This window comes from Salmo trutta, chromosome 33 (genome assembly GCF_901001165.1).
Source record: "Salmo trutta chromosome 33, fSalTru1.1, whole genome shotgun sequence".
NCBI lineage: Eukaryota > Metazoa > Chordata > Actinopteri > Salmoniformes > Salmonidae > Salmo > Salmo trutta.
The window spans coordinates 13,692,512-13,836,690 of record NC_042989.1 but is presented as its reverse complement, the minus strand read 5'-3'; the positions used below and the strand labels follow the sequence as shown (position 1 = coordinate 13,836,690).

The 144,179-nt window shown below is 42.5% G+C and overlaps 2 protein-coding genes across 2 annotated transcripts; both read left to right on the top strand.

The window, feature by feature from the left end:
* The first annotated feature begins 32,434 nt into the window (after positions 1-32,434).
* On the top strand, positions 32,435-107,107 carry spred1 (sprouty related EVH1 domain containing 1). Its single transcript, XM_029729864.1, has 6 exons — positions 32,435-33,270; positions 76,494-76,689; positions 91,000-91,168; positions 95,080-95,123; positions 102,338-102,502; positions 102,754-107,107. The coding sequence occupies exons 1-6, from the start codon at positions 33,239-33,241 to the stop codon at positions 103,447-103,449; spliced, it is 1,302 nt and encodes a 433-aa protein (XP_029585724.1). The 5' UTR covers positions 32,435-33,238; the 3' UTR covers positions 103,450-107,107.
* A 10,787-nt stretch (positions 107,108-117,894) lies between these two features.
* On the top strand, positions 117,895-128,817 carry fam98b (family with sequence similarity 98 member B). Its single transcript, XM_029729863.1, has 8 exons — positions 117,895-118,079; positions 118,364-118,512; positions 125,210-125,338; positions 125,490-125,656; positions 125,818-125,898; positions 126,019-126,135; positions 127,715-127,882; positions 128,041-128,817. The coding sequence occupies exons 1-8, from the start codon at positions 118,042-118,044 to the stop codon at positions 128,275-128,277; spliced, it is 1,086 nt and encodes a 361-aa protein (XP_029585723.1). The 5' UTR covers positions 117,895-118,041; the 3' UTR covers positions 128,278-128,817.
* Positions 128,818-144,179: the final 15,362 nt, after the last annotated feature.

Below are 144,179 nucleotides of genomic sequence, written 5' to 3'. Positions count from 1 at the left end.
TCTCTGTATAAAATGGGCCATATGCACTTAGAGTACATTATGTTCAACAATATATAGAAACAAAAATTGTACATTTTCAATATTCTTGTTAATATTTTTCAATATTCATAAATGTGTACTAAAATCTAAATACTACAAAGCATCGTACAACACCAGCTCCGACGCTCGTCGGATGTGGCAGGGCTTGCAAACTATTACAGACTACAAAGGAAGCACAGCCTCGAGCTGCCCAGTGACACAAACCCACCAGACGAGCTAAATTACTTCTACGCTCGCTTCGAGGCAAGTAACACTGAAACATGCATGAGAGCACCAGCTGTTCCGGACGACTGTGGGATCACGCTCTCCGTTGCCGATGTGAGTAAGACCTTTAAACAGGTAAACATTCACAAGGCCACCGGGCCAGATGGATTACAAGGACGTGTACTCCGAGCATGCGCTGACCAACTGGCAAGTGTCTTCATTGACATTTTCAACCTGTCTCTGACTGAGTCTGTAATACATACATGTTTCAAGCAGACCACCATAGTCCCTGTGCCCAAGAACACTAAGGTAACCTGCCTAAATGACTACCAACCCGTAGCACTCACGTCTGTAGCCATGAAGTGCTTTGAAAGGCTGGTCATGGCTCACATCAACACCATTATCCCAGAAACCCTAGACCCACTCCAATTTGCAACAGATCCACAGATGATGCAATCTCTATTGCAGTCAACACTGCCCTTTCCCACCCGGACAAAAGGAACACCTATGTGAGAATGCTACTCATTGACTACAGCTCAGCGTTTAACACCATAGTGCCCTCATAGTTCATCACTAAGCTAAGGACTCTGGCACTAAATAACTCCCTCTGCAACTGGATCCTGGACTTCCTGATGGGCCGCCCCAGGTGGTAAGGGTAAGGAACAACACATCCGCCACGCTGATCCTCAACATGGGGGCCCCTCAGGGGTGCGTGCTCAGTCCCTTCCTGTACTCCCTGTTCACTCATGACTGTATGGCCAGGCACGACTCCAACACCATCATCAAGTTTGCCGATAACACAACAGTGGTAGGCCTGATCACAGACAACGATGAGACAGCCTATAGGGAGGAGGTCAGAGACCTGGTCGTGTGGTACCAGGACAACAACCTCTCCCTCAACGTGATCAAGACAAAGGAGATGATTGTGGACTACAGGAAAGGGAAGACCGAACACACCCCCATTCTCATCGACAGGGCTGTAATGTAACAGGTTGAGAGCTTCAAGTTCCTTGGTGTCCACATCACCAACAAACTAACATCGTCCAAACACACCAAGACAGTCGTGAAGAGGACATGACAAAACCTATTCCCCCTCAGGAGACTGAAAAGATTTGGCATGGGTCCTCAGATCCTCAAAAGGTTCTACAGCTGCACCATCGAGAGCAACCTGACTGGTTGCATCACTGCCTGATATGGCAACTGCTCGGCCTCCGACCGCAAGTCACTACAGAGGGTAGTGCGAACTGCCCAGTACATCACTGGGGCCAAGCTTCCTGCCATCCAGGACCTCTATACCAGGCGTGTCAGAGGAAGGCCCTACAAATTGTCAAAGACTCCAGCCACCCTAGTCATAGACTGTTCTCACTGCTATCGCATGGCAAGCATTACCGGAGTGCCAAGTCTAGGTCCAAGAGGCTTCTAAACAGCTTGTACCCCCAAGCCATAAGAGTCCTAAACATCTAATCAAATGCCCCACCCCGCCTTTACACCACTGCTACTCTCTGTTATCACCTATGCATAGTCACTTTAATAACTCTACCTACATGTACATATTACCTCAACTAACCGGTGCCCCTGCACATTGATTCTGTACCGGTACCCCCCTGTAAATAATCTCCCTATTGTTATTTTGCTGCTGCTCTTTAATTACTTGTTACTTTTATTTCTTATTCTTATCCGTATTTTTTAAAACTGCATTGGTGGTTAGGGGCTTGTAAGTAAGCATTTAATTGTAAGGTCTACACCTGCTGTATTCAGCGCATGTGACTAATACCATTTGAATATGCTTGTCAACAACGGACAGTTTTTTTGTTTTTTTTTACCTTTAGCCTAATTTGACTGACTGTTACTATCAATCTAATGCTTTCTAACAACAGCTAGCAACTGTGATAGAGCTGTGACCGTGATCAAAATTGATCCCTGACAATTTAATTAACATTTCCATTAATAATTGCATAATAAATATGTAACCTTTATTTAACTAGGCAAGTCAGTTAAGAACAAATTCTTATTTACAATGACGGCCTACCCCAGAAAAATCCGGACGACACTGGGACAATTGTGTGCTGCCCTATGGGACTACGGCCGGATGTGATGCAGCCTGGATTTGTACCAGGGACTGCAGTGACACCTTTTACACTGAGATGCAGTGCCTTAGACTGCTGTGCCACTCGGGAGCCCATAACACAAGGCTACAACAACAATAAACTGAAGTTATAGGCTATTTATTAAATATGTTTGCCATCTCCATGTAGGCTACACAACTGGCACAAATTGATTTGCAATGAATCCAGTGATATAATTTCAACATATTTATTGTATCAAATGGTAGCCTACAATGGCATAGAAATGAATAGACTAATTGATGACCAACAGATGCAAATGGGTCATTCACATCATGCCAGTTTCATTGTGGACTTTTCCCCATAATAGAAACATGTGAGGGAGTTCCAATTTCCATTTCAAATTTCCACCTGCTCAGCACTCGAGATCCAAGTACAGAGCATGCACAAAACCCATATAAAACCCATCACTTGATACGATTTTCCATAAGAAAGTTGACATTACAATGCAGTTTAAACCACCACCAAGCGAATGTATCTAATGTGCTCCAGTGTACCTAGTCGTTTTCCAGTGCTTTGTCGAGTTAATATGTTTTTTGGAAATAGGCAGGGTCAGTCCTGGCTATTCTTCTGCCATAGGTGAGACAAAAAAAACTAGAATAGTCCCAGTAAGCAAAATGACGTCTAAAATATGTTTTTTTCCAGACGTTATAAAAACCAATGTCCTGGACGTGGAAATCGAGGCCGGTCATCCAAAAAAAGACATCCAAAAGGCGTTGGCGTCGGACCGTGCTTACTGCAGTATGGCCTACAGTGGCACCTGAAATTGAATTTTAGGAAGGCCCACCTATGTGGCAGGCCGACTGTTTGTAAAACACACAAAAAAGACAGCCAGTCCGTGCTTACTGGGGTGTAGCCTACCATGGTGAGAATTTGTTCTTAACTGACTTGCCTAGTTAAATTAATGGTGGCCTGCAATGGAATTTGCCCACCATTTGTAAAACCGGCTGTTGCATTGTCTTTTTAATCCTGATTCCTGTGATTTGGCTATTTAAGCTCTGAATATCAGCTACCCAACTTTATCAGGAGGAGTTATCACAAGCCTATTAGCAATGTGTTTACATAGCGGGAAATGCAGAAGTATTTTCTTTTTTCGCTATAATCAGCTCGTCAAAAATGTACAGATTCAAACTTGAAACCACAGATCATTACAGTTTAGCCCACGGGATAAATCTCCTGGGCAGCAGTTGTGAGTAATCTGATTGTCCATTCCATATTGTTCATTTTACTTGACCTGTACTGTTTTTAGGATATGTTGTTTGTTAACCATGTCAGCTCGTTTGTTATTTGATTGGGAACCATTTAGCTCTGTCTCATTACATTGTCATACATTTTATCTCCAGCCTGTAGGCTACAGAAAAGGCTACCATTCTATATCTGCTACATTATGTTAGATGATTTTTTTGGAGGGAACGTTAGTGGAGCTCCGCAGCACTGAGTCTCTTCAACAGCACCCTGGAAAGGCGTACTGGGAATGGACAAGAAATATTTTGCTTCCCTGCCTTTGACAGAGTGGGCACTGCTTATCACAGGGCGGCATCACTGCTCACCTAAAAAGCCCATATGCCACTGGTTGAGAGAAATTGTCATTGTTTTGGGGCAGAATTATATGAGGTTTTATGTGTTGCTGGAGGTGCGTTTTGGTCAGTTTAGTTCAGAAAATGCCACCCTCGTCAATTTGTCATCACAGGCAGCCACCTAATCCTACCTAATGAGCGGGCCGGCCCTGGACATAGGTGTCTCCATAATGACAATTTAAATATCCTACCTACAACTGGTAAAAAGTTGTCATGAGGTGCGCACGTGCTTCTCTGTCTCCTCTCTCTCTCTCTCTCACGTGACTCAGCTGCCTTCTGCAGCGCTCTCTCAACACCACACCCCTCCGGACCTCTCCGGTCATGGCTAGAAGGCTTCAGTCCTCCCCCTTCCAACCACTCACTCATTCACTCACTCAGAAACAGCCTGCCTCACTGCCTGACAGTCAGCAGCAACAGATCACATTGAAATAGATTTTCTTAAATGCCATGGTGGCGCAATTTAGAAGTAGTTCAAAAACCCACGACAGATACGTTTTCACCCAGGAAAACCACAGACATGTCAACCCTGCGTGGCACAGGAGAACATTGCTGTGGTTGAAGACAATTTTGAAGTGAGTGACAATCAGCAGCCTATTGAGAAATGAAAAATGGCTCGAATTATTGTAAACACCAGGCAGTTCGATGAAAGTGCTGAGCAGTGGAGCTCATATACAGAAGGGGTATAAAAATAATGTTTTTGCAAATGAGGACAAATTGTGCCCAAATTTTGTGTAATGGGGCCAAATACATTTAATTTACTAATCAGCTTGCTACAGCTAGACAGGCCAGGTGATAAGAGGGATATTGTGGAAATACTGAAAGGACACTTTCCGTGAAAACCACTAGTTATTGCTGAAAGGTTCCACAGAAGAAATTGTTTACAATGTTTGTTGTTGCATTAAAGAGATTCTCTGGTAATTTTGTAAACTTTTTAGCCAGTAGTTTTGAAAGTAGTACTCACGAGCCAAAAGTGGTCCCCAAAAATGAGGCACTACGTCACATATGTGCAGAACTTTATTTATCCCTCTCTCTCAGCTGTGTGTTCATCTTGCTAGCTGTCACTCAAATGGCGAGGTGCTAAAGCACATTGGCTGGAATTTGAATTGCTAGGGGGCTGGCCCATGGGGAGAAAATGGCGCAGCACGGCTAATTGAGGGAAGACAGTAATTCTGCTCATAGATTGCGCATGTATGAACTACACATTGATACATCCAGCCAAAAGCTGCAGGTTTAAAAAAAAAAAAAAGACTTACTAGTCGCCAAAGTTCTGGAGCATGTCTTTAAAGAAATTATCAGAGCACTGTGTTTAATGATTAGAGACAGACTCGTATGTGAATACAGAGTGAAGCTACACAGAATTGACTGTTAATTGAAAGTATTCTGACCTTGGCAAAGGCTATTGAAATCAGTGTGTCTATGGAACTAACTGATAAAGAAGCTGAGCAGATGAGTTTCAGGAAGTGTGGCAACTGAAAATCAGAGACAGAAATCAAGGCAAATGCTTCTGCGTCTACATGCTGGAGTAAGGACATGGATTGCAGAGACTTTGGTTAAAAGGGGCATATTGCACAGCCTGCAGAAACAAAAAGAGCTCAAATTTCACTGAAAACAAGAACGAGACATTCCAACAAAAGAGACATGTTCACGCTGTTGAGCAAGCGAACACAGAGGTGAGTGACTCAGACAAAGTCACACTGAAAATACTGAAAATTGCTGGGGGGCCGCATGGCTACTATGTCTCTCCCTTGCGGAAGGGTCAGCCTGTGCAAATGGAGATTGACACAGAGGCAGCTGTATCTCGTGTCAGACATAGTCTACACAAAGACATTGAAATGCCTTCCACGTCAGCCAGCCCACATTATGTTTAAGACAGGTGAATTTGTCGCCATGACGAGAGTGTGAAGTAACACAAGCGTAGACCAAAACTGACCTTTCTCCAGGGAACCAACCCAGGACTTTTATTCAGGGAAAGAAACAGAATGCGCCACAGTGCTGGGTAACAATAAAACCAAACCAAAACCAAACTTGTCTTTGAGCCTTTCTACACGGGTCTTCCGGTCCCGCTCTGCTACCGGACAGCTAAGCTGTTTAGCGGCGTAGCCAACAAAATAAAACATAAATCCAACAGGCTTGTCCTTAATGGGGTCAGGTCTACGGCCAAATCGCGTCCGGTAGGTTCCTGTCTAGTTTGGTTCGAAATCCCTTCCAGCGTTGGAGGGCTCTGCATGTCAGCTCTTGCTGGCCAAAGCCAGGCTAAAACAGCCACCACCTAACCTCCAAGCTAATTATATTCAGGTGTGTTTAATTAGGCTCTTACCCTTCCGGGCCACCCTCTCTCCTGGCCAGCAGATGTAGCCAATGAGCAGTAATATACAGGCCTTCACACACCCACCCTCTCATTCCATCACACACACCCCTCCTCAGCTCCGGGCAGGGCGACCATCATCGACAGAGCATTGCGGGGGGACAAGGCATCTGCATTTCCATGTTTCAACCTGGACCTGTGGACAACAGAGAAAAAATACTGTTGGAGTGAGAGAAACCAGCATCACTCTATCGTTGGTCTCCTTGTTCCTGGACATCCAGACTAGAGGAGCATGGTCCGTGACCAGAGTGAAGTGTTGTCCCAGGAGGTAGTACTTTAATGTCTTCAATGCCCACTGCCTAGGTACTCTTTCTCCAATGTTGAGTTTTTGATTTCTCGGGGCAACAGCTTCCGGCTGATATATAGGATGGGATGCTCCTCCCCTTGTATTTCTGTGGACAAGACCGCTCCAACCCTTGTGTCAGAGGCATCAGTCTGGACCACCATCTCTCTCCCAAAGTCCGTCATCACCAAGACCTGTCCAGAGCACAGGGCCTCCTTCAGATTCTGGAAAGCTTCTTCCGCTTTGAACTCGTTTGGCTGGGTCTTTTTGGTCAGGTCTGTGAGAGGACAAGCTACAGTTGCATAGTTAGGAATGAACCTCTTTACCTGAGACTTGGCTTGAACTTTCTTCTCTTGCAGTTTGACATTGCTCCTCCCGATGGTAAGCCCAGGGACACTGCTTCCTCAAGTCTTAGTCTGCATTTTTTTGCATTTGTGTTTAGACCTGCTCTGTGAAGAGCCTCCAAGACATTGTTGAGCTGCTTCAGGTAAGATTCCCAGTTATGGTTGTACACAATCACATCATACAAATATGCTGCCATGTACTCACTGTGGAGTCTCAGGACCCTATCCATTAGCCTCTGAAAAGTAGGCGGAGCTCCATGCAGGCCAAAGGTTAGAACCTTGTAATGGTACAGCCCTGTAGGCGTGGCAAAGGCCATCTTCTCCCTCACCTCTGGAGCCAGGGGAACCTGCCAGTACCCCTTAGATCCAGGGTGCTGATATACCGGGCATTACCCAGATGGTCAATCAGCTCATCTACACGGGTCAAAGGATAAGTGTCAAATTAATAATCCCCATCTTCAGCATCTGGTCCTCCTTCATTTTGATGGGATCCTATAAGGCCGTAATGTTACATTATTTCCCGGGTTTTGTGTGGATATGGTGGTGCATTAAGGTTGTGCGACCTGGGAGGGCTAAAGAAGACGTCCCTGCTCTGGTCCGCTAGTTCCCCCGTCTCTTGCCGCTGTAGTTTTGTAAGCGGGGTGCTGATGGAAACCTCCTCGAGCCGCTTCTGTGGGAACAGGGGACAGAGCAACCTCACGCAACGCCTCTCGGACATGCCACTTTTTGAGAAGGTTAATGTGGTATATTTGCACCGGTTTCCGGCGCCCTGGCTGACAAACTTTGTAGTTCACTGGATTCACCTTCTTCAGGATCTTGTATGGCCCATTCCAAGTGACCAGGAGCATATTCTCTGTTGTGGGCACCTGTACCAGAACTATCTCCCCATTCTGGAATTCTCTGGGTTGAGCTCCCCAATTGTAGACCCTCCTCTGCTTTTCTTGGGCTTGGGCCATATGATCTCATACCATTGGCCACAACTTCTGCATCTGATCACCCATTTCAGCCACATGGTCAATGAGAATGGGATGTGGGCTTGGCTCAGTCTCCCAGGTCTCCTTTGCAATGTCCAGGAGGCCCCGGGGTTGTCGTCCATAAAGGAGCTTGAACGGGGAGAATCCAGTAGACGCCTGGGGTACCTCCCTTATGGAAAATAGAAAATATGGCAACAACTGGTCCCAGTTCCTTCCATCCTGGTCTACTAACTTACGGAGAATGCTATTTAAGGTTTTATTAAATCTTTCAACAGGCCCATCTGTCTGAGGGTTGTGGGGGGAAATGACAAAACTACTTATGTTACCCCGTGTTTTATTGCTTAAAGAATTGTCTCTTGTTATATGTTAGTGTTTTTTTCTAACCTGATACAAACTTGTCTTTGTGTGACTTAGTCGTAAGACTGGGCGTATAGCTAAGATCCGTTTGGGTGCAGGAAGTCAGCGGTATGGAAACTTGCAGGAAGGAGCACATTATAGTGTGAACTGTGATAAACGCAGTTATGGCGTTGAGCCCTCGTGCTATCAACCTTGGACTATCTTAATCTGCACAGACAAACCAATCTCCTTTTACACACTATGTTCCGCCCCTGTTTCCACACATCTGCGACCTAGACAAAAAACATTTGTACTTTTTCTATAAAAGCTGAGACCCAACTATGCTCATTGGGCTTTTAACCCTGCACTATGAGTGATTGTGATTTTTGCAATCTTATAATAAAATTGCTTTCTGAGGAATGTACAGTCTCTCTCTTCATTTTGGTTAGAATTTCCACTACAGGGGGTACACCAAGTTCTGCAGGCTCTAGTTTTGTTTAATCTTGATTATTGTCCAGTCGTGTGGTCCAGTGCTGCAAGGAAAGACCTGGATAAGCTGCAGCTGGCCCAGAAAAGAGTGGCACGTTTTGCTCTTAATTGTAATCAGAGGGCTAATATTAATACTCTGCATGCCAGTCTCTCTTGGCTAAGAGTTGAGGAGAGACTGACTGCATTACTTCTTCTTTTTATAAGAAACATTAATTGTTTGCATAGTCAACTTACACACAGCTCTGACACACACACTTATCCCAACAGACATGCCACCAGGGGTCTTTTCATAGTCCCCAAATCCAGAACAATAAAATTCAAGAAAATGTACAGTACTATATAGAGCCCTTATTGCATGGAACTTCCTTCCAGCTCATATTGCTCAAATAAACAGCAAATCTGGTTTCAAAAAACAGATAAAGCAACACCTCGCGGCACAACGCCTCTCCCTTATTTGACTAGATAGTTTGTGTGTATGCATTGATATGTAGGCTACGTGTGCCTTTTTAAAAATGTATGTAGTTCTGTCCTTGAGCTGTTCTTGTCTAATGATGTTCTGTATTATGTCATTCTGTATTATGTTTCATGTTTTGTGTGGACCCCAGGAAGAGTAGCTGCTGCTTTTGCAACAGCTAATGGGGATCATAGTGCCATCCGTTTTGTCACCAAAGCCCCATATACTACCCATCACTGCGACCTGTATGCTCTCGTTGGCTGGCCTTCGCCTCATATTCGTCGCCAAACCCACTGGCTCCAGGCCATCTATAAGTCTTTGCTAGGTAAAGCCCCACCTTATCTCAGCTCACTGGTCACCATAGCAGCACCCACCCATAGCACGCGCTCCAGCATGTATATTTCACTGGTCACCCCCAAAGCCAATTGCTCCTTCGGCCGCCTTTCCTTCCAGTTCTCTGCTGCCAATGACTGGAACGAATTGCAAAAATCACTGAAGCTGGAGACTCATATCTCCCTCAATGCTTTAAGCACCAGCTATCAGAGCAGCTCACAGATCCCTGCACCTGAACATAGCCCATCTGTAAATAGCCCATCCAACTACCTCATCCCCATACTGTTATTTTTTAATTATTTATTTTTTGTTCCTTTGCACCCCAGTATCTCTACATCTTCTGCACATCTATCACTCCAGTGTTTAATTGCTAAATTGTAATTATTTCGCCACTATGGCCTATTTATTGCCTTACCTCCCTTATCTTACCTCATTTGCACACACTGTATATAGACTTTTTCTATTGTGTTATTGACTGTATGTTTGTTTATTCCATGTGTAACTGTGTTGTTGTTTGTGTCGGACTGCTTTTCTTTATCTTGGCCAGGATGCAGTTGTAAATGAGAACTTGTTCTCAACTAGCCTACCTGGTTAAATAAAGGTGAAATAAAATAAATAAGAAAAATCCTAATAAAATACCAAACCCCAAGTGTAGATTTGTTTTACCTTCAGGAGGTGGGCTCCAAGGACATGTGATTGGGCTAACTCCAATACGGTGGGGTCATACCATTTTGGGACCAACAACAATTAGTTAACTATAGAATTTACTTCCTTAGCGTAATACAACAGCTGCCTTATAATCACAAAGCAAGGATATCTCAATTCACTCACCCCAGGGACCATCTTTCCATCTACTTCGGTGACCTGGCTCCTTGCTTGGGTGATATTGGGGTCCTCCAGCTGGGCCGTTCTGAACTGGCCTTTGAGGTTGAGAACGAGGGGGCACCTCCCCGAGATCTTCCTCTGACATCTCCCAGTCTGGGAATGGATCAAAGGGTCCTGCTAACTCTTCCTCTGATCCCGGCTCAGTGGAGGCCCCATCCGGGTTCCCCTGGGTAGTGCAAATATTGGGGTTTGTCTACTGTTGGAGGGGTTCTTGTATGGCCTGTTTGGTTTTCCTCCTTTTCCCCAGATAGGATTTTTTCTTACAGTTGCACCAGACCTCCTGCTTCCCCGACAGTTTAGAAAAGAGAGGACAAACACGACCCACAAGAAGGGGTCCTGGGATGTTGGGGACTAGGCCTACTTGAAGTTGACACTTCCCTTGAGGGGTTGTAAGATTCACCACCGCTGTGGGATATTCCTTAGTGTCCCCGTGAATGCAGGACACTGCCATGGGATTCTCTGAGGTACGATTTGGCTGTATCAATGACACCATACTGCCGGAGTCCAACAGGGCTTCCACATCTCTTCCATCTACTTTGGTTGGGATTGTGGGAGCTGTTGTCTCCTTAATTGCCCAACGGGAGGTCATTAAGTGACAGGGCCTCCCCCCAACTGGATCTGTGGAGTGTGCAGTGCACCAGGGTTCATCTCTACTGGGGAAGTTCCAGGCCATGTGTTCCACCTCACCACACTTATAACACCTTCTTCGGTCGGGGTCTAGTCCAAACTTATGTTGTCGGGGCGGTTCCACCTTGGGGAATTTGCTAGACCTCTCAGGTGGCAGGAGTTTCTCTGGTTGTTTCCTTCGCTTACTCTCCGTCTTGCCCATCTTAACAGACTTCAGCAGATCCATTGTAGTCTGGTGGCTCTCCACTAAGAGGACTAGTTGGTCCACGGACTGTGGATTGCACTGGCTGGTCACCTTCTTGCCATCATAGGGAAGGGGCCGTAGGAAGTGGTACATTTACCACTCTCTCCACCACGATGGGCCCTGCGGGGTCACTCTGCAACCAGGTCTTCGCCAGCCGGATAAGGTTGTGCATCTGGGCCCTAACTGACTGGGCGGGAACAAAGTCCATTCCTGGAACTTCAAGGACCAGGTCATTAACGTGTAGCCATACTGGGCCAGAACCGCTGCCTTAACCAGCTTGTAGTCTTTCGCCTGGTCATCTGATAGGTCATAAACTCAGCAAAAAAAGAAACGTCCTCTCACTGTCAACTGTGTTTATTTTCAGCAATCTTAACATGTGTAAATATTTGTATGAACATAATAAGATTCAACAACTGAGACATAAACTGAACAAGTTCCACAGACGTGACTAACATAAATTGAATAATGTGTCCCTGATCAAAGGGGGGGTCAAAATCAAAAGTAATAGTGTGGCCACCAGCTGCATTAAGTACTGCTGTGCATCTCCTCCTCATGGAGTGCACCAGATTTGCCAGTTCTTGCTGTGAGATGTTACCCCACTCTTCCACCAAGGCTCCTGCAAGTTCCCGGACATTTCTGGGGGGAATGGCCCTAGCCCTCACCCTCCGATCCAACAGGTCCCAGACGTGCTCAATGGGATTAAGATCCGGGCTCTTGGCTGGCCATGGTAGAACACTGACGTTCCTGTCTTGCAGGAAATCATGCACAGAACGAACAGTATGGCTGGTGGCAATGTCATGCTGGAGGGTCATGTCAGGATGAGCCTGCAGGAAGGGTACCACATGAGGGAGGAGGATGTCTTACCTGTAACGCACTGTGTTGAGATTGCCTGCAATAACAACAAACTCAGTCTGATGATGCAGTGACACACCACCCCAGACCATGACGGACCCTCCACCTCCAAATCGATCCCGCTACAGAGTACAGGCCTCGGTGTAACGCTCATTATTTCGACGATAAACGTGAATCCGACCATCACCCCTGGTGAGACAAAACCGCGACTCGTCAGTGAAGAGCACTTTATGCCAGTCCTATCTGGTCCAGCGACAGTGGGTTTGTGCCCATAGGCGACTGGTGATGGTGATGTCTGGTGAGGACCTGCCTTACAACAGGCCTACAAGCCCTCAGTCCAGCCTCTCTCAGCCTATTGCGGACAGTCTGAGCACTGATGGAGGGATTGTGCGTTCCTGGTGTAACTTGGGCAGTTGTTGTTGCCATCCTGTACCTGTCCCGCAGGTGTGATGTTCGGATGTACCGATCCTGTGCAGGTGCTGTTAAACGTGGTCTGCCACTGCGAGGACGATAACCTGTCTCCCTGTAGCGCTGTCTTAGGTGTCTCACAGTACGGACATTGCAATTTATTGCCCTGGCCACATCTGCAGTCCTCATGCCTCCTTGCAGCATGCGTTCACGCAGATGAGCAGGGACCCTGGGCATCTTTCTTTTGGTGTTTTTCAGAGTCAGTAGAAAGGCCTCTTTTGTGTCCTAAGTTTTCATAACTGTGACCTTAATTGCCTACTGTCCGTAAGCTGTTAGTGTCTTAACAATCGTTCCACGGGTGCATGTTCATTAATTGTTTATGGTTCATTGAACAAGCATGGGAAACAATGTTTAAACCCTTTACAATGAAGATCTGTGAAGTTATTTAGATTTTTACTAATTATCTTTGAAAGAAAGGTTCCTGAAAAAGGGCCGTTTCTTTTTTTGCTGAGTTTTGTAGACCCGTTGGGCTTCTAAAGCCAGGAAGGGTCCAAGCAGCCCAGCCCAGGTGCCCTCGGGCCAACCCTCCCGTATTGCAGTTCTCTCAAAGGTTACGAGGTAGGACTCCACGTCATCCGCCTCTGTCATTTTCAACAGGAACCTTTCCGGGTTGGGTCCACTGGCTGAGGGGGCTGGACAACAAGTGACGAGAGGTGTGAAGTAACACAAGAAAACAGAAATACAACAGGCTTGTCCTTACTGGAGTCAGGTCCATGGCCAAGTAACATCCGGTAGGTTCTTGTCCAGTTGGGTTCGATATCCCTCCCAGTGTTGAAGGGCTCTGCATGTCAACTCTTGCTGCTCCAGACCAAAAAACAGATCTGGCCAAAGCCAGGTTAAAACATCCACCACCCAACCTCCAAGCGAATTATATTCAGGTGTGTGTAATTAGGCTCTTACCATTCCGGGCCACCCGCTCTCCTGGCCAGCAGACGTAGCCACTCAATCACAATAAGTACTGGGGCGTTCATGGCTGGAGAAATTCACACTGGACTGGCCATTAGTGCGTACAATGACACATGGAGACACAGGCCTACCCGCCATCTTAAACAAACTAAGTATTTTGTTTAAGACTTTAATGGAGAGCTGGGTAGCATGAAATACACTAAGCCAGACAGCAAACTAAAGTTTCTGAAAGCACGACTCGTACCTTATGCTATCAGATCAAAAGTCAAGGTTGACTTGGACCCTCCAGTCAAGAACAAAGTACTGGAGCCGGTTAGAGTGAGTGAATGGGCAACACTCATTGTACCAGTCCTTAAGAAGGCTGACGAAAAGGACCTCCAGAACATGGACGCAACCTTACAGTGATTGAAGGACTACGGACTGCGAGTTCGTAAGGACAAATGTACATTCTTCCAATCATTGGTTCAATATCTCGGACACGTCATTGACGCCACAAAGCTCCGTCCAAGGTCAAGGCTATCTTGGATTCTCCAGCTCCTCTTTCCTGGGGTTACTGAATTACTACGGACGCTTTATGCTGAGTCTAGCAATGAAGCTGGAGCTACTACATTAGTTGCTTTGTCAGGACAAAACATTCAAATGACGAAGCAATCCAAGGAAGCATTCATAAAAACTAAGGAAACAGTCCTGAAATCTGAGGCACTGACACTGACTGATCATTGCTGATCCAACTAGCTTATGACGCTAGTCCCTATGGTCCCTATGGTGTGGGAGTAGTCGTGTCCTGTATGCCTTCCAGTGAAGATGAGCCGATCACTTTCACATCAAGTACATTGAACAAAGCAGGAAGTAACTATGCACGTATCGAGCGGGAAGCCTTAAGCCTAATTTTTGGAGTGCGTACGTTTCACCAGTATCTGTATGGAAGGAAATTCACCCTTCTTACTGGTCATCTTTGGACCGCATACTGGGATTCCGTCACTTGCTGCAATCAGAATGCAAAGGTGGGCTTTGTTGAATGCAAAGGTGGGCACACACCGATGACATCAAGTACCGCAACTCAGAACTGCACTGCAATGTAGGTGAAGCTTGGGGAAGTGTTTAGTCGGTTCGGATCGCCACTCCAAGTCATTAGCAACAACAGACCGCAGCTAGTGTTCCAAGAAATGGCCACCTTCCTACAGGTGAATGGCGTACAGCACATCAGGTCCACCCCGTATTATCCATCTACCAAAGAGCTGGTGGAGAGGTTCGTACAGACCATGAAACATGCCATAAAAGTGTCTTAGGGTCAAGGGACACTGCACCAGTTACTGTTGAGTAAAGCAACGCCTACAGAACCACCAATCGTGGGTTGTTCAGAACTGTTCCTGGCGCTCACCTAGGGGCTCACCTTCTCAGGATACTGTCTCAGTCGCATCCACTCAAGTGTGTGACTAGACACATCCCTCAAGAATGTGAGGCAACTCACATTTTTACACCTGTGTCAATACCACAGCCTAGAGACATTGTTGAGAGTCAAGTTGACCACCATTACCCTACGAGCGATAGGCGGACACCGAGGTGCTTGAACTTGTGAGTAAACAGACTAACCCTTTCATCTGGGGCAGAATAATCCCCATGGGTATAGTCCAGGTTTGAGATAGTCTACTATCATTCCCAAGGTTGAGTTATGGTTGAACATAAAAAGAAAGAAAATACATCTTGAAAAGTTAAACATTAAAATTTTGTTTATTTCATGTGGGTTATTGAAAAAGCTGTGAAAAGAACATGAAAAAAGTGTGTCCCCATTATGTCCATCACTGTTGTTTCATAATGGGGACAATTCATGTAAGAGTGGAGGAAATGTTATATATTAAGTTGGTACCTTTTGTACCTCCTCTTACCGTAGTTGTATGCACAGGGCATCATGGGTAATGTTGTGTATAAGACACCAACTTTCTAGATAAATGTTTGAACTGATTCCTGTCTCCCGTCTAATCATTATTGCATTTTTAAAACAACGTGGTTATGAGGAGACATAACACTTTTAATCTATAAAATGTCTTGCACAACTAGCTAATTTTGTTTTTATCACATTACACATTTATTTTGGGATTCCAAGCTTGTAAATGTCAATTGCCTGATGTCACGTGAATGTAGAAGTAGAGTCTCATTTCATGAAAGCCATTTTCATCCATGTTCCCTCTCATCGCCGCCTCTCCTCAATTACCTTTGGCCTTTTTCAAAAGGAGACAAGAGAGAACAGAGGAGAGAGGATGCAGGAGTTGAGCAAAACCACATTAGATTCTCCCAGAGTTTCATTTTCACAAATGGTTTGGGCCGATAGAAAGCAATTTCAGTATTTTAGGTAACGACGCAGCTAGCTAGCTTACTGTTGCTAGCAATGGCCATCATTTCTGAGCCTTGGATGATTAGGTAGATTACAAAACTCTGCGTTTCCGTGATAATCTTGATCTAAAACATTGTCTATCAATAGTTCTAAATAAAAAGATTGCATTTTTACAGGACAGAAATGTTTAAAGCCAACCTTTCATGTTATGGTTGTTTTGGTCGATGCTACTTAAAATTTCCCGCACAAAACAGTCAAACACGATCAATTTGTGCATGCTCAGTGTATATACCACCATATTTGACATGCTACATCACCATCACTACCCATGCCAAACCCTAATGTTTGACACGCTCTCCTAATTTGCATATTTTCAGGTGTGCTGGGAGACGAAACCACATGAAACTCAGAATTATATTCAGATTTATAGGATCTCTGTGCGCTGAGATCTGAGGAGCTATGTGTGAAACGTTGTAGTGTAATGTGGTTTGGTGGTTTCAGTGTGAAGAGTCAACGCCCTCACACCTCATCCTCTGAGGCTGGAGGGGAAGGAAACCTGACTGACTGACAGATCTACAAGGCAGGAGGAAACACATGCCAGGTGTCTTTGTCTGTTGATTGTGCAACGCCTTGTGTGTTGTTTGTGATGTAGCCTACCTAACCTAATTTTATAGGCTACATCTTTGAGGAGGATTATAGTGCCTGTATAATGCCAGGTCTCCCTTGTGAAAGTTGTCTTTTGACTTGGTTAAATAAAGGTTTAAATTAAAGTATTGTGTGCAAAAATAATGAATCACAAACACACACAGGCACACCTAACGTGTGTGTGTGCACTGTCCACTTCAAATTCAAGTATTGTGGGTAACACTACTTGACACCCACGGTCATAACCAGGTCATAACAGCTGACATAACATGTAATAACCTGTCATAATATGGTCATAACACTGTAATAACCCATATATTTACACCTGCTGTGACATATATTGCGTTATTTTATGGCTGGTTATGACACCTACAGAAGCGTGTCAAAACCCACATTTATTCAAATTAGTTTTTTCCCTTCCAAGAACTTTCCTTCAGTTTTAAAGTTTGTTTCTTAAAACCTTTGTTGTTGTTGTAATGAATTCGTTACAGTCATGTTTTTTTCCCCATCATTTTCAATAACTTGTAGAAAATACACTTTATTACACTCAAGAAGAATTATAACCATCTTATGACACATTCTATTTTGTAGGCTATGGTGTAGGCTATGGTGTAATGCAATGTTTTGCCTGGTGTGGTAGGTTTTGTGGGTTTTGGCACTCTTATGTAGGTGTCATAACCAGCCATATAATAACACAATTGATGTCACAACAGGTCTTAATATATGTCATGACAGTGTTATGACCATATTATAACAGGTTATGACAAGTTACGTGAGCTGTTATGATGCTGGGTGTCAAGTAAAGTGTTACTGTCATCATGTATGGCATTTGTGTGGAGATGCAGAGATGGTATGCCTGCCTCTTATTTCTGGTGAGATTTCTCCTAAATTGTGTGATATGATAAAAAAGGGTATCTTTGGCACCGTCTTCTGGCTAGACTGTGTCAGGATCATGTAGCTGCAGCAGGCTTTCTCTCTCTCGTGACGTACCTGTGATGTCTACAGGCATAGGGAAGTCAGAATGTCGTGTGTAACCCTAACCTCAACCCCAACAGCACGTGAGTGTGCCTGGATCGTCTGCTTGTCTGGGACATAAGCATGCCTGCTCCTGCTTGGTACCTCGCGCCTAGTCCTTCACACCCAAGGCCCAAAGCAGTGAGCAGTAACCGGAATGTATGCATGCACCGGACACACATACACACACTCATGCATGCACATGCATACATCTATCCACTCACTCTTAACACACACACACACACACACACACACACAGTTTTTTCACACACACCAAGTCAAAAGGTCTGGGGCAGACCCACAGTGCCAAGACAGAGGTACCCCCTGCACTCTGTGAAGTGGTATTCAGATTGATGATTAATGCTATGATAACCATTACATACAGTACATAGGATTCATACACAGAGCATGGTAGATCCCTATACACAGTCATGTGGTCAGGAAATACTCAAGGCCCTTATCATTGGTAGAACAATATTAACTTAATACAAGATAAAAGGATGATAACATAATAATCTGGTCAGTGGCTTCTCATGAAAAACAGTGAATGGTGCATTCAGATCAGGAAGTGGGTTTTAATGATCAGGGGATTAGAGTAAGGTTGCAAGAGCCAACTACGGTTCTCTTTATCACTGTAACATGTCTGGCACTGACTGGGTGAATTAGCGACCTCTATTGGATATTATATGCAGTGCAAGCCACTGCACGGTGACTCATCAAGGCCACGACTACTGCATGAATTTGGTATAGTTTACACACTCAATATTAAGCATTCAGTTTGATCATAAGCCTGTAGTATGGTCGTTGATAATATCTATACCTTCTTACACAATCAAATTGTTATGGAGATCCCGAGAACCCTCTTTAGGAACAATGTCCTCAGTATATCACCCCTCTGTACAATAATTAAAAGCCATCTTCCCAAATTCTAAGGATATTTTAAAAAGCAAATGGACAAAAGGTCATAAGTAACCTACATCATTCTTATTTTATACAGTCTATGGGCAAGGATTTTGACGATTCAAAAATGTTACTGTACTTACGTTCTCTGTACACTAGGTGACAGGAGAGACCATAAGTATACAACAAAATGGTTAATATTTAACCTAGCAATAGTGCTACTGGTTGTTCATCTACACACCTACCTATCTAGTCACTGTATCGGCACACGTGATCCCCTTTCACATGCAAAAGCAATTCATCAAAAGCACATACAAACAAGCACAGGCACACCTAACATGTGTGTAAATATCTCTGCCCACACTCACTACATTTGACTAAACAGCGAAATCTGCTATTTCCCTTCTGAAACCTGAATTGAGAGAATGAGCCCCACTAGGCTCCAGCACTGGGGGAGCTGGGGGCTGTGTTGGGTCTGAGCTGGTTCTGTGTGACACCAAGCTTCTGTCAGTCAGCCCAGCGCTACTGTCAGCCCACATAAAGCCACTTTAAATGTGAAAGGATATGCTTTGAGTTTGCTTTCTAGCCACGGTCAGAGTCATTGCAACAGGCCCAAGAATGGAGTTCCCCTCAGGTTGCCCCCCCCCTCACCCTTTCCTCCCCCTTCCTCCCTCTTTTGCCATCCCAAATAATCAGACAGCCCCTGCTTATTTGTCCCGTTTGAGAAAACAAATCCTGAAATCCTGATGCTGTGCAAGAGATCAAAAAGCAACACAAAAATCAATTGGCTCTGCAAGTCTCAAGACTGCCATGCAGCAAATTTCCCCTGAAAGACAGCACTATGCGAAGGCTTTCTTTTTATAGCTCCTCTCTTCAAAAAATAAAACTAATATTTTAGGAGGGAAGAACAGAGTTCAGAAGGTCTTTACTGAAATGCATTTGAATCATGTGGATGGATGGACTCTTCATTCGAAGCAGAATACTGTCTGGTGCTATTTGTGCTATCTTATTTGCCACATCCTATATCCACATCCTAAAATGACAAAACAAGTGTACATTTAGGTAGAATTTGTCCAAATACCACAGATCTAGGGTCAGATTACCCAACTCCCAAACCTAACCTTAACCATTACAAGTATGAATAAGAATCATATCCTTCATTTCTATATGTGCAACCAAACATATTCCCAGAGTTTTGGTCCCTGGAATCCAATGAGTTCTTCCAGGCAGAGCTGAACTTTTTTGGAGATAATCAAATTTGTCAGGACCCTGAAACTCCCTCTCCGCCCCTCCTCTCACCCCCTCCCTCCCCCATCCGCACTGAAGGAAACAGACAAATTACTCCTAATCAATTAAGAGGCCTATGTTTTTGTGCATGCTCGTGGGAGACAGCCACATAAACTAGTGAGGGACAACTTCCCCCAACTTTGATCCTGCTGCTGTGTTGTAAGCATGGACTGGAGGGGGCTCACAGGGGTGTGTTCACGCAGCCTCCCACCAGCACACCAGAGGAACAAAGGGGAAACTCTGACATCCTCAAAAAGTCTTCAAAATAGATCTTCGGCAAGGGGACTAGCCTCACACCCCGAATGCAGATATGGACAAAAATTACAAATGACAAAACACAGATACATTGATCTTTATGGTAAATTGTATCAAAATAAACTATGCTGGACAAAAATATAAATGCAACATGTAAAGTGTTGGTCCGATTTTTCATGAGCTGAAATAAAAGCTTATTTGTCTCAAATGTTGTGCACAAATGTGTTTTACATCCCTTTGTCTGCCGCCATCACCTCACCAGCATGATAATGCACAGCCCCATGTCACAAGGATCTGTACACAATTCCTGGAAGCTGAAAACGTCCCGGTTCTTCCATGGCCTGCATACACATCAGACATGTTATCCATTGAGCATGTTTGGGATGCTCTGTATCAACCTGTACAACAGCGTGTTCCAGTTCTGGCCAATATCCAGCAACTTCACACAGCCATTGAAGAGCAGAGGGACAACATTCCACAGGCCACAATCAACAGCCTGATCAACTATATGCGAAGGTGATGTGTCACACTATATGAGGCAAATGGTGGTCACACCAGATATTGACTGGTTTTCTGATCTACGCCCCTACCTTTTCTTTAAGGTATATGTGACCAACAGTATTCTGTATTCCAAGTCATGTGAAATCCATAGAGTAGGGCATAGTGAATTTATTTAAATTGACTGGTTTCCTTATATGAACTGTAACTCAGTAAAATCTTTCAAATTGTTCCATGTTGCGTTTGTATTTCTGTTCAGTGTACAAAGTACTTGTATTTTGTAATGTATTTTATTAAAATACATCTGCTAAATGTCCTAAATGTATATGTGAAAATGAACATTGGTTATTATTATTGGCCTTGTTATGGGCCAGAGCTCAATTGTTAATTTTTATATTAACGTTAGGTAGCTAGGTAAACAATGAACCATAATCACAACTCATGATGTTACTAACCTGATGAATTTGCAGGTAGCTAACCAACCAGGTTCAATGTTATCTCGCTAACATTAGGCTATAGCTAGCCAAGCAAATAGTTCTGAGATACAAACAATAAGGTCATACACATAACGTTAGCTAGTGAGCCAGCCAGTTAACGTTAGCTAGCTAGGTAAACAATTAACCATAATCACAGCTCATGACGTTACTACCCTGCATGAATCTGCAGGTAACTAACCAACCAGGTTCAATGTTAGCTAACTAACTTTAGGCTATAGCTAGCCAAGCAAATGGCTCTTTCTGTCAAAATAGAAACATGAAACATGTCATATTTGAAACTGTAGCTAGCTAGACTATCTTACCAGTGTACATTTTTCATGGTTGGACGTGTCTCCTGTCGGATGCCATGGTTTCCCTTAGTTTGAAGATGCAATCCGGAGACTGGTGTTTTCTCCATCTCCTCAGCTATCATACTCGAATTCCACTGATTTCAAAACTCAGTCCTCCAGAAAGTGGAGAGCAACACTTGTGCAGTTTTAATACACAATACATTTTTTTAAAGCTGCGTTAGACAGGATTACCCAGACATACTGACCAGTTCAAATAGACAGAAGCGTGCTATATGGCAGACCAATCCAAACTCATCTCTCGGCATGTCCAGGCCACTCATAATCTCAGCCAATCATGGCTAGCAGGAAGGTTGCTGACTTTTTTTAGGCTAAAACAGCTAGGCTCGTAAAATAACAATTTTATTCATATTTACAGATGGCATACAAGTTTGTTATTAAGGCACATGAAAGTTCACATGTTCGAGAAAGCATTTCTGCCCAAAACGCAATTTGATTTTTGTTTGTACAAAACGTCTCTCCTGCGACATACGCCTAGTTTCCTGAAACTGGTCACATTTAAGTTTTAGTCTTATCCAGAGCGATTTAGACAGCTAGGTGAGACCAAAATATCACAATTGTATCAAGTACATTTTCCCATCAACAAAGTATCAACATGTTTACATATACAGTTGAAGTCGGAAGTTTAAATACACTTGGAGTCATTAAAACATTTTTCTACCACTCAACAAATTTCTTGTTAACAAACTATAGTTTTGGCAAGTCGTTTAGGACATCTACTTTGTGCATGTCACAAGTAATTTTTCCAACAATTGTTTGCAGACAGATTATTTCACTTATAATTCACTGTATCACAATTCCAGTGGGTCAGAAGTTTACATACACTAAGTTGACTGTGCCTTTAAACAGCTTGGAAAATTCCAGAAAATGTCATGGCTTTAGAAGCCTCTGTTAAGCTAATTGACATAATTTGAGTCAATTGGAGATGTACCTGTGGATGTATTTCAAGGCCTACGTTCAAACTCAGTGCCTCTTTGCTTGACATCATGGGGAAATCAAAAGAAATCTGCCAAGACCTGTATAAACATCATGGGACCATGCAACCATCATACCGCTCAGGAAGGAGACGCGTTCTGTCTCCTAGAGGTGAACGTACTTTGGTGCGAAAAGTGCAAACCAATCCCAGAACAACTGCAAAGGACCTTGTGAAGATGCTGGAGGAAACAGATACAAAAGTATCTATATCCACAGTAAAACAAGTCCTATATTGACATAACCTGAATGGCCGCTCAGCAAGGAAGAAGCCACTGCTCCAAAACCGCCATAAAAAAGCCAGACTACAGTTTGCAACTGCACAGGGGGACAAAGATCGTACTTTTTGGAGAAATGTCCTCTGGTCTGATGGAACAAAAATAGAACTGTTTGGCCATAAGGACCATCGTTATGTTTGGAGGAAAAATGGGGAGGCTTGCAAGCCGAAGAACACAATCCCAACCGTGAAGCATAGGGGTGGCAGCATCATGTTGTGGGGGTGCTTTGCTGCAGGAGGGACTGGTGCACTTCACAAAATAGATGGCATCATGAGGAATGACAATTATGTGGATATGTTGATGGTATATTAAACTCTACCATGGGTATGGTTAAAGTACAACAGGGACTAAAACACACATCCAGGACATGAATAGATTTTACCATATGGTTGTAATGCTGGAATATGTTTACTAAGGTCATATGTTGTAGTACATTCACATATCAGTCACATTGAGTAGCCTATACACTTAGAAAAAAAGGGTTCTATGGCTAAGGGTTCTAAACTCAGCAAAAAAAGAAACGTCCTCTCACTGTCAACTGCTTTATTTTCAGCAAACTTAACATGTGTAAATATTTGTATGAACATAACAATATTCAACAACTGAGACATAAACTGAACAAGTTCCACAGACATGTGACTAAAAGAAATGGAATAAGGTGTCCCTAAACAAAGGGGGGGTGAAAATTAAAAGTAACAGTCAGTATCTGGTGTGGCCACCAGCTGCATTAAGTACTGCTGTGCATCTCCTCCTCATGGACTGCACGGTAAACAATTCAAGCTTCTGCAAAGGACCAAAGAAAATACACCTCTTTTAACAGGGACAGGGACACAATCATGAAATCATAAGACACACCCACCAGAGTCCAATAAAAGTCTATAGGGCAGAGTCTGCCGCCCTCTGGTGCCAGGAGGAACCATGACAGAAAGGCTTGAATCTGGTGCTGACGTTTGTCCCAGTGGAGGGTTGCTGGTAGTAACAGATGGTGACTGGGTAGCTGGGAGCTCGTCAGGGTCTCCCTCTGTTGTGGCGAGCCCTGGCGTTTCCCATCAGCTCTGGGCAGGAAGCACAGAGATGGCCGAGATCTCCGCCGTATAGGCAGCAGCCTTTGCGCATTCGCCTGTCACTCTCCTGCGGGCTCAGACGTGTCCAACCCAGCTGCATGGGATGCTCCATGCTGGGCTTGGTGGGCTTTGGATGCTCAGGAAACCGGAATGCTGGAGTGGTGTCAAAAGGGAGCTTTTTCACCCGTTTCCGGATGCGGTTGTCAAGCCTGATTGCCAGCGTTATCAGGGACTCAAGGTCCTCTCCCAGTTCCCGAGCGGCCACTTCATCTTTAATGGAGTTAGACAGACCCTGGTGGAAAGGAATAACCAGTACCTCCGTATTCCACCTACTCTCGGCGGTGAGGGTGCGGAACTCAATGGCAAAGTCAGCCACTGGTCTGGCCCCTCGGAGGAGGTTGAACAGTCGGCTGGTCGCTTCTCGTCCGCCGACTGGGTGGTCGAAGACTTGTCGCAGCAGCTACTATGGATCTGCAAGATGGTGGCTGCTGTTGCCACACCACCGTTGCCCACGCCAGGGCCTTGCCCGAGAGTCAAGATGATGTAGGTGATCATGGCCTGATTGGTGTGGAACGAGGACTGTAGATTGAACACCAGAGAACACAGAGTGAGGAACCCTTTGCATCCTCCCGGGTGGCCAGCAAACCACTCCCTGGAGGAACAACAACAATGTCTGTAGCACTGGGCGATGAGACCTGGGCATTGGCTCCTCCTGGGTTGGGGGTGTGTCGTGGTTGGAGGGACTCGGCAAGTGCCCAAAAGGTCCCGGAGATTTGGGAGTGCTGTTCTTGCTGCCGTCCTAACAGTGCTCCTTGGTGGGCTACTACATTCCGGATCTGGGTGATCTCTACTGGGTCCATGTTGTGGCAGAAGCTTGCTGTGACATGGTAAGGTTGGAACCAGGTGCAGAGAAGAGACCAGACGAGGAATCAGTGGCTAAGGATAAACATAATACTTTACTGAGAAACGGTAGTCGCAGGATCACAGTACACGTGAAAAAACAACAAACAAAACTAACTCAGGAACCAACAGCACACGGTAAACAATTCAAGCCTCTGCAAAGGACAACAGAAAATACACCTTTTTTTAACAGGGACACAATCATGAAATCATAAGACACACCTGAGTCCAATAAAAGTCTCTAGGGCGGAGTCTGCCGCCCTCTGGTGCCAGGAAGAACCATGACACTTTTAGGTTCTAGATAGCACCTTTTATTCTAAGAATGTATATTCTGTTACACTTAGTGCGTGCACGCACACAGACACACACACACAACTACCAGGACTAGAAAGTAGAGGCTGAGGGTAAGTGGAGTGGGGATTGAGGTTGAAGGACCAGGGAGAGAGATCTGGCAGTTTCTAAGAGAAACTGTAAGCTCACTTTGTTGGTTGGAATTTGCAGCACCATGGAACGATTTAATAACAATGCGTGAAGCAATAAAAATTACACAGCTTCTGCTCCAAAGGAAAAATTCATTGCTCTCAGGTTGCACTCCAGATACATTTGTTCATCCGAGCAAACACACGCACAGGCAGGCACGCACGCAGGCACATTCAATCAGACACACCCAGTTTCTTTCTCTCTCTCTCTCTCTCTCTCTCTCTCTCTCTCTCTCTCTCACACACACACACACACACACACACACACACACACACACACAGGTGCAGGTAGAGCCCTTGGCTGCAGGCTGACCCTGGCCTAAGGACTATGAGATCTGATAGAAGTGAGTGCAACCGTGTTTGTGTGTGTGCGGGTGTGGGTGGGTGTACCTCAACCTGGAGCTCTGTTCAGTGTAAAGAAAGAGAGAGGGCCTGGGCCACATTCCAGCCTAGCCTCCCTGGGTGAGAGACAGGCCAGCAGCATTCCACCGCCTGCCTGTCAGGCCAGGTGCATTCTGCTCTGAGGAGGGGGCCAGAACACACACATGCAAACACACATGCATGTATGCACAAGCACGCACGCACACATGCACACATGCACACGCACACACACACACACACACACACACACACACACAGAACATCCCCCAAACAAACACACACACACAGAGACCACCCCACAAACACACATGTTCACATTCATGCTCAATCACGCATAAAACATGACATACATGCTTATTCCCACCCCATGTGCAAACATCTATTGGTGAACATACACATATGACTCCAAAAACAAATAGTACATCCTTTTTTTCCAAACAGAAATATTATTGCACTTGGTCGGTATGACAATAGCCATGACCATTCAACTCTGTATTATACAGTATATACATCATACACACAATATCATGTAAAACACATTTAAGTACATCCACATACATACATACATACATACATACATACATACATACATACATACATACATACATACATACATACATACATACATACATACATACATACATACATACATACATACATACATACATACATACATACATACATACATACATGATTAGTTGCACACATACAGTCTGACTCATTCCCATGAATGAGTCATACACATATGGTATGTAGGCAAGGGAGAGACAAACTGCCATTGTCTGTGCAGCGCTCCTTTGAGAGCTGTGTGAAAAAGAATATTTAATTAATGTATGGTTCAGTCATTTCGAATGCATGGATTTTTCTGTTCAGAGGAGGCACAGCTATTTAGAGCAGGGTTTGAATACACTGTGAATGTACAGCCAGTTTCACGTTCTCACGGTGCTGCTGCCGTTGCGCTGTGAGTCACACATGGACAGTGCGGATGGGGGTGGAGTGTGTGTGTGTGTGTGTGTGTGTGTGTGTGTGTGTGTGTGTGTGTGTGTGTGTGTGTGTGTGTGTGTGGCACCATCATCCGGGTCCTTTTTTCATTTGCTCTCTCATCATCAGGTTTGCTCCCTCCATCTCTGAGCTCTGCAGCAATCATAAGGCAAAGGCCTGATATGTACTTCCTCTCCTCTCCTCCATATTTTCACAAATCCCTCCTTCTTTTCTCACTGGACAAACACAGCCGCACTCTGAAGAGCCCAATGACACTAGCCTCTTCTCAAGGGTGAGGGGGACAGGTAGAAAGGGTGAAGGGGAGAGAGGGGGGATGGACGTTTTATTGCTCCTCTCATGCAAAGACAGTTGTATCTGCAGTCTCGGTCGAATGTAAAAAAAAAACGCAACGACCCCGGAACAAAAGCGCTATTCAGCGTTAGCGAGCTGCTTCCCCTCCACACTACTCGACCATCACACACACACAGAGAAAGAAAAGCTGCTGGTTACATGCTATTTGACAGGCTTGGGACTCCATGCTTAAAAAGCCCTGAATCACACCCATTATTCCCTAGCATAGTGGACTATACCTTCCCCTTCGTGGTCCTGCTTGCTTCCCCCTATTCCTGCATCTCCCCACACCTTCCCCTCTTCTTCCACCCCTCCCCTCCTTCCATTCCTCCATCCCTGTTCACATCTGCTGGTAGAGCGGGCCAACACCCACCTCATCCCCAACCCTCACCTCTCACCCCTGCCTACTACTCATCCATTTCCATACGGCTACTTTTCATCTCTGAAGTGCTGCCCCCACCCAGCATCAAGCCTTTCTGAATGGATGTTGAAGAGAGCAGCCTGGAGGATTCCTTCCTTCGCTTTTCCCGTGCCACCCCTCTGGCTGCCTCGGCACTTGGTACGTTCCGAGCGAAGGGACTAGAAGAAGTTGTGTGAGAGCACATTGTGTGTAATCTTGCATCGCAGGGGTCACTTCCTGAGTCGTGTGTCCGCTCCCCTAGCCCGCCGCCGATCCCCCTGTGTCACCCCCACCATCCCCACCCCACCCACCCCTGGGGGCTAAGCAGCCCCGAGAGGCTTTTCTGGACAGGCCCCTGTTCTTCCTCTTTTGTGTAGGAAAAGCTCTGACATCTGAAAACAATCAAATAATCTGGGCACAATGCTCCTCTTTATGGAGGGGGTACTGGTGGTTCCCAGATAAAGCGGGAAGGATTAAGGGGAGGATGGGGGAGGAAGGGGGGGTCACACAGCTGAAGCCGAGAGGGAGTAGGGACCATATTGTCACTGGTTGTGTGGGTGGGTGTCTGGGTGAGTGTTGGGGGATGCTCAACGGGAGAAAAAATATTCAAATATTCTTGCAAAGAGTAAGATGGGGAGTCATGTGTGACTCAGAGCTTTCCATCAGTGATTCCTCCTCCGGGTTTAAGGGAGACTGGAAAAGTCTCCGGGCCTGGTTAGGCAATGGGGGACTGAAATTTAAAACAGTTTTCACAGAAACACACCACATTCATAACTCATTTCAGATTCATCTCTGCAGTGTTTGTCAATTCATTTGTCATATTGGCTGTCTGACTGTGTGAAAACCACATACACAGTGAGAGTTGTGAGACGACAATGGGTCAATCCGCTGAGTACATTGTAGGAGTATATACACTGAATATTCACATAGATAATCAATAAGGGGGCTTTATCAATACAATGAGGGTAACCTTTAAACCTCTATGTGCCTCTCTGTCTGTCTGTCTGTCTGTCTGTCTGTCTGTCTGTCTGTCTGTCTGTCTGTCTGTCTGTCTGTCTGTCTGTCTGTCTGTCTGTCTGTCTGTCTGTCTGTCTGTCTGTCTGTTCTTCTCGTTCTCTGCTCTTTGTAACATCCCCATGAGAATGGTAAACAGTCATCTGTAACTTCCTTTCCAACGTGTTCATTAATCCCTTTTATCCTGTGGGGTCGGATGATTACAGGGAAGCCAATTCAACTGACGCTGCCCAAATACACCGCCCCCCCACCCCAACACCCCCACCCCCAAGCAACAAAGGCCTGTCTACCTCACCCAAAACACAGTTCCCTGCTTTAACAGGATCAGGTTTAAATAACACTAACATACAACCACAGAAACTAGTCTGAAATTACTAGAAAAGGCCCATTGTAAGTTAAAACGAAAACAAACAGTCCAAGTATCAATTTTAAGCCCACAGTGCAGTATGTTATTGAACTAAACAGGAGCTATTTCAATCTGGTCAAGCACATCCCTCAACTCTCTAAGCATGACACACTTTACCCATCCATTTAGCCAGATTCTCTAACTGTCCAATGTCCTAGATAAGTACACTCTCCTTTGGTGGGTCAACAACAGGTCCAACACATGGACTCATAGTCACATGTCGCTACCTCAAAAGTACTTCACTATTACCATGCAGTGTTGTCTATGTCTACTCTAAACCAGTTTTAGTCACCTTCTGGTGAAGAAGTCCCACAGGAAGTCATAGGTCTACATACATATGCAGTAGTCAAATATGCCTGAAGGCCCTAACACTTCCTCTCCTTGGAGCAGCTACACCTTTTCCGCTCGACACCCAGCAATTAGTGTGCCTGACAGCCACAAGCTTCCGAGGCTGGACCCGCACTAATCATAGGTATGCATTGTTGTGTTCAGCTGGCAACCCTTTAAACAGTACCTCTTGTTCAAAGCCCCACCTCTGTTGAGTTGGGTCCCGGTCCGTAGACTAGGCTAGTACATTGTCTGGTTAGATGGCAAATTGAAGTCAACAAGAACATAAAGGGAACCCAACCCGCTGTGGTTTAAACCAAATAAACAAGAGAGAGAGGGACACAATGTATATAAAAAAGGTACAGGATCCTTAGATGATTGTCTTTAAGATTTGTCGTTTATCATCTACTCTCTACGGCCTCCAGGAGGTCTCCACAGACTGAACGTCTGATGATGTACACACATCCAGTTCTCTCCATAATGTTCATACAAAGAGGGACCTTTGTGACCAGAGGTTGTCTGTCTACTCTGCTGCTTATTCTAGCGATCACCTGTGATCACCTGAGTTTGAGGTCGTCACCTAATTGTGGTCATACATGAGAGCTAGAAACTGGTGCTGCTACTGCTTTGAATAGAACGCAGCTTTGTACATGTTTCGCCTTGAGCATCTTCCTTCAGTAGCCACGTTGTGTCCCTAGACTGTGATTCAATGTGTGTCATAACTCCCTTTCCTTGGAATGTTGAATTTTGGTGGGTATTTTTGCAGTGTGAGTGAATTATTTGTCTAACAGAGATCTACTGCACCTAAAATGTGTTGTTACATCTTGTTACATCTATGAAATGCATTGCCATGAGTTGTTACTCCCTTAACCCCATCAGTCCTGAGACACCAGAAAAAAATTGGCTTTTAATTTATCTGATTTTAATTTATCTGCATGTCCAGCCTTTATATTTAGACTCACAATGAAGTGGTTTACCATTTTCTTTTCAGAACAACCAGGGCTACAAGTAGAACACAAAACAATTTGACATAAACAGTTTTATTCATGAGTTTATTGAAATGTCAATAAGAAAAACAAGGTCCGCCAAAGCAAAAACCGGATAAAAATGAATTTATATGAATGCTGTACAGAAATCGTTTGCTCACTGGGAATTGGCAACTGTGTGGAGTTTGACATCAACTACGTGAGCTTATTACAGTAGTATAGGCACTATGTCCTGGGTGAGAGTCTTAGCTTTCAATAGTTTGTAGCTCAAACCATTCAGACTCTACAGACGTTTTGGGAAAAAGACCCGCCCCCACGGGCACCTTCGGGATCCACCCTTGTCTCACAAACACCACTCTAGCTCAACCCTTGTTAATAAACATACAGACTAATGGTATCTACGGATGCAGAAGAAATAGACAAATCCAAAGGTACAACCCAGAAGTCTGTAGCTCAAACACACAATGTTTAGAAAGACATTTCACTGTGATTGTGCATGTGACATTAAAACTTGAAACTTGAAACTTTTTAAAAGGGGTTAGAATCCTATAACGCACCGTTGTGGTGGGACTCATTGGGCTAAGACTTGAGTAGATAACCCTGTTATATATCTAATCTTCAGGTACTGTAAGTAGGTCACCATTGAACATCTTATTGATTCATTATGTTATATATCTCCTTCAACAGTTGACCCTTATTGCTCGTTGTGAGGGAAGTAGTGCACTAAGGCTTCTCTCTGTGAGCTAAACATCCTGTTGCCCTTTTGCTCAGTACACTGTGTTGAGTGAACAACACAGGAAATGCAATATAGGCAATTCATATTTGTGAGATGAGAAAACAAACTGACTTCCTGAACTCTGAACACTCCAAAGGATAGAGGCATGCTAGTGGGAAAATTCAAAGATGGTCATTGTTTTTCTTCTCAAATGACACTTTATTTGGGCATGTGGACGTAAGCCTGAGCATGAGGATGCTTGATTCTATTTAAGAACGGAGGGGTGAAAAGTGCACTACTGTAGCCGACTTTTTAAAATGAGTTCATTTTATGAATCCATTGCCACCGACATCTGTTAGATAACATCAACATGCGTATGAGACAGTAAATCATTTGCCCATCGAGACTGCACCATATTGTTGGAAAATTAACCTGAACAAAAAAACTCAACCTTTGTTCTAAGAATATCAGCAGCTACCCACCAAATCAGACCATTGTGTCACACTGATAAGCTCCACCCCCCACTGTCATGACAGATAGGAAATCTTTTCAAACACCTGAGAGCAGTTCAATATGCGTTAACTATGCATCTCATTAGATAGAGCAATGTACTGTATCTACTGATTGGGGCTGTTTTATACAGCTGCTACATAGGCCGTAGCACAAGCTGTATGGGAGCCAGTGAAATAAAAAGAAACTTCTCACACAACATACTGTCACTATGACAACCGGGTAGAATCATTTAGCCTGATCTCTTGCCATTCCACACAGCACAGAAATCCAATAGCATAAAGACTTATATAACCACCCCATTGGTTGCATATGACAAATCTTCAACTAGTCTAGCGAATAAGATGAATTCATACCATATGGATTTGCAGTTAACTTGTCAATTGGTATTGCATTTGTTTTCCAGCTGTCTTTATCTCACAAAATACATGAATGAAATCCAACAAGGAGAGCTCAGAGATATTTCCCAATTTCCAATGGTTGTCTGCGGAATGCCAATGTAATAGCACATTATGCTACATTCACACTATCTTTTGGAGAAACACGTAGCTAGAACAATACAATAACTATAATAAAGTTAAAGATCTGTAAACATGCTGAGTGGAGTAGGTTTTTTCAAAGGCCTGCACTTGCTGGTTAATGGAATTTCATTCAAGAATCTATTATTTTCTAAAGCTATTGCTGTGAAGGGCTTAAATACCTGGCTAACATTATTACCTGTCTCCAAGTATATTTTAGATAAAAAAATAATATTATTGTGTATTATTATCACCTTTTACATCCAAGAAAAAAGGTAACAGTTTTGAGAAAATTATATTCTGGTCCCAGTAAATATACTCATGATAATTTTCCTGGCCTGGCCATGAGGTCGCTGCAGATACAATGTTATTTGGGATTTCAACATAATACAATAATTGTATACAATTCAAAGTCAAACAAATTACACGAATCACCATTCACATATCGGGCCTCAGACCTAAACTTGAGATCAAGCCTACAGCCAATAAATGAGAAGCAGATTGAAGAATACAACTATAGCCTTCCTTCTCTGCTATTTGAAATCATGAAGGGAATCTGATGTAATTCCACGTGCTGCACCATGTATGCTCATACTGTATGTCTAAACTATCTCCTCCATTTTATAGCACTAGTCATCCAGTATGAAAGTGGTTGTTTTATGTGATATTAAATGCGCGAAATGCAACCCAAATGAACAGAATCTACACTTGATATTGGCGGTGCTATCACACAGTCACACACACAATCCTTCCTACATATTATTTTCTATTTTGCGTGCTATCACACAGACGCTTCCCTTTTCTGTGTATCAATGCGTGATTGAAAGGAAACTTCGTTCGGGAAGTGCAGGGACTACTTTAGGTCAACTTTGGATATAAATCATCAATGTATATGCCAAATGACACAGGCATATTTGAACATGAAAACGAGTGAAACATGGTTCGAGTAGATGTAAGCAATTGGATTGATAGTTGAGATTCCTTTGACATATATGTTTTTTGCGGCCACGCGGAAGGATTTCATTCTCGAGCTGGGTCGACGCTTCCGCCCAGTTTTCCGATGTTCATTGCCCGAGTTGAAAATGGAATTCGATTAAAGCAGATGTCCAACAACTTCTTCGAGAAATTTTTACTCGCCGTTTTTGCCTAATGTACTTCAATTTCATCATTGAAATTAGTTTGTAGACCTGTCTTTTCCCCCCCAGTTGTGGAGGTTATAATTCAACGTACACCGACACATTGACGGATCAACGCTGCAGCGCTTTTCAAGTGTTGTCCTGGACCCGAAGTTGGCGAGGGAACGCTCGATAGCTAAACACGAATAACGTGCCAAATGTCGGGTTTATTTTGGAAACATTTTAGCATCTGAACGCATTGGATTTCGTGTTGGCGAAGAGGATGACGAAGCTGTGTATTTTATTCTGGTTGGATTTTACTTCCAGGGAAGATAAAATGAATCATCGGTTGTCATTCCTCCTGACAATTTAGTTACAGCTAGCTAGGCTACTTGGTTTTCCGAAATAAAGCTCACTTATGCATGCACCACTGTAAGACCATTTACTTTTATCCAATATCTGGGTGTTTTATGCAAAAGAAAATGGTGATATTTGCGGTTTATTTCCCCGCCGTCACTGCGTCCTCGATGCTATTGCCAGGATTTGGATCCCCTTGAGAAAAGATGAGCGAAGATTCGACAAATCCAAACAACGAGTGAGTACATTTTACCCCACATTCTAGAATGCAACGATGTCCTTCATGTGTCTAATCTTCATTGCAATGATTTGCAGGATTTTAATGACTACTCTGTTCCACTAGGATCATTGCTTCTACACATTGGTTCTACACACTTTCATATTTAAATTAGATTACTATTGAAGTAATACAAAATACATAAACGTCTATTTAGTTTGTTGTGATAATATAAAATAAACCAATGTGTTTTGGGACTGGATTTAATAGAAATAGAGGCCAATATATTATATTATGGCAACGAGAGATGCTAAATGTAATTTTGACAACTGTACAGAAAATGGTATACAGTCCACTATATAACAATAGCCTCATAATTAATGCAATATATGGTAGTTGTTTCATCGATATTGTCTTTGAAGAATACCTTTATGATTTGACTGCAATTGGATAATATCTGTTGCTATTTCAGATTGTAATAAATTACACGATGTAGTCACACATAGTCACTGTGGCGAGATGATTTGTTTGTACGTAGGATTTAAGACCCTGTGCTTATCAGCTTTAAAATGATCTTGTCATAAGATTCAATATTATATACGATAGTGTTTTTTTGGCATTTGATAACATGTTAACGTTAGCTCCTCTACATGAACTAAGAGAGTATCATAAAATAGTAATGTGGTTTAAAAAAAATATTCCCTCAATATTATAATTATTCAATGTTAATGTGGCTGTAAACTGGTTGCTGCAATGTCAGAATCCAAAAGCAGAAGACGCCATATTTTTTTCTCAATCACACTCATTTGCATATTACAATCTCATTCATATATATATTTTTTTTAATGGACGTAATGCGTTCCAAATGCACTGGCCTGAACCCGGAAAGCAGTATTTATGTGATTGTGAACTTGAAATAAGGTAATTTGTGTACATAAAAATAATTTATCGCTGTAAATCCGTATTGTTTTAATGGACTGATCGCTTGCGTGCGCTTGTTGACAGTCAGTGAGAAATATCTGGTCGGGAGGTGGTGCGGTCATGTGACCACTTCCATTCATAAAGTACCTGGGTGCCCATTCACAGTACGATGTGCAGTACAGTGTCTTGCAACGCACTGGCGATTACACAAACATTTTATCTGCATTTGGGATCAGCTTAATCCAGATGTAGACATGACAGTCAGTAATTTAAAAACAAATAGATAATGCAAGAATGCTTCGCTCTTATTGCAGTCTTCCAATGCTCTCAAAAGCATGGCGTCCATATTTCTTATTCTAGACGGTTGAAATGCGTTCATACGCTGACATTTCCACAGTTTTGTGCCCCAAGACTCCATGTTCTCCATTCAATCCATCTGCTTCGCACACATCGGGTTGATTGATATATTGCAGGGAGGCTTTGTCCTTGAACTTGGCATATGTTGTTTCATATTCAATATATTACATAAGCAAAGACCATGATGTATGTGGTTCAGTGTGTGTTCTTCCTAGTGACATCATCAGCACAGCGCATAAGATGGCCAACATATGATCCAATGTATTTGGTAATTATTCATTGAACGTAAAGGAAGATGGTGGGAACGGAACAGTAAGCCCCGCCTGATCCCTTTTTATATTCATGCTGGCTGGAATTAGCCATCAGTCGAGCCCAACAATGGACTAAAGGGAAGGGGGATACCTAGTCAGTTGTACAACTGAATGCATTCAACTGAAATGTATCTTCCGCATTTAACCCAACCCCTCTGAATCAGAGAGGTGTGGCAGGCTGCCTTAATCATCATCCACGTCTTCGGCGCCCGGTGAACAGTGGGTTAACTGCCTCGCTCAGGGGCAGAACGACAGATTTTTTTTTACCTTGTCAGCTCAGGGATTCGATCCAGCAACCTTTCGGTTACTGGCCCAACGCTCCTACCCGCCAGGAGCCTAATGTTGTTCCTTATAGTCCATGTTCTGTGTAGAGGCGAACTGGCTCTGGCAGCTAAAACAGCCAAATACTCCATCAAACCGTGTATTGATTTTCAATTGCGGTACTACTTTCATATATTAAAAATAAAAACACAAATGCTTAATCTACACTTACTGTAAACTGTTTTAATTGCTTTTAACACAGTTGCAGCCGACCAGTATTTTTCAGTGGCAACACGTTTGTGGCGCCCGTCTTTTGTTTACGCACAGGTGTTCAGAGACACAGATGGCTAGTTAGCACAGGAACACCTCTGTCTAACGTCTGTTTTCCGCATGGGAACCCTAACCCTATATATTGTTTCCCATTGATGTGATCTGTTATGGATATGATCACTGTATTCACACATCTTCCCACAAACTGACAGTCCAATTTTGATATTTGTCCGCATTTTCATATTTTACAGTTTGTTTTCTATTAGTGGTGTTTTGTTTGAATTGAGAGGATGGGGAGAATTTTGGATGCAATCGCACCGTGAAAAGGAATTGCGCAACACGACCCTGTGTTTTTGTATCGGGATGGGTGGGTGGATTTTAGGTTATAAGCATGCATACCTTACTGTTCCTCCTCACAGTAGCATTATAGTAAACCATGTCAATGAGTCGGACAGGGATCGTCAACTGCATTCAGCCTCGGGACGATATATTTTCTTTAAAGGATGGTCAGGGGGCTAGAACATCATTTTCAAATAATTTGTGTACTGCAAATTGACAGCAAGAAGCCCAAACAGATATAACATTTGACTGAAACATAATAATTTCAAACATTGTTTACATTTGTATGCGATCACATATCTCAATTACATGTGGGACTACTTTGAAATAATAGATTTACAAAATGTAAATCACTTGGAGCTGATTTGCTGTTTTTTTTTGTCTTATGTCCAACAACAAAATATATATACATTTTTTTGCTGTGAAAAATTAGGGGGCCAAATAAAATCACCCGTAGGCCATTTTTGGCCCTAGAGCGGCCAGTTGGGGAACTGTGGAGTAGGACATTAAACCACAGATGTATTGTTGTATATGTATAAAAACAATGGGCTGCTCAATAGGTTACATTGTCGTTTTGTTGGAAGTTTCTGGACCCTTCTCTGTTAGCATCATGGGTCAAGTGTGATGAATATGCTTTTATTTCGCGTAGCAAATGTATAAAGTTCCACAGCTTTTTCCTTCATCAAAATTGCACAAAGCTGTCTGATGAAAAACATGTGGTTGAATAGGAATATGTGCGCTACTCACTGACACCTGCAAAGACTCACTCGTACAGGTTATTAATCCCTAAAGTCTAAACCGTTGGGGTTTAAGATGGTCATACCATGGATCATTTTAGTTATTTGATTTAGATTTTCAGGACCCTTGTAGGTATAAAAAGTATATTTAACAAAATGTGGGGATAAAATATTGAGTTTGGGCTTTACTACTGTAGCCCATAGAAACTCATTGAATAACTCATTCAGAAATGGCAGAACAGACCGTCAAGAAATGTATCTTAAGTAATAAGGTTTTAAAGTGTCTGTCGTATATCTAGAAGATATAAGAACACTCGGGAAATATATATACTGAACAAAATATAAATGCAACAATTTCAAAGATGTTGCTGAGTTACAGTTCATAAAAGGAAATAAATCAATTTAAATAAATTCATTAGGCCCTAATCTATGGATTTCACATGACTGTCCACCCACTGGGGATCTAGGCCTATCTAATCAGAATGAGTTTTTCCCCCACAAAAGGACTTTATTAGAGAGAAATACTCCTCAGCACCAACCCTCCCCCCTCAGACGATCCCACAGGTGAAGAAGCTTGACGTGGGGGTCCTTGACTGGCGTGGTCTGTGGTTGTGAGGCCAGTTGGACATACTGTCAAATTCTCTAAAACGACGTTGGAAGTTTATGGTAGACAAATTTAATTCCACTCTGGTGGACATTCCTGCAGTCATCATGACAATTGCACGCACCCTCAACTTGTGGCCTTTTATTGATCCCAGCACAAGGTGCGCCTGTGTAATGATCATGCTGTTTAATCAGCTTCTTGATATGTCACATCTGTCAGGTGGATGGATTATCTTGACAAAGGAGAAATGCTTACCATCAGGGAGGTAAACAAATTTGTGAGGAAAAATAAGCTTTTTTTTTCATACAGAACATTTCAGCTCATGAAACATGGGACCAGCACTTTACATGTTACGTTTATATTTTTGTTCAGTGTATATATGTTTTAGACACATTTAACCCCCTTTTTGTGGGTACAAAACTACTTCCATACTTACATTTTTTTTTAAATGGTACTGGGCTACCTTCAGTCCCGTGGGGGTCGTAGAGCAACATGGAAAAGGCCACTGTGTTCGCGGGAGTCTCATCTTTTACACCAAACCGTTCAGAGGCTTTTTGTGAGAAGACTGATTTTTGGGATGTCTCCTTGGTCTGACAAACAGCGCTATAACTGGGGTGTGTCAATCGACTCTTAAGGATTAATAGCTTTTTTTTTCTGAGCATGTGAAATACATACCACCGTGTTAAATATCCGGTCTGCATGTTATGCTGAAAAGAGGAAGGACTAGTTATAACGTGTGGTTGAAGAAGGTAGCCTAGTTATCCAAAAACGCAAAATTTAATCAAACAAAGAGAAGGACATGAATCAGGGTGTGTCTAGCTGTCTTGGACTTGATTATATTTCTTTGATTTTATTAGGATCCCATTAGCCGATGCAATGGCGACAGCTAGTCTTACTGGAGTCCAAGACATTACAGACAAGACTTTACAATTTACGTACATTTAAAAACCTTAACATGTAGTGTGTGTTTGCTTTTATCAGTTGCACAGACTTGTACATACACACAAAAAGTAGGTCGCATGTATGCCGTTGTCTCCTATAGAACTAGACACAACAACATTCATTCATATCCTTATGAGGGAGCATCTAGGTCTGTGTACTATTGTGCTGAACATTCATTCACTAAGTTATTTTCCTTTTTTTAACAACTAACTCAATAAATAGGCTTATAGGCTATACACCTACAAACTGTAAATTTACTGTTTAGTTAGCCAAAATATTTTACTAAGTTTAGCCATTTGATGCTATTTGTTTTATGTCTGGTATTGGTAAAGTCATTGAATGATTTGAGTTAGTCTAATATATTGATTGTTTAGTGTAGTTGTTTGCCAGTCAAGTGATTCCTCAGTCTTCTTTCTATCAGGTGATTTATTTGACAGCTCAGCGTTTGTCTGTCAATGTGTGTTGTTGTGATCTTATCACCTGGGGGTCTGTTCTGCCCCTCACTCTATTCCACTTTCAGGCTTTCCAAAACACATTCGACCCAAACAGCCACTGATTTGAATGTGAGCATCCTGCCTTGACAACAGCGCATAGCTACTTCAACTGTTTGGCAAGTAGTTTCTGGTTGTGTTAATTGCTCTGTGAAATAATGCTTATCTTTTTAGGCTAGTATTTAAGCAATATGTATTGCGATTCGATACTGCAATTTTAATGCTATTTGATGTTGCAAACACATTTCTCACTAGAGAGCATGAGAACGAGTTTAGATCAGTCAGGGAAATAAAAGTCCTGAAAATGTTTTCTCACTATTTAAAAAGAGCATAAAGAATTAAGCTATAGGATGAAGTTTTGGCGCAGGTACAGCCGACTAATGCTACCTACAGTAGCAAAAACAATATAATATCGTCCCAAAATAATATTGCGATATGTAACTACATTTTTGGGATAGCCTACATAACACCACCTTTAGTTCTATAGCCATGGTGTAGCAAGGCCTAATACCCATTGGTGTGTAGTGGTCAGGCTCAGTAGAGATTCTCAGTTGTTTGTAGTTTTGCTTCTGTAATCTTTTTGGGAAGTAGTCTTTAGAATGCTTCTAGCCACTGCCCTGTATTGACTGAATTGGAACTTATCTGTGCAAACAATGTCGAAAGGAAGTTTTGGTCTTACGTAACGACTTCACTTTGGATTCAGTCAGAGCGAATTGTTCTTTTGTAACATTGTCAGCTGGCTGACCTAGTAGATTGTCAAACGATCACTGATACTACCTAGGGCTGCACAATATCAGCAAAAAAATCTAATTGTGATTTTTGTACTATATATTGCGTTTTATTTTGCGATTTATAGATCAGAACACTTGGGTAAACTGATGGAATCATAAATAAAATGATCATTCTAATTTTATGGTTAGAATACAGTGGACACTTGGAATGTAGTTTTGTTTGGCGTGACAACGAATGGAATAGTAAGGGAGGAGATGTTTGTGACAGTATGAAGCAAAGTGTTGGTCAGTGTTTCCCATGGGACGCTAATTAGGTTTAAAGAAATTATTTAAATATATTTTAAATAGTACATTCATATTTTCCTCTCTGATTAAGAACAAGCTGTGGGACAAACAGTGCTGATATACTTCCACTGGTACCGGCCTGTATTAAAGCAAAGGTTTGCTAGCAATATTTGCCCTAGCTCAGTGGATTTAGATAGCTAGCAATTAGCTTTAGGGGCTAACAAGCTAACACTTTTTAGGCACATTTAGAGCTTAAGAGTGACTAACTAGCATTTTGCAGAGAGCAAGTTACACAAACAAATCGTATAATATAGAAAACGTGGATTTGTATTAACATGCAAAGTGGAAAGCTGTGTCGTTCTGTTGACTGCGTGCTGTTTGGTCCATGCATGCGGTAATCCCACTCTTCAAAGGGGGAGACACTCTAGATCCAAACTTTTACAGACTTATATCCATCCTGCCCTGCCTTTCTAAAGTCTTCGAAAGCCAAGTGAACAAACAGATCATCGACCATCTCGAATCCCACCATACCTTCTCCGCTATGCAATCTGGTTTCCGAGCTGGTCATGGGTGCATCTCAGCCACGCTCAAGATCCTAAACGATATCATAAATACTATTGATAAAAAAACAGTACTGTGCAGCCATCTTCATCGACCTGGCCAAGGCTTTCGACTCTGTCAATCACCGTATTCTTATCGGCAGACTCAACAGCCTTGGTTTCTCTAATGACTGCCTCGCCTGGTTCACTAACTACTTCTCAGATAGATTTCAGTGTGTCGAATTGGTGGGCCTATTGGCCGGACCTCTGGCAGTCTCTATGGGGGTGCCACAGGGTTCAATTCTCGGTCCAACTCTTTTCTCTGTATATATCAATGACGCAGACGACACCATTCTGTATACATCTAGCCCTTTTTTGGACACTGTTCTAACAAATCTCCAAACGAGCTTCAACTCCATACAACACTCCTTCCATGGCTTCCAACTGCTCTTAAACGCTAGTAAAACTAAGTGCATGCTCTTCAACCGATCGCTGCACCCGCCCGCCAAGCATCACTACTTTGGACGGTTCTGACTTAGACTATGTGGACTAGAGGTCCACAACGCCGATACCGATTTATTGGAGGGCCAAAAAAAGACGATACCGGTTAATCGGCCGACTTTTTAATTTTTTTTATTTATTTATTTATTTGTAATAATGACAATTACAACAATACTGAATGAACACTTATTTTCACTTAATATAATACATCAATAAAATCAACTTAGCCTCAAATAAATAATGAAACATGTTCAATTTGGTTTAAATAATGCAAAAACAAAGTGTTGGAGAAGAAAGTAAAAGTGCAATGTAAGAAAGCTAACGTTTAAGTTCCTTGCTCAGAACATGGGAACATATGAAAGCTGGTGGTTTCTTTTAACGTGAGTCTTCAATATTCCCAGGTAAGAAGTTGTAGTTATTATAGGAATTATAGGACTATTTCTCTATATGATTTGTATTTCATATACCTTTGACTATTGGATGTTCTTATAGGCACTTTAGTATTGCCAGTGTAACAGTATAGCTTCCGTCCCTCTCCTCGCTCCTACCTGGGCTCAAACCAGGAACACATCGACAACAGCCACCCTCGAAGCAGCGTTACCCATGCAGAGCAAGGGGAACAACCACTCCCAAGTCTCAGAGTGAGTGACGTTTGAAATGCTATTAGCGCGCACCCGCTAACTAGCTAACCATTTCACATCGGTTACACCAGCCTAATCTTGGGAGTTGACAGGCTTGAAGTCATAAACAGCACAATGCATTGCGAAAGCTGCTGGCAAAACGCACGAAAGTGCTGTTTGAATGAATGCTTACGAGCTGCTGGTGCCTACCACTGCTCAGTCAGACTGCTCTATCAAATATCAAATCATAGACTTAATTATAATATAATAAACACACAGAAATACGAGCCTTAGGTCATTAATATGGTCGAATCCGGAAACTATCATCTCGAAAACAATGTTTTTTTCTTTCAGTGAAATACGGAACCAGTCCGTATTTTATCTAACGGGTGGCATCCCTAAGTCTAAATATTCCTGTTACATTGCACAACCTTCAATGGTATGTCATAATTACGTAAAATTCTGGCAAATTAGTTCGCAACGAGCCAGGCAATGAACGCAAGAGCAAGTGACACAATTTCATGTTAGCAGGCAATAGTAACAAAATATGCAAGTTTAAAAATATATACTTGTGTATTGATTTTAAAGAAAGGCATTGGTGTTTATGGTTAGGTACATTGGTGCAATGACAGTGATTTTTTTTTTTTCCCCCGCAAATGTGCTTGTTAAATCATCACCCGTTTGTCGAAGTAGGCTGTGATTCGATGAGAAATTAACAGGCACCGCACCGATTATATGCAACGCAGGACACGTTAGATAAACTAGTAATATCATCAACCATGTGTAGTTAACTCGTGATTATGTTAAGATTGATAGTTTTTTATAAGATAAGTTGTTAGCTAGCAGTAAATTTATCTTGGCTCCTTGCTGCCCTCGCGTAACAGGTAGTCAGCCTGCCATGCAGGCTCCTCGTGGAGTGCAATGTAAGGCAGGTGGTTAGAGCGTTGGACTAGTAACGTGTGGCTCAGTTGGTAGAGCATGGCACTTGCAAGGCCAGGGTTGTGGGTTCGATTCCCACGGGGGACCAGTATGGACAAATATGAAATTGTATGCACACACTACTGTAAGTCGCTCTGGATAAGAGCGTCTACTAAATGACAAAAAAAAGAATGCAAAACCGAATCCCCGAATCTCCCTGAACAAGGCAGTTAACCCCCGTTCCTAGGCCTTCATTGAAAATAAGAATGTGTTCTTAATCTGACTTGCCTAGTTAAATAAAGGTAAAATAAAAATGCAAAGAGAATGTTGAGCACTAGGAACTGTCTGCTTGAGTGGCGGGGCTTGGTGTCTGTGTAGGACTACGAAGCGGACAAAAAGAAGATGGACTGAGAGAGAACTCTGTCAACTCGAGCAATAAATTAATAGTAAAAATCAAACAAAAAACAGGCTTTACAGACGGCTAAGGGGCATTTGAAAATGTCATTGCCTCTTGCGATATGGATATTGCGCATGTCAATATCGCAATTTAGATAAAAAATTTGATTAACCGTGCAGCCGTAAAACTAGCTCACACTTACAGTTGAAGTCGGAAGTATACATACACTTAGGTTGGAGTCCATTAAAACTCGTTTTTCAACCACTCCACAAATGTCTTGTTAACTTCTTCAGGCTAGGGGGCAGTATTCGTAAGTTTGGATGAATGAGGTGCCTAAAGTAAACTGCCTGTTACTCAGACCCAGAAGTTAGGATACGCATATATGCATATGGTAGTATTGGATAGAAAACACTCTAAAGTTTCCAAAACTGTTAAAATAATGTCTGAGTATAACAGAACTGATATGGCAGGTGAAAACCCGAGTACAATCCATCTAGAATTGTATTTTCCCAACTCAACATTGATTACAATGGCTGGGAATGGGAATATAAAAGGAAGACCACCCAGATTGCAGTTCCTAGGGCTTCCACTAGATGTCAACAGTCTTTAGAAAGAGTTTCAGGCTTGTACCTGAGGATTGATTAGGAACGTTGTTTGATATGTTTGGAAGAAGTTTATTGGTAACTTACGGGATTCATTTGTATGCATTTTGAACGAGGGAAATCGGTGGATTACTGGGTCAAGCGCGCTATTGAAACTTACTTTTTTGGGATATAAAGAAGGACTTTATCGAACAAAAGTACCATTTGTAATGTAGCTGGGACCCTTGTGATTACAACCAGATGAAGATCGTCAAAGTTAAGTGATTTATTTTATCGCTATTTCTGACTTTCGTGATGCCTCTGCTTGGTTGGAAAATGTATGTAATGCTTTTGTTTGCGGGGCGCTGTCCTCAGATAATCGCATGGTGTGCTTTCGCCGTAAAGCCTTTTTGAAATTTGTCAAAGCGGCTGGATTAACAAGAAGTTAAGGTTTTAAATGATGTATGACACTTGTATTTTCATGAATGTTTAATATTACGATTTCTGTGAATTTAATTTGGCGCTCTGCAATTTCACCGTATGTTGTCGAGATGGGACGCTTGCGTCCCATGAGCCGTAAGAAGTTAACCTGTTGGGGCTAGGGGGCAGTATTTTCACGGCCGGATTAAAAACGTACCCAATTTAAACTGGTTACTACTCTTACCCAGAAACGAGAATATGCATATAATTAGTAGATTTGGATAGAAAACACTCTAAAGTTTCTAAAACTGCTTGAATGGTGTCTGTGAGTATAACAGAGCTCATATGGGAGGCCAAAACCTGAGAAGATTCCATGCAGGAAGTGCCCTGTCTGACAATTTGTTGTCCTTCTAGGGCATCTCTATCAAAAATACAGCATCTCCGCTATAACGTGACATTTTCTAAGGCTTCCATTGGCTCTCAGAAGGCACCAGAAAGTGGAATGAGAGCTCTTCAGTCTCTGGGTGAAAAACAGCAGGAGATTTTGTGAGTGGTCAGGCAGGGAACACTGACACTGGAGCGCGCATGCACGAGAGGACTCCATGTTTTTCTTTCTCTCTTTGAACGAATACAACGTCGCCTGGTTGGAATATTATCGCTATTTTACGAGAAAAATCGCATAAAAATTTATTTTAAACAGCGTTTGACATGCTTCGAAGTACGGTAATGGAATATTTTGAATTTTTTTGTCATGATGCGCCCGCGCATCACCCTTCGGATACTGACCTCAACGCACAAACAAAACGGAGCTATTTCAATATAACTATGGATTATTTCGAACCAAAACAACATTTGTTGTAGAAGTCCTGGGAGTGCATTCTGACGAAGAACAGCAAAGGTAATCCAATTTTTCTTATAGTAAATCTGAGTTTAGTGAGTCCCAAACTTGGTGGGTGTCAAAATAGCTAGCCGTGATGGCGGAGCTATGTACTCAGAATATTGCAAAATGTGCTTTCGCCGAAAAGCTATTTTAAAATCTGACACCGCGATTGCATAAAGGAGTTCTGTATCTATAATTCTTAAAATAATTGTTATGTATTTTGTGAACGTTAATCGTGAGTAATTTAGTAAATTCACCGGAGGTTTGCGGTGGGTATGCTAGTTCTGAACATCACATGCTAATGTAAAAAGCTGTTTTTTGATATAAATATGAACTTGGTTGAACAAAACATGCATGTGTTGTATAACATAATATCCTAGAAGTGTCACTGATGAAGATCATCAAAGGTTAGTGCTGCATTTAGCTGTGGTTTTGTTTTTTGTGACATGTATGCATGCTTTGAAAATGGCTGTGTGATTATTTTTGGCAGGGTACTCTCCTGACATAATCTAATGTTTTGCTTTCGCTGTAAAGCCTTTTTGAAATCGGACAGTATGGTTAGATTAACGAGAGTCTTGTCTTTTAAAATGGTGTAAAATAGTCATGTTTGAGAAATTGAAGTTATAGCATTTATGAGGTATTTGTATTTCGCGCCACATGATTCCACTTGCTGACGTCCCACCTTGCCCAGGGAGGTTAACAAACTATAGTTTTGTCAAGTAGATTAGGACATCTACTGTGTGCATGACACAAGTAATTTTCCCAACAATTGTTTACAGATTATTTCACTTATAATTCACAGTATCACAATTCCAGTGGGTCAGAAGTTTACATACACTAAGTTGACTGTGCCTTTAAACAGCTTGGGAAATTCCAGAAAATGTCAAGGCTATAGAAGCTTCTGATAGGCTAATTGACATCATTTGAGTCAATTGGAGGTGTACCTGTGGATGTATTTCAAGGCCTACCTTCAAACTCAGTGCCTTTTTGCTTGACATTATGGAAAAATCTAAAGAAATCAGCCAAGGCGAAGAAGAAGCCACTGCTCCAAAACCGCCATAAAAAAAGCCAGACTACGGTTTGCAACTGCACATGGGGACAAAGATCGTACTTTTTGGAGAAATATTCTCTGGTCTGATGAAACAAAAATAGAGCTGTTTGGCCATAATGACCATCATTATGTTTGGAGGTAAAAGGGGGAGGCTTGAAAGTAAAAGAACACCATCCCAACCGTGAAGCATGGGGGTGGCAGCATCATGTTGTGGGGGTGCTTTGCTGCAGGAGGGACTGGTGCACTTCACAAAATAGATGGCTTCATTAGGAAGGTAATTATTACTTGGCTATATTGAAGCAACATCTCAAGACATCAGTCAGGAAGTTACAGCTTGGTCGCAAATGGGTCTTCCAAGTGGAAAATTACCCCAAGCATACTTCCAAAGTTGTGGCAAAATGGCTTAAGGACAACAAAGTCAAGCTATTGGAGTGGCCATCACTAAGCCCTAACCTCAATCCTATAGAAAATGTGTGAGCAGAACTGAAAAAGTGCGTGCGAGCAAGGAGGCCTGCGAACCTGACTCAGTTACACCAGCTCTGTCAGGAGGAATGGGCCAAAATTCACCCAACTTATTGTGGGAAGCTTGTGGAAGGCTACCCAAAACGTTTGACCCAAGTTAAACAATTTAAAGGCAATGCTACCAAGTGCTAATTAAGTTTATGTACATGTCTGACCCCCTGGGAACGTGATGAAAGAAATTCATGCTGAAATAAATCATTCTCTCTACTATTATTCTGACATTTCACATTCTTAAAATAAAGTGGTGATCCTAGCTGACCGAAGACAGGGAATTTTTTACAAGGATTAAATGTCAGGAATTGTGAAAAACGGAATTTAAATGTATTTGGTTAAGGTGTATGTAAACTTCCGACTTCAACTGTATCTCAAGATCTCTTTTGTCAAATGTCAACATTTTGTCAGTCTTTCCTACCACAGTATCATCCTTCGTTCTTTACCAATTCTTAACATATGGTAATTAGTTATGGAGGATGAGCAGTTTCATAATCTGTGAAATTAACCCATGTACAGGCCATTTATGGTTTAGTTTGTTCTTTTAGAGGATGTTGAATTGTTTGCATGATTAATGACAATTAATCTAACTCTTATCTGGCAAATGGGATGGTTTGTTACTGACCGTGTGTTACTGTGTAACTGAGCAGGCCCTGTACAGTATAAATGTAGTCTGGTCTGGCTGTTCTCTTCCGATGGCCAGAGTTGTAATGCAGTATATTTTAAACCTGAGCCACTTCCCTCTTGTAATTCTCATTTCCTCTTAAAATTATTTTAGCAGCAGACCTAATTCTAAACTTGTAAATGTCTTCCAGTGTATTTGGAGGATTTTTATTTTCTTAAAGCACAGTAAAACAAGTTTTCTTTCAAATAAAATTGTGCAGTGAAATGTTTTAGCCTATTTAGTTGAAGGTCACAACATTGAAGACAAATTATAGGCAACACATGAAATGCCCATTTTGCCTTTTGAAAATGCTACTGATTAGGCTATGTTGTGTCGTAGACTAAAAAATCCTCATTTTTTTTGTTGTTAGGCCTAGATCAGGGCTATTCAACTAGCGGCCTACTGGCCAGATCTGGGCCGTTATTAATTTAGACTGGCCCTTTCATCAATTCTGAACATTAATAAAATATCAGCAAAAAATCCTGCAAAAATCTTACGTTCAGTTCCAAAATGACACTTTCCTGGAATTTGGCATTAGATGATTTGACATATCATTGTTAATATTGAGGCGCTTAGTTTTCAGATTTTTAAGAAGCTTTTAATAGTTAAAATGGTGAATGAGGGTTGAGCCTTTTTCCTTTTCAATTAGCACATTTTTTTGTTTGCTCCTCAACTTTTGTTGGTTGAGTGCCCTCCACTTCTTTCCTAATTACTTTTAGCAAATTTTAAGTGCTTTATTGGTGTGTGTGTGTGTGTGTGTGTGTGTGTGTGTGTGTGCATTGCTTTTTTTTTATACAGTTATTCCAAAGAATAATCGCATGTGGAAAATGTCCCGTAAGAATATAGTTGAATATCCCTGGCCTACATTATGTATTTTTTCAAGGAGCCCGTCTCTCTCTAATATGCCCTGGCCATATCTCAGTGCTTCTAAGAATTGCTTTGAGCAGTATAATGTCTGAATTGTACATATTGTTTTCAGTTGTACTGCTGCATGCAGGAGCATGAAGGCTAAGCCTTGTTGGATGGTGCTGCAGCTGGGTTACGACGGTTCTTTCCTGCGAGGCCACAGACCTAAATCCCTGTCTTTGAGTTACCAAACTCTTTGAAACAGGAAGGGGTTGGGGCCTGTGTATGGGTTTGTGTAGGCCTGTGTTTGTGTGTGTGTTCAACTATGTATGTAAGTGTGTTTGTGTCTATAAAAGATAAGTAGGTATAGGCTAGATGAGGGCATTTAAGCAAACACAACTTCATCTTATAAAAGGAATCTTTTATGAACCAAACTCTTAACAGGGTATGTAGCCTATTAAAGGAAACGTTGACCCAAAATTCAGAAACTCCCAAGTGATTCCATACATTGAAACTAGTTCAGTGGAGTTTGCCCTCTCACCCTCTCTCTCTGTAGTGCTGTACTGAAACAGCTGCAAAAACTGGTCACGTGACTGGTGACGTTGCTGGACGCAGTCCTCGCTCTGCTCCGTTGCCAGTGAATCCATAATTCAGAAATCTGCGAAATGTGGACATTGGTTTTTATTGAAAGCATATGGCCGAATTAGCTATTTTGATCAAAGTAGGATCAGTTTTGAGTCAGGAAATGTGTACTCTTCCACCTAAAACATTTGCGATTACAGCAGCGAAGATGGTTAACAACTGCGCATGTGCGCTCTTGGGGTAATCCCTGCTACATAGAAACTGCACATTATGCCATTATTCATAGATGCTAGTTTTCTTCAGAGAAGTGAAGACAACTTTACACATTATTTTACAGTAAACAACAACCTACAACTATGTCTGACGACAAATTCAAGAGTCATGAAGAAAACAATGGGAGGGGAGCCCATTGTGTCATCAAACATATTTATTTGAGCCGGAGTATTCAAACAAAGAATTGAGGAAAATTAAGCTTTGGATCACCGACCGCAGCAGTAGCTAATAAACGCCTTCACGGGTCCAAAATGGACCTGGGGCTTTTCAACCTGTACCCGATATGCATAAATACATTTTCTTTTAATATAGAGACCCGTTCTGAACAGATCCGAGGACAACTAGACCCAATCCGAGTATTATCTACTACTTTATTAACCGTAGCTGATAAAGGGAGAGGTAGAGAGAAGTCCCGGATAACGTCTGAGGTATTCTGGTACAGGTAGATCCGTGCAGACCTCTAGTAGCTGGATAACAGCCCCAACCCATCGTCAGGATCAACACAGACTGGTGGTGCAGTTGTGGCAATTGCACTCCAATGCCATGAATGAGGGATGTTTTTGCTGCAGATCATTTGAGTACGTGACTACAGTTCTTACAGAAATGGAAGAACGTAATGATGAGCAGTTTTACAGAAATCCGTAAAACTTAAACTAATTGGAGATGCACCCCTCTTCTAGCTGGGCCAAATGGACACTTATCTAACGAGTAAGTTGCTAAACTTTACTTTATTTAATGATCGCTTATCATAAACCTCTATGAACGGGCCATTTTAGTTGGTTTATGCTTTCACATTAGCCCAAAACACTATATAGCCTATGTTTATATATCACAATGTTTTGGGGATATTCTATTCTGCAATGTTAGGTGACAAAATGTCTATTGTCGCTCAACTATGGCTGTGGTGGTCATGAAATGTTGTCAGCCGGTTAGTGTCATGCAAAAGACGGTCTCACGGTAATTGACCGTTAGTTAATATAAACACATTTAGTACAATATCTCTAGGCCTCCGCATACAAGCTGCTGATGCGTACCTTTACAACATCTACATTTTAAAGGTCTAATAAATCAATTAAATATACACCATCTGAATAAATCCATTATTTAGTCAGGTCTAAAGAAACATAATATGAAGAAAATGTATTTCTGAAGAATAGAATGAGTTGTGCTACTGTATGTTATCTTACTATGCTCCATGCCATAGGCTGTAGGCTAGTTCATTTAGCGGACAATATGGTTATAAATCCTGTGCCCTTGCATTATATGATTTTATAGTAAGAATAATAAAATTGAACTTAGCTGAATAAAATAGAAAACATATTTTTCCCATTCCTGAGTTAGTGTGCATATGAAGTGGCTATGTTGAGCGTAAAAGTGATCATTTCAAACAGGTCCTATAAGCTATATTTTGAGTTATTTGGCAACTTTAGTTGTGAATGATACGAACCGTAGAATGTCTTAGAAATCAAAACGTATATGGGCTGCATGATGCGACTATAAGCTATTGATTTGAGAAAGTAGAAAAAAAAGCTTGTGCTCTGGTAGTTGCCTCAGGCTGCACAGCTGTTCTCTCAAGTGATCATATTTTCACCCATCAGACTATTCTCAATTTAATCTCGTCTTTACTAATATGTCAAATTAGTTTCCATTTAGAATGGCACATTATCAAATTGGCAGGGGAAAAAAGACATGTCATCTGTATGCACTCCAATAGTGAATTGAATCTGCGCGCTTTCCCGCCAGTCCATTTTTCAATGATGCCAGTAGGCTACTTTGGTTTTATAGCAGAGTATGCACTTAATATAAGCAGCTGAAAAATAAATATCAGAATACTTATTTTACTCGACCCATCAACTACTGTTTGAGGAGCATTCTCTCGCTGAGCGACAGGTGATATTATGCCCAAGCTATGTATGCCATGGGCTCTCCAACCCTGTTCCTGCAGCTGCCTAGTGCTTAATTTGCGAAACCAAGTGAAATCTGTTAGGGAACATTGATAGTTAAAGGTTTTTGCAACGAAACATATTTCACTCAACTGTTGACAGCCCCTCTGCCAGCTCCAGAAAGGAATAAAGGATGTGTCACCCAATTTAATTATGAAAATATAAAACCTTCCCTATTACTAGGCTATTCAAAATCTTCCTGCACAACCAACTTCATCGCCTAGGGCTGTACATTTTCTCCCAGACTCCTGGATAGACATTTTGGAGCATAGCATAAGGTAACCAGTCCATACTCAAAATGCGATTACTTGAATTTGTTTAATTTGGAGTATAGGCTAGCTATGTTCATCAAGGCAAAAGGTGGCTACTTTTAAGAATCTCAAATATAAAATATATTTTGATTTAACACTTTTTTGGGTTACTACATGATTCCATATGTGTTATTTCATAGTTTTGATGTCTTCACTATTATTCTACAATGTAGAAATTAGGTAAAACCTTGAATGAGTAGGTGTGTCCAAACGTTTGACTGGTACTGCATACTGTTGGTCATGGAAGTTTGTGTATGAACCCTGTTTATTGAGAAACTGTGAAATCTAAAAGGTAACTAAATTACTATTGCCCTGTAGCACTCACTTCTGTCACCATGAAGTGCTTTGAGAGGCTAGTTAAGGATCATATCACCTCTACCTTACCCGACACCCTAGACCCACTTTAATTTGCTTACCACCCCAATAGATCCACAGACGATGCAATTGCCATCACACTGCCCTATCACATCTGGACAAGTGGAATACCTATGTCAGAATGCTGGTCATTGACCACAGCTCAGCCTTCAACACCATAGTACCCTCCATGCTCATCATTAAGCTCGGGGCCCTGAGTCTGAACCCCGCCCTGTGCAACTTGGTCCTGGACTTCCTGATGTGCCGCCCCAGGTGGTGAAGGTAGGAAACAACAGCTCCACTGCACTGATCCTCAACACAGGGGCCCCACAAGGGTGCGTGCTATACCCCCTCCAGTACTCCCCGTTCATCCATGACTCCAACTCAATCATCAAGTTTGCAGACGACAACAGTTGTAGGCCTGATTACTAGCAATGGCAAGACAACCTACAGGGAAGAGGTGAGGGCCCTGGCGGAGTGGTACCAGGAAAATAATGTCTCTCAATGTAAACAAAACGAAGGAGCTGATCGTGGACTTCAGGAGACAGCAGAGGGAGCATGCCCCCATCCACATTGACGTGGCCGCAGTGGATAAGGTGAAAAGCTTTAAGTTCCTCGGCATACATATCACTGACAATCTGAAATGGTCCACCCACACAGACAGTGTGGTGAAGATCGCGCAGCAGCGCCTCTTCAACATCAGGAGGCTGAAAAAATGTGGCTTTGCCCCCGGAGACCCTCACAAACTTTTACAGATGCGCTATTGAGAGCATCCTGGTATGGCAACTGCACCGACCGCAACCGCAGGGCTCTCCAGAGGGTGGTGCGGTCTGCACAAAGCATCACTGACGTCACTGCCTGCCCTCCAGGACACTTACAGCACCCGATGTCACAGGAAGGCCAAAAGGATAATCAAGGACATCAACCACCCGAGCCACGGCCTGTTCACCCCGCTATCATCCAGAAGGCGAGGTCAGTACAGGTGCATCAAAGCTGGGACTGAGAGACAGAAGCAGTTTTTCAATCTCAAGGCCATCAGACTGTTATATAGCCATCACTAGCCTGCCTCCACCCAGTACCCTGCCATGAACTTAGTCACCGTCACTAGCCGGCTACCACTCGGTTACTTAACCCCGCACTTTTGAGGTTGCTGCCCTATGTACATAGACATGGAATCACTGGTCACTTTAATAATATTACATACTGTTTTACTCATTCATATGTACAGTGCATTCGGAAAGTATTCAGACCCCATGACTCTTTCCACATTTTGTTACTTAACAGCCTTATTCTAAAATGTATTAAATCGTTTTTTTCCCCCCTCATCAATCTACACACAATAACCCATAATGACAAAGCAAAAAAGGGTTTTAGAAGTGTGTGTTATATATATATATATATATATATATATATATATATATATATATATATATATATATATATATATATATATATATATATATATATATATATATATATATATATATATATATGAGGAAATATCACATTTACATAAGTATTCAGACCCTTTACTCAGTACTTTGTTGAAGCACCTTTAGCAGCGACTACAACCTTGCGTCTTCTTGGGTGTGACACTACAAGCCTGGCACACCGGTATTTGGGCACACCGGTAATGTCAGAGCAAAAACCAAGCCATGATGTCGAAGGAATTGTCTATAAGGCTCCAGGACAGGATTGTGTCGAGGCACAGATCTGGGTAAGGGTACCAAAATATTTCTGCAGCATTGAAGGTCCCCAAGAACACAGCCTTCATCATTCTAAAATGGAAGAACTTTGGAACCACAAAGACACTTTTTAGAGCTGGTCGCACGGCCAAACCTAGCAATCAGGGTGAAGGGCCTTGGTCAGGGAGGTGACCTGACAGAGCTCCAGAGTTCCTCAGTGGAGAGGAGTGAACCTTCCAGAAGGACAACCATCTTTGCAGCACTCCACCAATCAGGCCTTTATGGTAGAGTGGCCAGACGTAAGCCACTCCTCAGTAAAAGGCACATGACATCCCGCTTGGAGTTTGCCAAAAGGCACCTAAAGGACTCTCAGACCATGGGAAACAAGATTCTCAGGTCTGATGAAACCAAGATTGAACTCTTTGGCCTCAATGCCTCACATCTGGAGGAAACCTGGCACCATCCCCACAGTGAAGCAAGCTGGTGGCTGCATCATGCTGTGGGGATGTTTTTCAACGGCAGGAACTGGGAGACTAGTCAAGATCGAGGGGAAAATGACCGGAGAAAAGTACAGTGAGATCCTTGATGAAAACATGCTCCAGAGCGCTCAGGACCTCGGACTGGGGTGAAGGTTCACCTTCCAACAGGACAACAACCCTAAGCACACAGCCAAAACAATGCCGGCGTGGCTTCAAGACGAGTCTCAATGTCCTTGAGTGGCCCAGCCAAAGCCTGGATTTGAACCCGATCGAACATCTCCGGAGAGACCTGAAAATAGCTGTGCAGGGACGCACCTCATCCAACCTGACAGAGCTTGAGAGGATCTGCAGAGAAGTATGGGAGAAACTCCCCAAATACAGGTGTGCCACACTTGTAGCATCATACCCAAAAATAAGCTGTAATCGCTGCCAATGTGTTTCAACAAAGTACTGAGTAAGGGATCTGAATACTTATGTACATTTCTAAAAACCTATTTTTTTCCTTGTCCATTATGTGGTATTGTGTGTAGATTGAGGAGAAAAAAAGCAATTTTAGAACAATGCTGTAACAAAATGTGGAAAAAGTCCAGGGGTCTGAATACTTTTTTGAATGCACTAATACATACATGCATACATGCATACATGCATACATGCATACATACATACATACATACATACATACATACATACATACATACATACATACATACATACATACATACATACATACATACTCTGACATTGGTCATCCTAATATTTATATATTTCTTAATTCCATTCTTTTACTTTTAGATTTGTGTATTGTTGTGAATTGTTCAATATTATTGCACTAGGAACACAAGCATGTCTCTACACCTGCAATAACATCTGACAAATGTGTATACGACCATTAAAATTGTATTTGATTATGACAAAAAAGAGAATTCGGCCGTACCTTTTCAATAAAACACAGAATTTGTCTACAATTTTACATCAGCAGATGTCACAAAATGCTATACCGAAACCAAGCCTAAAACCCCAAACAGCAAGCAATGCAGATGTAGAAGCATGGTGGCTAGGAAAAACTCCCTAGATAGACAGGAATCTAGGAAGAAACCTAGAGGGGAACCAGGCTCTGAGGGGTGGCCAGTCCTCTTCTGGCTGTGCTGGGTGGAGATTATAAGAGTACATGGCAATTTAAGGCTAGATTGAACATCTTGAAGAACAAACATTCATAGATGACCAGCAGGGTCAAATAATAATCACAGTGGTTGTAGATGGTGTAACAGGTCAGCACCTCAGGAGTAAATGTCAGTAGGCTTTTCAGTGGCGAAGCATTCAGAGGTCGAGACAGCAGGTGCATGAGGGAGAGCGAGTCAAAAACAGTAGGTCCGGGACAAGGTAGCACATCTGGTGAACAGGTCAGGGTTCTCTAGCCGCAGGCAGAACAGTTGAAACAGGAGCAGCAGCACGACCAGGTGGACTTGGGACAGCCAGGAGTCATCAGGCCAGGTAGTCCTGAGGCATGATCTGGGATGGGAGGGAGAAAGGGAATTAGAGGGAGCATACTTAAGTTTAAACAGGACACCAGATAAGACAGGAGATTTAAACCATATGTAACAGACTGACCCTAGCCCCCCGGCACATAGACTATTGCAGCATAGATACTGGAGACAGACGGGTGGGTCGGGGGACACTGTGGCCCCGTCTGACAATACCTCCGGACAGGGCCAACCAGGCAGGATATAACCCCACACACTTTGCCAAAGCACAGCCCTCACACCACTAGAGGGGTATCAACTGACCACCAACTTACTACCCTGAGACAAGACTGAGTATAGCCCACAAAGATCTCCTTCACTGCAAGAGCAGTCACTGAGGGGGCGCAAAACCGGACAGGAAGATCATGTCTGTGACTCAACCCACTCAAGTGATGCACCCCTCCTAGGGACGGCATGGAAGAGCACTAGTAAGCCAGTGACTTAGCCCCCGTCAGAGGCAGAGAATCCCAGTGGAGAGCCGGCCAGGCAGAGACAGCAAGGGCAGCTCGTCGCTCCAGTGCCTTTCACCTTCGCACCCCTGGGCCAGACTACACTCTATCGTAGGACCTACTAAAGAGATGAGTCTTCAGTAAAGACTTAAAGGTTGAGACCGAGGTTGCCTCTCTCACATGGATAGGCAGATCATTTCATCAAAATTGAGCTCTATAGGAGAAAGCCCTGCCTCCAGCTGTTTGCTTAGAAATTCTAGGGACAAGGAGGCCTGTGTCTTGTGAGCGTAGTGTAGGTATGTACGGCAGTACCAAATCGGAGAGATGGGTAGGATCAATCCCATGTAAAGCTTTGTAGGTTAGCAGTAAAACCTTGAAATCATACCTGGACTTAACAGGAAACTAATGTAGAGAGGCTAGCACTGGAGTAATATGATCACATTTTTTGGTTGTAGTCAGGAATCTAGCAGCCTTGTTTGGGACTAACTGAAGTTGACTTAGTGCTTTTATCCGGGTAGCCAGAGAGTAGGGCATTGCAGTAGTCTAATCTAGAAGTGACAAAAGCATGGATTAGCTTTTCTGCATCCATTTTTTTTTACAAAAATGTTCAGATTTTTGCAATGCTACCAAGATGGAAAAAAGCTGTCCTTGAAATATTCTTGATACTGTATGTTGGTCAAAAGAGATCAGGGTCCGGAGTAATGCAGAGGTCCTTCGCAGTTTATTTGAGACGACTGTACAGCCATCGAGATTAGTTGTCAGATTCAACACCAGATCTCTTTGTTTCTTGGGACTTAGAACTAGCATCTCTGTTTTGTCTGAGTTTAAAACATTTGCCGCCCTCCACTTCCTTAAACATTTAGATCCACAATATTTATTCCACTGGACAAAACTAGATCCAGGGTATGACTGTGGCAATGAGTAGGTCCGGAGACATGTTGGACAAAACCCACTGAGTCAATGATGGTTCCGAAAGCCTTTTGGAGTGGGTCTGTTGACTTTTCCAAGTGAATATTAAAGTCACAAAAAATGTGAATATTATCTTCCATGACTACAATGTCCTCAAAAAGAAAGGAGGACCAGGGCACTCTTCATATATTTAATCAAAATGCCTTTATTTGTATTTTAATGGAAACAAAGATTTAAAACTCTGACACGTTTCGGCTGCATGGCCTTCGTCAGGGAGTACAAAGATGTGATAATACAATATCCTCTTTTGAACAGATCTCTCATCAACCCTGATTTGAAGAGGGGGTGGTTACAGAATTCATTTGACAATACCTAGTCAGCAATACTATACACATTCAAAAGTGAAATACTGTAGATATGTTATAAAAATGCAACTCAAGGCTAGAAGCATCAGAATCCATAGAAAGGTAGTTCTAACCTTGAATATTTACTCCTGAGGTACTGACCTGTTGCACCCTCGACAACCACTGTGATTATTATTTGACCCTGCTGGTCATCTATGAACATTTGAATATCTTGGCCATGTTCTGTTCTAATCTCCACCTGCCACAGCCAGAAGAGGACTGGCCACCCCTCATAGCCTGGTTCCTCTCTAGGTTTCTTCCTAGGTTCTGGCCTTTCTAGGGAGTTTTTCCTAGCCACTGTGCTTCTACATCTGCATTGCTTGCTGTTTGGGGTTTTAGGCTGGGTTTCTGTACAGAAATTTGAGATATCAGCTGATGTAAGAAGGGCTTTATAAATACATTTGATTTGAATATGACTGGGCAAAGTGCTAAGAATAGGGGCGCCATCTCTTTTAATGTACACTAGAACACAGCAAACATGGACCCCAACTGTCTAAACATAGCTGAGGGCAATAGAGCAAGAAGTCCACAAGATGACAGCAAATGGACCTCTTGCGACCCTACAGGAAAGCTGAGAAATCCATATCTTCATTTAAACCAGGATATTTAGTGGCCTGTAGTTTGTACATCTCAAAACTTTCCCTTTGGTTTAGCTGTTTAAGACGGTCCTCTTTTCTAATTGAGGCCGGAACATGATCAATACCCATAGCTTGTAGGGAGGCAGGGTTGCCATGGTGTAAGGACTTGTAGTGCCTTGTTGTAAGGACAATTCCGATAGGAATTCAGGGAACTCGGTGAGGAACGCTGTATACGGCCCAGGAGGCCTGTAAACAGTAGCTATAAAAAGTGATTGAGTAGGCTACATAGAGTTCATGACTAGAAGCTCAAATTGTAAATACAAATTTGCTGTCATAAATGTTAGCAACACCTCCGTCTTTGCGAGATGCACGGGGGATATGGTCACTAGTGTAACCAGGAGGAGAGGCCTCATTTAACACAGTAAATTCATCAGGCTTGTTTGTCAGGCCAATCACATCAAGATTATGATCAGTAGTTAGTTCATTGACTCTGACTGCCTTGGAAGTGAATGACCTAACATCAAGTAACCCTATTTTATGATGCGATATCACAATCTCTTTAAATAATGACAGGAATGGAGGAGGTCTTTATTCCAGTGAGATTGCTAAGGCGAACACTGCCATGTTTTGCTCAACCCAGACATGGTCTCAATGGGGATAGCTGAGCTGACCACGCTAGTGGTAGACTCAACTAAGCTGGCAGGCTGGCTAACAGCCTGCTGCCTGGCCTGCACCCTATCATTGTGAGCTAGAAGAGTTAGAGCCCTGTCTATGTTCATAGATAAGATGAGAGTACCCCTCCAGCTAGGATGGAGTCTGTCACTCCTCAGCAGGCCAGGCTTGGTCCTGTTTGTGGGTGAGTCCCAGAAAGAGGGCCAATTATCTACAACTTCTATATTTTGGGAGGGGCAGAAAACAGTTTTCAACCAGCGATTGAGTTGTGAGTCTGCTGTAGAGCTCATCACTCCCCCTAACTGGGAGGGGGCCAGAGACAATTACTCAATGCCGACACATCTTTCTAGCTGATTTACATGCTGAAGCTATGTTGCGCTTGGTGACCTCTGACTGTTTCGTCCTAACATTGTTGGTGCCGACGTGGATAACAATATCTCTATACTCTCTACACTCGGCAGTTTTAGCCTTAGCCAGCACCATCTTCAGATTAGCCTTAACGTCGGTAGCCCTGCCCCCTGGTAAACAGTGTTTGATCGCTGGATGATTCGCCTTAAGTCCAATACTGCGGGTAACGGGAGGAGTAGAGACCAGAGAAGACACGGCCTCTGACTCCGACCCGCTGCTTAATGGGGAGAACCGGTTGAAAGTTTCTGTCGGCTGAATGAGCGACACCGGTTAAGCATTCCTACAGCATTTCCCTCCAGAAGCCATGAGAAAATTGTCCGGCTGCGGGGACTGTGCGGGGGGGATTTAAACTACTATCTGTACTTACAGGTGTCACAGACACGGTTTCATCCTTTCCTACACTTACATTACCCTTGCCTAACACTTGCGTCTGAAGCTGGGCTTGCAACACGGCTATCCTCACCATAAGGGGATAGTTCTCCTGTATATTATGAATACAGGGACTGCAATTAGAAGGCATAATGTTAATGTTACAACCTAGCTTTTTTGGCTGGTGGAGGTCCTGTAGAACCATGTCCAGATAAAGCGTCTGGGGTGAAAAAGTTGAATGAAATCGAGCGATGAAAAAACTAAAACGTTGGTAAATGTATTAAAAGTTAAATTAGAAAAGTTTGGCAGTTAGCCAAGTAGCAACAAACCGCACAACAGCACAGAGACAAGTCCGGAAGTTGAGGGTGGAGCGAATGGCTGGAACAGTCTGGATTACAGGGATAGTTTACAACCTAGATAGTTTAAATGCTACATTTCTGTGATTTTTACAGCCATGGTGGATGGTTGATGGCTTCTTTACAGCATGGTGGATTCCTTGTAATGATGGCTTCTTCTCAGCCTTGTCCTGGTACTCTTTCCCAGCAGTCCCCAGTCTTGAGTTTCAGACTGTAACTATGACGATTAGAAGCAGGGTCTCCAGAGACTACTTTCACATCAAAGCTGCCCTGGAGACGCCGCAGCAGTCCAAATTTGCGGTGCCTCTTTTTTTTGTAATGGTGAGTGCAAGGTTTTAATTTTCCAAATGCTTGCGGTTCGAATTAAGATCATCTCAATATGTGGGGCTTTGATTGATGTTTGACAAATAGTTTTGGGGCTTTTGATACACATGTGGGATTATTTTTGATTTATTACGCTACCCTGGCGCTGCGGTACCCAGAACATTGTTGTTGGGGTTACAGTCCCAATCCTGCAATGAAAGGTTGGTTAGCGTTGGCGCAAGGCAGAAAATCAATGTTACAAAAAAACGTTGCCTGTGTAGTTTAACGACGCTCTAGTTTCTTTTTAAATTCTTTAGCTGTTTTTCTGTGATTAGGGGTAAACAAAGGGTGGCCTTCAACCAGTCTCTCTTTCCTTGTTACTCTTCTAGCCTATTTATAGTCACCTTGATGGGTAGATTTTCTCTTGTGCGGAAGGCACGTTGTGTTTTTCTGTGTTTGCTAAGCAGAGTGTTGGAGTGACGGAGATGAGTCACCACTAGCACCATGTTGAGGTAGCTAGCTACCATGTTGAGAGAATATGTGGATAGGACACATCTTTCATTACCCTTTTTTAGGATATTTAGGCTCATTGCTAACTAACCTGATACTTGCTGTACATAGGTGTGTGTAGGCCTATTTGATATTAACGCTAAATAGAACCCTTAGTTTAAAAGGTCATGGTAGAATTCGGTAATTTGTCCAACATCCAAAGGGTTGTGTTTGTTTTGTTTTGGGTCTGCATGCCTGTTGTGTAGCCTATTTGTAAACAAAATGTAAACAGTAGGCTAGGTTTGTCTTTTGGAAGCATAAAGATGTGTGATATATATTTGTCCTTTTAACAGTTGCTCGGCTTGCGTGGAAGAAGGTAGACTATTCAGCCACAAAAAAATGAGTCACTGTTAGTGAAAAGCAAAAAAGAAAGTCTTTTTTTTTTCTTTTCTTTTGCTAGTGGTTCGTTTCCCACTCTGCAGAAGGATAATCTATAGAATCCGATTGGGGTAAGTAGCTTGTGTTTATTTTGCAAATTATTATTTTTATTTTACCCAAAGTGGACTGCTGGAGCTTGACGGCCTTCCTCCGGTTTGGGCACAAGGGAGGTAGAAAAGGGGCAATTTGGGGAGGGACCTCTCTCCCCTTTTCTGATGCTAATGAAAAGAGGAACGGTTTTCCGCCTTTAGCTTGCAGAGTGTGTCTCTCCTGCAGCATGCTCCACTGCCTGGACATTGTGAGAGTACAAAACTTCAGGCCCGGGATCCAATAACGTGAAATTTCAGCAGAGAAGCGGCCATTGTGTAGAGCGAGGCAGCCGGGGAGGGTGATGGATGGGGGTGGGAGGGGATGGTGACTTGGCGAGCACCCAGGGCTCAGGCCACATCATCCCTCTCCTCCTCCCCCACTCTTCCTCCACTCTCCCTCTCCTGTCTTTCTTCTCCCCTCAGGGGCTGGGAAGCCAGAGGGGCTGAGGCAGAAGCAAAGCATGATGGCATGCTGGAGCTCTGTGAGCCACGGGCCGGGGCCACAGACAAACGGACACTTTGTCAGGCCAGGAAATGGCTGTCCCAGGATCCCCCTTCTCCACCACACACTGAAGCAGCCAGGCCCTCTGGGCGCAGGCCTGGCCAGCACGTGCTCTCAAGTACAGCCCTAGCCTACAGACCTTCATGTTGCTGGTGCTGCTGTGTGCTGGCTGTGTGTTTGGATGGCTTGTACTGTGATGGTATATGTATAGCCTAGTTTGGGGAAGTTGTGCTGGTTTAGGTATGAAATCACAGTCAAGCAGTTGTGGTATCAAAATGTATGTGATTGAAAGTCTTTTATTCTGTTTATTTCACCAAAACGTATTAGGTCATTTAGACAGTTCTATAATTTAGTTATTTAGAAATATTTTTCTGTTGCTTCTCCAGTAATGCTGTATGTTGTCTACTTGCTCAGTTAGACACAGTCCTTAATTCAGTTTTTAGCCAAAGTGTAGTCCCACCACTTTGCTTTCAGCATCTCTCATTTTTATAGTAATGTTCCCTCAAATTTCTTTCAGCCCTGAGCAAATTTCAGGTCTGCTGAGCACACTTTTACATTGTGAAAGTTCAGTGCAACTTCTGGCACACATTTACTGTGGACACTGGCTGTACCCGCTTTAAGTTACAATTTTAACAGTGGCCAAGGTGGCTATTTTATCATAATGTAGGCCTACCTGAGTGGCCTACCACCAAAAACAATGGAGAAAATGCATACCATAACTTTTTAACATCGAAATAGCTATTGAAATGGCTGTTCTATGATACAGCCTACAGTAGCAGCCAATGTGTGGTGTTCAATGTGGGCCTACGTTCCATGAGATGTCTGAAAACATGCAGGTCTTGACATTAACCTGTTTAGCCACTTGTCCTTCAGACAAGGAGGTGACTGAAAATGTTGTTTGATGCAAGAAACCACTTTACAAAATTACATTAATTATTATTCCCATACCATTATTCAGTCCCTCCAGGATTCTGCGATCGCAATTTGTTTAGTAAAATCAACAATTCCCTGTATGTTATTTGAGTGCTTGCAAATTTCACCAATCACTTCACTATTTCCACATAAAACAGGCAAATCAAAGCAAAATTATTGCATAAAACTGACCCATCACCGCAGTACAAAAAGAGGGTTTGCAATTTCTACAAATCAATGCACATTTACCACTATGGTTAAATCAACCCACACAAAAAGAAAAATCCCTCGTCAGTGCATTTTCCCCACATATTTAACAAAATCATTGCATATTCCCATGCAAAATGTCAGATTTGCTGGAGCAAAATCAAGCATTTTTAGCCACAAATATCACAAAGAATCCCTGCGAAATCCTGAAGGGACTGATTTATAACAAAGAATCAGACAACTGTATGTTACCCTCAGCCTATTGGCCTCTTACTTTATTCAAGCCCGTCTCAAAATGCAACACTGCCTTTAAAACAAATAAAGCTATTTTCCTGACTCGCTTTTCAAAGATGGCTAGAAAAAGAAAAAGAAATTGTTCCCTTGTAGGAGGCAATCATTCCCTCATTACTGACCAGAAATTGTAGGGCTAATGACTCATTAACTAGCAAAGAATATGAAGAATTGAGCACACGCGGCTGCTCACCACTGCTCAATTGTGGCTGTCAATGCAAAAAAAGTATAAAAAAATACTTAACGGATTCAGTGTAAAATTAAATGACTAAAACCAAATATTAAAAAAAAATATATAGAAATATAATGGAACAATATATTTTTACATAAAAACATATTTGAGGCCTACCAAGTGGCGCAGTGGTCTAAGGCACTGCATCGGTGCTAGAAGCGTCACTACAGACCCGGGGAGAGATCCCAGGCTGTGTCGCAGCCGGTCGCGACCGGGAGACCAATGAGGCGGCGCACAATTGGCACAGCATCGTCTGGGTTAGAGGAGGGTTTTCCGTCTGGGATGTTCTTGTCCCATCGCACTCTAGCGACTCCTTGTGGTGGGCCGGGCACATGCACTCAGACTTCGGTCGCCAGTTATGCGGTGTTTCCTCCGACACGTTAGTGGAGGACGCATGGCTCTTGGCCTCTCCCGAGTCCATACGGGAGTTGCAGACTGTAACTACCAATTTGGATATCACAAAATTGGGGAGAAAAAGGGGTAAAAAATATAATAATACAAAAATCACAAATAAAAACTAGACAGTCAGGGAGAATCTAAAATTCAAAAAATGTCATATCATTGATTTTATGTTTGAGTCACTCAGATCGCATAAGAACACAGCATAAGCCATGGCAAAACATGTAGAATTGCAGGAAACTGGTTTTAAATCTGCAAATATGCTCTCAGCCACATGGCAAAATGTGTAGAATTTCAGGAAATTGGCTTTAAAATGTTCTCTTTAGACCGATGGCAAAATGCGAGGAATTGCAGAAAATAATCTTTAAAGCAAATGGTCTCTGTGGCTTCTGATACCGAGTCATTGGCTACCACCCCCCTGCGCTATCTTTGCCACCACTGCTAAAAAAAATCCTAGTGCAAACACTCCTGACCGCTTGTGCCTGTCAATAGAATAGAGGGAACATTGGCTGAGAGACTCAAGAAATGTAACCACTCAAATTCAGAAATTGACCTATGGATGTAAGGCCTTACTGACAGTACATGAGATCAGCATATTTTGAAGTTATACATTTTTTTGTTGACAAATAAATAGTTTCCAAGCCTTGGTGTAAAAGAACCTTATTTTGGGTTTCAAATCTCACATCCAACAAGATTGTTTTGAGAGAGGTGTTTGAGCGGACGTTCTCAATGACCTGACTCCACAAACCTGTTTGGCTGGCCTATATTGAGGAAGATGATATAATCCTGAAATGCACATGTATGCTCTCACATGAGAAGAGGAGTCCCATGTCCTAGTTTGGCGATGAACTTGAGGGGTTTTAAATCCGGAAAAGAGCTGAAGACTCTCTCCCTATCCACACCCTCTTTCTACCCCGAGCTCACTCACTCCCTCTGTTTTGTTCTTCTCCTTTTTGTCGGAAATGAAGTCAGTCATCCAGCAGAAAATTTGGAATGGGGGGCTCCTCTGTCTCTCTCTCTCTCCTTGCGGGCCTGAGCCAGCTGATCTGCTTCCGCTCTCATTGTATGTCCAGTGGACTGTGTGCACCCAGCGAGGAGCACGGAGCCCAACCTTTGTCTCCACAGACCGTCCCGCTCTGGACAGGAGGGGGGTGGGTGGGTGGGTGTGTGTGTGAGGACAGTGGAGCAGTTGGTGTCTAGGCTTAGCACGCGCTTTTTAGCAGATTGTGGGTTTCTCTTTTGGTGGAGGAGTTGTTGCATGAGAGGAGAAATATGAATTGAATTGGAATGAAAGGAAGTGAATCAATTTGTAGATCTTTTAATGTCTGGATAGTGCAAGGCCTATTTTTCCAGGCAAATGCTGCTCATTGTGATGTTGATGTGGGTTGCTTTAGGGCCGTTCCATTTGATTTCAATCACTTTTTGACCACACCCCTTTTGCTTTGAACAAAACTTTCTATACATATTTGCCCATGATAGTGGTCAGAGAGTCACCTTTTGGACCTGAATGCCCAAACATTTAAAGGGGAGAGGTGCCCGTTACCCATTTTTACATACCCTATCATCACTTGTAAAACAGGACCCACTTTTGCAGGCCCACGAATCAGTCAGTCTCAACTTACTGTTGCAAAATAGTAGAATACAGAAGGTGAAATTTTGAAATGTGGTTGTGTATCAGCAGTTGTTCTCTAATATCAGTCACTGACATTCACTCAATTAGCCCATGCCAGCAAAAAAAAGTTAGTCTAGCGTCCAGCTATTTAAACGTTTAGTAATCATGGTCGAGGGGGCCCCCATTGATTTTTGTTAGCCAGTCTGACTCAGATCTCATATTAAAAACTGCAAATATTTCTCTCCACCCTATGGCAAAATGTGTAGAATTGCAGGAAATTAATTCTAAAACTTTCTCTCAGCTGTCAAGAGGGGGTCCGCTAAAATGTTTTGCTCACAAGGTATGAGAGGGGTGGCAACACATTTTTGCCTAGGGCCCCCAGAACGCTAGAGCCGGCTCTGACTGCATGTGTGGGTATTGATGTGGGTACGCAGACCCGTGAGCCACTGCGGCCCCTCCATGATCATTTCAGATTTTGTGGCCCCCACCCCCATCAAAGTTGCCCATCTCTGCTGTAAAAGATAAACAGTTGAGTTTGATATCATCGACAAACAGTGTTGTAAAACTATTTAAAAATACAATTAAAAATAAGGGGATTCAAAATAATATCATTTTTAAACCTTTAACATCAATTATCAAGAAAAACGTTAAACATAGATATTTTTCATTTTCGCATATGTTGTAGCTTAGAGCCTGTTTAACATCATCTGAGGTGTTTGCATTATGCTGGCCATCAGTTGAGACACAGCATGCTCTTAAATACAGGGTGGGTGTCATGTTTTGGCTGATAAATACAATTTGAAATGTCAACTTTGAAATGGTAGCATAAAGGTGGTTGGCGGTCCACACATCAGAGAATGTTGACTTGGATGAGAATATCAGCTGTTTTAAATGATCATGTCAATCTTCCATAGGAAGCCTATTGAAGTCATAGAAAAATATATAATAGAATAGGCAGTCCCCTTTTAAGTTGACATTTGACGGTAGGTGGACTGGTAGTAATTGGAAGTGGTAGTAATTGGAAGTAAACATTTCAATTCAATGCACATTTCAATGATGTACCAGCTAAATTGCAGTGGTCTGAAGTAGAGTTGGGCGCTATCCTGATTTTTCATATTGTAATACAGTCCTTCTCACATCCTGGGATTTACAGTATTATTGGCTTAGTACACAAGGGGGCACCAAAAAATATATATAATTTATGTTTGAGGCTTTACTGAGCCGGACAAACGTTTCTCTTCAATGAGAGCCCAAGCACTTAACCGGTGTTTCCCCAGATCAAGTATGCAGATATTTGCTCAGTCTTGTACAAACTTTTTACACGGCACATTTTCTTTGCCAGCGCTCGCATTGCATTCATTGTTGTTTTCCTTACAAATAATAACTTTGGACATATTTGCCAGCTATGTGTGGCGCCATGTTTGTTGACATTATACAATGTATTCTGGGTGTCACGTAAATGTCTGTCAGACCAAAGATGTTTATAACAAATTGAGGTTATGCTTTCTGTCAGCCGAGAATTAGCTAAATATGATCGCTTGTGTTACATCAATCTTTCCTCAATTACCGCTAGGTCTAATGTAACCTACATTTTCTGGTTTGGATGATTGTGTTATGCTGTTGCTACTTCTGTGAATGTCTGAACATTGCATCCAAAAATAAACTGGTCACATTCAGGACATAGCGTTGTAAAGACTGTGTTTGTGCAAAATGTTTCTGTGAAAAAACAGGGTACCAGCTCAAATGCTGACTGTTGGGTCAATCGAAACTGGAAGTTCTGAATAAGCATTCTAATCACATTGGTTTGAGCGTACGCTGCAGGGACCATTGTAGAATAACCGTACCAACAAATTGGTGTGGTTATTCTACATGTCAAAGGGTTAATACAGGCACTTGCTCAGATGCAGTGCATTCGGAAATTATGCAAACCCCTTGACTTTTTCCACATTTTCTTACATTACAACTAGAGGTCGACCGATTTAATCAGCATGGCTGATTTTAATTAGGGCCGATTTGAAGTTTTCATAACAATCGGTAATCTGCATTTTTGGTCACCGATTACATTGCACTCCACGAGGAGACTGTTACGCGAAGTGCAGCAAGGAGCCACGGTAAGTTGCTAGCTAGCTTAAACTTATTTTATAAAAAACAAATCTTAACATAATCCCGAGTTAACTACACATGGCTGATGATATTACTAGTTTAACCTCTCTAGGGTAGGTGGCACCAAATCGTCCCACCTACGTAACAGCCAGTGGAATCCTGTGGCGCGTTATTCAAATACCTTAGAAATGCTATTACTTCAATTTCTCAAACATATGACTATTTTACAGCATTTTAAAGACAAGACTCTCGTTAATCTAACCACACTGTCCGATTTCAAAAAGGCTTTACAACGAAAGCAAAACATTAGATTGTCAGCAGAGTACCCAGCCAGAAATAATCAGACACCCATTTTTCAAGCTAGCATATAATGTCACAAAAACCCAGTAGACAGCTAAATGCAGCACTAACCTTTGATGATCTTCATCAGATGACACACCTAGGACATTATGTTATACAATACATGCATGTTTTGTTCAATCAAGTTCATATTTATATCAAAAACCAGCTTTTTACATTAGCATGTGACGTTCAGAACTAGCATACCCCCCGCAAACTTCCGGCGAATTTACTAACAATTTACTAAATTACTCACGATAAACGTTCACAAAAAGCATAACAATTATTTTAAGAATTATAGATACAGAACTCCTCTCCGATTTTAAAATAGCTTTTTGGTGAAAGCACATTTTGCAATATTCTGAGTACATAGCCCGGCCATCACGGCTAGCAATTTTGACACCCACCAAGTTTGGCACTCACCAAACTCAGATTTACTATAAGAAAAATTGGATTACCTTTGCTGTTCTTCGTCAGAATGCACTCCCAGGACTTCTACTTCAACAACAAATGTTGTTTTGGTTCAAAATAATCCATAGTTATATTCCAATAGCTCCGTTTTGTTCATGCGTTCAGGTAACTATCCGAAGGGGGACGCGCCGGCGCGTTTCGTGACAAAAAATTCAAAATATTCCATTACCGTACTTCGAAGCATGTCAAACGCTGTTTAAAATACATTTTTATTTGATTTTTCTCGTAAAATAGCGATAATATTCCAACCGGGAGACGTTGTATTCGTTCAAACAGTGAAAGAAAAAAATGGAGTCGTCTTGTGCACGCTCGCACCAGTGTCATTGTCCTCAGAAGGACCACTCACAAAAACCCCTGCTGTTTTTCGCCCAGAGACTGAAGAGCTATCATTCCACTTCTGGCGCCTTCCTAGAGCCAATGGAAGCCTTAGAAAATGTCACGTTACAGCAGAGATGCTGTATTTTTGATAGAGATGCCCTAGTAGGAGAACAAATTGTCAGACAGGGAACTTCCTGTATAGAATCTTCTCAGGTTTTGGCCTGCCATATGAGTTCTGTTATACTCACAGACACCATTCAAGCAGTTTTAGAATGACACTTGGTGTCATCTAAAATAACCTTAATTTATAGGACAGTTCTTATTTGATTAATGGTTGTCGGACCCATCTGTGAAGCTAGCCACAATAGTGGAATTTGTGGTTAGTCTTCAAAATAATAATTCTACTATTTGTATTCATTTGCATCACTGTCAATGACATACCTTTATTTTGAAGGCAAACCTGCAAATTCCACTATTGTACCTAATCCTTACTGTGGCTAGCTTCACAACACATATCCCGGTCCGATTGAGCCTCACTAGCCACATGAAGCTAGCTGGCTGCTTATAATGTTAGTATTTTCATGAACTGTAGTTCAATTTCAATAGGCAAACAACAAGAGGCAACCAAGGTAATACTCACAAGAATTCCTAAATCATTGCTAAGAATAATGAAAATAACTGCAGTTAATACTGGTCATTGTTTTCAGGTTGATTGTATTGGTGTTAGCTAGGTACCAAGCTAAAGCTAGCTACCCCAGAAGTTGCGGTCAAACAAATTATGCTTTATTATCAACGCGGTATTGAAAACACAACGTTCGTGGCCGGTGTTTGCTTGGTTGCAGACTTTTTTGTACAGCTTTGACAGTGCTACTGTATCTTTTTTGACACGCAACGACCCAAACGGCGTTCCATAGTATGTATGTCGTGACGCTAATAGCAGTGACGCGATTACTGTGTAACTCCGGTAGGGCAACATCTGAAAAGTAGCGCACTTGGTAGTGTGTACTGTTGCTCGACCAGTCGGGGAAAGCCAACATCACCCACGACAGAACGGTTGTCAAGGGCAATGAATTCCATTTTATTGGCTTTAATAGTTTTCGCCTTTCAGTTGTCTCGCTGAAACTTTCTTACTCTTTTTCAAATGACTCCTCGACTTGTTGACTGCTCGATCCACACAGCAGACATTGTGGGCTAAGTTAGGAATGCTATGTAGTGCAACATTTTACGTTGCGTTATTTCGTTATGTACCTACCTTATATAGGTATGCATGTCAGCTTTCCACATCGGCGTTAAACTAGACATCAGGACGGCGTTGGCATTTTTAGCTAATATCAGCCAATTCCGATATGTTCACCGATATATCGTGCATCCCTAATTGATGCCCAACTGAGCATTCTACTCGATGCATTGTCAATGAGCGCTGAAGATTTCATCAAAAGTGCGTTACATTGGTTTGGAAATACAATGCCAGTGTGTAAATGATTTCAAATGAGTGCAGGAAATGCAGAAATTTATATTTTTGTTTTATACTGTTCAATTCAACATGAACCAATCAGAATGGAGAAAGACCCATTGAAATCACTTTGTTTCCACCCTATGGTCACGCACTAATCAAAGCAAATTTATTCCAAAACATAAAATACTGTCATACTGTCAAAAGTTTGAAAAATGCAGTGATATGTTTTGTCCATATCGTCTAGCCCTACTCAATCTCCTAAAATGTTTTGGCATTCATGTCCAAACAGTAACTTTCTGACTACTTCTACCAAGGGCAAATATGTACGGCAAGTTTCGTTCAAATCAAAAAGGCTGCGGTCAAGAAGTGATTGAAATTAAATGGAACGACACTTTAGTAAGCTGTTGAAGGGCAGAGCGAGTGCATGTGTAGCACCTGATTGTGATACCTCCAGAAATATGGACGTTCTTCGGTTTATGAAACCGTCTGCATTATTCAATGATATTGAGTTACCAGGTTTCTGGCGTAACTCAAAAGGTAATTTGTGAGCTGCAAAAATGTGACTGGACAATTTTTTATTTTTTTTACGTTGGATAGAAGTAAAGACTCAGCTACAAAATGGTATATCATAGACTGCAGTTGAGGAACAATGGGAAAGTAATTCTGCTTTCATAGTTGATAAACTTGTAACCCCACTTTTGAGAAAATGGAACACCTACTGGAGAGCTCTTTGTCTACACCCATTCAGCATCATTCACACCCTCTTAAGCCTTAGACCCACCCATGTCTTTTAGGATTCACATTTGAGGCCATGTGCTAAACAGAGTGAAAAGTGTAGTAAACAACCAAAGATTAAGACTAAAAGTGGTAAAAGTAGTAGCCTGCAAAAAGGAAAAACTCCAGGTAAAAATAAACTATCTAGTACTTGGCCTATATCCTAATCTAACTTTGGTGCTGGTCATGTTGTTGTTCACATTACTGTCTCTGGTATTTAAAAAAGAAGCACAAATCAAAGTATTTGTCACATGCACAGGATACAGAAAGTGTCAACTGTACAGTTGAATGGTTGCTTGCATATTTGCATAGTAGCAATATCAAAAAGTGATATTAGATGACGGTTACCCAGACACACTTGTCTAAATTGATGGGTCATGTGAAAGAAATTATGTGATATTAGATGACGCTTACCCAGACACACTTGTCTAAATTGATGGGTCATGTGAAAGAAATGATGTAACCCCCAGCCACATCTTGTTCAGGGAAATGGGTCACTACAGAAGGTTTAAATGGTACAGTGAAATGGTTACTAGCAATATCAAGAATAGAAAGTGTCAATATAAAAAAAAAAGTTTCAATCCCAGTAGAGAGAGAACAAAATAACATACAGTATGTACAATATCAATAATGATATCAGAGATACTGGTGAGACAAGTTAAGTTATATGCTTACATTAAGAGGTAAAGTGGCTGAGCAGCAGGATATTACAAATATTATCAGCAACGTATGACTTTTATGTGTGTTAGGAGAGATTCATGTTCGTTTGCATAGAGGCACTGCAGATAGTCCGGATGACTGGAAACTTGCCTCCAGTGATGAACCCGTCCGTTCACACCACGTATGAACAAGGGAATCTATATTCAGAGAGCCTGTTTCTGTTCTGCCCTTGACTTTGGTGCAGGGCATGTGATGTCCATGGTCTCTTTGTCGCAAAACTCCCCGATCTTCTCAAAAAGATAAGTTTGTCTAGTTGTGTCCAGTCCAGGTGGTGCTTGTACAGGCAGATCATCTATGGGAGGAAAGACATCAGCTATACGCAGCAGCTGAAACCTGGTACCGACTGAGTCCGAACGCTCCTTGGCAACAACAGGAAATAGACAAAAAATAATAAAGACATTACAACCTTGCATAACATCAATTGACCTCCCAAGTTTAGATAATAAGAATAACCTTATACAATGCAATGAAAATGATATTAACCTGAAGTGCTGGTACTGCTTGTTCTGTGGCAGAGTCAGGTGTTGTTGCCAGCCAAAGGTTTCCACCAGCACTGTATCATCCTCCAGTCCAACCAGCTGTGGCATGTTGACCCCTGTCACAGTGCTGTCCTTCACTACACCAGCAATCTCTTCACAGATTCCTGAAGGAAGACAGCCTGACTACACAAATAATTTGAGATCAGTAAAAGTATTGCCAATCATGTTGGAGGTAAAATAATAATCAAAAGATTTGTTTATGCTTTACATACCACGTGTTGTCATCAATCCCTTGTAGACGCCTCACCGCTGAATTTGTCACATGAGATAGCAGCAGCTTTCCACCAAAGTGTTTGTCTGGGTGGTATCCTGGTAATACTATTGCATTATCTTCTGCATAGTTGTTGAAGTTCACAACTCGCTGCAAGTCCTCATGCTTCAGGTATAACCTGTGCTTGCTTGGGCCAGCTCTCTTGATGGGAGGCATTAGACCGTTCTCCTTGTATGAATTATGGAGGAGAGTCAGGCGTGTTCTATTGATGCTGACAGACAAATTCCAGTTACAAATATATTAGCATTATTATACAATAAATGGCCGTAATCACCGCCAGACACTCCTGGCTAATTTGATGGGATATGTCATCATCTGGCGAAGTGGAGTCTTTTGTTTAGACATGTAGCTAGCTAGCTAGCTAGCTAGCGAGCGAGCTAAACAATGAACCATAATCCCAACCCATGGAGTACGAGCAATACAAACCGATTGTCATAGCTAGCTAAAGCTACCCAACTAGGTTCAATGTTAGTTAGCTAGCTAACATTAGGATATAACTAGCAATGCAAATAGTTTCCTGAGATACAAATAATATTACTTCACAGATCACACATGTAATATTAGCTAGTGAGCCAGCCAGCTAATATTAGCTAGATAGCTAACAGTCCGCTTTAAGTTGGAGTCTTTTTTTTAGACAGCTAGCTAACTAAATAATGAACTATAATCCCAATCCATGGAGTACTAGCAATACAAACCAATTTGTATAGCTTTCTGACAAAATTAGAAACTTATATCTGAAAATGTAGCTAGACTTACCTGTATACATGGATGAACGCTTCACGGCAGACTGCAACCATTTCATTAAATATCACGTACTTTGTCATTTCCGTTTTGTTTGTACAGCTTTCTTGTACAAGTCACTCTGGTTCACACTGACCGTGTGCAATGCCAATGTCATCTGATCTTTCTCCCTCTTTGTCACGGATGCCATGGTTGCCTTTAGTTTGAAGATGTAATCCAGAGAAACACTTTTGCAGTTCTCCATGATATCGTTCAAGAAAGCTGCAGTAGAAAGGATTATCTACATGTACAGAGCAGATCATGTTATAAACAGAAGGTGCTACAAGGCAGACCAATCCGAACTCATCTCTCGGCATGTCCAGTCCATCCATTAGCGGGAAGTTTTCTGTTTTACTAAAATCGTAATTTAACGATTCTAGTAATGGCATACATGTTTGTTAAGGCACATGAAAGTTCACATGTTCCAGAAGGCATTTCTGCCCAAAAACACATTTTGATCAACAGCAAAAAAAAGTTCATGTTCAAATGGCTCTCCTGTGAAGTAGTAACCTGCGACATCAAATCACATTTTATTTGTCACGTGCCGAATACAACACCTTACAGTGAAATGCTTACTTACATGCCCTTATGCAGTTTTAAGAAAAATACTAACAAAAAAAATATTTTAAAGTAACAAATAATTAAAGAGCAGGAGTGAAATAATAGCGAGGCTATATACAGGGGGTACTAGTACAGTCAATGTGTAGGGGCACCGGTTAGTCGAGGTAATATATAGGTGGAGTTATTAAAGTGACTATGCATAGATACTAACAGAGAGTAGCAGCAGCATAAAGGGGGGGACTACTTGTTTCAATATTTTTATAAAATAATTGCCTGCACGTTTGGTTAGATTTTGGCTTGGCTACTTTGAAGCTAGGTAAGACATGCATCATAATATGTAGTAAAACATTCAGGTTTTAAACAATTTCGTATATGTTTTCAAAATGCATACTGCCTCCAGCTCATTGCAAAGCAGTGTGCGACACGCTGAAGCCTGCCTAGTTGTCTATGCACTTGAATGGCGAATGGGAAGCGTGCTTCAATTACCAGTTTAAAAAAAAAAAAATAGTACCTCCTTTTAATCGTGGCCATTAGTTTTTTTTATTTTGTTTTACACACGCAATTGCCTTTTATAATGGTTTTACTCAATGATTGGGCTTATTAAAGCACGTTTTACTCCAGCAGTAACAAACAGCTGTTTTGAGCTGTATCAGCAGCTCTCGTGCTATGTCGAAATATTTCAGTCAATGAACAGGCTAAAGTGCCATATATCGCACGTCTTTTGTTCTTCTCCCGGACAATTGGCCGGGGGCAATTTTATTACCAGCTAATGGAAACACTGGTATACAAATATTACTGTATTGTAAAGAAGCAAATCTTGATTCATATCTCACGTCACGTACACTACCTCGGGAGGTAGTGTACGACTCTACCCCTAGATTTGAACCCTCTCCGAGCATGTAAAGAGAATTGTCTCTTCAAGCCAAATGCTCGCACAGGAAAGAATGTTAGCTCACATCTCTCCTGTTTGTGTTTCAAGCCCTAATGTTCGTATGAATCCATCTTCCTAGGAAGGAAGGCTACTTTTGATTAGCATGACCAGGAGTGTGTTACGACATTATGTGCACAAGGGATGTAATACAGTAGGCCTTCTCCTGTCCCTCATCCCTCCTTCCACCCCCACCGGGACCAGAATTGACTATGTGGCGTCAAGGCTGCTTAAACCAACTTTCCTACTTTGTTAGTTAATTTATTTTGGAGTTATTAACTTTGGTCATCGATCCTGGAAGGAACTTTGGTCAACTATTACCAGGGCTGGCTAGCATTTGTATGTTGGTCTACCTAAGTTTGGATGCGAGGAAAAAATATGTTTAAGCTCGATTGCTATAATGGATTAATTGATAACTAATAACCTTGGCATAAAGGTTTTCCAAGTGTGGCTGCAGAGCAAAGGGCACCTGTTTGAGTTGTTGCTGCAGTGGAGAGACTTTACACTGGTATGAGTGGAGAAAACGGAACTGACAGGAACTGTCTTGTGACGGAGACCATTAGCCTATTTGACACCACTTGAATAGGCAATCTCGTTGTAAACGTTTTGTAAATGTTCAGTCATCAAGCGTCATTTGGCATTTCCTCTCTCATTCCTAGCTCACTGACTACTACAATTGATCACAGTTAACAGGAGGGGGTAAATACATGTTCGCAACCAAACCCAGTGGCGCTCGCCTATGGAGGATCAAACCTGCCATAATTATAAATAAATAAATGCACACAAATAGATAAATACATGGATGAGTAAATGCACACCAATAGATCAATAATAAAAAATAATAATAATCGTCCCACTAATTAATTGTATTAATTGATATGATTTATTGCTGTATTTCTTCTTCCAATATGATAATAAGAGGCTATCAAGAAAACAGACTACATGACCAAAAGTGTGTGGGCACCTGCTTGTTGGCCAGCTCATTTCAAAATCATGGGCGTTAACATGGAGTTGGTCCCCTCTTTGTTGCTAACAGCCTTAACTCTTCTGGCAAGGCTTTCCACTAGATGTTGGAACATTGCTGCAGGGATTTGCTTTCATTCAGCCACAATCTGAAGTCCTCGGGCAACTTCCTTCAAGTTGTTAAGAACTAACGCGTTCACTTTTGTGTCTGTTGTAGCAGCTAGCTGACCCAATTTTTTTTAATGCATGCCTCCACACTGAAAAGCAGTTAATCTGGAGAGGCAATGTTTTCAGCAGCGTTAGCCAGCACCGCCAAGTCTCTGGCTACCGCTCGTCTGATTGCAGCCATACTACATGCCAGAAGAACTGGGCTACTGTAGCTATCTACTGGTTGGTCTCTCAAGTATGTGTAGTTTTACTTTTTGGACCATCAGAGCAAGGCAAATGCAATCTAGCAACACGCCGTGACAACCAATGGTGTGTTCGATACCACCCACAGACATTTGACACCCCGTCATTATCATACAGAAATGAAAAGTGTAAATAATTAGATAATAGATCAAGAATTGAATACATACAGGTATGTAGAGAGAAATACATTTAATTTTGGTCAGTTTTCGTATTTCCTTGCTCTTTGTGTCCATTTTTTCATTCATCTTTATTTCTTATTATGGCAGGTTTGGTCCTCCATACTGGCCGCGTCATCATTTAATAAACTCACCCCTGTGAGGGTGCGACGTGCCACTGAGAAAGACGTCTCGCGGTCAAACTCCCTCCTTTCTCTCTTCCTCCCAGCCTTTAATATGTTACTAGTAGGATCTGTAAAGTGCTACCCTCAGCACACTTTGACCTTTGTCATTTCCGGTGGCCCAGTGGAATGTTCTTATCTAATCAGAGAGCCATCAGACTGCAGCCAGAGCAGAGCACAGGGAGAGGGCTGGATACATTTACTACACTACAGTAGCCGTAACAGTCCCTACAGTAGCTACCTGCCTGGCCTGCTGTAGGGGAAAGGTGAGGCCACAGCATGAGCCTGGTACTGTAGCCTGGCCACGTGGTCACTCACCCACTGTTTGACCTGAAAGAGGCAGGACACATCATATGCACTGACTGACCCCCCCACACACACACATACCGCACACCACACACAAAAGACTGACTTTCTGCCTCTGTCATATGTAGGGGCCTTTTTAATGTGGTGCTTGTTAGTTATAGCGATAGTGCGTTTTAGTTTATGGTAACCTGGGATTGAGTTTTCAGTTAGAATCTTTATAGACTCTAACAGATTTGCATTTTATGCTTCTATTCAGGCTCCAATACCTATTGATAGTGGTTGGGTATCCTTGGATATTACCATTTGTTCAACTCTAACCAGTAGGATAAGTCCTGTCAAAATCATCTGTCAGTGAAGCCCATGGGATCCGGAGGTTGTAAATGGTTATTCAAGAGTTTAATATCCTGTTGATTTTGGGGTGTGTTGGGTTCCCAGGCCCTCCTGCCGTTGTCTTTTATCAATCAAATGTATTTATAAAGCCCTGTCACAAAGTGCTAAACAGAAACCCAGCCTAAAACCCCAAACAGCAAGCAATGCAGATGTAGAAGCACAGGGGCTAGGAAAAACTCCCTAGAAAGGCATGAAGCTAGGATGAAACCTAGAGGTGGAACCAGGTTCTGAGGCGTGGCCAGTCCTCTTCTGTCTGTGCCGGGTGGAGATTATAACAGTACATGGCCAAGATGTTCAAACGTTTGTTTTTATGACCCGTCTTTCTCTGACACCTCAAACTCTCTCTCTGTCTTCCTCTCTCTGGTTCTCTCTCTTTCTCTCCCTCTCTAACTTACTGACAGTTGTGAAAGAGTCACATCGCGGTCGGTTATAAAGTGTGTGTTCAAGCAGTGGTCATGGAATGTGTTGCAGTCATCATGTCTAACCATGTTCTGTCTGTGTGCAATGGCACCCCATATTCATGACGCAACATGGTTGTGGTGTTCAATTTCTCTCTATATGCGGAGGTAGTTGATGCCATGGTCTTGTTGCAGTCCCACCCTAACTATGTCTCTCTCGCTCTCTCTCTCCAGTGACAGTTATGCGCGTGTGAGAGCAGTGGTCATGACTCGGGATGACTCCAGCGGTGGGTGGCTGCCTCTGGGAGGCGGGGGCCTCAGCTGCGTTACCGTCTACAAAGTCAGCCAGACAGCGGGCACCACCACAGACCCAAACACCAGCACCACAGCAGACTTCCTCATCAAGGGGGAGCGGCTGAAAGACAAATCGGTAAAGGTTCAACTGGCTTTCTAAACACACACAACGAGCACAATTCTCCCCATTTTAAGATATATGACATGTAGCCTACGATTCATATAAAACTATACCAACCTCCACTCAAGGGGTTACGCACTCTTTATACACACCTCACACTCCTCACCTTCCAACTCTCACTCACCCTGAGGACCTCACCCACACCTCACACTCCTCACCTTCCAACTCTCACTCACCCTGAGGACCTCACCCACACCTCACACTCCTCACCTTCCAACTCTCACTCACCCTGAGGACCTCACCCACACCTCACACTCCTCACCTTCCAACTCTCACTCACCCTGAGGACCTCACCCACACCTCACACTCCTCACCTTCCAACTCTCACTCACCCTGAGGACCTCACCCACACCTCACACTCCTCACCTTCCAACTCTCACTCACCCTGAGGACCTCACCCACACCTCACACTCCTCACCTTCCAACTCTCACTCACCCTGAGGACCTCACCCACACCTCACACTCCTCACCTTCCAACTCTCACTCACCCTGAGGACCTCACCCACACCTCACACTCCTCACCTTCCAACTCTCACTCACCCTGAGGACCTCACCCACACCTCACACTCCTCACCTTCCAACTCTCACTCACCCTGAGGACCTCACCCACACCTCACACTCCTCACCTTCCAACTCTCACTCACCCTGAGGACCTCACCCACACCTCACACTCCTCACCTTCCAACTCTCACTCACCCTGAGGACCTCACCCACACCTCACACTCCTCACCTTCCAACTCTCACTCACCCTGAGGACCTCACCCACACCTCACACTCCTCACCTTCCAACTCTCACTCACCCTGAGGACCTCACCCACACCTAACACTCGCCTCTCACAATGGAGTGCAAGTATGTTTGCTGTGTACTATGCACAGACTCAGCCTGTGACGCAACGACCACTGAGGGGGTCGTGGGATGAGATCAACACACACACAGAGGAAGTGGTTGTTTGGCTTTCTTCCACTGTGCAAGGCAGGTATCTGTAAATAGGAGCAGGGCTGACTGAGTGTGTGATGCATGCTGACATCATCAGAGAGAAGAGAAGGACACACTGCTCAGGAGAAGAGAATGAGGGATGTAGGAAATAAAACTATAAACTATATCGGAAGGGAAAGAAATGAATGGATGGATAGTTATGAGCACTGCTTCAATTCATGCTCTTATCCTAAAACTCTGATACCCTTCCTGTCTCTTTTTTCATGTTAAACAAATATATTTCCCTTGGCAAGAATTAAGAGATGACTGTATTAATTCAGTGTTGTGGATACGTGGCTCCTCCCTGCCGCGTAACTGTCTATTCTGAGCCTGGGCCACTGTGCACCATGGAGAGGGATTCTGGTGGCCACCCATCCCAGTGGCTTGTTAAAGCGGGAGGTCCAAACCGCCGTTTTACTAGAGACAATCCTTCCTCAGACTGACACTCATAGTTCCCACACCGTGTGTGTTTACGTGGTGGGACAGGGCGTGCTCTCGGCATGTTGTACAGTCAGACCTACAGCACGCCGTCTTCAGTTCAGATGTTTGGGTGGCTCATGTAGTAAAACATGGCTTCCCCGGCTACCACAACAAACACCCCACCATATGTAGGCTGTTTGGGGCATCCCACCCAGTGCCAGGGTGTCAGCTGGCATTACCCACTGTGCCACCAGCAGATTGAGGACACCAGAGAGAGAGGGGCACAGAGAAACACATCGAGGGAAGGAAGAGGGTGAAACATGGGAAGAGTTGGAGCCAGAGAATAAGAGAAAGAAGGGAGCTGTGAAAGAGATGGAGAGGAAGGAAAAAGAGAGAAGGATGAGAGAGCGAAATGGCCAGTCAAATTGGAAGAGGTAGTGGGACAAAACATTTGACGGAAAGAGAGGGAGTGGGAAAGAGGGAGACGAGGTGGTGACTGCAATGTTGGAGGGGGATCTGGCTATCAGTGCAGTGATGCGGCACAGAGTGTACTGATGACTCAGCTGGCTCCTGATATAGCCACCAATGGGCCTTCTCTCTCTGTTCTCTCTCTCTTTGTGTGTGTGTTAAAGAACACAGCTTTAATTGGCTGCTGAATTACCAGGTCTCAGATTATAACAGCTCTCTCTTTTTAACTCTTTACATTCTGAGCCATATACGGGTTGAAAATGGCAGATTTGGCTACTAATAAGTGCCTAAATTGGAACAAAGTGGCTGTAAAGTAACATGATATGCATGGCGTCAGAGCTCTGGCTGTGCGCTTCTCAGCGCTGTATGGGTTCTGAACTTGAGGACCATGTGCGACAAGAAGTTGTCACCTTCCCTCCCTGTAATTGGGCAACTTTTGCCATTTTTTTGTTTAAGTTCGGTGAATACTGTGAATAAGATGACCATGTGGTTTTGAAAGATGAGACGCTGCGGATTATAATAAATACCGTTTTGATGTCATACGAGCAAGCCAGACTCCCGTGAGTCCAAATGGGCTCTTCACATTTCCAAATCATAAAACCCATGTCATATACAGTGTCAACCTTTATGATCACTGTGTTTGTACAGTTACAAGATGACGTGTTGTCAAACCCTGGGTTGTTCTGAACAGAGTGAGCCTATGTTTGTTTATTATGAAGAAAATTTGGCGCGGCATACGCACCTGAATACACTCATGACCCCTTTCTATATACGCATCAACATTACGGTCTGTTTCTCTGAACTGCCTTGTGCAAGCCTAAAAGCTGTGAAATCATGCCCACCTCACCCAGATTGACATTTTTACTTGACCATTTCTGGATTGCATAAACTACAAAAGTAATTCGGTGATGCAGGGATGTGTTTTTAAATGAAACAATTACAAGTGTGCTTGCTCTGCTTCCTCAGCGGCACAGCTAGGAGAGCTCAAAAAAGTACCTTTATAGTTGAAGACTTCTTGTGAGTCATAAGTGCATTGTAATTGCTTAGGAACTGTGCGCATTTTGGAGAGGTGTGTGCCACTTGGAGACTCCAGTTAGCCCTCTCACTCAAACCCACATTTTCCATGAATAGTCTTATCATGTTATCCAGAGTATTTTCAGATTTCGTTATCAACAAATGTTGCAAGAAGTACAATAACTAAAATCAACAGAGTAATGTTTTGATTCAAGTGAACTGTTGTGTACTCACCTTTTGGTCTAATCATTTTCCCATTATCTCCAAACTGTTCCCTTTCAATTGCTACCATGGTTATGCATATGCTTTTCATATTTCTTCTGTAAGAAATACTTCAATTTAGCCCTACCCATGTAGGCCAATTCCCACGAATGTAAAGGGTTTTAAGCTTTTTGACTCTTTAATACAGCGTTTCTTTCTCCACTGCTAGATTTAACCTAACTTCCTATTTCTGTCTACTATTTGTGTAGCCTGCCTAATAGGCTACTTTTGTATTGGAGTGTTTTAAGAAAGATAAAAAGTCAATCTTCCTTAACCAACGTATTTCTTAAAGCTAGAATACTTAGTTAATACTTAGACTTCTAAATGAATGTTATTGGGTGTATAGTTCTATTCTCCAAGAATCAATGGGTGTACATATACACCACTGCCCCCATATATACACTACCGTTCAAAAGTTTGGGGTCACTTAGAAATGTCCTTGTTTTTGAAAGAAAAGCACTTTTTTTGGGGTCCGTTTAAAATAACATAAAATTGATCAGAAATACAGTGTAGACATTGTTAATGTTGTAAATGACTAGTGTAGCTGGAAACGGCTGATTATTAATATTTTTTTAAATCTTTTTTTTTAATGGAATATATACATAGGCGTACAGAGGTCCATTATCAGCAACCATCACTCACTGCTTTATTATTGTTTCAATTAAGGACTCTAGCTTTAACTGATAAATGAATAAATATAATAGATCATACGAGCTAAGAGGACTCAGCCCCAGGTACTCTGTGCATCGGAAGTTGTTTTTGGAATTGGTTTTTAGATAGCATTGCTGCTTGGTAGATTACCAAAGGGATAACTGAATGGATGGATGTGGTATCTATCCATCTCTGTGTGGTGTGTCTCTGCTGTTTGGTGTCTGTTTGTCCTCTGCTCTCACACAGAGAAACAGTCCTGTCCTTTTGATAACATCCCAGAGTGGAATCAGTCCCCCTCCTCCTGTCACAAAAGCCAGAGTGCAACTCTAAACTCCCCAAATCTGTTTAGACTATCTTAATTCCATTAATCTTCTCTCTCCTTACCTATCTCTGTCTTTCCTGATCCTGCTCTCTCTCGCTTCCTGTCTCCTATTTTTTTCTCTCTCTAGCTCTCGCTCTATCTCCCTGTGTAGAATGCGTTGTCGTCCTTCCTCCTAGCGGAGATACTTCCTCCTCCTCCCGGGCCCACCGCTCACCTTACCCACTCCGGCTCCGCTCAGTCTCGCCTCCCACAATCAGCCCCAGAGGCAGACACCCCTGCCCCCCTCTTCTCTCTCTCCCTCCCTCTATCCCTCAGCAGGCTCTGTGAACACAAGGGCTTAACCCTTACTCCTCTCTTTCTCTGGGAGAGAGACTCACACACCTTGTCTGTTAACACACCTGCTAGGCCTGTTGTGAATGTGTTCATGCACTAATGTCATACTCCCTCACAAACCAAATATGTTTCCTAGCCTTCTCATGTGACCACAGTCACACACCAGGTATATTACATATCCACACGCCCTCACATACAGCTGCCACGCCACGTATGCACTCTGATCAAACATAGACAAAGGTGCACACGTTGACAGTGATTTAGATGGCGGCTGTCATGGTGCAATTGGGGCTTGACTTTCTTTGAATGTTGATTTGTTTTAGGGGGTTCTTTGTATTGTTCTTGCATTGGTAAGAACATTTAATTTTACCTATTTGTTTTATTGATTAATCTCATTTACTAAATACCATCAACACAGATTACCATGTTATAGACAGCCCCCAAATAAGGGTTTCAAACATGCACATCAAACAGAATGCACAAGTTACCAAGTGTCCTCCCTCCCTTCCCTCCCTGATCCAACCCCAGGTGCGCGCGCCCCGTCTCACTCACTCGGCCCTCTTCGTTGTGCACGCTCACACACAACCTCAGACTAATGGCCACCTCTCATTTCATTTAATCTGCCTAGGGTAGCGGTCACCAACCTTTTCTGTGTCAAGATCACTTTCCCAGCAAGCCGAGATCAACCGCTCAGATTATTTCTTTTGAACAATACTTAAGAGATATGTTACATTAACCTAAAAAAAACATTTCTGTAGGAATGAGGTTTGTGCAGTAGGCCTAATACATTATCACAGGATATTGGCTGTATGCCTGGCCTGCCAATATTGTTCTTCTCAGACCAGATTATATATAAAAATCAGTTGGTGTAGCACTTGCGAGGCACTGTGGAGCATAAATGTAAATAATTAGCGTTCTTATTTTACTGTACTGATGGTACCTTCATCTGATGCCACATGGGGCTTTCAAGACAACTGGGAACTTGGGGGGGACTAGGTCTAATCATGACGTCAGTGATCTTCAGGTCTGAAAGTTGGCGCTCTAGAAAGATGACTGAGTTTCCTACGTGAAATTCCAAGTTGGATGATTGTTAAAAAAAAAAAGTGCAGTCTGATCTCGTTTTTTTTACGAGTTCCCAGTTGTCGGAGATTTCAGAGTTTCCAGTTTGTTTTGAACACTGCATTAGTCTCAACGCAGGGAGGGCGTGAGCAACAGAGTCTGTCACGGTCCCTGCACTCTACTTCCTTTCCTCCGGTGAGACTGACCAGAGAGAAGGAACACCGTCTTTCACCTAATGGCGAATCTCGAGTCGCACCGCATCTGCCTCATGCACAAATTCATGTTGTTCCTATGACCAGAGAACGTGAAATATTCTTTGATATTAAAATAGACACGACAAGCTGCTAATAATAATAACGCAGGGCTATCTACACTTGGCTACTTGTTTTATGTTTTGTAATAGTGTTGAATTAAAACTTAAAGTAACTTGTAAAAACAGCAGCTCTTTTCTGTATTCTTTGTCAGTCTCTCTGTGATCATGGTTTTAAAATTAATTCAATCTTACATGGGCTAGTATCAAACTTTGCTGTGGCCAGGTTGTGGAAGCTCTGTATGCATGGAGATTTGAGCTATCCGATTTGGCCAGCGCAGTATGCGCACTCGTTTTAGCCACAGATATCCCAGTCCGCCGGGTAGGCGGAGTTTGTATATTCAGACAAATGAAATGGTTCAAAATGGGAACACCTTTCTTACCCGGTGCGCAGGACTTCTGAATCAAATGCACCTACCGCCAACAGAGCAAGCCTTTATCGTTCGCGTTTCTACAGAAATGTTTGGTGATCGACTAGGAATGCCTTCAAGATCGACCAGTCGATTGGTGAGAACTGACCCAGGGGAAGGGCTGGAGGCCGTCCAGCACGCCTGATTAATAATGGGCTTTTGGAAGCACCCGACTTTCTGCAACACAATTGCAGTCCCTTCAGAAAGTTTTCATACCCCTTGACTTATTCCACATTATGTTGTGGTAGACTGAATTCTGAATGGATTTTTTTTTTATTTTTTTTTAATCTCTTACCCGATAATGACAGTGAAAACATGTTTAGAAATGTTGTATTGAAAAGTTAAATACAGAAATATCTCATTTACACCCCTGTATTCACACCCCTGAGTCAACACATGCTAGAATCACCTTTGGCAGTGATTCCAGCAGTGAGTTTTTCTGGGTAAGTCTCTAAGATCTTTGCACGCCTGGATTGTACAATATTTGCACATTAGTCTTTTTAAAATTCTTCAACCTCTGTCAAGTTGGTTGTTGATCATTGCTAGACAGCCATTTTCAAGTCTTGCCATAGATTTTCCAGACAATTTATGTCAAAACTGTAACTAGGCAATGTTCTTGGTACGCAACTCCAGTATATATTTGGCCTTGTGTTTTAGGTTATTGTCAGTGTTGTGTTCGAGACCACCTAAAGCGGGACCAATTCAAGACCGAGAATGGAGCAAATCAAGTCCGAGTCAAGACCAAGAGGGGGGGGGGGGGGGGCGCGAGACCAAGTCGAGACCGGGAGGGGGACAAGTGATCAGAGAAAAGTCAAGACCGAGACCAGAAAAATGCGAGTCCAATTCAAGACTATGATTGTAATTTTGTCAAATCACCACCATAATAAGAGTTAAAAGTGTCCACTAGTTCTGTGCTCATATTTCAGAACAGCAAAAAATGCAGAGAAAATAGAGCCACTCTACAAATTATTACTAACCCAAACACAGTGGGGAACCAATGGGCCTTCGACACCTTCAGAGAAGGGCTAAGAATTTATAAAATAATAATTATAATACTATAGCAATGATAATTATATTATTTTCAATTATGTTCTGAATTAATCTCTTCAGTTTTTATTGGAAAGGAAATGGTTAACACTGAAGAGGAGAAAAAAATATCAGATTTAAAGATTTTTCTTTGCTGGTGTCTGGGGAGATAAATCTAGCTAGCGAAGTCAGCCATTGGCTAGGCCATCAGAAGTTAGATAAAGGCATCTGCCATTCAACTGTATTAGGGCAACATTTTGGAGTGACAGTTGAATCAACCAATCACATTTTGACTTAATGGATGGGACCATTTTTACAAAAACGTATGGAAACTTCTGCCTTCTTGAAGGCCAACATAGTCACTGCTCCAAAGATGAGCAGTAGTCTTCCCACGGTTTAGCCAATCAGAGCTACAGTAGACCTTTTGTACAACAAGCCATTTGTGTTTACAGGCAGTTGCAACAGTGTGACTTTAGATCACTTGAAACCACAAAACACAATATATGTAAACACCACCAGAGTCCTCTTCCATTTTGGAACTTTAGAGTCCTATTGATCTAACAAGCATGAAAAGGTAGGCTCTCTCCCTCAGTTATGCAAATAAACAACAACAAGATCAACAACTAATGCTAGCCAGAGCAAGCTAAAATCTAGCAAAGGAACATTATATAAACCCTCAAACTTTTTCAGATAGTTGGCCGTCAAAATTGCACTGATAAACAATGGGGAATTGTAGCCTCCTCATTCTTCTGCAGCATGCCTGCCAATGCATGCTTGTCCCAACCAAGCGAACTGGCTAAAGTTGGCTAGCTTGCTAGCTAGCTACTTCCAGACGCAAATGAGCGTTTTACAACTAACTATATATATTATTTTTTTGTCTACGTTTACTGACACTGGTCATATTCAGCAAGTGTTGCGCGTTTGTAAATTCATCAATTGTTTTCCGCTCTGGCACACTCAGACGAGAGTGCTCTGAAATCGGAGTAGATAGCCAGAGTGAATTAGCGAACGCAGGAGATGCTACATGAATAACAGTTGGCTCTGTTTTTAGCTTGCTACATAAATAGAAACGCTAGCCTATTAGCCACGTTATGACTGACGTGTGATCATTGCCCTTGCTAGTTTGATTGTATTGGCATTCCCAGACTTAGTTATATTCTTCCGTTTTTGTCCAGAATATTGAGTCACTAAAAACAGTGCATCGCATCCCGAATGGAGGCAGCAAACAATGCCAGCTGTGATTTACAACCTGATAGCAATATGTGTTGGACTACCAAGAAATGTATTGGTGAATTATATTAATCATGAATTGAACTAGATACATCTATTCTGCCAACAATGCCTTAGTGTACGTCATGGAACTTTGAGTCAAATAGAACCCATTTTTAAAACCCTATAAAGTTGGTATTGTAGCGGAAACTGGGGATTTTATATTTTTTTACTGATATTATGATTGTCTGTTTGTTTCATATCTGCAAACTCTGAACTCTGTCAGTTCCACTTTAAACTTTACATCACTGGTTACTTTGTGTGCTAAACATGAAATGTTTTTTCCATTGGGAAGTAATAGTTGTACATTTCGATTAGGAAATGCTTAATGTTTGTGTTTTTGTATTCTTATGATTTGGACCTACTGGCTTATTATGTCAGAGTTCATGGACTGCTTATCCTTTAACATCATGCTGTGTGTGACTGCTGTCTTTCCATCAGCCCTATGCAGTGATGCCTGGAGAAGTGGGTATACTCAAATATTTCCAAAAGGTTTCCCTAACCGCCCGCCCAGGAAAGGCACCCTGTGTGAAAAATCCTATGTTTCCTATGTTTTTTAAAATTAGTTTTCCTATAGATGTTTCAGATTTTTACTCTCAAAAAAAGACAAACATTTGAAGTCCACAACAATGCTTAAACAACATAAATCTGATTGGGTGGGCCTGGCCCCCCAATGGGTGGGCCTCTGTCCATGTCTACGCATCTGATGCAAACAGCACATGATGACAACGACAACCCCTCATCACTGTCAAACGCTCTCTAAAACACTTCTGCGAGCAGGCCTTTCTAATCGACCTGGCCGGCGTATCCTGGAATGACATTGACCTTATCCCGTCAGAAGATGATGCCTGGCTATTCTTTAAAAGTGCCTTCCTCACCATCTTAAATAAGCATGCCCCATTAAAAAAAAAAAATGGAACTATAGATATAGTCCTTGGTTCACTCCAGACCTGTCTGCCCTTGACCAGCACAAAAACATCCTGTGGCGTTCTGCATTAGCATCGAATAGCCCCCGTGATATGCAACTTTTCAGGGAAGTTAGGAACAAATATACACAGGCAGTTAGGAAAGCTAAGGCTAGCTTTTTCAAACAGAAATTTGCATCCTGTAGCACTAACTCAAAAAAGTTCTGGGACACTGTAAAGTCCATGGAGAATAAGAGCACCTCCTCCCAGCTGCCCACTGCTCTGAGGCTATGAAACACTGTTACCACCGATAAATCCACTATAATTGAGAATTTCAATAAGCATTTCTCTACGGCTGGCCATGCTTTCCACCTGGTTACCCCTACCCCGGTCAACTGCCCGGCACCCTCCACAGCAACCCGCCAAAGCCCCCACCATTTCTCCTTCGCCCAAATCCAGATAGCTGATGTTCTGAAAGAGTTGCAAAATCTGGACCCCTACAAATTAGCCGGGCTAGACAATCTGGACCCTCTCTTTCTAAAATTATCTGCCGAAATTGTTGCAACCCCTATTAATAGCCTGTTCAACCTCTTTCGTATCGTCTGAGATTCCCTAAGATTGGAAAGCTGCTGCGGTCATCCTCCTCTTCAAAGGGGGAGACACTCTAGACCCAAACTGCTACAGACCTATATCTATCCTTACCTGTCTTTCTAAGGTCTTCGAAAGCCAAGTCAACAAACAGATTACCGACCATTTCGAATCCCACCGTACCTTCTCCGCTATGCAATCTGGTTTCAGAGCTGGTCATGGGTGCACCTCAGCCACGCAGAAGGTCCTAAACGACATCATAACCGCCATCAATAAGAGACATTACTGTGCAGCCGTATTCATCGACCTGGCCAAGGCTTTCGACTTGTCAATCACCACATTCTTATTGGCAGACTCGACAGCCTTGGTTTCTCAAATGATTGCCTCGCGTGGTTTACCAACTCCTTCTCTGATAGAGTTCAGTGTGTCAAATCGGAAGGCCTGTTGTCCGGACCTCTGGCAGTATCTATGGGGGTGCCACAGGGTTCAATTCTCGGGCTGACTCTCTTCTCTGTATACATCAATGATGTTGCTCTTGCTGCTGGTGATTCTCTGATCCACCTCTACGCAGACGACACCATTCTGTATACTTCTGGCCCCTCTTTGGACACTGTGTTAACTAACCTGCAGACGAGCTTCAATGCCATACAACTCTCCTTCTGTGGCCTCCAACTGCTCTTAAACGCAAGTAAAACGAAATGCATGCTATTCAATCGATCATTGCCCGCACCTGCTCGCCCGTCCAGCATCACTACTCTGGACGGCTCTGACTTAGAATACGTGGACAACTACAAATACCTAGGTGTCTGGTTAGACTGTAAACTCTCCTTCCAGACTCACATTAAGCATCTCCAATCCAAAATTAAATCTAGAATCGGCTTCCTATATCGCTACAAAGCATCTTTCACTCATGCTGCCAAACATACCCTCGTAAAACTGACCATCCTACCGATCCTCGACTTCGGTGATGTCATCTATAAAATAGCCTCAAACACTCTACTCAACAAATTGGATGCAGTCTATCACAGTGCCATCCGTTTTGTCACCAAAGCCCCATACACTGGCCCTTGCTTCATACTCGTCGCCAAACCCACTGGCTACAGGTTATCTACAAGTCTCTGCTAGGTAAAGCCCCACCTTCTCAGCTCACTGGTCACCATAGCAGCACCCACTCGTAGCATGCGCTCCAGCAGGTATATCTCACTGGTCACCCCCAAAGCCAATTCCTCATTTGGTCGTCTTTCCTTCTAGTTCTCTGCTGCCAATGACTGGAACTAACTGCAATAATCTCTGAAGTTGGAGACTCATGTATCCCTCACTAGCTTTTAAGCATCAGCTGTCAGAGCACCTGACAGATCACTGCACCTGTACATAGGCTGTTTACAGATGGACTATCTATCTACCTACATCATCCCCATACTGTATTTATTTATTTATCTTGCTCCTTTGCACCCCAGTATCCCTACTTGCACATTCATCTTCTGCACTTCTACCATTCCAGTGTTTAATTGCTATATTGCAATTACTTCGCCACAATGGCCTATTTAAATAAAGGTGAAATAAATGTAAAAAAAACAAAAAATAATTGCACATCACAAATAGCTTACTAACCAACACTTCGGACTAAACTTTTTCAGTACCTGGTTTGCAGATGATATTCCGCTGAATCTAGGCCATTTGTGCGGCACTCGTGAATATATTTCACATGCTTTGGGATTGTGTAGGCTACTTTGTGTAAGATTTCTCTCTTGTACTACATCATTAATAAGTGGTATACCTCCACTACACTACTTTGATACGCACCAGTAGGAATTAAGAAGTGAAAATACACAATACCCACTGAAAAACAAGTGAGTATACGGCCTATACCTGCGTATATACCCTCCACTACACCACTGGCCCTTTGTGTTTTACAAAAAGTGCATTCTCCTACATGAGTGTGCTGGTATTATGGTTGCTGTCCTTTCAGAATCACCAACCTGTCACATACTGAAGGTCATAGGTACGCCACTGTACTAACCTGTCACATACTGAAGGTCATAGGTACGCCACTGTACTAACCTGTCACACACTGAAGGTCATAGGTACGCCACTGTACTAACCTGTCACACACTGAAGGTCATAGGTACGCCACTGTACTAACCTGTCACACACTGAAGGTCATAGGTACGCCACTGTACTAACCTGTCACACACTGAAGGTCATAGGTACGCCACTGTACTAACCTGTCACACACTGAAGGTCATAGGTACGCCACTGTACTAACCTGTCACACACTGAAGGTCATAGGTACGCCACTGTACTAACCTGTCACACACTGAAGGTCATAGGTACGCCACTGTACTAACCTGTCACACACTGAAGGTCATAGGTACGCCACTGTACTAACCTGTCACACACTGAAGGCCAATAGGTTCACCACTGTGCAAACATGTTTACAATAGATATGAAGGCTGTTAAGAATACTTTATTAATGTTTCAAGAAAGGAGTGTATATATTTGGCCTCGCAAAGTGATTTTATGTGCTTTCTGAATGGAAGCTGATCATTTTTTTTTTTTTTTACTCCTCTGGTCTCTGGAAGAAATGACGAGTCCTCACTGTCTGAAACAGAGTACAAGTGTATCTGACACAGAGACAAGACTGAGACACGTCTCAAGTACTACAACACTGGTTATTGTCCTGCTGGAAGGTGAATTTGTCTCCCAGTGTCTGTTGGAAAGCAGACTGAACCAGGTTTTGCTCTACGATTTTGCCCCTGCTTAGCTCTATTCTGAAAGAAATTAAAAATGTAACTCCCTAGGCTTCCGGATGACAAGTATACGCATACCATGCTGCAGCCACCACTATGCTTGAAAATATGAGGAGTGGTACTCAGTGATGTATTGTGTTGGATTTGCCCCCCAAAAAACATTTTTTATTCAGGACATAAAGTACATTTCTTTCACACATTTTTGTACTTTAGTGACTTATTGTAAACAGGATGTATGTTTTATTCTGTACAGGCTTCTTTTCACTCTGTCATTTAGGTTAGTATTGTGGAGTAACTACAATGTTGATCCATCTTCAGTTTTCTCCTATCACATTAAACTCTAACTGCTTTAAAGTCAACATTGGCCTCATGGTGAAATCCCTGAGCGGTTTCTTTCCTCTCTAGCAACTGAGTTAGGAAGGACGCCTACATCTTTGTAGTGACTGGGTGTATTGATACACCATCCGAAGTGTAATTAGTAACTGCAGCATGCTCAAAGGAGTATTCAATGTCTGCTTTTTTATTTTTACCCATCTACAATAGGTGCCGCCCTTTGTGAGGCGTTGGAAAACCTCCCTGATCTTTGTGGTTGAATCTGTGTTTGAAATTCAATGCTCGACTGAGGGACCTTACAACTATCTGTATGTGTGGGATACAGAGATGAGGTAGTCATAAAAAAAAATGTTAAACAAAAATGTCAAGATTTGTGAATACTTTCTGAAGGCTCTGTAGTTTCTGTGGCTGCCTCCAAAACTTACCCCACTCTACTGCTTTATCATAATTTGTAATTAAACCCCACTATGTTATGTGTTTCACACATTTATGAGGAGGGGGGGGGAAATAGCTAAAATGATTGTATTGGACTTGTTTATATTTTTCCGAGGTTTCATATCCAGGGTTTGGGCTTTTCTTTCTCCACTCGTTTTGTTTTTCGGTGTTGTATTTGAACGAGACAATTAAACATATTAGGGTGAGGAGTAATATGGAGGATAGATGTCTGTTCCTCAAAGGCTCCCTTGGACAGGGATAAATAACGAAGTTTCCACTTAGTGATTTTACACTCATCTCAAGATGGATTTCTACTTGAAGAGATACTGCAAGATTCTGGCAATTCAGATATTTCTCTACTAACCCAGAGTCAGGTGAACTTGTGGATACTGTTTTCTTTGCCTATGTGTGCAGTGTGATGGTAGAGGTAGTTTTGTGAGCCAATGCTAATTAGCGTTAGCGCAATGACAAAGTCTACAGGTACCTACACGTACAGTAGCATAAAACCTTAGAATCTCGCAGTATCCCTTTAACCATGAATGGCTTTGCTTATTGGGTGAATAAATTCTTTTGGGGTTTTCTTCTGCTTCTGGAGAGAGCTAGACTAGATTGTGATCTGTGTGTTTCTGTATCATATTATTTTGCATTAAAGTAGTGGGACCAACGTTTTAGTATCTGGGAACTTCAAGTCACTAACGGAGATTTTCATCTCTCGCTCTGTGTCTGTTTGGTCAGGTTGTTCTGGAGTGTATTCTAAAGAAGGACCTGGTCTACAACAAGGTCAACCCCATATTCCACCATTGGAGGATCAACGACAAGAAGTTTGGCCTGACCTTCCAGAGTCCTGCCGATGCCAGGGCCTTTGATAGAGGGATCCGCAGGGCCATCGAGGACATCAACCAAGGTGGGTTAGGAAGAACCCCTGAGCTTTTGTTCACCTCAGTAAAGTACAGTTATACCTCACAGAACTCGTGCTTTTGTAGACTCCTTTCCTCTGACATTATGCATGTCTGTTTGTATGAATTTGTGTGTGTGTGTGTGCGTGAGTCTGTGTGTGCAAGCGTACATTTCTGCGTGTGATTGATTGTATGTTGGTTTATATCTGTGGCGTGTAATGGTTGACCTGTTCTCCAGGTGGTTGATGCATAGAAGTGATTAGCTCTGACAACTTCCCCTGCTCCCTGCTCACTCACCCATGATTGGCCCTCCTATCTTATCTTTGCCAGCTGTGGAGGAGATAAGGGTCCAACTTCCTGTACAGACTGGCAGCCTAGACAGTTGAGTTGGAGGATAGGGGCTCAGGGACGCATTTGTCAAAATAAGGGCAGTCTGTGTCTGGTGAAATTTGGAGTTTAGGCTTTAAGATAGGTGGAGTTTGGAATAGGCTAGGTGGAGTTTGGAATAGGCTAGGTGGAGTTTGGGCTAGTGGAGTCCCCACTTCCAGAAGTTAGGTTGAAAATACTGTATCCCTAAAAAATGGTAACATCCACTTTCTACCGACTCCGCTGAGAGTCAGGCTTGCATTGTTAGAGATGGGCTGAGGATAGGCTAGGTTACCATGGTTGTTGATGTGCTGAACCTGGGCTAGGCTAGATTAACCTGGTTGTTAATGGGCAGGAGCTGGACTAGGCTAACCTGGTTGTTGGTGGGCAGAAGCTGGGCTAGGCTAACCTGGTTACAGATGGGCTAAGGCTAGTGTAGGCCGGGCTAAGTGTTTGGAGATGGGCTGAGGTTAATACAGCAGCTTGGGGCTCTGATAAGAGTTTCCAGCAGAGGTAGTGCCAGAGGTAGCAAAGGCATCCAATTAGCAGGAGAGGCGCCAGCTCAGCAATCTGCCATCCAGCCTCCTGGCCTGTGTTACTCAAGATTAAAACCTGGCTTGGGCGCTATGGATACCTCCTCCACCTCCTGGCCCTGTAGACCTGGGGAGGAAACTGATGGGGTCTAACAACATGAAAAGGGGGCACTAGCCTATACCAAAATGTGCATGTAACTCTAGCTCAGAATGTCTTAGGTACTGATAAAACAGTAAAAGTAACAGTCAATACTAGCGTATTTGCAGAATTATCATTGCTGTAAATTAGCACACATGCCTATGCCTTTGGTCTTGTCAGGAATGGCTGTGTAATAAGAGTGCTGCCTGGCTCCCAGTGCCTGTTCTACTCTGCTCCTCTCCTCCCTGTATCCTCTGTTGTGTTCTTTCTTCCTCTGTATTCCTCCAGTGTTGTGTAATGCCTCTCCTCCACACAGGCAGGTTCCTCTGTATTCCTGTTGCATCGCTCTGCTGTCGGACTGCAGTGTGTGTGCTTCGAAGTCTGTGTGTGTGTGTGCGTTCTTAGTGTGTGTGTTCTTAGTGTGTGTTTGAGTGTGTGTGTGTCAACCTTGCAGTCCTCTGTTGCCATGGCAACGGTGGGCACATGGTTCAGGCAGCTCCATGGCCCAGCACTGGCAGAGTCGTGCTGCAGAAAGTCTCTGTCTCAATGTGCTACAGACAGACGTTTGGCCAAGCCATCAATGTAAATAAGAATTTGTTCTTCATTGACGCGCCTGGAAAAATAAAGGTTAGGAAAAAAATAACATTATCAATGAACACAGAGACCGACACAGAAAGATACACGCACACTGTTGAATGCTCCCGCAGTTTTATTCTGCAACGTTTCCACCCGACAGTCTTCTTCTCTAAACCAGAGACGGAGAGACAGACCGAGACAGACAGATGCCTGGTTTCTCCTGCTGCTTGCCTGGCTTGTTTTAAATGAGGTCTTGGTGATCCTAATTAAGTGAACTGGGAGTCTTAAAAGAGCCTCTTGATGCCGTAGGTACAAACAGTTTCCTCTTCGGCCGTCCCAGTGGAAAGGAGCTAATCTCTGTTTTCTACACTACTGCCAACATTTAACTTTGGACAAATGTTCTTTCCCCCAACATTTCAATAAAAGCTTGTTTTTAGACATGTTGTTAAGAGTTGGGTACAAGTTCAACAGTACTATTACTTACACTGAATAAATATATAAACGCAACAAGTAAAGTGTTTCATGAGCTAAAATAAAAGATCCCAGAAATGTTCCATATACACAAAAAGCTTATTTCCCTCAAATGTTGTGCACAAATTTGTTTACATCCCTGTTATTGTCCATTTATCTTTTTCCAAGATAATTCATCCACCTGAAAGGTGTGGCATATCAAGAAGCTGATTAAACAGCATGATCATTACACAGGTGTATCTTGTGCTGGGGACAATAAAAGGCCACTCTAAAATGTGCAGTTTTTTCACAACACAATGCCACAAATGTCTTAAGTTTCGAGTGACTGTGCAATTGACATACTGACTGCAGGTATGTCCACCAGAACTGTTGCCTGAGAATTGAATGTTAATTTCTCTACCATAAGCCGCCTCCAACATCACTTTAGAGAATTTGGCAGTACATCCAACTGGCATCAAAACTGCAGACCACATACAACCAAGCCAGCCCAGGACCTCCACATTTGGCTTCTTCACCTGCAGGATCTTGTGAGACCAGTCAACCTGACAGCTGATGAAACTGTGGGGCTTGCACAACCAAGTAATTTCTGCACAAACTGTCAAACTGTCTCAGGGAAGCTCATCTGCATGCTCAGTGTCCTCACCAGGGTCTTGACCTGACTGCAGTTAGGCGTTGTAACTGACTTCAGTGGACAAATTCTCACCTTCGATGGCCACTGGCACGCTGTAGAAGTGTACTCTTCACGGATGAATCCCGGTATCATCTGTACCGGGCAGATGGCAGACCATGTGTATGGCGTTGTGTGGGCGAGTGGTTTTCTGATGTCAACGTTGTGAACCAAGTGCCCATGATGGCGGTGGGGTATGGTATGGGCATGCATAAAACAATTGCATCTTATCGATGGCAATTTGAATGCACAGAGAGACAGTGACGAGATCCTAAGGCACATTGTCATGCCATTCATCCACCACCATCACCTCATGTTTCAGCATGATAATGCACGGCCCCATGTCACAAGGATCTGTACACAATTCCTGGAAGCTGAAAATGTCCCAGTTCTTCCATGGCCTGCATAGTCACCAGACATGTCACCCATTGAGCATGTTTGGGATGTTCTGGGTTGACGTGTTCGACAGCGTTCCAGTTCCCGCCAATATCCAGCAACTTTGCACAGCCATTGAAGAGGAGTGGGACAACATTCCACACGCCACAATCGACAGCCTGATCAACTCTATGTGAAGGAGATGTGTTGCGCTGCATGAGGCAAATGGTGGTCCCACCAGACACTGACTGGTTTTCTGATATACGCCCCTACCTTTTTTGAAGGGATCTGTGACCAACAGATGCATATCTGTATTCCCAGTCGTGAAATCCATAGATTATGAATGAATTTATTTCAATTGAAATTGTTGCATGTTGCAATTTATATTTTTGTTTAATGTAGTATTCTTAACATAAGTCTACTTTCTTCAGACTCGTCATGGCTTTTTATCCCCGACCCGAGTTGTACTTATATAAGCAGAGAGCAGATTTCATTAGGCCATGTGCCTTACTAACACAGAGTAGCTTTTCATTTCCCCATTTAGCTGTGATGGTGAATGTAAGTCTGGGCCTACCATACTTCCCTCAATGGCTTCCCTCTTCCCATCTATCACCAGTGGCATGCTTGTGGGGGATGTGTGACGTCTGGGCACTTGTAACATTTTAGGGACTTTTGATATAAAGGGACTTGGGGATGTATGTTATGTGAACTGTCTGTCATATCTGTGTCTGTGTAGCTACATGCTGGAATTCTTATTGAATTTCTGACTTTAATCAATCTTCTCTTTTCCAGGCTCTCCTGCATTTGGTGACTCGGACTCCCTGGATGGGTTACAGGTGAGTCCAGGGACTAGGGTCCCCGTATATTCTCAATGTCTTTATTTGGTGGCACTACGGTTTTCTGTCGCACTAACCTGACTTCTCACCAGTCTAGTTTAATTCAGTTCTGTTTCCTGTGCTTGAATCAAGGACGCAGGGCCGAGGTAAAGCTGAGCAGTGGCTCAACACGACACTCTATCCAAGTACTGCTTCAGGCCCTTTGTCTTCTCCTCTGACAGTTGTCTTTAGGATATGGGTCTGTTGTAGCAGCCAGGGTCTTGCCTTACCTTTCATTGCTGGGGAGTTGTCGAGTGTGCCCACGGCTTAGGTGTACATATCTGTCACCGGGTCAAAACTGATACCTGGGAACCAAGTTTCGTAAAAAAAAGTCAACATGGTACATTTCTCCAATTTGTCTTTGTGGGTTATCTGAAACCACTCGTATTTCCTCATCTATTGATAGATTGAACTGTGCTCAGGTGTAGTGTGTTGGTAAGTTGATAAAGGAGTTGGTTCTCTTTGTCCTCCTTAGTATGAACTTTTACAAGCTACTTGTACTGTTCGGCAGTGTATATAGCAAAGTTTTCTCAATCTCATCAACAGGGAGTGAAGGTAAAGGCCTGCACACCCAAGCTGATTTTGCTTTAGATATGGAGTGTGCTGTAGAAACACAACACTGCTCCTTGCTCAAGTTTTGCTTATGAAACACCACAAGTAGACAAACCTATCAGATTTGTGACACGAAGGGCAAATGCGTTGTATTTGTGAAAGTATTACATGGCAAACTGAACCTCTTTACTAAAGGCATTGTTTCAGATGACCTGCTAAGCTAATGATTTCGTATCCCCTGCTGCTCTTTAATTCCCAGTATCTGGGGGTTTTGTGTCCACCAGTGACCTGGTGGATGGGCTGCAATCACCTTTGAGCCCACAGTATCTGACCTGATTCACAGAGTGGAGTAGAGAAGGTCAGAGGGCGTGAGAGGAACGAGAGGATCTGTTCCTGTTCCTGTGGAGAGCAGCTTCCTCTTTAAGAAATCAGCCGTACAGGAAGTCCAATGACAGCTGTTGCCAGGCAGCAAAGGAGCCGGCGGGTGGCCGGTGGGTGGGTGGGTGGGAGGAGCAGGGGGGTTCAGTAAGTGAGCAACCGAGGGTGTCGCCATGGTAATTTGGCATCAGAGTGTTGCGGTCTGAGACCTGGGAGTGGGCTACACAGGCGAGAAACTGTGAGGCTAGTCACACTCTCACACCAAGCCACGCAGCCAAAGAGATGGAGCTAACTAACGCTCGACTCAAATGCCACCACACACTAGGCAAGTTTCCATTAACCCAGGTTTATTTGACAAAAGCAATGTAAAAAATAAAATAGTTTTGCAGTATGTGTAATGGAAACGGCAGATACAGGAGAAACGTTCGAAAGATCTACAACATTTTTATCCTTGCCGAATCATTTTGAAGGTACGCACGAGATGTCACCGCATAACTATAAAGCTCCACTCCACGTTTAATTCTGTCTACTGCTTGCAATAAAAACATTTTGTATAAAAATAAAGTTTCTTTGCAGGACAAGGATTGTCCTGACTTTCAAGAATACTTGAATTGCTTCTCCTTGCTTTTCTGGTTGGCTGGAAAGTTTCACCATCCAAGTATTTCAGCTCTACAGGAGTGCAAGTTTCACCATGACATCGACCGTGGCGGCACATTAGAATTATTAGAATATGTCAAATATTAGTAAATTATTGCATTCTATCCATGCTGGCTGTCTCGGGCTACCTGAGACGTGAAACAGATAGGTGGAAGGGCATATACAGGCTCTCAACAATTTATTAATGCGCAATTTGCCTAAATGGATAATGGAAACACTTCAACCACTACATTTTTATTTGGCACTAGTTTTGTCATTTTTTTTCCGAAAATGTTTTTTTGTAGGTGTGATGTCATGACGTCCAGCTGTTTTCATCGACACAAGATGGTTGAATGGAAACGCACCCTAGCAGGCAATTGTCACATCTATTTTCTACGCAAACTTTTTAAAAGTTGAAAATAAATCACTGGACTAGTTAATGGAAACATATCTACTGTGTGATGTTAGCCTGCACCTCTTCATAACTGTACACGTTGCAGCCATCACTATGTGCTGTGCTCCATCCCAGAATTTAACTCGGACGGCGAGAACTGTGTGTACGCAGACTAAAACGGCCATAGAAATAAGTTTGGGTTTTGTTCAGTTTCATTTCTTCGTCGAAACTCTGACATGAATTGATTTAGCTGAAAGTGACCTTGTGCTGTAGCCCAGCCAAGATCCATGAGATGAGTCACTTTGACACGGGAGGTAAGGCACTTTGACACGGGAGGTAAGGCACTTTGACACGGGAGGTAGGGCACTTTGACACGGGAGGTGGGACACTTTGACACGGGAGGTGGGGCACTTTGACACGGGAGGTGGGGCACTTTGACACGGGAGGTGGGGCACTTTGACACGGGAGGTGGGGCACTTTGACACGGGAGGTGGGGCACTTTGACACGGGAGGTGGGGCACTTTGACACGGGAGGTGAGGCACTTTGACACGGGAGGTGAGGCACTTTGACACGGGAGGTGGGGGCACTTTGACACGGAAGGTGGGGGCACTTTGACACGGGAGGTGGGGGCACTTTGACACGGGAGGTGGGGGCACTTTGACACGGGAGGTGGGGGCACTTTGACACGGGAGGTGGGGGCACTTTGACACGGGAGGTGGGGGCACTTTGACACGGGAGGTGGGGGCACTTTGACACGGGAGGTGGGGGCACTTTGACACGGGAGGTGGGGGCACTTTGACACGGGAGGTGGGGGCACTTTGACACGGGAGGTAGGGGCACTTTGACACGGGAGGTAGGGGCACTTTGGAGGCTTGTTTGGCCTTTTATTGGATTTAGCCTAGTCACTCTGTATGAGCTTGACTGGACTTGTAACATGTCTGCCATGTAGAGTGTTTTAGGATGTCTGGATTTCCCCTGATACTCTGAAACTCTGAGCATATGCAGACATCAATGGCCAACCAGGTCTCTTGGTATCTGGAACCTCTTAACCCCCAGTCCAGGTGTGTGTGTGTGTGTGTGTGTGTGTGTGTGTGTGTGTGTGTGTGTAATGCGCGGCTCTGTATCTTGTGTGTGCCTGTGTGTGGTGTAGGGCCCTCATCAGCCCACATCCTGCCCTCCCTCACCCCGACACCTCACACACACCGCCAGTCTCTCTCTCACACACGCATACGCAGTCAACACTGTCAAAAGCTGACATACTGCGAAAATGCCCCCCCCCCCCCCGCCCACACACACTCTCATAGCCATTCACACACTTCATTGACAAGATGCTGCTGTCCTTGACTTAGCCTTTGCAGAATCTTGTTTAGATGCAACATTTGACAGATTTCTGAAAAAGAAAAACCACATCTACTGCATGACCTCAGCTGAGGGGGATGGATGAGCCTTTCCTTATCTCAAATGGATGTAGAAGAGAGGACTTGTGGGAGATGTAGTTTGTGTTTGCAGAGATTTTGATGCAGCCAAGTATTTGAGAGGAGGTGGGGTGATATAGTTCAAGAGAGATTAAAGAAGCAAACCCCAGTGGTGGGTGGTCAAACGGTGCATGTTTTAGTCAAGTAAGGTAGTTTGGTTGAGGAGAAAGCGTACTGAAGAGAAGCCCCTATAGAATCAGTGTAGAGCAGGGCTGAGCAGCGTTTACGAGGATTCATACTAGGAATGAGTCATGGTCTGTGACACTGAAGAACTCGTCATACACAATCCCACTCTCTCCCCCTCTGCTTCTCTCTCTAACACACATCTGAATGCTTTTTGCTCGGGATGTTTCACAATGAAATACTGTGAACCGAGGACCCAGATATTTCAGAGGTCGTCATGCAGATGCCTGGACCTGTGACTCCTTATGAGTCGCTGGTTCAACACACCCACAACATGGGCTACACACACCTGTGCCTTATGGGGTTTCCAGAATGCGGAGCAGCCCAGCCCCTTCCCCCGTGTGTGCCTGGGAGGGTGGAAGCGCTTGAAGCTCTGATGTTGGTCCTGCGCCAGGTTGCTCCCCGCCATCTCCCCCTCGACATCTCTGGGGTCAGATCAGAACCAGATTGCCCCCCACGCATGCCTTTGAATGGTGGGGCTCAGCCCAGTGCTTTAAAAGGAAGCCCAAATCTGGTTCCCATTTCACTCCCCTAACACACACACACACACACACAGCTGTCATCTGTCTTTTTAAGTTATGGGCTGCATTTCTCCAGCTGGAGCTGGTTTATGACATTCTCTCGGCAGACTCGTTGGCCGTGCTCTCTGTCTCACACGCATGCATGCGCGCGCACACACCACACACACACACGTATACATATGCTCTCGTACACACACTTATTTTATCCTGTTCTGTTCTTTCTATTCTTTCCACTCCTCTTCTTAGTCTGTCCTTCCTGCTCAGACGGCTAACACACTGGGTGTGTGACAGTGTTTTAGCATTCAGAGAAGCAGAGAGGAAACAAGACGCACACACTTTGTTGAGAGAGAGAGGCATCTCTTAGCAACCACAGGACAGTAATTACTGTAACAGCAGCTGGGCGCAAACCAGATTTCCGCTGTGCGTTAAAACACTGGCGTGGGCTACTTTACACAGTGCACTGACTAACCAACAGCCTCCTCCACACGCAGAGAGAGAGAAAGAGGGAGGGAGAGATGAAGCCAGGGAGTGTATGCTTATGTGTGTGAGAATATGTATCTTTGTGTGACTGCGTGTAAGGTTGCGTACTATATGTGTGTGAGAATTTGTGTGTGCGTGCGTGTACTGGCATGTGCACAGATGGGAGCACCATGCTTGTGTGAGTGCTGAAATGTGCTGGCCATAAGGCCTCTCTCAGTCATGGCTGCCTATCTCCTCTCCTCCATACCTTTCTTCCTCTCCTGCTGGGGTTGGGCTCATACTCCATTGTCACCTAACAAGTGTGTGTCAATGTATTTGCTCTCTATATGTATGAATGTATTTGGTCTATATATGTATGAATGTATTTGGTCTGTGTGTGTGTGTGTGTGTGTGTGTGTGTGTGTGTGTGTGTGTGTGTGTTACATAGTTATTAACAGTATTTGTCATTTTCAGTTGACTAGTAGTTGTCTGTGGATGATGCCGTTAATACCTTGAAACAATGTTTTTTAAATAAAAAAACCGACTCCTTTGAGGACACATTTAGCCTTAAAGAGGAGGGAATGTTTTACATTTTCATTTAGCAGACGCACTTATCCACAGTGACTTACAGTAATGAGTGCATATATTTTGGTACTGGTCCCCGGTGGAAGTTGAACCCATAGCCCTGGCGTTGCAAGCGCCATGCTCTACCTACTGAGCCACACGGGACTGCGAAACTGGCTATGTGTTTATCAGGCCCATGTTTGTAGATCTCACAGCAATAAAAATGCCTGTGGGAACACATGGGAGGCTGATAGGAACTCGGAGTTCTCAACAGACGGGGCTTGAGTCATCTCAGGCAGAAGCACAGGGAGAAATGTGAGCTCTGGCTGCCACCTGGTGGACACATGTGGAAATCATAAAGTTAGGATATCAGTGGCATCTAGCTAATGTGAGTCAGTGTTATGCTTCTTAGTTGGAAGTATAATAAAGATGCCTTGTATAAGTTAGAATGTATGATGTGTTGAATAAAAACTCAGCAAAAAAAGAAACGTCCTCTCACTGTTAACTGTTTATTTTCAGCAAACTTAACATGTGTAAATATTTGTATGAACATAAAATTCAACAACTGAGACATAAACTGAACAAGTTCCACAGACATGTGACTAACAGAAATTGAATAATGTGTCCCTGAACAAAGGGGGGGGTCAAAATCAAAAGTAACAGTCAGTATCTGGTGTGGCCACCAGCTGCATTAAGTACTGCAGTGCATCTCCTCCTCGTGGACTGCACCAGATTTGCCCATTCTTGCTGTGAGATGTTTCCCCATTCTTCCACCATGGCACCTGCAAGTTCCCGGACATTTCTGGGGGGAATGGCTCTAGCCCTCACCCTCCGATCCAACAGGTCCCAGACGTGCTCAATAGGTTTGAGATCCGGGCTCTTTGCTGGTCATTGCAGAACACTGACATTCCTGTCTTGCAGGAAATCACGCACAGAACGAGCAGTATGGCTGGTGGCATTGTCATGCTGGTGGGTCATGTCAGGATGAGCCTGCAGGAAGGGTACCACATGAGGGAGGAGGATGTCTTCCCTGGAACGCACAGCATTGAGATTGCCTGCAATGACAACAAGCTCAGTCCCATGATGCTGTGACACACCGCCCCAGACCATGACGGACCCTCCACCTCCAAATCGATCCCGCTCCAGAGTACAGGCCTCGGTGTAGCGCTCATTCCTTCGATGATAAACGCGAATCCGACCATCACCCCGGTGAGACAAAACTGTGACTCGTCAGTGAAGAGCACTTTTTGCCAGTCCTGTCTGGTCCAGGGACGGTGGGGTTGTGCCCATAGGCATCATTGTTGCCGGTGATGTCTGGTGAGGACCTGCCTTACAACAGGCCTACAAGCCCTCAGTCCAGCCTCTCTCAGCCTATTGCGGACAGTTTGAGCACTGATGAAGGTTTTGTGCATTCCTGGTGTAACTTGGGCAGTTGTTGTTGCCATCCTGTACCTGTCCCACAGGTGATGTTCGGATGTACCGATCCTGTGCAGGTGTTGTTACACGTGGTCTGCCACTGCGAGGACGATCAGCTGTCCGTCCTGTCTCCCTGTAGCACTGTCTTAGGTGTCTCACAGTACGGACATTGCAATTTATTGCCCTGGCCATATCTGCAGTCCTCATGCCTCCTTGCAGCATGCCTAAGGCACGTTCACGCAGATGAGCAGGGACCCTGGGCATCCTTCTTTTGGTGTTTTTCAGAGTTAGTAGAAAGGCTTCTTCAGTGTCCCAAGTTTTCTTAACTGTGACCTTAATTGCCTACTGTCTGTAAGCTGTTAGTGTCTTAACGACTGTTCCACAGCTACATGTTCATGAATTGTTTATGATTCCTTGAACAAGCATGGGAATCAGTGTTTAAACCCATTACAATGAAGATCTGTGAAGTTTATTTGGATTTTTACGAATTATTTTTGAAAGACAGGGTCCTGAAAAAGGGACGTTTCTTTTTTCGCTGAGTTTAGAAGTTGATAGATGTGGCCAATGTCTGACATTTGTGTGTGGTTGTGTTGCAGCCCCTGTGTGAGGAGCCACCCTCCATCTGTACACCAATGAAGGAGCCCTTCTCCCCCCTGAATGTCCACAGTGTGGTGTCCACTGAGCCCTGCCGAGGCTGCTATGTCCGCGCTCAGCCTTTTGACGAGTTCCCCTCCAGCAACCGACGCTACCTGCCTCCTCAGGTCAGTATCAAACATCTCTAGACCCACTCTATATTATTGTATATCATTAGCCCTTTATCGCTGTTGGAGATTAAACCTAGTTAAGTATACTAATTCTGAAGAATTTCTTATTACATGACATGGAAAAACAGTAAAGATCAGTCAAGATGCATACTAAAATAAACTTAAGTATATGCTGACAACATGCTAAAATGTCTGTTGTGCGCCCTCCTGAACTGAATAAACAATACTATAATAACTGTCTCAACTAGGTCTCCTTCAAGTCAACGCGCCACGTGCGCTTTCACATGGACGAAGAGGAGATCGTTAGGATCAACCCTCGTAAGGACGTTCTGATCCGCGGTTACGAGGACTACCGCCACCCCGTCATGTGGAAGCATGATGTGGAGCGAGAGGACACTGACTTCCCCGCCTCCTTCCACAAACTGGACACCAAGAAGTGTGAGTACCTCTTCCCCGAGGGGCCGGGCATGGAGTCCCACTCGGGCCCTGGGAGTATGGGTATGGGCACAGGGCTAGGGCTGGGTAAAGACTCCTCCATCAAGACCCAGCCCTCGCCGCTGCTCAAGTCCAAAAAAGGGCGGCGGCGGCGGGAGGATGGTGAGCGTTCACGCTGTATCTACTGCCGGGAAATGTTTAACCATGAGGACAACCGGCGGGGGCAGTGCCAGGACGCTCCAGACCCCATCAAGCAGTGCATCTATAAAGTCAGCTGCATGCTGTGTGCCGAGAGCATGCTCTACCACTGCATGTCCGACTCTGAGGGAGACTTCTCGGACCCGTGCTCGTGTGACACGGCAGACGAGCAGTTCTGCCTGCGCTGGCTGGCCCTGGTGGCGCTGTCCTTCATCGCTCCCTGTATGTGCTGCTACCTGCCGCTGAGAGCCTGCCACCACTGTGGGGAGGCCTGCCAATGCTGCGGGGGCAAGCACAAGGCCGCCGGGTGACCTGACTGAACTCTGACCCCCCTCACCCGGGACGACCTACCCACAACACAGCTAGCTAACACAGGAAAGCGGAAGCTTGTTTTTCCATTCACCTCTCAAAGGGGGGTGACATGTTGTTATAGACCCCTGGCTCTGGATGTCTTTTGGAGATGTTTGTGTCCTCCGACGCAGAGGGCAACGGAAGACCAACCTCGTGCTTTACGGGCTCTGAGTGTGAAGTTAAGTTCAGGAGCTGAACGCGAGGAGAAGGCGTTGTGATTAACAGACATGGTGATATTACTAAACACACACTCACACTCGTACATAATATAGACAGGCAGGCCACCATGTCAGACTCTCTCTAGAAGTAATGTGTAACTTTATGAAGGAATAACAAAGAACAACAAAAAGAAAACAACAATTGTGCGGAAAGAAAACATACTTAGTATTCCAGTATGCTAAAAGGGATATTTTCTTGCTTTTTTGTGAATTTGCGATTGGTTAACAGTGGCCTTCCCTTTGGCTCGAGCATTGGCCGACAGTGTAATTATTAGACAGAGAAAGTGCACTAGAAATGTTTTATCCCCCCCTTAAAGGTAACCTTCACACAATTCTAATGGTACATTAACCTTAAGACCATTCTTAGTCATTTAACAGTTCAGAGATGTTGCTGTGGTGGATGTGTACGTCTTTCCTTATTTTTCCTATTAGTCGAATGTTGAACAAAAAAAGAACGTAACACCTTTATCTTTTGACGGGTACAGTATGACATAGCTTTTGACATTCACCATAGATAATGTTAGAATTATTTCCTTGTTTTGGTAAGGCGATTTGGACCACTTATTTGCATTCCAACATAAAGGGATCGATTCCATGAGCAGAAGGGAAAACATGGTAATGTATTTTGCCATCCTCCATCCCCCCCCAAAACGTTTCTTCTAAGTCAAGAGTTAATGTTAACACTCCTTGAATCACCTTACACGAATGAGACCAATACTTCACAATTCCATGTACTTTACCAGATTTTCAATTTTGACTCAATCAAATGTTTGCTTCATGGTGAAACTGGTGTTTGTCTTTGTGTCTTGCTCATTTTATGTTTTGAATTTATAAAGCTGAAATTTTACTCAACCAGCAAGTTTTTACATGTAATTTTGGCAACTAAGGGGTATTGAGTGCCCCTTTGTTGAACAAGTTACTTACATTAGGCTAGTTTGGGGAAAACTAAAAGTTTTGAATTAGTCGGCAACAAGAAATCACCAATTTAAAACTAAACTTTTGTGTGAGAAAAACCCACCTTGAAAGCACTGGTCTCCAAGCTTTGGTTACAGCACCATCTCCAAGTTTCAAAAGTACTGTATGTCTGTCCCCTTGTGATTTAAAGCATTTGTAAGAATGAGTCAAATGTACTGCTGTTATTAGGTCATTTTGCAGCTTGTCCACGGTAACTCCTAGAATACATAGTTTAACATTTGCCCAGTCGTGAATTAATGGATGCATCGTTTTAAAGGTCACAGAAAGAAAGTACATTTGGCTATAGGTTATTATAGCATATGAGTATGATTGTTGCACAAGCACAGTGATCGTAGAAACTGATCTGTTTTGACTAGTTGTAACAAAACAGACTGTTGAAGCCTGATTGGTAGATATGAAGGTCCTTGTTCAAATCCATATTTCACACAGAAGAACAATGGCCACGATAACAACCAATGAATGACTGTAGACAGACCCCCAGTTGTATTAATTTGATACTGCATCTCAAAAAGACAGTATGTTATTGCTAATTCCACACAACAGCATCAACTGTTGATTTTAGACTGTGTGCCTGTGCACCTGAATAATGTGTGAGAACAGTCTTCTTTGATCATTTAGACAAAACTATCAAACTGATAGAAAATCGCCCTTCCCAATTTGAAAAGCTTGTCATTACAGCCCTGTACCTTGGCCAGTAGATATGAACCCCATCCCTCGGCCCGCCACTCCTCGAGAAAAGGAAGTGGCAACTCGGTCTTGTCTCCAGACTGGACGGGGACAGTCAACTTCTTCCAAATCCCACCCTTATGCCCCATGCTGGGCACTCTTTACTTTCTATGCAAACTGTTGACCATGGGAAACACATAGACCTCTCTCCACACTGAGTCAGTGACAGGACACTTTAATAATGCTATATAGATGTTACCCAGGTACCAAAATCCAAATGCCTGTAAATAAGTAACACTATATTTAAATACCTGATAATAATCCCATTTAGTTTTTTGGAAATGAAGATAGAGCTGTATTTATCACTGCTGTCAGCATATACTGTAGCTTCAATTGACAGCATTATGTACATAGGTCACCTTTTTAGTATTATTTCACATTGAAAAGTAGAGGGCGTTGATGATTCAAATGACTATTGTGCGTTGAATAGAGTTTCTTTCTAGTTTTGTACCGAGGAAGGAAGGCTAGAGTGCTAACATGTCAAAGTAGTGACAGTCCACTTATTTTTAAAAAGTTTATATATAAAGCTGCTAGATACAATCACTAATTTTATTGTGTTGGGAGGGAGAGAAAAATCTGCTCTGAAAGACTGTTAAAACAATATCTAGTTCTCTGACAGCATATAACCATGACCACGAGTGTTTGTTATGTGTGTGCGTGTGTTCACCCGTTTTGGTTTGTTTGTCCATTTTATTTTATTTTTGTTCTCATCCCATATTGTAATTTGGATTGCCCTGCATATTGCAAGCTGAACCAAGGTTTGATGAACCTGATTTAAAAACTTGCTGGCTGAGAAGCAAAATGTAGGATGTACATTTATACAAGTTTAGCTGAGAGATACTGAAATAACGTGTTTCATTCTGCATTAACCAGCACAGTGCAACTCGCTATCATGTACTGTATTATATATGCAACATGTCTGTCTGCTTTAATATATTTTTTTTACCTGTTGGTTAACTTTGCATATGAAAGACTTCAGTTTTTAACCACTGCTGCTAGTCTTATTATTCTTTCTTTCAATCTTAAAGTTTGGATATCTTTGGAATGCATACAAATGTACATTCTCGACTTTGTCTAGGTTAAAATGAAATGCCTATATAAACTTGTTTCTTCGGTGTATTGCTTAAAAAGGTTACTTTTCACAGCAGTTGAGTGGTTACTTTTACATTTTCCAATGCTTTGGTGCACTGATGTATGTAGGCTTCTTACGGCGCTTGATGATGTAACATTTCTGTGATTAGTTCTAAATAGTGGAAAACATTTGTGTTTTGAAAATTGCAGTAAAAATGGTACTCTAATTCCTCTGTAAACACTGCCTGTTTATTTTCTTTCTCGTGCATCTTTTCTTTCATTTTCTTAGTGCCATTGGCGTCACACCCTGACAACCTTGAAAAAGTGCCTCACGTCCATCATAGTTTCCATCTAAAACTTAACAGCTCTTGTTCTGGTTATATTGGTTTATATATGTCTAGGTATTTCTATCATGGTTTGAAAATTCCAAGTATATGATGTAAAATGTATAGTTCAATAACTCATGTCATAGTTGTATTTTCTTCATACAGATGTAGCTTGTTACTTTTCATAAATATATAATGTAAATATGCATACATATGTTTGTAACTGTTTTTATGTTACATCATACACTTGTAATTTGACATATCAAATAACATTATCATAATAAAATGGTGAGTTTTAATCTTGTTGTTGTCTTGTGGGATTCTTTTAAAGACTTCTATCATTATCTTGCCACCTCAGGTAATGTAATTATATTTCTATGGTGGAGACGCCACCTTGCATATCTACATCCAAATTCTACGTAAAGTTGCAAAAACTTTCCAGGAATATTTCTCACGTATTATCTCAGGCTAGTGGTATCTAGTAATAATGTTATTTTTTCATTGAGCAAATATCAAGACGCTCATCAGCAGGATGACTTTATTACAGCACCTTCCATTTGAGCTTCTCCAGGACCAAGTGAAATTCATCCCAGAATGTTTTCCCCATGTGAATGTCACATAGACTATAATAGTATTCTGTTGAATCACTTGACATATAATTATGGTTAGACTATATAGAAGATTAATAACATTATCCGTAGGTCATGGCTGTTCACAAATTACACATTTCATTCACATAATTGAATGGTAAAGAATAACATTTCAGAATGGGGTTTTTATTATGCTTTTTCAGTCCACGGAAGATATGAAGATAACCCGGGAGGCAGTGGAGGCTCCTGAGGGGAAGACAGCTCATAATAATGGCCGGAACAGAGTAAATGGAATGGCATCAAACACATGGAAACCATGTATTTGATACCATTCCGCTCCAGCCATTACCACTAACCCGTCCTCCCCAGTTAAGGTGCCACCAACCTCCTGTGCCGGGAGGTTATTAGCGGGAACCATACTTAGACATCACATCATTATATATTTTCCATTATGGCGTCTGAGGACATGAGCAACGCCATTGAGGCATCTCCATTTTGAAGTAGGCAATTTTCTACTACTAAATTTCATCAATAACTATGACAAAATACTCGTCAACAACCTATTTAAAACTATGACGATAATGAGACGAGAAGCCCTGGAAAAAAATAACCATTACAATTGACTTTTCATTTTAGTCTATGAAAATGTGAGGTGAGAATTTCACAAGACTAATGGACATTTCATTTGACATGAAGCTTCTTTTCACCAGTTTTTTTCCTAATCATAAGAATGAATGCATGCAGAATATCGCATGCAATCCTCTCATTGGCAGAATTGACATATTTCAGTTGCAAGGTCTGATTGAACCATAGTGAATGATAAAGGCCTCTAGTGGCCAAAAGGCGGTTTTAGCATGGCAGCCATTGAGGGCTTCCACCATCCTTCCACCTTTTTAAAGTAGTCAACTGGGTGGGGATTCCTATGGGTTGTAGCCTCAAGGGCGCTGCCCATGCTGTCACAGATGTTATAATGGCACAGACAAAAAGATGAGTCCTCTATCTATCTCTATGGATTGATCTGCCTGGCTCTCCCACACAGCTCCCAGGCGGTCACTTCAGTCACTCGACAATCTTTTGAACTGATGCTAAGCCAGGCCGCTTCACTTGTAAGCCTAAGTAACCTCAACTAGAAATAATAATAATACTCTCTCTCTTACTTTCATGTATAGGCTATTTTTGCTTTGATCACATCAGAAGCTCTATTTTCCCATATGCGCTGTGTTGCTGCTCTCGCACTGCGTTCGCAAATGCGAGTTGAAGTTGCTTTTTGCCTATGTGAAAAACGTATGCTATTTGTTGCACATTATGAGTAAAGTGATACTTCTGGCATTTTTTGTTAAGCTCAAATTCTCCCCTTTTCAAAGAAACCACTTATTTACCCCCATTGATGGTTATGATCGGGAGAAAATCAGAGCTGTAAATTGTTCAACCTGTGGCCAAGGCTTTATGGCCTGTATGGTTAATTTTGGCTGGCATTGGTTACAATTTGCCACGATATCAATGTTGCCAGCTAAGGTATACGAGGGGTTAGTAGGCCTAGTTGGACAAAGCTATCTGAATGTGCACATGATGGAAGTTAGAGGTAGTCTAAATATGAATTATTTAATTTAAAAAAATGCACTGACTATGTCACTAAAATGTCTGGGACTAAAACTAGACAAAAACTGTCCAGAGTTTTACTGGACTGATAATTAACTAACTAAGGATGAAATGACTTAAATGTGACTAAAACTAAATTATATTTTAAGACTAAAACTAGGACGAAAACTAAATCTAAAATAGCTGCCATTATTAACAATGGTAGTGTTGTTTGAACAGGTATAAAGCCAAGGTTGGTAATTTACTGCCACCTGCAGTTCTGGAATGTTTGCTCACCAGTATAATTAATCTGCTAATCGTTCTTGATAACCCGGATGGAATCATGTGATTCTTCCTTATGGAGAGAAATGTACACAACTGTAACCCAGAGAGGGTCATGCTTTCTCAATTTCAGGCATGGGGAGAGTAGTATTATATATATTTTTTCGTCTAGGGGAGGGTCATGTAATTTGTAATCGATTAAATGTCATATTCCTCAGGGTTTAAGAATGAGTTGCTTATTATAGTATTTCATGTGTTCCCGATGATACCCCTCATCCCTGATTCTCTGCTGGGCTCGCAGTATAATGCGCCTAGTGTAGTCTCAATAAAATTACCCTGTAGGCTATAGGCCTAGGCTATATGAAGAGCATGAGCATGCTCAGAGAAGCACAGGGCAAAGTTATATTTCTAAGAAAATGTACTTTCAGAGTTTTTGCGCTGGTGGGATGGTGTATTTAAACTAGGCTAAACTGCATTACACAGCGCAATGGATAGGCGTTCCCAATCATGAGCCCCAGCCTGCCCTGCTCTTGCTGATGTAAATATACCCCTTTGTACTGCCTAACCAATGACACTGCTGTATACGGTGGCACTTCACGAGGCAAGTCGATTTGTTCAACAATGCTATATCTATGTGCGTGGACTGGGCCTACTGATGTCTTGTTCAGTTTAAAAAGGAAAGCATGAAGATGGTATTTTATTCCGGATCCCCATTAGTTCTTCCTGGGGTTGTAAACTTCCTACTGCTATAATTACTTTTAATAAAAACAATATGTTTCGTTGCCCATAATGAAGCTATTTGTCAGAGTTATTGACCTCACAATAAGCCATACTCGAGTAATTTACATAACTTGCATTACTATGACACAGCAAACATGGAGATGGACAGCGCATGGGTGCTGAAAGTAGGCTAATTCCAGAAGGCCTAATTCATTTAAACAGACGTCGTTTTAATTTGACTTTAGGCTACTAACAACAAGAGTGCTTTGTGTTGGAGCCTATTTCTTCCTATTCAAGAAATAAAAGATAGGCCTATCTGTTTGACAGACAGAACTATAGTCTACTGTCAGCCTTTAATTTCAGCCTTTAATTTCCTTGCACTTTACCTGTGGAATGATCTACTTTAAAATTGGAGGAATTGGTGCCTCTAGGACATTTTAGATGGTTGTTAGGGAAACTTTTTACGAGTATTGTATTGTCGTGTATAATAGCGTGTATTGTATTGTGTAGTTTAATGTGTTTATTGTATTTTGATCTATTCAACGGATGGGTTAATTCTGGACGCTGATTCGTTAAAACCGCATTCCAGTCGATGTCTATTCCACAATTTACCACCGGCGAACACTATGACATTGAAATGCCTATTGACTCTGTTCCATCTCACAGCGCTATCCACTATCTCATCAACCCAGCCAGACAATTGATTTCCACTGTAAAAAGCATCTAGACATTATCTAACATTTATTTTAGACTAGCAATGAGTTTTCAAGAGTGGAGATTTGTATGGAGATTCTGTAAAATTGTTTCAGTATTGAAATTCGATCTCCAGCTGATCCATAGTAATGAATGTGTAGGGGTTGGAAGTCTGGATAAGACAGACAGCCAGGCAGCTTTTCTCAGCCAGTCGAAATCATGAATCAGCATGATTTTTCTGGATATAGACAAAGAAATGTTAATAGAAAACAGGTCAAACGAAACGAAGTGCAGCTAGTTTGGAGTCTTTCCAACTTCAGTTTGACGTGATTGTGTTAGTTGTGTTGTTGGCTAGCGTCTCTGAACAACAGTGTTCTGACAAGAGAGCACATTTTCTATGCCAAGTGAATTTGCGCATCATTAGCACAATGTTATGGATGTAACCAAAGAAATGTCACTAGAAAACAAAATACTTTGTTGTTATTATGGCTGCACTGTTTGACGTGACTGTAAATTAGCCGTAGTTGGCTAGCTAGTGAGCAAGGAATAAGAACATTGCCAGACAATATTTAGAAAGAACGACTGGGTCGTGTCAATAGATACAGAACAAAAATACTTAACGACTGGGTCGAGTCTCTGGCAACCGAATAATAGAACGACCGACCAGCTGGCTTGGGAAGCAACCCTAGATTTGTGCCAGGACTATATATTGTGGAAGGATGAAATATGAATACATTAATCAAAATAACGTTTTTAATGAAAATATGTAAAACATTATTTGAATATGATGGTAACCCATTGTATAAAAGTGATAATGCCCTCGAAGCCGGTGTTTGGTGGATATATTGGCACGGTTTGCCGACCCTCGACTTCATCTTGGGCCTAACAACACCCGTGCTAATATATCCTCCAAACTAAAGTGTATTGTGGTGCTATACAGGGCTCATCTGGAGAAGAGACAGCAATAACCCCCTGTCAAAATAAAGGTTAAACAAAAAAATTAAATTAACGAGCACCATTGTGTGACGTGATAATCTTCTATTTGTAATAATAACAACAATAATAATAATAAGTGACGCGTTGGACTAATTAGACATAGGCAACACCTTAAAACGGTTATTTTGAGTGACGTGAGCGCCCTTCGAATTGTGGTGCTGAAAGGACAGCAGTGGTCACGTATCGTTCTGGGTTCCACTGCGTAACGGGGTCCGTGGAGTTTTATGAACATCATGGCAGACACGAGTGCATTTGGAGTCTAGATCTCGTTGGTGTGATGGTAAGGTCAATGCAGTGGATCAGATAGTCTGCATGTACAATAGAGGTGGTACGTTTCTGTAAGCTAAGCACTCGGACAGTAGGGCAAATTCAAGTTCGTCGCACAAGACTGTTTTGAGGACAGCCGTTTTAGCCACCCCTGGTAGTGTTTTCTGTCTGTGGCGCCACCGACCGACGCGCCTCTGCACACACTCCTACAGTTAGTTCATCATTCATGCCACCGCCATAGAGAAAGAATAAAGAGAATAAAGCACCATTTCCTACCTACCTCTAGGCTGCTATAGCCTACATATTCATTTAGTTTGTCATTCTATCGTTTTCATGGAATTTTAGTGGTAATTAGCCCTAAATATAATTTATTTCGAATTTACCAGAATTAATTTTGCAGAAATCATTTGACCATTCACCCAGGTCTCGGCTATTCTCATATTGAAGAAAAGTGCGGGAGCGTCGCAACAGGCTACTAAACAACATACTAAGTCTAAATCAATCAGGACCAAGCCAGGTAACCTAAGAAGGAAATTATTATTATTATTTTAAGGATATAGTCTGCCATTTAAGCCATTTAAGAAACCAATTGTGAAGCATTTGTGACAGTACAGGCGCTTAGTATTTCAACAACTCATTAAGAACAGCACTTCAACAACATGCCTATGCATTTAGCATTTAGGCTGTATAACATTAAATACTTAGAATGACATAATAATGAAATGAAAATGCCTTATTAGGCTATACAGTCATTCTACAGTGCCTTTGAAGTCACTTTTAGAAACACGATTTTGACCAGTCTTTGCTTTGAGGATCATGCAGTGAGCTATGCATTCCTAGTTTGTTAATTTAGCCTTGCAGATGCTCATATATTCACATGACCTAATCACAGTCAACACAAATCTCTTTTGTTACAACAATATCATGAAATAAAATAGAATAAATTAGAAAATTAACCTGTTTGGGATAGGGGGCAGTATTTTCACGGCCGGATAAAAAACGTACCCGATTTAATCTGGTTACGACTCCTGCCCAGAAACTAGAATATGCATATAATTAGTAGATTTGGATAGAAAACACTCTAAAGTTTCTAAAACTGTTTGAATGGTGTCTGTGAGTATAACAGAACTCATATGGCAGGCCAAAACCTGAGAAGATTCCATACAGGAAGTGCCCTGTCTGACAATTTGTTCTCCTTCTAGGGCATCTCTATCAAAAATACAGCATCTCTGCTGTAACGGGACATTTTCTAAGGCTTCCATTGGCTCTCAGAAGGCGCCAGAAAGCGGAATGACGTCTCTGCAGTCTCTGGGCGAAAAAAAGCAGGAGTTTTTGTGAGTGGTCAGGCAGGGAACAATGACAATGGAGTGCGCGTGCACGAGACGACTCCATGTTTTTCTTTCAGTCTATGAATGAATATAAAGTCGCCCGGTTGGAATATTACCGCTATTTTACGAGAAAAATAGCATAAAAATAGATTTTAAACAGCGTTTGACATGCTTCGAAGTACGGTAATGGAATATTTTGAATTTTTTTGTCACGAAATGCGCCCGTGCGTCACCCTTCGGATACTGACCTGAATGCACAAACAAAACGGAGCTATTTGGATATAACTATGGATTATTTCGAACCAAAACAACATTTGTTGTTGAAGTAGAAGTTGTTGAAGTGGGAGTGCATTCTGACGAAGAACAGCAAAAGTAATCCAATTTTTCTTATAGTAAATCTGAGTTTGGTGAGAGTCAAACTTGGTGGGTGTCAAATTAGCTAGCCATGATGGCCGGGCTATGTACTCAGAATATTGCAAAATGTGCTTTCACCGATAAGCTATTTTAAAATCTGACACCGCAATTGCATAAAGGAGTTCTGTATCTATAATTCTTAAAATAATTGTTATGTTTTTTGTCAACGTTTATCGTGAGTAATTTAGTAAATTCACCGGAAGTTTGCGGTGGGTATGTTAGTTCTGAACATCACATGCTAATGTAAAAAGCTGTTTTTTGATATAAATATGAACTTGATTGAACAAAACATGCATGTATTGTATAACATAATGTCCTAGGAGTGTCATCTGATGAAGATCATCAAAGGTTAGTGCTGCATTTAGCTGTGGTTTTGGTTTTTGTGACATATATGCTTGCTTTGAAAATGGCTGTGTGATTATTTTTGGGAGGGTACTCTCCTGACATAATCTAATGTTTTGCTTTCGCTGTAAAGCCTTTTGAAATCGGACAATGTGGTTAGATAAAGGAAAGTCTTGTCTTTAAAATTGTGTAAAATAGTCATATGTTTGAGAAATTTAAGTTTTTGCATTTTTGAGGTATTTGTATTTCGCGCCACGCTATACCATTGGATATTGGTGAGGCGTTCCGCTAGCGGAACGTCTGTCCCTAGGTTTCCCAAATGTTTTTTTTCCCCCCACAAGTGCATGTAGGCCTATCTGATTATATGTGGCTGCTGTGTTAAACAATGAATGTATTTTTCTTGAATTCATTGATGATCAGATACCTCAGTTGTAACTGGTTCTGTTGCCTTGTCACGTCTTGACCAGGTAAAGAGGTCATTTGCCATAGTAATATGGTCAGGGCCTGGCAGGGGGTTGTTTTGTGTGGGTTTTGGGGGTTTTCTGTTTCTATGTGGGAGTGTTCTAGTTTTCTATTTCTATGTGTTGGGCCGGGTATGGTTTCCAATCTTTCGTTGTCTCTGATTGGAAGCCATACTTAGGCAGCCTGTTTTCCTTTGGGTTTTGTGGGTGGTTGTTTTCCGTATTAGTCTTTGTACCTTACGGAACTGTTGGTCGTTGTTATTTTTCTGTTTAAGTGTTCTCCTATAATAAATGAAGAATGAGCACTCTGCACGCTGCGCCTTGGTCTGTTGTCTACGACGGCTGTGACATGCCTACATTTTTACAGTTGATACACAACTTTAGCACTGTTAAGACTATCCTCTTTTTTAACAATAGCCAATGGCCATCCATTTTCATTTCAGAGAGATCCGATTTTCTCCAAGTATCCCTCATTATAAATAATGCACAGTCCCTTAGACTATAAAGTATTTTTTAAACCTCCCCTATGGGCTTGATGTGTCAATGTGTAGTTCATACATGCATAATCTATGAGCAGATTTACTGTGTTACCTTTAATTAGCCAAGAAATCCCAAGTTTGAAAGCGACTGTTTTTCTGAAAGCTGTGCTGCATGATTTCCCCTACATTTTACCCCACTTGGGCCAGCCCCCAATTCGAGAGCAATGACACGGTGCACATATCTGCACATATGTGATGTAGTATGCAATTTTCAGGCACCACTTTTGGCTTGTCAGGCTACTTTCAGAACTACTGGCTAAAAAGTATACAAAAGTATCAGAGAATCTCTTTAACCCATAGGAAGTTCAACCCAGATGAACATGTGTTGTGAACTACATTTAGCATGAGCAACAATAGTGGAACCGGCAGTTCGCCTTCCAAATAAAAGCCCCTGTTAAAACTGAAGTAAACTGATAAAAATAGTGAAAACATGCCACAATTGGATTAGATCATGTTCTAAACAAGGTTGGGATGTTGCTATATAAATTCAACAAAAGACAATTAGGCCTATTAGGGACAGATCAAGGGTAGTGTGTTTTTTCTCTGGTTTACATTCGCTCTTCTGCTCATATTTTTCCTATAAACAATTGCTGGACTTACTTTTGATATTACCCTAATAAAGTTTAGAAACGTTTGTGAAGGTTTGGTCTGGTGTGGCTTTTATTAAGCTTTAGCTACTGCAGGCCTATGATATGTTAAGTTGACAGTTGAAATTGATGTGAGGAAGTCTGTTTCAGGCCTACCAGAGTTACTCCTATAATCTAACAATGTAATGTTTATCTTTATATGAAATGTTCTGATCGAAAATGCCTCCTTCTGTATGTCTACATCTGTATAGCAGATGCAGTAGCCATCTGACATAAACAAATGCATGCCACGGGCATATCTATATCTCTCTCTATCTCTATACATTTAGTGCTCAAATCTCAGACAGGTGAACCATGAGGTGGACAATTATTATTTTAGAAAAGTAGCCCCCCCCCCTCAAAAAAGGCAATAAAGTTTTGCACATGCTACACATCGAAACACAAGGAACATTGTTTTTGTAGTTTGTTATAGCTGTTTTTAAGGACATGTAATTGTGCCTCATTAGGGAAAGGGAAAGATGGATACCTAGTCAGTTGTACAACTGAATGGAAATGTGTCTTCCGCATTTAACCCAACCTCTCTGAATCAGAGAGTTGCGGGGGGCTGCCTTAATCGACATCCATTTGGCCAACATCCCTCATTTATTGATGGTGCTGGCTGCGACAGGTCAGATCGGAATCCACATGGATGTCCAGTAAATTTCTCAAATGTCCAGTAAATTAAAATCTTCCCTGTCATGTCGTCCGTTGCCAAATTTTCCTAAAGGAAACTGAAATGGCATATTGTCTTTATGAAGATTTTAGAATATTTGCATGAAAATCTGTCTTCAATTGGATGGAAACCTAGCTATAAACACCCTAAAGACTGGCAAGTGTGCTAATCCAGTGTCTTTTTGATTATGCCTGCACATCATGGTTCACCAGCAGCCAGAAACATCTAAAGAATTAGCTACCAGCCAAACAAGCTTGTAAGAATTGTACTTAAATTCACCTTTCCCCACTTTTTTCCTCTCTATTTCTGTAATGTGTTTGTATATATGTAATTGTGTATGTATTTATGTAAATAGGGACCACAATGGAAATAACTCCCCGACTTTATTGTGCAATCCCGGTCACTTACATTTTTTTAAATCACAAATAAAATCAATCAATCAATCCAAACTGTGCAGCGGCCAATTGATGAATGTAAAGAGACATCTGTTACAAAACACCAACAAGTTTAATGACGAGGAGATTGTCATGCCTTGCCTGCGATACTTAGTAAGCCTACAAGGTATAGAGGGATGTATATTATTATAATCATTTTTTTATATCTTTTTTTTGGGGGGGGGTATTTCGGTTTGTCGAGATTTACATAGTCTATTTATTGTTGTGTTGAAAACGCAAAACATGACATTGAAGTGCCCAAAGTTGGCATGCTTTGTTTATTGGTTGTGTGGTGCATTGGCACAGAAATCTGTTGTTGGAAAATTCATTGCATATATTTTATATAATTATAAATATGGCATCAAAATATTGAAAATCTGATTTCCCCCTAGCTGATCAATGCCTGCAGCTGGCTATGATCGAAGCGTAAGGAAAGAGGCAGGGAGCGTGAGCTCGTCTGTGGTGGCCGTGAACCCTGAACCTTCTGGCCTGTATCCCTGTGTAGCATCAACTGTGCCACCAAAGCATGCTGAAGAATTCCATGTTTATAAACACAGGGTTGCTACAGTTATTGCTATTTTCGGTCATTAACATTATTTTGAGTTAATTATATGAGGGGGGAGGGTGTTCAATTTATGTTACAGTACAAGGGGGAGGGTCATTTTAAAGTACAAGGAGAGTTGGACCAGTAGGCTGATATCCCATTTCATGGGTGCACAATCCATAGGTTGCGCTGTACAGTGCATACAAGTAAGCCTCCAATGCAATTCTGAAGCCAAATACATCCACAGTGCGATTTAAACAGATTTTCTTTGGTCAGATTAAGTTATAATTGTATTTTCTTTAATTTATATAACAACATTCCAATCTTGTTAAGCGTTATCTTGTCCAATTGTGGCATGTTGCCATTATTTGTATCAGTTTGCGTCAGTTTCAATGGGGGACTTTTCTTTTAACGGCGAATCAGCGATTCCACTATTGTTGCTCATGCTCACGCTAATGTTGTTCATAACACACCGGTCCCACTTGACTACTTCAAACCCCTTCCCATGCTACAGCAAGCTTTTGGGCCGTAGAGTCCTCTATCTATATCTATGAAGGGAACAAACTGAGCGGAACAAAAGTAACCAACATGAATGTTCCACTACGGATTTAATTTTCGTTACTCCTGACTCTCGGGATGGTTTTAGCTAGCCGATGAATTAAGCTAATAATGTATGTTTGTGTCTCACAATGTCAACACACTCACATCTATAACTTTGAAGGAATCTGCTGATATTGTTGTCTGCCACAATGGAACGTGATATTTTAGATGTTCTGGAACAAATCGGGTAAGCAAACCACACTCCGCCATCTGACGGCATCACGGATTACGCTGCTCAATCAGCGATTAACCGCTAGCTAGCAAATGTACATGGGTGTTGTCAATATAGTGTAGTCGTTCTAGACAGTGGTATTAAAAGTATATGCTCATTAGTTCGCAAATGCTATCATGATTCGATGCTAACTTTCCCATCCATGCATGTTCGGTATGCTAATACTAGCGCATTACGACGTGAATTACGTATGTATGCCGCCCTGAGTTCTCGAGTTAAATTTGTCTTTTGGTGCGCAGGTATGACGGACCTCTGCAGGATGAGGAGACGCTTGTCAAAGCATGTGAAGGTGGACTGTCATCACATGAGTATGTCAACCTATGCATGTGGTTAAAGTCCCGTCTGAAACCGTTATGTGACCTGGAAGAGAGCAGTACATCAGGTTCTGGTGAGCCAAAATACCATCAGACATCATCACCTCTCACTGCCTCTCACTGTTTTGTTAAATCACATACTACCTAGCTAATGTAACCAAGGGGCCAGGGTTACGGTCTAGAAGCATGGTTTCAACTGCCCATACGGGTTTTGCTCAGTACTGCAGTTGAACTGAAGTTCGATCCAGAAAGACAATTTCAATAGACGACCACATAGAGAAATCAGATTAGAAAATTCCAAATAAGACACTTTAGTCATTACCTTTGTGCACTAAACATCTATTGAATAAAACATTCTCAGCTATGCTGCCCTATGGAGTCCCTTGGGAAACCCAACTACCAAACCATCCAATGATGGGATTTATAACTAAAGTATCTGGGCTCCCAAAAGGACTGATCTCTATAATATATAAACAACTTTTGAAAATCTCATATTCTGACCAAAAGTATGGTCCACAGATCTAAGTGAATCTGAACAACCCTTTAACTGGACCAGAATATCAGAAAATATGACCTTGGCATCCCGTAATCCGAACCATCAACTCACAGCTCCCAACTGTTCACTGCATCTGCTATGTTACTTAACAATGACAGTTTATTGAACCTCTCACGATTACTGCTGGCAGGCAGCACTGCAGCAAAAAATATATACGGGAGGGTTGGACGGAGACATGTTGGGCTTGGGGAAATGTGATGGGGAGTTTACATACCAATTTTATTATTACAAAATCCTGTGTGGTCAATATGATGATTTCTCTGTGTGTACAATACCAGTCAAAAGTTTGTACACACCTACTCATTCAAGGGTTTTAATTTATTTTGACTATTTTCTACTTTGTAGAATAATGGAGAAGACTTCAAAGCTATGAAATAACACATGGAGTCATGTAGTAACCAAAAAAGTGTTACATCTAAATAGATTTTATGTTTGAGCCACACTTTGCCTTCTCTGGAGAGACCTGAAAATAGCTGTGCAGCGACGATAACCAAGCTAACTTTTCTTGTTGGCTTACAGCTGAAGCAATCATCAATTCACTACCCTGGTACTTTGTGTAAAACATAATGCAAAATACGCTACTTTCAAAGCTGATTGCCACCAAAACTTTATTAATTCACTTAATCAGTCTCTCTCTGACGTCTCTCCCAAAGATTATCTATTGCCTCAGGAAACTGACTCCGTGCCGCCCCCCCCCCTCTCGCCCCATGAATGAATTAGGATCACCACTTTATTTTAAGAATGTGAAATGTCAGAATAATAGTAGAGTGATTTATTTCAGCTTGTATTTATTTCATCACATTCCCAGTGGGTCAGAAGTTTACATACACTCAATTAGTATTTGGTAGGATTGCCTTTAAATTGTTTAACTTGGGTCAAATCTTTCGGGTAGCCTTCCACAAGCTTCCCACAATAAGTTGGGTGAATTTTGGCCCATTCCTCCTGACAGAGCTGGTGTAACTGAGTCAGGTTTGTAGGCCTCCTTGCTCGCACACTATTTTTCAGTTCTGTCCACAAATGTTCTATAGGATTGAGGTCATGGCTTTGTGATGGCCACTCTAATACCTTGACTTTGTTGTCCTTCAGCCATTTTGTCACAACTTTGGAAGTATGCTTGGTGTCATTGTCCATTTGCGACCAAGCTTTAGCTTCCTGACTGATATCTTGAGATGTTGCTTCAATATATCCACATCATTTTCCGTCATCATGATGTCATCTATTTTGTGAAGTGCACCAGTCCCTCCTGCAGCAAAGCACCCCCACAACATGATGCTGCCACCCCCGTGCTTCATGGTTGGGATGGTGTTCTTCAGCTTGCAAGTCACCCCCATTTTCCTCCAAACATAACGATGGTCATTATGGCCAAACAGTTCTATTTTTGTTTCATAAGAACAGAGGACATTTCTGAAAAAAGTACGATCTTTGTCCCCATGTGCAGTTGCAAACTGTAGTCTGGCTTTTTATAGGGGTTTTGGGGCAGTGGCTTCTTCCTTGCTGAGCGGCCTTTCAGGTTATGTCGATATAGGACTTGTTCTACTGTGGATATCGATACTTTTGTACGTGTTTCCTCCAGCATCTTCACAAGGTCCTTTGCTGTTGTTCTGGGATTGATTTGCACTTTTCGCACCAAAGTACGTTCATCTCTAGGAGACGGAACGCGTCTCCTTCCTGAGCGGTATGACGGCTGCGTGGCCCCATGATGTTTATACTTGCGTACTATTGTTTATACAGATGAACATGCTACCTTCAGGCATTTGGAAATTTCTCCCAAGGATGAACCAGACTTGTGGAAGTCTGCAATTATTTTCTGAGGTCTTGGCTGATTTCTTTTGATTTTCCCATGATGTCAAGCACAGAGGCACTGAGTTTGAAGGTAGGCCTTGAAATACATCCACAGGTACATCTCCAATTGACTCAAATTATGTCAATTAGCTTAAAAGAGGCTTCTAAAGCCATGACATTTTCTGGAATTTTCCAAGCTGTTTAAAGGCACAGTCAACTTAGTGTATGTTATCTTCTGACCCACTGGAATGGTCATACAGTGAATTATAAGTGAAATAATCTGTCTGTAAACAATTGTTGGAAAAGTTACTTGTCATGCGCAAAGTAGATGTCCTAACCGACTTGATAAAACTATAGTTTGGTAACAAGAAATTTGTGGAGTTGTTGAAAAACGAGTTTTAATGACTCCAACCTAAGTGTATGTAAACTTCCGACTTCAACTCTAAATGTTGTTGATCAGCTCAATAAAATGAGTCCCAAATGGATTCAATGTATGCACACACTCCTATTAAATATGCAATCATGTGTGAATAGGCCTAGGTTACAACTTGATTTACCCAGTTTATCAATAGAGATTTACCATGTAAATAAATTATTACCATGTTATGTAGTTCGTTTGGTAAGTACTATGAATACACGATATATTGGAATCGTACGATGTTAGCTAAAAATGGCAACATCGGTATCGCACCCGATGTCTAGTTTAACGCCGATGTTAAAAACCTTTGTCAAAGCTACCGTGCATACCTATATAACGTAGGTACATGACGTAATGACGCCACACAAAATGTTGCCCTACACATGCAACACAGCATTCCTAACCTAGCCCACAATGTCTGCTGTGTGGATAGAGCAGTCATTTTAAAGATTAAGAACATTTCAGCGAGACAACTGAAAGGCGAAATCCATTAAAGCCAAGATAATGGAATTCATTGCCCTTGACAATCAACCGTTCTTTGTCGTGGGTGATGTTGGCTTTCGCTGACTGGTCGGGCACTGGTACACACTACCAAGTGCGCTATTTTTCAGATGTTGCCCTACTGCAGTTACACAGTAATAGCGTCACTGCTATTAGCTTCACGACATGCATACTGTGGAACGCCGTTTGGGTCTATGTGTGTCAAAAAAGATACAGTAGCACTGTCAAAGCTGTACAAAAGTCTGCAAACACCGGCCACGAATGATGTGTTTACAATACCGCTTTGGTAATAAAGCATCATTTGTTTGACCGCAACTTCTGGGGTAGCTAGCTTTAGCTTGGTACCTAGCTAGCACCAATACAACCAGCCCGAAAACAATGACCAGTAGAAACTGCAGTCATTTTCATTATTCTTAGCAATGATTTAGGAATTCTTGTGAGTATTACCTAGGTTGCCGCTTGTTGTTTGCCTATTGAAATTGAACTACAGTTCATGAAAATAAATACCTAGCCAGCTACTTAACCCTGTTGCCCAAAACTAACGTTATAAGCAGCCAGCTAGCTTCATCTGGCTAGTGAGGCTCGACCGGACCGGGTTATGTGTTGTGAATCTAGCCACAATAAGGATTAGGCACAATAGTGGAATTTGCGGTTTGCCTTCAAAATAAAAGTATGTAATTGACAGTGATGCAAATGAATACAAATAGTATAATTATTATTTTGAAGACTAACCACAAATTCCACTATTGTGACTAGCTTCACAGATGGGTCCGACCACCATTAATCAAATAAGAACTGTCCTATAAATTAAGGTTATTTTAGATGATGACACCAAGCCATATAAACTCAGCAAAAAAATAAAAGTCCTCTCACTGTCAACTGCGTATATATTCAGCAAACTGAAAATATTTGTATGAACATAAGATTTAACAACTGAGACACAAACTGAACAAGTTCCACAGACATGCGACTAACAAATGGAATAATGTGTCCCTGAACAAAGGAGGGGTCAAAATCAAAAGTGACAGTCAGTATCTGGTGTGACCACCAGCTGCATTAAGTACTGCAATGCATCTCTTCCTCATGGACTGCACCAGATTTGCCAGTTCTTGCTGTGAGATGTTACCCCACTCTTCCACCAAGGCACCTGCAAGTTCCCAGACATTTCTGGGGGGAATGGCCCTAGCCCTCACCCTCCGATCCAACAGGTCCCAGACGTGCTCAATGGGATTGAGATCCGGGCTCTTTGCTGGCCATGGCAGAACAATGACATTCCTGTCTTCGCGGAAATCACACACAGAACGAGCAGTATGGCTGGTGTCATTGTCATGCTGGAGGGTCATGTCAGGATGAGCCTGCAGGAAGGGTACCACATGAAGGGTACCACATGTTATTTGACACTCAAATACCCAAACGGCGTTCCATAGAAATCCTGGTTGAGAAAGAAACGACTGACTAAATGAGCAACGAAACAGCAAGTAAGTAAAATAAATAGTTTTTTTATTATGTTTTACTAGTAATGGGAACATACGTAAATTCCAACAAAATATGTTTTTGGTATGTGTGTGTGTGTGTAACCTTTTATTTAAGTAGGCAAGTCGGTTAAGAACAAATTCTTATTTACAATGACGGTCCGAATGACGTTTGTCAATTGTGCACTGCCCTATAGGACTCCCAATCACAGCCGGATGTGATACAGCCTGGATTCGAACCAGGGACTGTAGTAACGCCTCTTGCACTGAGATGCAGTGCCTTAGACCGCTGTGTGTGTTAACTATTTAACTGTACTAGAATGCTTAAGAGGCCGCTAAAGTGTTAAATATCGGTATCAGGTTTTTTTTGGGCTAGGATAATATTGGATATCTGTGTCGGCCAAAAATGTAATATCAGTGCAGCACTAGTAAAAACAAAGTACAATTCATATAATTTATAACAATGGGTATGCAAGCCAGTTTTTTTGCTTCCCCATAGACCTCAAAAATGGTCTCCTGAGGTGGTTTAAGCATTGTTGTGGACTTAACATGTGTTTTTTTTTCAATAAAAGTGAAAATCTTTAAGAAAACAACACATTTTTTTAAAAGCATGGGAAAACATCTGATTTTTCCTTTGCCAGGTGGGCCATTTGGGAGATTTATGTCAAAGATTTGAGTATACCCACTTCTCCAGGCACCAATGCATAAGCATTTCCCAATTGAAATGTATAGCTATTACTTATCATTGCAAAAACACATTTCAAGTTTAGCACACAAAGTAACCTCTGATCTAAAGTTTAAACGCAACACACAAGTTATTTTCAAAGAGATGGCTAACAGCAAGCAAGCTGCATTAAAAACCACAGTTCCACTCACCAACTTCTTGTGAAATTATTCTTGAAAAGGGAGAAGCTAACAAATCAGCAACAACATCCTCTTCCAAAACACCCGCTGCAGCCACTGCAAACTAGCCTTCAACAAAAGGAAAACTATTGTTTGCTATTGCGCAGTGACCCGTTGACCTTCAAGAAGGCAGAAGTTTCCATATGTTTTAGTACGGTTCCACCCATTACAAGTCAAAGTGATTGGTTGATTCCACTATCACTCCAAAATGTTGCCCTAATACAGATGAATGGCAGATGCCTTCTATCTAGTTTCTGATGTCCTAGCCAATGGCTGACTTAGCTAGCTAGATTTATCTCCCCAGAGACCAGTAAAGAGATCTTGGTTGGATCTTTTTTCGCTTCAGTGTTTCCTTTCCAACAAAAACTGAAGAGATTAAATCAGAACATGATTGAAAATAATAATATAATTACAATGTTATTATTTATTATTGTTTTATAAATCCTTACTTCTTTTCTGAAGGCGTAGAAAGCCTTCGTTGTTCCCCACTGTGTTTGGGCTATCTTCCCTCTATTTGCCCCCATTCTGAATGTCTAAACAATCCATATGTTCTGAAATATGAACAGAAATACTGGACATTTTGAACTCTTATTATGGTGGCGATTTGACAAAATTACAATCATGGTCTTGAATTAGTCTCGGACCACACCCGGTCTCGGTCTTAAATCGGTCTCGCTCTCGGCTCCCCCCTCCGTTCTTGGTCTTGGCTCGGACTCGATTTGCTCCGGTCTTGGTCTGGAATCGGTCTCGATTTAGGTGGTCTCCAACACAACACTGCTGATTGGCTCATCTCAGTCGCAAAGAGGAATAACTTTACAGCTGTTTCTTATTATTAAACAATGCCATGCTGGTGGGTGGTAACATTAATAAAATAAAACCCAGCCCTGAAATGAAATGTAGGCTGAAAATAATTTCTATGTGATATCATAGGAAAAGACACCACATTCACGGATGTGCACGAAGTGGGCAGTTCAGATTTGTCACTTCAAACTGAAATATATCATACTTTTGACTACAACTCGGACTTATTGACTTAAATTGTTGTGCAACATCATGGGTAAGCTCTGGCCATCGTCTTTCAGCTCGAAAAAGTGGATTTCTACTGGTGTGGGCATTTCATGCTGAAACGTTGTGTTTAGGTGATACTGATGGCCTTCAGTTTGAGATGAGTGATATGCTGAAGGAGTTGGAGTGCCCCTATCGAGGCCTTGTCTCCGGGATTCTACAGGGAGGACTGCAGAATAAAAAAGACCATCTAAAACTAGTATGTAAGTACTGAAGTGACCATTTGTTCAGAGAACTGGTCTTAGTACCATCATGTTATGATACCCTTTTGGTGTGTTGCTGATCTGCCATGGTTCTGACATATATTTTACATTAATGCGATTTTTACCTGTGGCTCATATCTTTGTTCTGCAGTGTTTTTAAGCTCAGAGGTACAAGCTGCACAGATAGTGAAGAGCCGACTTGTTGAGGACAAACAACACAAAGACCGAAACGATCTCCAGGCAATCTGTGAAACACTGAAGCTCCCACAGCCAAGAGAGCAGGAAGTAGTAGAGCTGTTCTCCGGGATAGAACAAAAGGTGTGTCTAAGTTAGTCTTGCACACCCGATACTTCCTCCCTAGGCTCAGGTCTGGTATACCAAAGCTGCAAAAATGGCCTTCATTAACCCAATAGAAAGTCTGTGAGAAAGTGCCGATTATCTTTGTATTCAACAAATGCATTGTATATCTGTATTTCCAGATAAACGCAGTGCTTCAAGAGCTTCCAAAGGATCACATTGGAAAGCCAGTACTGAAGAACACTCTCGACAGTGAACAGTGGGTAAGCAGACTGTATTCAGACTTTCACCCATTTTTGTGGAGGCAAAATTCATAATTCCTGCTAAAGCATGAGGGGATGTCAAGTGTGTCCATTGACTCTGGGCCTTGTCTGTATCCACAGGAAAGGCTGGAGCAGATCAACACGGTCCTGTCCTCACAGTATGAGTGTCGGCGGAGGCTGCTGATCAAACGTCTGGACGTCACTGTGCAGTCTTTCGGCTGGTCAGACAGAGCCAAGGCAGGTGGAGTCTTTGGGTGCATCTCAATAGTCTAAAGCAGGCATGGGCAACTTTGATGGGGGTGGGGGCCACAAAATCTGAAGTCATACCCACACATGCAGTCAGAGCCAGCCCTAGCCTATTGGGGGCCCTAGGCAAAATTGTTGCTACCCCCCTCCTGCCTTGTGAGCAAAGCATTTTTACCAGCCCCCCACTTGACAGCAGCAAGAAACAAAAACAAAGCATGTTTGCCACTTCATTTCCTGTAATTTTACACATTTTGCCATGGTGTGTAGAGAAAATGTTAGATTTATACGCATGATGGAAGGTTCACTTTCCATCAGGACAACGACCCTAAGTACACAGCCAAGACAACGCAGGAGTGGCTTCGGGACAAGTCTCTGAATGTCCTTGAGTGGCCCAGCCAAAGCCCGGACTTGAAACCGATTGAACACCTCTGGAGAGACCTGAAAATAGCTGTGCAGCGACACTGCCTTTCCAACATGACAGAGCTTAAGAGGATCTGCAGAGAAAAATGGGAGAAACTCCCCAAATACAGGTGTGTCAAGCTTGTAGGGTCATACCCAAGAAGACTCAAGGCTGCAATCACTGCCAAAGGTGCTTCAACAAAGTACTGAGTAAAGGGTCTGAATACTTGCACTACCAGTCAACAGTTTGGACACACCTACTCACTTTATTTGTACTATTTTCTACATTGTAGAATAATAGTGAAGACATCAAAACTATGAAATAACACACACGGAATCATGTAGTAACCAAAAAAGTGTTCAACAACTCAAAATATATTTTAGATTCTTCAAAGTAGCCATCCTTTGCCTTGATGACAGCTTTGCACACTCTTAGCATTCTCTCAACCAGCTTCACCTGGAATGCTTTTGAAAGTTTCTTCAAGTGCAATCGCAAAAACCATCAAGTGCTATGATGAAACTGGTTCTCATGAGGACCGCCACAGGAAAGAAAGACCCTGCGTTACCTCTGCTGCAAAGGATAAGTTCATTAGAGTTAACTGCACTTTAGATTGCAGCCGAAATAAATTCATGTAGCAGACATTTCAACATCAACTGTTCAGACGATACTGCGTGAATCAGGCCTTCATGATTGAATTGCTGCAAAGAAACCACTACTAAAAGACACCAATAATAAGATACTTTCTTGGACCAACAAACATGAGCAATGGACGTTAGACCGGGGGAAATCTGTCCTTTGGTCTCGTGAGTCCAATTTGAGATTTTTCGTTCCAACCGCTGTGTCTTTGTGAGACGCAGAGTAGGTGAACGGATGATCTCCGCGTCTTCACTATTATTGTACAATGTAGACATTAGTAAAAATAAAGAAAAACCCTTGAATGAGTAGGTGTGTCCAAACTTTTGAGGGTGTGGGGGGGGATTGATCTTCAGGCCAACAAAAGGGGGTGTGACGCCATCTGCACATCCCTGGTCTAAAGTGACACCCTTTTCTCATCAGGGCACAGTGCTACTAGTGATACTGTCCTTAATCGGCAGGCTACACCCTTTCTGCTCTCTATGAAGAATCTCATTGTGCATGTCCTACAAACTACCCATCTGTCTTTTCTGTTAGGAGAGAGTTGACTGTATGGCCAGGGCCTACCAGCCTAAGAGACACTCCCTGGCCCAGATGTCGTCTGTGGGCATGGCTCACCTGCTGGCAGCCAGGGAGGACATCTGCAATGTGGTGAAGACCAGCAGTGGGTCAAGCAGAGAGAATACTGCCTGTGCCGTCAATAAGGTACTGTGGAATGTGACCCAATGTTCATTGTGTGCAAATGTCTGAGTGTACAAAAGTGTCGAGTCTTTAGGACAAAGCACTATAACTGACAAAATGAGGGTCCATGGTCCTCAGCCATTGTCCTGTCATTGACCTACCATTGTATTTCACTTCTATAGATCCTGATGGGGAGGGTGCCAGATCGCGGTGGTCGGCCCTCTGAGATAGATGCCCCCCTCCCTGAGATGCCAGCCTGGCAGAAGAGACAAGACGGAGGTTTTGGCGGTCGTGGTGGTGGTGGTCGAGGAGGTGGTGGTAGTTGGGGAGGGGGTAAGGGTGGCTGGCGAGGAGGGGGTGGAGTAGGAGGTGGCTTTGGTTGGGGTCATGGAGGAAAGAGAGGACGTTACCAATACTAACAACAATTATTTATTTTTGACTGAAAAGCCAAACAGTGTTAACTGAAACCTACTCATGTGTATCTGCTTTGCTAAGGGCAACACTAAGGCATTGTTTATTTGGAGTGATGTGGACTTGACTGAAATTTTACAGAATGCTACTGTAGGAACTCTCCAAAATATTTGTCGCCCATTTTTGTGTTAATTTTCAATGCTGTTATGAACTGTGCTGCTGAGGATCATTGTAGAAGCAACGAGTCAAACTCACTGACCATTTTTTATAGATTTTCTTTTATTTTGGTAACACTTTACTTGACACCCAGTGTTAACACATTATGACACGGTCATAACCTGTTATAATACAGTCATGACGCATATATTTACACCGGTTGTGACATATTGCGTTATTTTATTGCTGGTTATGACACCTACATAAGAGTGTCAAAACCCACATTTATTCAAATTCGTTTTTTCCCTGCCAAGAAATGTCCTTTCTCTTAAATCCTTTGTTTTTGTTTAGTCATGTATTTTTTAATAAATGTTTTAAGAACTTGTAGAAAATACTCTATGACAGTCATGAAGCATTAGGACCATCCTGTTTTATTTTACTTGGACTAAGAAAATACACTTTATGACTCTGTCAAGAAGCATTATGACCATATTATCATACAAGCTAGATAGGCCTATCACGTACATGCCCGTATATCAGTCAAAAGAAGGGTGTCTTTTCCTGCTCCTGATTCCTGCTCCTGATTCCTGCTCCTGATTCCTGCTCCTGCAGTCATCAGCAACCGAGCATGGGGGTAGGTGCATGTCTGACGTCAATGTGTGCACAATTACAATGATAATTTAACATGGTAAATATATATACATCATAAACATGCTGTTACATACAGTACCAGTCAAAAGTCTGGACACGCCTACTCATTCAAGGGTTTTTATTTTTTACTATTTTCTACATTGTACAATAATAGTGAAGACAGACTATGAAATGATACATACGGAATCATGTAGTAATGAAATAAATGGTGTATATTTTAGATTCTTCAAAGAAGCCACCCTTTGCCTTGATGACAGCTTTGCACACTCTTGGCAATCTCTCAACCAGCTTCACCTGTAATGCTTTTCCAATGGTCTTGAAGTAGTTTCCACATATGCTGAGCACATGTTGGCTGCTTTTTCTTCACTCTGTGGTCCAACTCATCCCAAACCATCTCAATTGGGATGAAGGTCAGGTGATTGTGGTAGCCAGGTCATCTGATGCAGCACTCCATCACTCTCCTCCTTGGTCAAATAGCCCTTACACAGCCTGGAGGTGTGTTGGGTCATTGTCCTATTGAAAAACTAATTATAGTCCCGCTAAGCGCAAACCAGATGGGATGGTGTATCGCTGCAGAATGTTGTGGTAGCCATGCTGGTTAAGTGTGCCTTGAATTCTAAATAAATCACAGACAGTATCACCAGCAAAGCACCATCACACCTCCTCCATGCTTCAAGGTGGGAACCACACATGCAGAGATCATCCGTTCACCTACTCTGCGTTTCACAAAGACACAGTGGTTGGAACGGAAATCTCAAATTTGGACTCATCAGACCAAAGGACAGATTTCCACCAGTCTAATGTCCATTGCTCATGTTTCTTTGCCCAAGCAAGTCTCTTATAGGTGTCCTTTAGTAGTGGTTTCTTTGCAGCAATTTGACCATGAAGGCCTGATTCACGCAGTGTCCTCTGAACAGTTTATGTTGAGATGTCTGTTACTTGGACTGTGAAGCATTTATTTGGGCAGAAATCGGAGGTGCAGTTAACTAATGAAGCAGAGGTAACTCGGTCTTCCTTTCCTGTGGCGGTCCTCATGAGAGCCAGTTTCATTACAGTGCCCATTTTTGCGACTGCACTTGAAGAAACTTCTTGTTCTGTATTGACTGACATTCATGTCTTAAAGTAATGATGGACTGTCGTTTCTCTTTGTTTATTTGAGCTGTTCTTGCTATAATATGGACTTGGTCTTTTACCAAATAGGGCTATCTTCTGTATACCACCCCTACCTTGTCACAACACAACTGATTAGCTCGAACACATTAAGAAGGAAAGAAATTCCACATATGAACTTTTAACAAGGCACACCTGTTAATTGAAATGCATTCCAGATGACTACCTCATGAAGCTGGTTGAGAGAATGCCAAGAGTGTGCAAAGCTGTCGTCAAGGCAAATGGTGGCTACTTTGAACAATCTCAAATATAAAATATATTTTAATTTGTTTAACCTCTCTGGGGTATGTGGGACGCTAGCGTCCCACCTGCGGGACACACTATTCAACAGCCAGTGAAATAGCAGGGCGCCAAATTCAAAACAACAGAAATCTCATAATTCTAATTTCTCAAACATACAACTATTATATCCCATTTGAAAGATACACTTCTCGTTAATCCAACCACATTGTCCGATTTCAAAAAAGGCTTTACGACGAAAGTATAACATTAGATTATGTTAGGACAGCGCCTAGACAAGAAAAAACAGCCATTTTCCAAGCAAGGAGAGGCGTCACAAAAACCAGAAATGCAGCTAAAATTAATCACTAACCTTTGATGATCTTCATCAGATGGCACTCATAGGACTTCATGTTACACAATACATGTATGTTTTGCTCGATAAAGTTCATATTTATATCCAAAAACCCCATTTTACATTGGCGTGTAATGTTCAGAAATGTTTTGCCTCCCAAAACCTCCGGTGAATGAGCACATCAATTTACAAAAATACTCATCATAAACGTTGATAAAATATTCAACTGTTATTCAAAGAATTAGAGATACACTTCTCCTTAATGCAATCGCTGTGTCAGATTTCAAAAAAGCTTTACGGCGAAAGCAAACTTTGCAATAATCTGAGTACAGCGCTCAGATATCAAAACAAGCCATACAGATACCCGTCATTTTGGAGTCAACAGAAATTATAGAAATTACATTATAAATATTCACTTACCTTTGATGATCTTCATCGGAATGCACTCCCAGGGATCCCAGTTCCAGAATAAATGTTTGTTTTGTTCGATAAAGTTCATCTTTATGTCCAAATACCTCCATTTTGTTTGCGCGTTCAGTCGAGTAATCCAAATCCACTGTGCTCGTGCAGTGAGTTCAGATGAAAAGTCAAAAAAGTTATATTACAGTTCGTAGAAACATGTCAAACGATGTATAGAATCAATCTTTAGGATGTTTTTATCATAAATCTTCCATAATATTCCAACCGGACGATTCCTTTGTCTTCAGAAATGAAAAGGAACACAGCTAACTCTCACATGAGTGCGCGCGATTGAGCTCATGTCATTTTCTCAGTCATCTGATTCCAATGGCTCTTATTCTCTCCCCATTCACAGTAGAAGCATGAAACAACGTTCTAAAGACTGCTTACATCTAGTGGAAGCCTTAGGAAGTGCAAAATGACCCCACAGACACTGTATATTGGATAGGGAATCACTTGAAAAACTACGAACCTCAGATTTCCACACTTCCTGGTTGGATTTTTTCTCAGGTTTTTGCATGCCATATGAGTTCTGTTATACTCACAGACATCATTCAAAAACAGTTTTAGAAACTTCAGAGTGTTTTCTATCCAAATCTACTAATAATATGCATATCTTAGCTTCTGGGACTGAGTAGCAGGCAGTTTACTCTGGGCACCTTCTTCATCCGGATGTCAAAATACTGCCCCCTACCCAAGAGAGGTTAAAAAGTTTTTGGTTACTAGGTGATTCCATATGTGTTATTTCATAGTTTTGTTGTCTTCACTACTATTCTACAATGTAGAAAATTGTAAAAAAAAAAAAGAAAAAGAAAAGAAAAACCGTGGAATGTGTAGGTGTGTCCAAACTTTTGACTGGTACTTTGAGAGATTACATACATACATACATACATACATACACACATATATGGGAGGAGTGAAGGCAGGGATGAGTACAAAAGTATAAACACTAAACAGAACAGGCTGTTGTGATGGGCACGGAAACAATGGAAGTCTACAAAGCACTCTGTTTGGTGAATCTACTAGTTGCATTCCTTTCAAAAGGTAAGAGACACGATTCCCATTATTCCACTGCTTTACTTCTATGGACCGTTCTACAGGTGACTGGAGTTAAAGGGATAGTGTGATTATGCTAGTTGTAGGGGAGAGCATGCTTGCTGTTCAGCATCACTCCATCATGGAAAAAATAGTAGGCCTATTTTTTCTAAAAACGATATCTACTTATATTTCAGGATGTTGTGTATCCCTGGAAATAATTGGAATGAATGTAACCTCGAACACAATACATTGATTTGACTTGTTGAAAATCAGTTTTCTTTTTACCTAATTTGCTTACCACTTTTTCCATGTGGTTTCTTCCTTCACAGACTTTTAGAAACAAAGGTGGCTGAACTTACCGCTTTGGCTCAATTTACCCCACTCTCCCCTACCTGTAGATTTCCAGTCATTGTGCTAACGTAGTGGCTTGCAAAACGACCTACAACTTCTTTCAAACTGCACGCAGAGACATAAAAACGGTATCCATGAGTTCATCTGACGCTTGGTAAAATCTTGCACTATCCCTTTAAGGAGTTGGTCAGGTTATGGAATGGTGCTGGTGGTGAGCATAGCCAAAAAAGACAGTCAAAGTCAATACAATGTCATGTGCCTTGTGACACAGGAGAGAGACCTGTTAGACTGTTTTGGGCCTTGAGGGTGCTGCTGTGCATGCAATGAGGCAGAACGTTTACATTTGTAATGTATGTTGTGTGAGCATCATAGCACCACAACAGAAATTGTTTTGAACATGACTGAATTACACTGCAAAAGGTTGTGTGTATAGTGTGAAGTGGACCAGCTGAAGTCTTCTTTCAAAGCAGTTAAAGGGACAGATTTAGATATTTAATGAGATGAAAGTTGAATCGTACAAGGAACTTAAGTTAGTGACATAAAAAAATACAAACCGGTGAGTAACAGAGTAACTCTTGGCCAGGTCTTCCTCGTAAAAGAAGACTGACTTCAATGGGACTTCTTGGATTAAAAAAAAGGTAAAAAAACAAAAAGACCACCAGTAAAACATTTTAAAAGCATCCAAGTTCCTCATTCTTGCTCATACAGGCTTTTTCAGTTCTGCCCACAAATGTTCTGTTGGATTTAGGTCAGGGTTTGTGATGGCCACTCTAATACCTTGACTTTGTTGTCCTTAAGCCATTTTGCCACAACTTTGGAAGTATGCTTGGGGTCATTGTCTATTTGGAAGACCCATTTGCGACCAAGCTTTAGCTTCCTGACTGATGTCTTGAGATGTTGCTTCAATATATCCATGTACATTTTATTTTATCATGATGCCATCTATTTTGTGAAGTGCACCAGTCCCTCCTGCAGCAAAGCACCCCCACAACATGATGCTGTCACCCCCGTGCTTCACGGTTGGGATGGTGTTCTTCGGCTTGCAAGCCTCCCCCTTTTTCCTCCAAACATAAAGATGGTCATTATGGCCAAACAGTTCTATTTTTGTTTCTTCAGACCAGAGGACATTTCTACAAAAAGTACGATCTTTGTCCTCATGTGCAGTTGCAAACTGTAGTCTGGCTTTTTATGCCGTTTTTTGACCAGTGGCTTCTTCCTTGCCGAGCGGCCCTCGGGTTGTCACTATAGGACTTGTTTTACTGTGGATATAGATATTTTTGTACGTGTTTCCTCCAGCATCTTCACAAGGTCCTTTGCTGTTGTTCTGGGATTGATTTGTATGACGGCTACATGGTCCCATGGTGTTCATACTTGCGTACTATTGTTTGTACAGATGAACGGGGTATCTTCAAGCATTTTGGAAATTGCTCCCAAGGATGAACCAGACTTGTGGAGGTCTACAATTTTTTTTCTGAGGTCTTGGTTGATTTCTTTTGATTTTCCCATGATGTCAAGCAAAGAGGCACTGAGTTTGAAGGTAGGCCTTGAAATACATCCACAGGTACATCTCCAACTGACTCAAATGATGTCAATTAGCCTATCAGAAGCTTCTAAAGCCATGACATAATTTTCTGGAATTTTCCAAGCTGTTTAAAGGCACAGTTAACTTAGTGTATGTAAACTTCTGACTCACCGAAATTGTGATACAGTGAATTATAAGTGAAATAATCTGTCTGTAAACAATTGTTGGAAAAATTACTTTGTCATGCACAAAGTAGATGTCCTAACCGACTTGCCAAAACTATAGTTTGGTAACAAGACATTTTTGGAGTGGTTGAAAAACGAGTTTTAATGATTCCAACCTAAGTGTATGTAAACTTCCGACTTCAACTGTACATTCTAAATAAATACATATATGTATATTGACACTTGCACCACATATGTGGCCTGTATAACTGTGGTTAGTTCTTCGATCTAATACAGCTGTAAAGCCAGTGTCGATAGATCTGTGCCTCCACACAAGCCTGTTTCAGAGCTCTACGGACAATCCTTTCGACCTCATGTCTTGGTTTATGCTCTGACTTGCACTGTCAACTGTGGGACCTTATATGGACAGGTGTGTGACTTTCCAAATCACGTCCAATCAATTGAATTTACCACAGGTGGACTCCAATCAAGTTGTAGAAATATCTCAAGGATGACCAATGGAAACAGGATGGACCTGAGCTCAATTTCGAGTCTCATAGCAAAGGGTCTGAATACTTATGTAAATAAAGTATTTAAAAAAAAATGTTTTATATACATTTGCAAACATTTCTTGAAACCTGTTTTCGCTTTGTCATTATGGTGTATTGTGTGTATATTGATGAAGGAAACAGATGTTTAAAACAATTTTAGAATGAGGCTGTAACGTAACAAAATGTAGAAAAAGTCAAGGGGTCTGAATACTTTCCGAATGCACTGTATATTTCCTCATCTTCTTCAATTTATTCATAAAGGTTTGGTCCAAAACGAATGTCTACGTATTTCTTTAGTATTATTTAATTAGTATTTGTTAATTCAGAACTATACTAAATGTCATAGTAATTCTGAGAGTAATCTATTCTCATACGTTGTTTTAATAATAGCTAATGTGCTCATTAGTATTAAACACTGTCACGCCTACTTCCGCTCTCCCTCTCCAGCGCGCGACGTCGCCGGTTTACTAACCACCGGTCCTGGCAACAATCTTTACTTTACATACATTTGGTCATCATTATCTCCTTGATTACCCCCCCCCCCCCCACGTTATGTACGCTTCTCATATCTTCTTCTGCATTGACTTATTATTAAGCATATCTTCTGCACATGCTTCCCGACTCCCGGTGCATTACGTTACAAACGCACATTCGGGATAATGTTAAGTGTACAGTAATGTTCGGTAACATACGCAGTAATGAAACTAGTTTTGACAGATGGCGTTTTGTCAAACAATCCACAGACTCATGACAAGCATCCAGCATACAAAGTTCGCTCACATGGAAACTATGGAGCAACACTAAATACACTGACTGACTGGCTTGCTGGCTGTGCTCTAAGACTATATGTTACTACCATAGAGATCCTATTCAATTATTCTAATTCCTTATTATGTTGTTGCTATTGTAAAACCAGTAGGGTGCAAAGAGTTATAAGTTGCATGTTTGCCCACAGTGTGCCAAAACCAAACTGTTCAACTGTATTTCTGCTCTCCTGTTTTTAGGGTCTCACTCTCAGTTGGATGGTAAGTATTTTCCTCAATGAATGACATTGCCATGCACCTATTCACTAACTAGTGAGATTTCAATCTCTTCACTTCCTTTGTGTGCTCCATTTCGTAAACCTTTGTGTCTCTGTTAGTATGCGGAACCCCTCTCAACACTAGGATTGTGGGGGGTCAGGATGCTCTTGCAGGGAGTTGGCCATGGCAGGCCAGTCTGCACAGATTTGGCAGGCATTTTTGTGGGGGATCCCTCATCAACAAAGAGTGGGTGCTGACTGCTGCTCACTGCTTCTCCAGGTGAGGAATTGCAGGATTGCTAGAATCCTAACATTTAACTCTTACACCAAACCTAATCATAACTCAACTGAGCCTCCTTTTACAGCATTACCTTTATATTTATATATATATATATATATATATATATATATATATATTTTTTTTTTTTTCTCAGCCCCAGTACATCAAATTTGGTGGTCTACGTTGGTCGTCAGAACCAGAAGGGCTCTAACCCCAACGAGGTGAACCGGGCGGTCACTCAGATCATGTCCCACCCCAACTACACCAGAAGAACTAATGACAACGACATGTGTCTTCTCAAGCTCTCCTCCCCTGTGACTTTTACCAACTACATCCGGCCGGTCTGCCTAGCTGCACCAGGCAGCTCCTTTCATGCCGGCACTACTAGCTGGGTCACTGGCTGGGGCACCATCCGCAGTGGAGGTGAGATCTGATGGGAGAGATTCAGTCTAATGCATGGGCAATAGTCAATATGTAAAATGTATCCGTAATATAATAGGAGTGATCAATTGTAACAAAATACATTTTCCTCAAATAAACCTTCAAAATGAATCGATCAAGTAATGCATTTCAAATCATGTCGTACTAACTTTACTTGTCTGAATGTGTTTCCCATCTCCTCAGTGTCCCTGCCCTCACCAAAGACCCTACAGGAGGTGGATGTGCCAGTAGTGGGAAACAGGCAGTGTAACTTTAACTATGGAGTAGGTTCAATCACAGACAACATGATCTGTGCTGGTCTAGCAGCAGGAGGAAAGGATTCCTGTCAGGTAAAATCTCTTGGTTATCCTTTTTGTTTATTAGTGTGGGTCAATTACATATTGGTCCGATTCCCCGGACAGAGGTTATACCTAATCCTAGTCTAAAAAGCGTTTTCACATTGAAAATGGTTCTTCATCTGAGACTGTGCTTCATCTGGGAAACCGACCCATTGTTTCATAATCCTGTGAAAATGCAATCTCAGTGACACTGTAAATCTGTCTATGCATAGGGGGACTCCGGAGGTCCGATGGTAATCAAACAGGGTACTCGCTGGATCCAATCTGGTGTTGTGAGTTTCGGCCAAGGCTGTGCCCTGGCAAAACTCCCAGGAGTGTACGCCAGAGTGTCCCAGTACCAGACCTGGATCAACAGCCAGATCAGCAGTGACCAGCCAGGCTTTATCACCTTCTCCTCCAGTGGGACTGACTCTGACCTCAGTGTGTTCTGTACTGGTCTTTCAGCCCCTACAACCACCACTACAACCACCACTACAACCGCCACTACAACCGCCACTATAACTGCCCCTACAACAACCACTACAACTGCCCCTACAACCACCACTACAACTGCCCCTACAACCGCCCCTACAACCGCCCCTACAACCGCCACTACAACCGCCACTACAACCGCCCCTACAACCACCACTACAACTGCCCCTACAACCGCCCCTACAACCGCCCTACAACCTCCCCTACAACCGCCACTACAACCGCCACTACAACCACCACTACAACCGCCCCTACATCCACCACTACAACCGCCACTACAACTGCCCCTACAACCACCACTACAACCGCCCCTACAACCGCCCCTACAACCACCCCTACAACCGCCCCTACAACCACCACTACAACCGCCACTACAACCGCCCCTACAACCACCACTACAACCACCACTACAACCACCACTACAACTGCCCCTACAACCACTACTACAACCGCCCCTACAACTGCCCCTACAACCACCACTACCACCACCACAACTGCCGCTACAACCACCACTACCACCACAACTGCCCCTACAACCACCACTACCACCCCAACTGCCCCTACAACCACCACAACTGCCCCTACAACCACCACTACAACTGCCCCTACAACCACCACTACCACCACAACTGCCGCTACAACCACTACCACCACAACTGCCCCTACAACCACCACTACAACTGCCCCTACAACCACCACTACCACCACAACTGCCGCTACAACCACTACCACCACAACTGCCCCTACAACCACCACTACCACCACAACTGCCCCTACAACCACAACCGCATGTACATACCTACAGTGCCTTTGGAAAGTATTCAGACCCTTTGACATTTTCCACATTTTGTTACGTTACAGCCTTATTCTAAAATATATTACATTGTTTTTTCCCTCAATCGACCCCATAATGACAAAGCAAAAACAGGTTTTTAGACATTTTTAAATAAAAAACGGAAATATCATATTTACATACGTATTCAAACCCTTAGTACTTTGTTGAAGCACCTTTGGCAGTAATTACAACCTTGAGTCTTCTTTGTTATGACGCTACAAGCTTGGCACACCTGTATTTGGGGAGTTTCTCCCATTCTTTGCAGATCCTCTCAAGCTCTGTCAGGTTGGATGGGGAGCGTTGCTGCTATTTTTAGGTTTCTCCAGAGATGTTCGATCAGGTTCAAGTCCGGGCTCGGCTGGGTCACTCAAGGGTATTCAGAGTCTTGTCCCGAAGCCACTCCTACGTTGTCTTGGCTGTGTGCTTAGGGTCATTGTTCTGTTGGAAGGTGAACCTTTGCCCCAGTCTAAGGTCCTGAGCGCTCTGGAGCAGGTTTTCATCAAGGATCTCTCTGTACTTTGCTCCGTTCATCTTTCCCTCGATCCTGACAAGTCTCCGAGTCCCTGCCGCTGAAAAACATCCCCACAGCATGATGCTGCCACCACCATGCTTCACCGTAGGGGTGGTGCCAGGTTTCCTCCAGACATGATGCTTGGCATTCAGGCCAAATAGTTCAGTCTTGGTTTCATCAGAGCAGAGAATCTTGTTTCTCATGATCTGAAAGTCTTTAGGTGCCTTTTGGCAAACTCCAAGAGGGTTGTCATATACCCTTTACTAAGGAGTGGCTTACGTCTGGCCACTCCACCATAAAGGCCTGATTGATGGAGTGCTGCAGAGATGGTTGTCCTTCTGGAAGTTTCTCCCGTTCCACAGAGGAACTCTGGAGCTCTGTCAGAGTGACCATCCGGTTCTTGGTCACCTCCCTGATCAAGGCCCTTCTCCCCCGATAGCTCAATTTGGCCGGGCGGCCGGCTCTAGGAAGAGTATTGGTGGTTCCAAACTTCTTCCATTTAAGAATGATGGAGGCCACGGTGTTCTTGGGGACCTTCAATGCTGCTGAAATGTTTTGGCACCCATCCCCAGATCTCTGCCTCGACACAATCCTGTCTCGGAGCTATAAGGACAATTCCTTCAACCTCATGGCTTGGTTTTTGCTCTTACATGCACTGTCAACTGTGGAACCTTATATAGACTGGTGTGTACCTTTCCAAATCATGTCCAATCAATTGAATTGACCACAAGTTGGCTCCAATCAAGTTGTAGAAACATCTCAAGGATGATCATTGGAAACAGGATGCACCTGAGCTCAATTTCGAGTCTCATAGCAAAGGGTCTGAATACTTTTTTTTGAAAACCTGTTTTCACTTTGTCATTATGGGGTATTGTGTGTAGATTGCTGATGAAAAACATGTATTTAATCAATTTTGAATAAGGCTGTAACATAAAATGTGGAAAAAATCAAGGGTTCTGAATACTTTCCGAAGGCACTGTATAGCCTAACTTGTGCTTATGGCTACACCTTAATGTGAATCTTTACTTTTGTAACAAATCTGACTACTGGATTACTCCCTTTTATTTGTCTCTCAAATGTTTATCTGTCTCTCCCTCCCTCTGCAGCTGTGGTGTGTGGCAGCGCTAGCGCCTCTTTGAAGTCCCATGTTGGTGGCGGAAGCTCGTTGGCGACAGCAGGTTTGTGGCCCTGGATAGCCAGCATACAGACTAACGGAGCGCACGTCTGCGGGGGCACGTTAGTGGCGGTAGACTCTGTCATGAGTGATGCAAGCTGCTTTTCTAGGTAAGTTAACTCTACCTGTATGTCAAAGGGGGATAGTATGTAGCTGGATTGAAATGTCACTCCTTACATGATTCTAAGGAAATCTCGTCATAGAACCTACATTTTGATTGGATTTAGATTTTTTACAGTGCCATTACATTAACAGTTAGTGACGCATAGAAAAGTTTCCTTTTCAACCCTAATGCAAAGGTTAACCAAGATGAATATGCCTGACGTATGACATTTGTACAATCATTGTGCTACTGAAAATTCTAGGAGGGATAGCTGTCTATAAACAACACCCATGTTTTACACAACCTTGGCTGCAGAAAGCATGGTTATGGTGTCATTATCATGTCAACCAGTGTCTGGGTGTGACTCCATGGTATCAACAGGCACTTACTGTAGTAGTTACTGTAGTGTGCCAGAGGGGGGAGCCACCAGCCAACATCTCTCCCACACTACTGTTTTACCATCCTGATCAGCTGGACAGTTTAACGTTTTGGTACCTTCACAAGGAATTTAGTGGCCCATTCAGACTTAGGAAATCTATGCCTTTTTACGTGTTTTGATTTAAGCACTTCTCAGTAGTTGGTATTCAGACTTACACTACATGTCCAAAAGTATGTGGATTCGACTGACAGGTGTATAACAGATCACACAGCAATGCAATATCCATAGACAGTAGAATGGCCTGTACTGAAGAGCTCAGTGACTTTCAACGTGGCACCGTCATAGGATGCCACCTTTCCAACAAGTCAGTTCATAAAATTTCTGCCCTGCTAGAACTGCCCCGGTCAACTGTAAGTGCTGTTATTGTGAAATGTCTAGGAGCAACAACGGCTCAGCCACAGAGTAGTAGGCCACACAAGCTCCCAGAACGGGACCTCCGACTGCTGAAGTGCATAAAGATCATCTGTCCTCAGTTGCGACACTCACTACCAAGTTCCAAACTGCTTCTGGAAGCAACATCAGTGCAATAACTGTTCGTCGGGAGCGTCAAGAAATGGGTTTCCATGGCCGAGCAGAAGCCTAAGATCACCACGCTCAATGCCAAGCGTCGGCTGGAGTGGTGTTCGATGCCAGGAGAACGCTACCTGCCCGAATGCATAGTGCCAACTGTAAAGTTTCGTGGAGGAGGAATAATGGTCTTGGGCTGTTTTTCATGGTTCGGGCTAGGACTGAAGGGAAAATCTTAATGCTACAGCATAAAATTACATTCAAGGAGATTCTGTACTTACAACTTTGTGACAACAGTTTGGGCAAGGCCCTTTCCTGTTTCAGCATTACAATGCCCCCGTGCAGAAAGCGAGTTCCATACAGAAATGGTTTGTCAAGATCTGTATGGAAGAACTTGACTGACCTGCACAGAGACCTGACCTCAACCCCATTGAACAGCTTTGGGATGAATTGGAAAGTCGACTGGGAGCCAGGCCTAATCACCTAACATTAGTGCTCGACCTCAATAATGCCCTGGTTGCTGAATGGTAGCAAGTCCCCGCAGCAATGTTCCAACATCTAGTGGTAAGCCTTACCAGAAGAGTGGAGGCTGTTATAGCAGCAAAGGGGGGACCAACTCCATGTTAATGCCCATGATTTTTTTGAACGAGGTGTTCGACGAGCAGGTGTCCACATACTTGTGCAGGTGCGTAGCGAGCTCTGCTGGTGTGGCTCCCTTGTTCGCACTGAATAAATGTAATTAAATTAAAACGTTTTGGTTCAATTAGTTTTTCTGTTTATCTCAAGCAATCCCTTTAAATATTGTGCAGCTTTAATTTAAATTAGATCAGCACAAGACTAATTCAGGTCTGAATTTCCCCTTAATGAATAATTACGTCAACAACTTCAAGACAGAAAATATCAACTTAATCAATAATTAATTGTATGTCAAATGATGATAACATGAAGAGTTGAGTATGAAGGGTGCCTACCTAGGGCATAACACATTCACAACCCATACATATTACATTCATAAGCATTACATAAACATTTCAGAAGACAATAATCGGAATGAAGACTTTAGTATCCCTCAGTAAAGTAGCCTGGTTCTATTATGACAACTTCAGGAGGACGTCCTCCAGCCTATCAGAGCTCTTGCAGCATGAACTGACATGTTGTCCACCCAATCAAAGGATCAGATAATTAATCTAGTACTGAAACCATAATCTACAGCTTGCTAACACTGCAGTGTATAAAATGTGGTGAGTAGTTAACTCAAAGAGCGAGAAAGACAATAGTTGAACAGTTATTTTAACAAATGAATTTCTTCCTAAATGAAGGAGAAGCAAGAGAGAGAGAGATTTTGTCTTTTATTCACATTCAGTTTCACTTACTTAGCTAGCAAATGCAGCTAGCTAGTTTAGCCTACTGAAACACCCTGCTCAAACAGAGGGAGGCTATGTTAGCTGGCTATGACTATCCAACACAACACTGGAACTCTTCATTTTTTACATTTTAGTCATTTAGCAGACACTCTTATCCAGAGCGACTTACAGTAGTGAATGCATACATTTCAATTTATTTCATACATTTAAATTTTGTTTTTATAATTCTCGTACTGGCCCCCCGTGGGAATCGAACCCACAACCCTGGTGTTGCAAACACCATTGCAAACACCATGCTCTACCAACTGAGCCACAGGGAGGCTTCCAAGTCAAGGTAAGCTTTTGGTATTACAAATTTATTGTCACCGGGGCCTGTCGGTGTAACTGCTTACTGACTGTACACTAACTTCACTGCATGATAGTATCAGGTTTACTAACGCATTAGTTCTATTAACTATGATGTTACTTTAGCTAATATGGTGACAACGATGTAGGCTGTGTGTAGTGTTTTGGCTTGTAAACTTTCGTTTGCAACTGTTGGAACCTCTTTGGGCTAGGGGGCAGTATTTTCACATCTGGATGAAAAGCGTGCCCAAAGTAAACTGCCTGGTACTCAGGCCCAGAAGCTAGGATATGCATATAATTGGTAGATTTGGATAGAAAACACTCTAACGTTTCTAGAACTGTTAACACAATGTCTGTGAGTATTACAGAACTGATATGGCAGGTGAAAACCCGAGGACAAACCATCCAGAAAAAAAACATTTTCTGCCCACCACTGTTTCCAATGGCTGTCATGTTTAATATGAACTGCCAGATTGCAGTTCCTAGGGCTTCCACTAGATGTCAACAGTCTTTAGAAAGAGTTTCAGGCTTGTTTTTGGAAAAAGTAGCTAGAATTTGTAGTTTTTCTAAGTGGCTCCCATTTTGGCTGTAGTGTTTTAATGCTCATGGATGAGAACTCGTTCAATGTTGTTTATCTCCGGGAAAGACAATAACAATTCTCCGTCTTAAATTTTATCGTTTATTTACGTATTAGGGTACCTGAGGTTTGATTATAAACGTTGTTTGACTTGTTGGAGAAGTTTATTGGTAACGTTTGGGATTCATTTTGTATGCATTTTGAAGGAGGGAAACTGGTGGATTATTGAATGAAGCGCGCCAGCTAAACTGAGTTTTTGGGGATATAAAGAAGGACTTTATCGAACAGAAGGACCATTTGTGATGTAGCTGGGACCTTTTGGAGTACCAAAGGGATCTTCAAAGGTAAGGCATTTATTTTATCGCTATTTCTGACTTTCGTGGCGCACCTGCCTGGTTGAAACATTTTTTTAATGCTTTTGTGTGCGGGGCGCTGTCCTCAGATAATCGCATGGTGTGCTTTCGCCGTAAAGCCTCTTTGAAATCTGACACAGCGGCTGGATTAACAAGAAGTTAAGCTTTTTTCTGATATATGACACTTGTATTTTCATGAATGTTAAATATGTCTATTTCTGTAATTTGAATTTCGTGCTCTGCAATTTCACCGGATGTTGTCGAGGTGGGTCGCTAGCGCCACGTCTAGCCATAACAGGTTTTTATGATTGCACCGAATATCAGCTAGATGCAGGCAAGAGTGTGAAAGGCGGTATTGAATGTCACTGTCTGTCACCTCAAATTTGTCTCTCGACCTGTGTGCACCTAAATTGTAAACTTTCATTCATAAACTAGGTTGTAGCAACCTCATGATGGGTATAGGGAAAATTCCAGTATCATGTGCAGTTGAAGTCGGAAGTTTAAATACACCTTTG

What these genes read in the sequence shown, in the direction of transcription:
- fam98b (XM_029729863.1), top strand. Translation starts at nt 118,042, where the DNA reads ATGGAACGTGATATTTTAGATGTTCTGGAACAAATCGG. An exon ending in GAGCAGTACATCAGGTTCTG is followed by an intron (nt 118,513 to 125,209) that starts GTGAGCCAAAAT and finishes CGTTGTGTTTAG; the next exon opens with GTGATACTGATGGCCTTCAG. An exon ending in CTCTCGACAGTGAACAGTGG is followed by an intron (nt 125,899 to 126,018) that starts GTAAGCAGACTG and finishes CTGTATCCACAG; the next exon opens with GAAAGGCTGGAGCAGATCAA.
- spred1 (XM_029729864.1), top strand. Translation starts at nt 33,239, where the DNA reads ATGAGCGAAGATTCGACAAATCCAAACAACGA. An exon ending in ACTCCCTGGATGGGTTACAG is followed by an intron (nt 95,124 to 102,337) that starts GTGAGTCCAGGG and finishes GTTGTGTTGCAG; the next exon opens with CCCCTGTGTGAGGAGCCACC. An exon ending in GACGCTACCTGCCTCCTCAG is followed by an intron (nt 102,503 to 102,753) that starts GTCAGTATCAAA and finishes TGTCTCAACTAG; the next exon opens with GTCTCCTTCAAGTCAACGCG.